Below are 144179 nucleotides of genomic sequence, written 5' to 3'. Positions count from 1 at the left end.
ATTTTCAATATTTGGAAGGTGTGGTGAGTGGAAGACCCAGTGTCCACTTTTAGTTCAGTGATTCTCAAGTACTTGCAAGGAGCTGCCTGATCACTCTTTTGTTGTCTCCCTCAGGTAATAAGGAAACACTTTGTCTACACTTGTAGATGTTTTCCTCATTGGCCTATGCCTTTGGGAGTCAACCTGAATGCTTCCGTCAAATAGTCTATGATGCTCTGAACTCTGACTGACAGCTCTGTCATCTTCCCCAAGCTGAAACTGTGATATCAGAGTTTGTCAGAGTGTGTGCAAGCAAGAACATTGGATTTCCCCTTGCACACCCACCCAGAGCTCCATTAGGACAAATAGTGCAAAAATGAAAAAATGGTCTTGTGCACTGAACTTGTCTTCTCCTCTCTTAATCATCCAATTATTTCCCAACTTCCTTGCCATGAGACTCCCATGAGGGTAAGTTCAGGCCGTGTAATGTGAGAAGTGCTATTACCCCATCTAGTCCTGGTCCTTGGAAGCATCCCATGTGATCCAGCAGACTTTTCTCTTTGCCTTCAAGGAGAATAGACTCAAGTGCTACAGGCAAATTTGGAGTCACAGGTTGACGATGGAAAAAATCTCAAAACAATGGCACCAATGTTCTCAACTCACTCTTTGGAGGAGAGCAAGCTAGAAGATTCACCTGATCAAGGCCTGCATTGTGCTCTTCAAAGAAGGAAAGAAAAGTGTCCAGTAGATCAAATTCCTTACACTTTGCTGTTTACACGTTAAAGAAGCTAAGCATTAGGTTAAGTGACAAATACCTTTAACAACATACTCTCTTAACTTTTCCATAAAAAAATAAATTTCATATGTTGAAAATAACAAATACCCTCAAACCACATTAAAAATCTTTTAAATTATGTTATAAAATTATTTATTTAAGAAAAGAGATTGCGATTCTCTGTCTAAATATTTTTGTAAAATTGTGATTTTCATTTCAGACATTTTTCAGCTTGTAAGCAAACAGATGATCACTTTGGAGGCTTAAGCAAACAACAGTCTGATTGAATGAAAAGTTGTCACAAGTGTAATTTTCATTGTATCTGTTGAATTATTTTGAGGATTCTTACATGAGGGAAAGGCACTTTTCAATTTTCACTCTGACATCCTCCCAGGCACAGGGGCTGTATTCCTTTCCCTTCAGGTAGAGATGGATTCCTTGGAAATACTTCCGGACAGCAATTCCCAAATGGGGACAATCCAGAGCCACTTCTTCCAGCTGTTCCAGGCTCTCATTCAGGCTGGAGTAGTTTGTTGAGGAGGGCGCTGTTCCAAGCAGCACAGCTGCTGTCTGTGGTGAAGAGGCTGAGATCTGTTGGAGCATCCGTTGGTGATAACAGGTGCCTTGAGTCATCTGGATTAGGGTGATATTCTCTCTTCTCCAAGGAAACCTGAAGTCGTGTCTGTGCTCTAGGCATGACTCAGAGGGGATCGTTTTAATCTGTCTCAAATGTATGAAGAATTTGTTGTCAAGAGAACAAGCAGGGATGGAGAAGAGCATCATTCCTGCCACTAGCAAATAGGTCTTGGCCATAGTTTCCGCGATTCACTGGAAGGCCAACAGGAGGCGCGCGGACACCACTAATCAATGAGCCAAAGGTTTCTTCCCCCTTTCCTGGCACAGCGCTCTTTTCCGGGCGTTCACAACAGGGCGGATGATGTCTTCTTTTCGGTTTTTTTAGTGAGTTTGCGAGTTCTGAGACTTCGTTTCAGCGGGTTTGGCAGCCGTTTCAGCAGGAAAGGCGTCGCTGCTCAGAGACTAAGTTGGTGCTCCTTGAGTAGTGCACTAAGAAATCTTCAATCTGAGCCCTAGCCAGAGACATTTTGTGTGGTGGCAAGCCCGGAACCTTGCGTTTTCTGCTTTCCCCTGAGCGTTGTGCTTTCTTTTCGCACAGAAACTTGAGCGAGGCCACTTTTACAAAGAAATGGCGTTTAAGGAGGCGTTTGAAGGGGAGAGTCAGAGCGAGTTGGGGCCGATTTTTCAGATTCGGGCTCCTTTCTGCCCCGATGAAGGGACAGCTCACGGAAAGGGGAACTTGGCGGCGGCGATGGGACGACTGGACGGTGTTGGGGACGCCCTGCGGGTGAGTCGCAGCGCGGCCCCCACCCGAGGACGGGGGAGCTGTGCGCCCCTGGAGATGCTCTGGGACTCTCAGGGTGTCGTTCAAGGAATTGGCCTTGAAGTAGGGGAGTAAGTATTGAACAGCTGAGAAGTAGGAATATTTAAAAACTCACAGCACTGTATTTTTATGCGTTTAAATTTATATTTAATTATATTTGTCTCATTATGTAAATTTTTTATTTTGAAATATTCTTTAAATATTAAATATATGATTAAAACATGTGAGTATTGAAATATTCATTTTATGAAAATATTTAAATGTTAGATAATATATTAAAATATGAGTATTAAAATAATTTAATATTTATTAGTATTTTATTAAATTCTTTTAAGCTATGTTTTATTTATACTGAAACAAGAATTTAATATGATTTTACTTTACTTCCATTAAAATGGAAGCCAACTCATTAATATATTCAAGCTCACTTCTATATTTGTTTGACAATTTCTTGTGACTGTGACAGTCTTAAGTAATTTTTATTTAAGCTGAGTTTCTGAAACACCACTGCCAGCACCCCACCTTGAGTGTAGTGTAGAAAAAAGAATTAGTGCAGATGTCCCTGGTCCAATGATTAAGATGTGCTTTCAGAGCAGGAGGTGCGAATTTGACGCCTGGTCTGGGAATTAAGATCCCATATGCAGTGCTGTGCAGTCAAAAAGAAGGGAAGACGATGGAAGAGAGAGAGGGAGAGAGGAACCAGAGGAAGAAGAGGCAGTGTCCTGTACAAAGCGTTGAGGGCATTTACAGGTCTGATCTTTTCATTTTCTTTGGGAAGAATTTTATAGATGAAATGAAAATTGCCCAGATTTCATTGGCAATGTGAAGCCTTTCTTTGTAAGACACATATGGTCTTGCAAATAAAAGGGCATTTCTTGTCTTTCTTGAGAATTTTGATGTTTTGTTCAGCGCATGTATTTTGGTATTTTCATTTTTTAATATTGAGTTACAGTGTTATTTATCTTGATGGCTTAGACTTGGTGCCTTTTAACATTTCATACTCAAGAGAAGTCCTTTCTTACTTTACCCCAGTACTAACCCAAGAAATAGCTTTAGAAGTACTGTTGCCACCTTCCCTGGTGGCAGGGAAAGTATAGGAATGTCCCATTTCTTGTCATCCTCTCCTCTGTCACATTTTGTAACTGATTTCCTGGTCTCGTAACCATTAAAAAAAAAATCTCTATCTTAAAATAATATCCCCAGAGGTGGTTTGAAACTGAGGATGATGTTAGGGACTGTTTACCTCATTTATACTCTTCACAGAGAAGCTGTTATTTTATAAGACAATTTTTGAAGATGCTGGTCCCAAGCAAAAGGATTCAAGTGCTGTAAGATTTCTTTTCATAATGTTCCAGGACTGCTGTAAGCACGAAATCTTGGGATCTGCTCCTTCACAATCCTTTGGGCAACCCCCTCTCACAGACTTTGGTTTTGGTGGGCCTCAAAACACAGCATTTTAGCCATTTTCCTTCTCTCCACATCTTTTTTTTTTTAAAAAACTGTCATTTTGTTCTTTTAGAACAAAAATTTCCTTTACAAAAAATATCCTTTAAAAAATTTCCTAACCAGAAATCTGATTTCTTTTTCTCTCAGTATGATTTTGAAGTATAACATAATCTGTAGCTTAAAAAGTAGCATCAGAGGTGGTCTAAAACTTACTAAGGTTGAGGAAAGGGACTGCTTATTATCTCATTTATTAGCAAAGCAATTGTGTTTTATTAGACAACTTTCCTAGAATCTGTTTCTCTGCAAAGAACTTAAAGTACTGGATATTTCTCTCCATAATGTACCAGGCACTGATCAAAAGGGAGGAAACGTGGGTTCCTGGGCTCCTTCAGAGTTGTGCAGGCAGTCCCTCTCCTAGAATCTAGTCCCTCTCCTAGGGCCTCAACATGCAGACCCTTGACAGTGTTAACAGACTTGCAGGCAAAACTTCTCTTGGTTGGACTGAGGGTGGAGTAAAGAGGTTACTATTGGTTATATGCAAAGTACATCATGAGAAACGCTGGGCTGGAAGAAGCACAAGCTGGAATCAAGATTGCGGGGAGAAAAATCAATAACCTCAGATATGCAGATGACACCACCCTTATGGTAGAAAGTGAAGAAGAACTAAAGAGCCTCTTGATGAAAGTGAAAGAGGAGAGTGAAAAAGTTGGCTTAAAGCTCAACATTCAGAAAACTAAGATCATGGCATCCGTTCCCATCCCTTCATGGCAAATAGATTGGGGAAATAGTGGAAACAGTGGCTGACTTTATTTTTCTGGGCTCCAAAATCACTGCAGATGGTGATTGCAGCCATGAAATTAAAAGACACTTGCTCCTTGAAGGAAAGTTATGACCAACCTAGACAGCATATTAAAAAGCAGAGACATTACTTTACCAAGAAAGGTCTGTCTAGTCAAGGCTATGGTTTTTCCAGTGGTCATGTATGGATGTGAGAGTTGGACTATAAAGAAAGCTGAGTGCTGAAGAATTGATGCTTTTGAACTGTGGTGTTGGAGAAGACTTTTGAGAGTCCCTTGGACTACAAGGAGCTCCAACCAGTCGATCCTAAAGGAGATCAGTCCTGGGTGTTCATTGGAGGGACTGATGTTGAAGCTGAAACTCCAACACTTTGGCCACCTGATGCAGAGAGCTGACTCATTGGAAAAGACCCTGATGCTGGGAAAGATTGAGGGCAGGAGGAGAAGGGGACAACAGAGGATGAGATGGTTGGATGGCATCACTGACACAATGGACATGGGTTTGTGTGGACTCTGGGACTTGGTGATGGACAGGGAGGCCTGCCGTGCTGGAGTTCATGGTGTCACAAAGGGTCGGACATGACAGAGCGACTGAACTGAACTGAGCTGAATTGGTTATATTGATATGAAAGACTGTTATCATTCACTAAGTTTCACATTCTCGGCCTAATTTGCAAACTTGTATTATTTGAAGTAAAGAATGTCCTCTGTGGCTGCTACTAAAGTTGTCTTCATCTTTTAGAGGAGGAAGTAGAAGTCTGGAATGGCTACACTCAGGAGCCCCGGCTTGTGTGAGAGTAGAGCTTCCTGCTGCTCCCAGTCCCTCCTCTTCATCAGCTCTGAGTACTGGCCCTCAGCTGCTCTGAGCACGTGCTGCCTCCTTCCTCCTCATCCTGCCTCGATGTCCTCTTCCCTGCTCCCAGGAGGGCAGTCACCATTCGTGCCTGACTGTTCTGGAATGCACATCATCAAGCACATTGTCACATGTGTGTGCGGTCAGCACACTTTGGTGACAGAATAAAGAAACTGTGAATTAACCCATGTTCAGTATTATGCCACTGTTATCTGTAGACCACCAGAAAATGAGAACTGTGGTCCAGTAAATCATTGTGGAAGAATTCAAACCTTATGTATTAGACCTTAAAAAGAAAATGCAGAGTTGTGGCTAGATTTATTTTGGTGCAATTTAAACTGTCAGAATAGACTGTGTAGTCACACCTCTGAGTTCTCTTTTAGACTAAAGAAGAGAGTTAGATTGAGCTTTGGGTTTTATTTTAAGCTGAGTTGACTCATATAGATGAATATCTCCTTTTGGATTGAGACTTTACCATGAGTATATTTCATTTCCAGTGTAATAACAGAAAAGAAGCTTCGAAGCTGTGACATTCTCTGATGCCCAGAATAGAAGGGAAAAGTTTCTCCATGAAAACAAAACTGATAAAAGTGTAGAAAGTGACAATTCTGACCTATTTAAAGATCTTATTTGGGGGAAGGTGTTGGGAACAGCTGGATAAAGGCTGGCACAGCCCAACATCTGCAGCATCACCAAGCTTACCAGATGCCAGCCCCTTCCCTGATGACACGGAGGGTGATGTTCTCCAGCCCTGGAGAATGGTGATCATCACCATTGCCATCCTCCTAGAGACCAGGAATCACCAAACTCAGCGCTTCAGTGAAACTGAGTCCCAGGGCTACAGCTCTACAAGGAGCTCAAGGCCGCCTTCCTTGACACCTCTGTGGCTGGGATGGGCACCGCAGATCTCCCTGTAACAGACCAATGGCCCTGCCCGCCCAGTGGGCACCAACTCCAGGTAAAGCGCCTTGAGCTCGAGCATGGGATCCACCAAGGAGAACCGAGGAGTCCCAGTTGGCAGGAGCCCCGGGCTCGGGCAAGGTGCTGCTTGGGCCCAGGGAACCCGTGGAACCTCGGGAGCAGTGAGGAAACTTCCTTTTCCTGCCCAACGGCCCAGGGGAGCTTTGCAGCCACTATGCTTGGAGCCTATGATTTCTGCCCCTGCCTCTGCTTCCATCCTCCCCTTCCTGGGAGATTTTAGCCAGAGCGCTTTACACCAGTGCCCCTTTATGCAACGATTGACGGTTGGAAATCAGAGCATGTTGTGGTGTGTTTTCAGATTCAGGGCTGTTTTGGGGAAAGGACTGATTCGGGGAAAGGGGAAAGGCACGTACAGTCTGGACTGGCATCTACTAGATGTTGGGGCCCTTCTGTGGGAAGACGTGAGGACAAGACTGAGACTTACAGGAGCCCCTGGGAAAGGGAAAATGATTTCATTTAATATAAATAGTTACTTTCTCTTTCAGTGTTCAACTAGTTGAAAAATATTTTTAAATGTATAAAGAAGTCTGAAATTCACAGCACATTTAAATATTTTCCTTATGCCAAAACAAGATCATCTGCAAATGTTTTCAAAATGTCTTCTTTGTTCATCTCAGTTCAATTGAGTGAAAGCTATAGCTGACAAACTTATGACTCAGTAACTACCATAAATAATGAATCTCAATTTTCAAAATCTTTCTTTCTTCTCATCTCTTTTAGCCTAGGATCTTATGTTAAACTTTCAAATTTATACATAGCTTTGCATTGGAGAGTTTTATTAACTTTTTAAAACTGTCATTTCATACACATAAGTTGCTTTAAAATTCATAATCAAGATGGTTTTGTGTTCAGCATAATGTAGGTTTCCACTTAATATACCATTAGCTACTTAATAGGCACCTTATATGCCAAATGTTCTGATTGCATGTTGACTTGATGCCCAGTAAATATCTCGGTGTGCTTGCTACAGCTATGAGATTATTTCATTTGCTAGTAAAATTTAAAAATGTATAGATATTCTTTGTACAATGCTAGAAAAGATTAACCTATTCTAACTTACAGAGGTAGAAGTTTTGCATTAAAAATTAGAGTTGAACAAGCACAGATATGGCATAATCCTATTTAAGGTAGATATGAAATAATGGTGAAACCTTTGTATACACCTGTCACTGTAAGAACTCTCACCTCTATGTTTAATGTGTCCTGGATGCTTTATATAATCTACTCATATATGATAATTTTGTAAGTTGTTATATTATCATCATATAGAGTAAATAACATGAGGTGGTATAGTGAATGGAGTACAGTATTCTCATTATCCCTATTTTGTTTTTAATTGGAGAATAATTGCTTTACAATGTTGTGCTGGTTTCTGCTGTACAGCAATGTAAACCAACTATAAGTACATATGTGCTGCTGCTAAGTTGCGTCAGTCGTGTCCGACTCTGTGTGACCCCACAGACGGCAGCCCACCAGGCTCCCCCATCCCTGGGATTCTCCAGGCAAGAACACTGGAGTGGGTTGCCATTTCCTTCTCCAATGCATGAAAGTGAAAAGTGAAAGTGAAGTCGCTCAGTCGTGTCTGACTCCTAGCAACCCCATGGACTGCAGCCCACCAGGCTCCTCCATCCATGGGATTTTCCTCACTGGAGTGAGGTGCCATTGCCTTCTCCAAGTACATATGTATCCACTCCCATTTCCCTATTTTAAAGCTGAGAAAACTGTAGCATAGGACAGAAAAATCGACTGGATGAAATGATGCAGGAAATTGAGGGAATACTAAAGAGATGCCCAGATAACAAATATACTGGTCACCTGAGAAGACAAGAGTAACTCACAAAAAATAAAGACAAAAAATGTAGCAAGATTGTCGTTTTCAAACAGTTTAATTGGTAAAACTCTTTTAAGCTTATCATCATTATTATCATTATTGCACTTACACTTTTGTTGACAACCATGAAGACCAGTAGTATGCTACCATTGTGCAGGATGCTGGGTGGGAATAGGAAATGGAGACTTGCTCCTGATCTGTGGAGTCACTTCCTCCCCATTTAAGGAATTCTCAGTTAGAAGGTCCTGATGGAGGATGTGTGTAGGGGACAGGTGTTTAAAATGAAAAGAAAGACTTTGATCTTGAAAACTACAGACTATAAGAAATTCTTAAAATAATAAAAGTTGAAATATGGTGAATGAAATGTATAAATTGCTGGGATCTTTGTTCATCAATTTTGTAAATTAACCCTGGCTTGTTACTGCAGGTACTTGGATATACCTCAATAATAATATTTTCTGTACAGCATGTTGACATATTGATTATTAAACTCCTTCTTAGAAACTCTTACTATTTGAAAATAAAGAACATACCTATTTCCAGTAATTAACCTCCTGTTCAAATCTCAGCCAAGCATAGGTCCATGGTGCTGAATAAAAGATATGGTGGGTGTGCATGAGATGCTTCAACATATTTCAGATGGTCAAATATCAAAGTTTTGGCTTAGCTTCTGCTTCAAGATGGCAGAGTAGAAGGACATGCACTCATCTCCTGCAAGAGCACTGAATTCTCAAGGAGCTGTTAAAAACCATCCACAGGAGGACTCTGGAGCCCACCCAGAATATACCCCATGTCCAAAGACAAAAAAGGAATTATACTGAGATGGTAGGAGGCCCTCAAGCACAATAAAAATAAACTCTATACCTGCCCATTGAGAAACCAACAAACTGGAAAACAATACAACCAAAAAAGTTCTCTCACTGTTGTGAAGGATCTAAGACTCACGTCAGGCTTCCAGGTCTGCGAATCCAGCAAAGGGCCTGGGAATCCCCAGGAAATCTGACTCTGAAGGCCAGCAATATATGATTACAAGTCTTCCACAGGACTGTGTGGAAGAGAGACTCCATTCTCAAAGGGGACAAACAAAATCTTGTGAGCACCAAGACCTAGGGGAACTGAGCAGCAGTGACCCCGCAGGAGACTGAACCAGACCTACCTGCTAAAGGTGGAGTCTCCTGTGGAGGTGGGTCAGCAGGGGCTTGCTGTGGGGGCAAGGGCACTAGCTGCAGCAATCCTGGAAGGTGCCCCTTGGCATGAGTCCCCTGGGGGTTTCAGAAAATCACACTTCAGTCATTAATAATGTTTCCCACTTCTTTAGTATGAGAAGGGTAACAGTTGGTTTCTGAACTTGTTGTTGGGTTTTGCCTTTCAGTATCAATGCGGAGAAGGCAATGGCACCCTACTCCAGTACTCTTGCCTGGAAAATCCCATGGACGGAGAAGCCTGTGGGCTACGTTCCATGGGGTCGCTAAGAGTCAGGCACGACCGAGTGACTTCACTTTCACTTTTTACTTTCATGCATTGGAGAAGGAAATGGCAACCCACTCCAGTGTTCTTGTCTGGAGAGTCCCAGGGACAGAGGAGCCTAATGGGCTGCCATCTATGGGTTTGCACAGAGTAGGACATGACTGAGGAGACTTAGCAGCAGCAGCAGCAGCAATGCAGAGGCTCCTGGAGGTGACATTGCCAGCAAGTATGGACAAGGGACTTTATTGAAAAGAGACCTAGGATCCAACCCTTACAGCATAGGACTGGAGGGCAGAAATACATTTCAGAGCGCTTACTCTTTCCTTCCTGCCTCTGCATGTGTTTGATTTTCTGGATTGATATGAGATCTATGTTCTTTCCCTATTATTCGTCTTTGTATTACATCAAAGCATTTTCTACTAATTCATCTTTCTCAAAGAGCTTTTTATGAACTCATAGGAGTGCTTTTGGAGATATGAAACCCAGAAATTGGAATTCTCTTCAGCATACAGCAAGGAAAGTTCTTACACTGAAAACACTATGAAACCACCGAAGTTGAAAGAAAATACCTTTGCTAAAGGGCCAGCACCTTTCCAGTGCTGCCCTCCAGTCGCTGTCTCAGGGCGACTGTCTTCTCTCCTCCCTGAGGGCAGCCACTCCGTGATTCTCACTGTCCTGATGATTTCTGCCAGGAGCGCTTGATGCCTCTTGTGTGATATGGACTCATTGAATCCAAACCGTAAGCCTGTGAAAACTACTCTTATTGTCCTCATATTAAAGATGAGGAAACTGACCTGTTGTGTTTGTGAGATTTTTCAGGGTCACACTGTTGGTAAATAGCAGAGCTGGGATTCAGAGGTTTTGGAATTTCTAGAACTCTCCTTTCACTTGAGCTCTCTTCCTGTGGCTTCCACTCTGACTACACCATGCAGCTAGAAGAAGTCAGCACAGAACAGAGCTCCTGTGTGGAGGCAGTGAAGGTATTGTGGAAGGGAGTGAATTGCTCAGTAAAGCAGTGCTGAAGAGAAGGTGGGAGACAGAGTAATAGGAGTCAGGAGCAGCCAGTCAACACCGTACGTCATCAGCTTTCCAGCAGGAGGTGACTGCTTCCCTCAGATATGTCTATCCACCATTCTTTAATGAGTGGGTATAAATTAGTTATGCCTATGACATCAAGACAAACCATTTTCTACAATTTCATAATCTCCTTTCTACCTGTTTTCTCTTTGGCACCCTCGACAGATTGTAGGAACTTAATTCCCCACCAAGGCTCCCTGGAGGGAAAACTCAGAGTCCTAAAAACTGCGCCACCAGAAAACTTGAAGAACTCCACCTTTTGACAGACATTTGTTGGAAAGTGATAGAACTGTTCCACAGTATAAAGGGAACAAACACTGTTTTGTGATAGGTATATATAGACAAAATAAGGATTTAGATTTTCAAAATAAAAAAAAACTCAAGAAGTTTACCTTGATAAGTATTTAATAAAAAAAACAAACTACAAATTTAATGAAATAGAAAGGGGAATATATTTTCTAAATTTTAATATAATGTAAGCATATACATATTTTATATAAAATATAAAATTGAGATAAAGTAATACATTAAATAAATAAAATATAAATAAATAACATCAAAAAGTCATTGCTTATGGACTGATACCCCTTTTATATCTACTTGCTTACTAATACAGTATTACTATGTATTGGCTGAACTAATTCAATAAATCTGGTGGCTAAAGAAGAAACCAGAGTCTTCTGAAATGACAACACCAGAGTGTGCAAGGATGATGTGGAATATTAGTCATTGAGAGTCATGTCAAGGTGAGTTCAGGTCTCCATCCATCATTCTTAAGCTTTCTTGCAAGCTGGTTGATGAAGAGAAGGATCTCATGATTTCCAGTCTGACGATTTCCCAGGCGCAGTCGCTGTATTCCTTCTCTTGCAGGTAGCCATGTATTCCCTGGAAGTACCTCTTCATGGCCAGTGTGGGGCCCATCCTTCCCAGGGCAAAATCTTCCTCTCCCGTCAACAGACCCAGGCAGGCGTCCAGGTCGTCCAGCTGCTGATGGAGTCCAGTGTGGAGCTGCTCCAGGAGGGTGGTGTCCCAGGCAGCAGAGGCGCGCTCTGTGTGGAAGAGGTTGAAGGTCTGCTGGAGCATCTCGTGGAGCACAGAGAAGGCCTGGGCCTCCTGGAGCTGGCCACCCTCCACCATCTCCTGGGGGAAAGCGAAGTCTTTTCTGTCCTGCAGACAGAAGCTAGGGGAGAGTCTCCTCATTTGGCCCAGGAGCCTGAGGTTCTTCCTGCCAACCAGCACGTGGTTCTGAGACAGGTCACAGCCCAGGGATCCTCCCGGGCCATAGCTGACCAGCACCAGGGCCATCAGTAGAGAGAGCACAAAGGCCATGGGGAAGATGAGGCTGCTGCTGGCCTGGCTGAGACGGGGTCTGATGGAACCTTGAGGTAGGTTCTCTGATGCCATGCTTTCTAAGCAAGGCCATTAAATAGGGAACACAGTAATTTTCATTTTCTAGTTATTTCTATACACTTTTACTTCCTATTTTGGTTTTCTGTTACGTATTCTGAATATGGTCAAAGAAATTGTCATCAATTTAAACTATTAGTTTTACCTTTTCCCACTAACTTCAGATGTGCTTATCCAAATGGATATTCATCATCAAATGAGAAAGATCTTTGTCTTATGTTAGAATTGAAGTACATTTGTAATTACACACATTATCGCTCCCTTTCTCTCATGCATAAATGTTCCTGTCCTCTTGTCCAGGAACACATTTGTAGCCCTCATCTTAGGCTCCATTTTCCCCTCTCACTTTACCTAGGAAGCCAGGCTCCCTCAACCCTATGGTTTCTGTACTTATTTAGGGATTTACCAGATCACTGTGGCTTTTGATCTCTTTGAAACAAATGATGGGTTTTCCTTAGTGTTTGATTTAGAGAAGAGGCTGATTATTATCAGTCCATGAGCTTACCCCACGTTTTTCTTCCTTCTAGAACACATTCCTGCAGGTCCATGTGGTTGTGTTTTAGGGAACCACAAGGTCAGGGCCATTACAGACATCACCCTTTCTTTCCACCATTTTCTTGCTGGAGACCTGTCATCCTCCACAGACTGGGCCAATACCCCCACCAGAATCCTGGTTTTTCTCAGGGAACATGGGTGAGGAGTCTCTAAATCCAGGATAATTGTATTTCCCCAGAAGCACCTCACTCAGAAGGGAGAGATCACATGGAGCCACCCCCTCTCCTCTGAGTGACAGAGTCCCTTTCTCACCTGCTGGACTCCCTCCCTGCGCACAGGCTCACCACATCCTGTGGCCTCAAAATCTCCTTTCTGTGGAGGGCTTGTTTATTTGTTGGGAAAATAAATCTCTTCCTGAACCCATCTCTCCCCTGGAGTGTTTCTTTGAAGGAGCCGAGTTCTCAGTGTTGACTTCCTCTTCTGACCCGTTTCCCCAGATATCCAAAACATCAGCAGTGCTCAGATGCTAAGAGCAAAAGTGTGTTTGTGTAAGTTGGTGAAGGAATTTCCAACTGCAGTCATTTTGCTTTTCGTAGATAAATAATATCTACTATGCCAAGTATAGTTTTTATTATTCAACTCTTTTAATTAAACTGTTCAACACTTGTTCTGCTCAGAGTTTCTGAGCTGGAGGAAGGAGATTCAGTGATGGTGTTGTCTCTTGTTGGAAGCTTATGTAACAGAATCTAGTGAGTTACAGTTGTTTGTTCAGGCAGTTGATTCCACCTGGCATCTCTGTTCCCCCCTCTCTCTGTCTCCTCTGAGAATTCAGGGCATTGAGACCCAATATATTAGATCAGGAGAAATAGCCTTCTTTCCTTGAGTGTAATTTTTAATTTAAACTTTGTATATTCACTTAGTGACTTATTGGACAAGATTCATCTCACTGCTCCTTCTATGGTTGTAATTCAGGATGAGGTGAGAACAAGAAAGGGAACTAAAGAAAGCCTGAGGGGCTGCATCACTTTCAAGAGGTTATATTTTTTTGTTTCTCTTTGCAATTTTGCTAGAAAGTAAAATTCCACAGTTTTTTTGTGGGCAGCTAGAAAACAAGGGTAAGTCTCAATGTCATGAACATGAAAGAAAGGAAGTGGCTTCCCCTGACACAGTGATGTATTCTGGATTAGCAAACTTCAGTGCCGCATAGCTGGGGCCTAGGCTGTGGCAGAGGGGAAGGATCAGGTCAATATGAACAACAGAAAGGCTGGGACATGGCTGCCTCTAAGAGAAGCTCAACGAAGGCCAAGTCCTGAGTCCGTGGACTGCCCTCAGCTTTGTAAGACCAGCCACCTGATTTTTCTTTCCTTTAATCCATATGTGGTGTGTATAAGGGGAGAAGGAAGAAGTCACACACACTAGCTTATGGGAAACAGCAATCAGAACCCCAGTTGCTAGAACACTAACCCTCTCTCACAGGGTCAAGGAGACCAGCCTTGCTGTGCATCTGTGACAAATCCACCTGGGCAATGAGAAGTTGCTTTGAAAAAACTAGAATGAAAGGGAATGAAATGATTCCAAAAGATCCTGATCTTAATCTGGGTAACAATAATTATGATATTAAAAATGATAACAATTTTATTGATTGTAACCCTAATCTCCCTAATATCCCACCTTGTGGTATGATCACATTGATGGGTTGGGTTTCTTTGTTCTTTTTAAATAATTTTAAATGCATTTATTTTATGCATTTATTTGGCTGTGCCAGGTCTTGGTTGCGGCATGCTGGATCTTCCATATTCCTTGCTGCAGATAGGATCTTTACTTGTGGCATGGGAAGTCTTGGTTGTAGACTGTAGGCTCTAGTTCCCTGACCAGGAACAAGACATCAAAATTCTAGGAGAGTGTAAAACTTTTCTAGAATCTCTTCCTCAGCAAAGTACTTCAAGTGCTGTAGGATTTCTCTCCATTATGTACAAGGCCCTGCTCAAAAGGGAGGAAAGTTGGGCTCCTGGGCTCTTCACAGTCCTGCGGGCATTCCCTCTCCTAGAATGAACACTTAGGGATTCAACATGCAGACCCTTGACTATGTTAAGGAACTTGCAGTCAAAGTTCTCTTGGTTGGACTGAGGGTGGAGTAAAGAGGTTACTATTGGTTATATTGATATGAAAGATTGCTATCATTGCCTAAGTTCCACATTCTCAGGCTAATTTGCAAACTTTGTATTATAAATAAAGGACTGTCCTCTGTGACTGCTACTAAAGTCTGGATGTTTTAGAAGATGAAATGAACGTCTAGTGTCGGCTACACTCAGGAGCCCCAGATTGTGTGAGAGTAGAGCTTCCTGCTGCTCCCAGTCCCTCCTCTTCATCAGCTCTGAGTACCAGCCCTCAGCTGCTCTGAGCACGTGCTGCCTCCTTCCTCCTCGTCCTGCCTCCAAAGTCTTCTCCCCTGCTCCCAAGAGGACAGTCATCATCCCCTCCTGGAATCCACATCGCCAAGCACATTGTCACATATGTGTGTGTGGTCAGCACACTTTGGTGAGAGAACAAAGAGAACTCTATGAATTAACTCATGTTCGTTATTATGCCACTATTATCTGTAGACTACCAGAACACAGGAGCTATAGTCCTGTAAATAACTGAAGAATTCAAACCTTATGTATTAGACACTTCAAAAGGAAACGCAGAGAGAGATGGCAATTTAAAAATTGGTGCAATTTAAAAAATTTCGCAATAGACTATGGAATCACACCTCTAAATTTTCTTTTAGACTAAAGAAGAGAGATTGAGGCTCAGGTTTTTCTTTCAAGCTGAGTTGACCCATATAGATGAATATTTCCTTTTGGACTGAGACATTTCCATGAGTATATTTTATTTCCAGTGTAATAACACAAAAGAAGCATCAAAGCTGTGACATTCTCTGATGCCCAGAATAGAAGGGAAAAGTTTTTCAGTGGAGACAAAATTTTAAAAAGTGCCGAAAGTGACAATTCTGACCTATTTAAAGACCTTATTTGGGACATCTGCAGCATCACCAGGCTCACCAGATGCCAAGCCCTTCCCTGATGACACGGAGGGTGATGTTCTCCAGCCCTGGAGAATGGTGATCATCACCACTGCTACCTTCTGAGAGACCAGGAATCCCCCAAAATCAGCACTTCAGTGAAATTCAGTGCCACGGCTCCAGCTCAACAAGATGCTCAAATCTCCCTTTCCTGTGTCCCAGTGACCGGAGGCAATGGCAACCCACTCCAGTGTTCTTGCCTGGAGAATCTCAGGGACAGGGGAGCCTTGTGGGCTGCCGTCTATGGAGTCGCACAGAGTCCGACATGACTGAAGCGACTTAGCAGCAGCGACCGGGAGGGCACCACAGAACTCCCTGTAACAGAGCAACTGGCCTTTCTCGCTCAGTAGACCTGTCTCCAGGTCCAGTGCCTCGAACTCCAGCTCCACGTCCACCGGGAGAACCGGGGAGTCCGTTTAGGTAGGAGCCTGTATCTGAGCTAGGTGCTTCTGGGCCCCAGGGAGAGCCTGGGGCCTTGGGAGCAGTGAGGAAACTTCCTTTTTGGGCTAGATGGCCCAGGGGAGCTTTGCAGGGGTTTGGCTTAGAACTTGATTTCTACACCTGCCCCTGAGTCCATCCTCCCCTTCCTGGGAGGAGATTTTAGCCAGAGCAGTTTACACTGGTGCCCGTTTATGCCTTGACTGATGGCTGGAAATCTCAGCATGTTGTGGCACATTTTCAGATTCCAGGTTGTTTCTCGGGGAAAAAAAAAAAAAAAACTAATTTGGGGAAAGGGGAAAGGCATCTACATTCTGGACAGTAATCTAGATATTAGGACCATCCAGTGGAAAGACTTGAGGACAAGACTGAGACTTACAGGAGCCCCTGGGGAAAGGGAAAATGATTTTATTTAATATAAATGGTTAATTTTTCCTGCAACGTTCAAGTAGTTGAAAATATTTAAAATGTATAAAGAGGTCTGAAACTCACACCAAGTCTAAATATTCCTTATGCTAAAACAAAACTTTAAGTTCCTGGCTTCAGTGGAAGCAAAATCATCTATAATGTTTTCAAAATTACTTCTTTGTTCATCTCAGTTCAGTTGAGGGAAAGCCATATTTGAGAAACTTATGACCCAGTAGCTACTGTAAATAATTCATCTCAATTTTCAAAATCTTTTTTTATTCTCATTTCCTTTAACTAAGGATCTTATGTTAAGCTTTCAAATCTATACATAGTTTTGCATTGGAGAGTTTTATTAACTTTTTAAAAATGTCATTTCATACAGATAAGTGCTTTAGAATTCATAATCAAGATGTTTTTTATTTCAGCATAATGTAGGTTTACACTTAATATACCATTTCCTACCTAATAAGCAACAGGAGTTTGTCAAGGCTGTATATTGTCACCCTGTTTATTTAACTTATATGCAGAGTACATTATGAGAAACGCTGGACTGGAAGAAACACAAACTGGAATCAAGATTGCCGGGAGAAATATCAATAACCTCAGATATGCAGATGACACCACCCTTATGGCAGAAAGTGAAGAGGAACTCAAAAGCCTCTTGATGAAAGTGAAAGTGGAGAGTGAAAAAGTTGGCTTAAAGCTCAACATTCAGAAAACGAAGATCATGGCATCCGGTCCCACCACTTCATGAGAAATAGACGGGGAAACAGTGGAAACAGTGGCAGACTTTATTTTTCTGGGCTCCAAAATCACTACAGATGGTGACTGCAGCCATGAAATTAAAAGACGCTTACTCCTTGGAAGGAAAGTCATGACCAACCTAGATAGCATATTCAAAAGCAGAGACATTACTTTGCCAACAAAGGTTCATCTAGTCAAGGCTATGGTTTTTCCTGTGGTCATGTATGGATATGAGAGTTGGACTGTGAAGAAGGCTGAGCGCCGAAGAATTGATGCTTTTGAACTGTGGTGTTGGAGAAGACTCTTGAGAGTCCCTTGGACTGCAAGGAGATCCAACCAGTCTATTCTGAAGGAGATCAGCCCTGGGATTTCTTTGGAAGGACTGATGCTAAAGCTGAAACTCCAGTACTTTGGCCACCTCATGCGAAGAGTTGACTCATTGGAAAAGACTCTGATGCTGGGAGGGATTGGGGGCAGGAGGAGAAGGGGACGACAGAGGATGAGATGGCTGGATGGCATCACTGGCTCGATGGACGTGAGTCTGAGTGAACTCTGGGAGTCGGTGATGGACAGGGAGGCCTGGTGTGCTGCGATTCATGGGGTCGCAAAGAGTCGGACATGACTGAGCGACTGATCTGATCTGATCTGATTCCAAATGCACTGATTGCTTATTGATTTGATGCCCACTAAATACCATGGTGTGCTAGGTACAGTCATGTGATTATTTTATTTGCTAGTAAAATTTCAAAATGTGTAGATATGTTTTGTACAATACTCAGAGTCGGACACAACCGAGCGACTTCACTTTCACTTTTCACTTTCATGCATTGGAGAAGGAAATGGCAACCCACTCCAGTGTTCTTGCCTGGAGAATCCCAGGGACAGAGGAGCCTAGTGGGCTGCTGTCTATGGGGTTGCACAGAATCGGACACAACTGAAGCGTCTTAGCAGCAGCAGCAGAAAAGATTAACTTATTCTAATTTGCAGAAGTAGAATTTTTGCTTTAAAAATTAGAGTTGAGCAAGGCACAGAAAAGGCATAATCATCTTTAGGGTAGACAGGAAATAATGGCGAAACCTTTGTATACACCTTTCTATACACTGTTGTCACAGTAACAACTCTCACATGTTTAGTGTGGCCCTGAAGCTTTATATAACACACTGATTTAAGATAATTCTGTAAGTTGTTATATTAACATCATATAGAGTACAGAACATGAGATGGTATATTGAATGGAGTACAATATTCTCATTATCCCTATTTTGTTTTTAATTGGAGAAAAATTGCTTTACAATATTGTGCTGGTTTCTGCTGTACAGCAATGTAAACCAGCTATAAGACACATATATCCACTCCCATATCCTTATTTTAAAGCTTAGAAAACAGTAACATAGGACAGAAAAATCGACTGGATGAAATGATTCAGGAACTTGAGGGAAAACTAAAGAGATGCCCAGATAACAAATATACTGGTCACCTGAGAAGACAAGAGTAACCCACAAAAAATAAAAACAAAAAAATGCAGCAAGATTGTCATTTTCAAACAGTTTAACTGGTAAAACTCTTTTAAGCTTATCATTATTATTATTATCATTATTACACTTAAACTTTTATTGACAATCCTGAGGACCAGTAGTATCCTACCATTGTGCAAGATGCTGGGTGGGCATAAGAAATGGAGACTTGCTCCTGCTCTGGGGAGTCAATTCTTACCCATCTAAGGGACTCTCAGTTAGAAGGTCCTGATGGAGGATGTGTGGGGGGGACGGGAGTTTAAAATGAAAAGAAAGACTTTGATCTTGAAAAGTACAGATTATAGGAAATTCTTAAAATAATAAAGGTTGAAATATGATGAATGAAATGTATAAATGTGTGGGATCTTTGTTGATCAATTTTTATAAAGGAACCCTGGCTTGTTATTGCAGGAACTTGGATATACCTCAGTAACAATATTTTCTGTGCAGCAGATTGACGTATTTATTTTTAAAATCTTTCTTATAAAAGCATACTATTTTAAGACAGACGACATACCTATTTCCAGCAATTAACCCCCTGTTCAAATCTCAGCCACACGTACGTCCATGGTGGCAAATAAAAGATATGGTGGGTGTGCATGAGATAGTTCAGCCTATGTCAAATGGTCAAATATCAAAGTTTTGGCTTAGCTTCTGGTTCAAGATGGCAGAGTAAAAGGACATGCACTTATCTCCTCACGCAAGAGCAACAAAATCGCAACTAGCTGTTGAACAGCCATCCAGAGGAGGACTCTGGAGCCCTCCATAAAAGGATGTCCCACGTCCAAACACAAAGAAGAAACTACAACGAGATCCAGGAGGCACTCAAGCACAATAAAAATAAATCCCATCCCTGCCAGATGGGAAACCAACAAACTGGAAAACAATAATACCAGAAAAGTTCTCCCACTGGTGTGAAGGTTCTGAGCCTTATGTCATGCTTGCAAGCCTGCAAAGGGACTGGGAATCCCCAGGCAATCTGACTCTGAAGGCCAGTGGGATTTGATTACAGGACTTCCACAGGACTGTGGGAGAGACTCTTCTTGCAGGAGACAAACAAAATCTTGCATGCACCAAGACCCAGGGGAAGGGAGCAGTGACCCCACAGGAGACTGAACCAGACCTGCCTCCTAAAGTTGGAGTCTCTTAGGGAAGTGTGGGTCAGCAGTGGCTTGCCCTGGGGACAAGGGTACTAGCAGCAGCAATACTGGAAGGTGGCCCTTGGTGTAAGTCTCCTTGGAGGTTGCTGAAAATCAAGCACTTCATTCATTAATCATGTTTCTCACTTCTTTAGTATGAGAAGAGGTAAAACTGGCTTCTGAACCATTTGTTGGGTTTTGTTCTTTCAGTAGCAAAACAGAGGCTCCAGGAGGTGACATTGCCAGCAAGTATGGACAAGGGATTTTATGGAAAGGAGAACTAGGATCCAACCTGGGACAGCCCAGAACTGGAGATCAGAACCACACGAGTTCTAGAAATTCCAAAACCTCTGAATCCCAGCTCTGCTATTTACCAACAGTGTGACCCTGAAAAATCTCACAAACACAACAGGTTAGTTTCCTCATCTTTAATATGAGGACAATAAGAGTAGTTTTCACAGGCTTACGGCTAAGCAGGAGGTGACTGCTTCCCTCAGATATCAACCATTCTTTAATGAGTGGGTATAAATTAGTTATGCCTATGACAGCAAGACTAACCTTTTTCTACAATTTCATAATTTCCTTTCTAACTTTTTTTTTGGCACCCTCCACATCTTAGAGGATCTTAATTCCTTACCCGAGGCTCCCTGAGGAAAAACTCAGAGTCCTAACAATGGCACCCACAGAAAATTCTCAGAATTTCACCTTTTGAAAAACATTTCCCAGAAAATGATAGAAATGTTCCACAGTATAAAGTGAACAAATACTATTTTGTGATAGGTATATGTAGACAAAATAAGGATTTAGTTTTTCAAAATAAAAACTCAAGAAATTTATCTTGATAACTATTTAATAAGTAAAACAACAATTCTAATGAAATAGGGAAATATATTTTCTCAATGTTACTACAATGTAAACATACACATCTTTTATATGAAAACATAAATATGATGAAATAAAATATTATATTAACTAAATAAAGAATAAATAAATAACATCAGGGCAGTCATCGCTTATGGATTGATACCCCTGTACTTGATTACTTTTATGGATATAAAAGTAATATATCTTGCTTATTACTACTGACATGTATTGGCTGAGTTAATTCAATAAATTTGGAGGCTAAAGCAGAATTCAGAGTCCTCTGAAATGACCCCGGGTGAGTATACAAGGATGATGTGGCAACTTAGTCAGTGAGAGTCATGTCAAGGTGAGTTCAGATCTCCATCCATCATTCTTAACCTTTCTTGCAAGCTGGTTGATGAAGACAAGGATCTCATGATTTCCAGTCTGACGATTTCCCAGGCACAGTCACTGTATTCCTTGTCTTTCAGGTAGACATGGATGCCCTGGAAGTACCTCTTCATGGCCAGTGTGGGCCCTGCCCTTCTCAGGGCAGAGTCTTCCTCTTCCATCACCGGGCCCAGGCAGGGGTCCAGTTCGTCCAGCTGCTGATGGAGTCCAGTGCGGAGCTGCTCCAGGAGGGTGGTGTCCCAGGCAGCAGAGGCGCGCTCTGTGTGGAAGAGGTTGAAGGTCTGCTGGAGCATCTCGTGGAGCACAGAGAAGGCCTGGGCCTCCTGGAGCTGGCCGCCCTCCACCATCTCCTGGGGGAAAGCGAAGTCTTTTCTGTCCTGCAGACAGAAGCGAGGGGACAGTCTCCTCATTTGGCCCAGGAGCCTGAGGTTCTTCCTGCCAACCAGCATGTGGTTCTGAGACAGGTCACAGCCCAGGGAACCTCCCGGGCCGTAGCTGACCAGCACCAGGGCCATCAGTAGAGAGAGCACGTAGGCCATGGGGAAGATGAGGCTGCTGCTGGCCTGGCTGAGATGGCGTCTGGTGGAACCTTGAGGTAGGTTCTCTGATGCCACTCTTTCTAAGCAAGGCCATTAAATAGGGAACATGGTAGTTTTCATTTTCTAATCATTTCTATACACTTTTACTTCCTTTTTTTGATTTTCATGTACGTATTCACAGGCAATGGCACCCCACTCCAGTACTCTTGCCTGGAAAATCCCATGGACGGAGGAGCCTGGAAGGCTGCAGTCCATGGGGTCATTGAGGGTTGGACACAACTGAGAAACTTCACTTTCATGCATTGGAGAAGGAAATGGCACCCCACTCCAGTGTTCTTGCCTGGAGAATCCCAGGGACGGGGGAGCCTGGTGGGCTGCCGTCTCTGGGGTCGTACATAGTCGGACAGGACTGAAGTGGCTTAGTAGTAGTAATAGTATTCACAATATGATCAAATAAAAGAATCTAAACTATTAATTTTATCTGTTTCCCAATAACTTCAAATGTTCCCAGCCAAGTGGATATGTATCAATGAAATGAGAAGAGTCTTTGTCTTAAGTCAGATGTACTTTTGTAATTACACACATTATTGCTCACTGTCTCTAATGCATAAATGTTGCTCTCCTCTTATCCAGGAACACATTTGTAGTCCTTATCTTAGGCTCCATTTTCCCCTTTTACTTTACATGGGAATCTAGTCTCTCTCAGCTCTGTGGTTTCTGTATTTATTAGGAATTTGCCAGATCACTCTGGCATTTAAGCTCTTTAAAACAAATGATGGGTTTTCTTCAGTGTTTTATTTACAGAAGAGGCTGATTATTATGAGTCCAAGATCTTCTTCCATGTTTCTGTTCTTTCTAGAACAATTTCCTGCAGGTCCCTGTGGTTGTGCTTCAGGGGACCATGAGGTCAGGACTGTTACAGACATCACGTTTTCTTTCCACCATTTTCTTGCTGGAGACCTGTTGTCCTCCACAGACTGAGCCAATAATTCCACCAGAATCCTGGTTCTTCTCAGGGAACATGGGTGAGGAGATTCTAAATCCAGGACAACGGTATTTTCCCTCGTAAGGGAGAGATGACATGGAGCCTCATCCTGTCCTCTAGAATGACAGGGTCTGCTTCCAAACCGGCTGGATACCCTCCCTGAGAGCAGGCTCAATCCTCAGAATCCTGAGGGCTTGAAAATCTCCTTTCTGTGGAGGGCCTGTTTACTTGTTGGGGAAAAAATTCATCTTCCAGAACCCCTTCCCTCTCCCCTGCAGTGTTTGTGTGAAGGACCCTGTTACTCTGTGGTGACTTCCTCTTCTCCTGGTCCATGTCCTCAGGTGTCCATAGTGTCAGCAGCCCTCGACGCTAAGAGCAAATGTGTATTTGTGCAATAAGTGGAGGAATTAATCCAACTGCACTCCCTTAACCTTAATAAAAATAAAAAGGACCCAGGTATTGAACCTGGGTGTCCTGCCTCACAGAACAAGTCTTGGCCATCTGAGCTACCAGGGAAGCCCTAGCCTTAGTAGACAAATAATTTTTATTTGACCAAGTATAGATTTAATTATTCAACCCTTTTACTATTGAGCACTTGTTCTACTGAAATTTTCTGAGCTTGAGGTAGGAGATTCAATGATGATGTTGTTTCTGATTAGAAGCTATTTCACAGAACCAAGGGTTGAGCTTCATTTTTTCATTCAGTTCAGTTAAGCCGCTCAGTTGTGCCTGACTCTTTGCAACCCCATGGACTGCAGCACACCAGGCTTCCCTGTCCATCACCAACTCCCGGAGCTTACTCAAACTTATGTCCATTGAGTCAGTGATGCCATCCAACCATCTCATCCTCTGTCATCCCCCTCTCCTCCTGCCTTTAATCTTTCCCAGCATCAGGGTCTTTTCCAATAAGTCAGTTCTTCATATCAGGTGGCCAAAGTATTGGGGTTTCAGCTTCAGCATCAGTCCTTCCGATGAATATTCAGAACTGATTTCCTTTAGGATGAACTGGTTCGATCTCCTTGTTGTCCAAGGGACTCTCAAGAGTCTTCTCCAACACCACAGTTCAAGAGCATCAATTCTTTGGTGCTCAGCTTTCTTTATAGTCCAACTCTCACATCCATACATGACTACTGGAAAAACCATAGCTTTGTTTGACTAGATGGACCTTTGTTGGTAAAGTAATGTCTCTGCTTTTTAATATGCTGTCTAGGTTGATCATAACTTTTCTTCCAAGGAGCAAGTGTCATTTTATTTCATGGCTGCACTCACCATCTGCAGCGATTTTGGAACCCCCCAAAATAAAGTCTGCCACTGTTTCCATTGTTTCCCCATCTATGTGCCATGAAGTGGTGGGACCAGATGCCATGATCTTCGTTTTCTGAATGTTGAACTTTAAGCCAACTTTTTCACTCTCCTCTTCCACTTTCATCAAGAGACTCTTTAGTTCTTCTTCTTCACTTTCTGCCATAAGGGTGGTGTCACCTGTATATCTGAGGTTATTGATAGTTCTCCTGGCAATCTTGATTCCAGCTTATGCTTCATCCTCCCAGAATTTCTCATGATGTACTCTGTATATAAGTTAAATAAGCAGAGTGACAATATACAGCTTTGATGTACTCCTTTCCCAATTTGAAACCAGTCTGTTGATCCATGTCCAGTTCTAACTGAATTAAGCCAGCTGAATTCCATGGGCATTTCTGTTCCTCTGAGAATTCAGGGCAGTGAGGACCAGGCTAGTAGGTCAGGAGAAATACCCTTTTCCCCTTTACTTGAGTGTAATATTTCATTTAGTTTTTAATACCCTATATTCCCTTAGTGACTTACTGGACAAGATTTGTCTCAGTGCTCCTGATCTAGTTCTAATTCATGATGAGATAAAGTAAAGTAAAAAAAGGCATAGGGGCTGCATCTCTATCACTTTCAAGACTTTAGATTTTGTTTCTCTTTGCAAGTTGCCTAGAAAGTGCAATTGGAGATGTGTTTTGTGGACAAAAAGCAAGTGTAAGTCTTCAATGTCATGAATGTGGAAGAAGGGAAGTGGTTTTCCCTTGACACAGTGACGTATTCTGAGTTAGCAAACTTCAGTGCAGCACAGCTGGGGACAGGGCTGTGGCAGAGGGGGAGGATGAGGCCAATATGAACAAGGAAAGGCTGGGACACAGCTGCTTCTGATGGAAGCTCAATAAAGGCCAAGCCCTGGCTCTATTGGCTGCTTTCAGCTTTGTATAATAGTCGTTTGATGTTTCTTTCATATAATCCACATGTGATCAGTAATAAGGAAAGAAGGAATAAGACACACCCACCAGCTCACAAGAGACTGACAAGCAGAACCCAGGTGTTAGAACAATAACCCTCTCTGGCAGGATTGTGGAATCCAGCTTTGCTGAGCATTTGTGTAGGTGATAAATACACCTGGGCACTGAGAAGATGTTTGGGAAAGCTGGAATTAAAAGGAAAGGAATTAGATGATTTTAAAGATTCTGATCTTATTCTAGATAATAGTAATTGTGATATTAAAAAATAATAACTGAATTTTATTGCTTGCTACTAATGGACTAGCCACTTTTCTAAGTACTTTCAAATTTTAACTCAGTCCTCTCATTAACACTATTAGGTTATAGTCAGTCATGCAACTAGAGAGAAACATAAATCTTGACAACTGAACTATTCCTCATGTACCAAAGATACAAGGGAACACCTTAGTGGCTCTACAGTGATTTTTCTTAAAGAACCCATTAAAAAAGTCAAGAGTTCAATTGAAGATGATATTTAGGAATGAACGAAATAAGTAGATCCAGGAGAGTGAGACAACAGAGGACCCTGCTGCTGCTGCTGCTGCTGCTAAGTCGCTTCAGTCATGTCCGACTCTGTGCGACCCCATAGATGGCAGCCCACCAGGCTCCGCCATCCCTGGGATTCTCCAGGCAAGAACACTGGGGTGGGTTGCCATTTCCTTCTCCAGTGCATGAAAGTGAAAAGTGAAAGTGAAGTCGCTCAGTCATGTCCGACCCTCAACGACCCCATGGACTGCAGCCTTCCAGGCTCCTCCGTCCATGGGATTTTCCAGGCAAGAGTACTGGAGTGGGGTGCCATTGCCTTCTCCGACAGAGGACCCTAATCCACTACAAATGCCAAAGGGTACTGTCTATGTTTTCGTGGGGTGATTCGGGTGTGGTCTGAGTGAACAGAACTAAGTTCTAATCAAAAACACAAAATCACTATTGTGTAGTTAGAATAGACTAGATATGTCTGTCAAATGAAGAAGAAAAGGAAAGCATTTCCTAGAGTTTCCTAGAGGTCTAGTCATCAGGATCCTATATTTTCACTGCTGCAGGCCGGGTTCAATCCCTGACTGGGGAACTTAGATCCCACAAGCCACACAGCAAGAACTCTTAAGATTTTATGAGTTATTTCATCAATGCAGTTTAGTGAAATAATGTTATTAAACCTACAGGAGCTGACTGACTCCTGAAATCTTTATCGTTTTAACTCTTGACTTTTCCAGTGAGTTTAAGAACAAAGAAAAAGCACCTACCCATTTTAGCTCTGATGTTTCTCCTTCAGGATGACAACTAAAATGTCATTTGCCATCTTGTTCTACACGAATGAAGTCACTATACCCACTGCAGTCCCTGACCTCCAACACTCCCTGATAGGAGTTAAGGGGGGGAGATCAGGAATGAGGCTGGGAAAACTGACACAACAGGCCAGCAGAGAGTTAGATAATTCCCAGAGAAAATTTTTGAACCCAGTTTTTGCAACTTCTCATACTTAGAAAAGCACAGACATCGTTTATAGAGACATCTGTTCCTCCTGACTCTCAGCCTCCTTCTACCAAGATGTGAGCTTGATGCCATGTAACCCCTTTACTACAAACACGTATACACTGACCTCCCGCTAAGTCCTTGAGCAGGTCCTCAGAGCTGAGGAGAGGCTGTCTTCCAGCCTGTAGTCCTCAGGAAGTCTTCCCCTAAAACTGAACTCCTGGCTCTCACACTGCTGGATATTTTTCAGTTGACAAGGACCTCTCCCAGGAGACCTCCTCAGGTCAGCCTGTTGCTCTCCCTCTCATTCTCTTTCATTTCCCACCTCCAGTCCAGACGGGTCATCCTGTGGTCCACTGAGTCCAGTGAAGACCCTCTGCTCTTTCTTTTTCCAGCCACTAGTCATGATGTGGGCATTGAAGAGGCCTCATGTGTGACCAAGATGGAAGAGCACACAGGCTTCCTGGACAGACGCAGCGCAGGTTTAGTGTATGTGCTGCCAAAGTGAGCACAACAGCACCGATTTTGATGAGCTCCTTAGCACGGAGGGTCTGGAATGAACTCCAGAGTCAGCCTTATGATCTTACATGGTTTTGTTTATTTAAATTTCTAGCCTCAATCTTTTAAACATCAAAAATAATACTATAGGGTTCAAATAAAAATATTACTCAGGAAATCATTTGTTAACAAAATGATATTTTTAGCAGTAATATAGGAATGGTTTTTGCTTGTGTTAGGGCCCTAATCCTCTGGATGGGTTCCAAACCTAAAATGTGCTTTAAATGTCCTCTATCTTTAAAAGTATCTACTCAGTGCTATATGTACCAACTGGAGAGAAGAGAGAGGATCAATCCATCAATGTCCTGTTTCCCAACTGCCCACATTAAATACATGAATTTCCACAAAAATCGTTGTTAATTTTAGAAAATGTGATCTTCCATTGTGCACGTTACTGTCATATGTCCTGCAGAGAAGGCTCTGTCCCACTGTTGCTAAATGTATTAAAGCCCTGCCTGTGTCCCTTCTACGCAAGCTTGTTTGATCGTGTTTGTCTCTCAAAAAGGCAAAGACACCATGATGGAATTTAAGAGCTTCCTTGGATTGCATTGTCCCCAGGCACCTCTTGTCCTGCTGTGTGATAACTTGCTGGGTCCTAAGGAAGAAACAAGTCTGCAGCTGTGACGGGAGTGACTGTCGCCCCTTCCAGGACTCTGCAGGCTGCTGTGGTGTGAGCATCTCCCGTGCTGGGGACACAGCTGGTGGCCAGGCATTTGTGCTCTGTCTCTGTGCTCTCAGCATCCACTTCAGTCTTCTCAGTCTCTGAAAAGGAATGTTGTGGAGAAGCACTTACCTCAGTGCAGCTCATCTGTGTTGTTCCATGTCCTGAGGACCTGCCGCTGATCCACAAACACTTTAAACTTCTCTGTTCTCCTTCCAAGTTTTCAAGCTGCTGCTGACTTTCAGCTCCATGTTTCCTGCGCTTTGGGCTTTTTGAGCAAATGAGACTCCTGACCAAGGCAAGCTCCTCCTAGTGTAGTCAGCACGTGGAAGTGCCAGGTAGAGGCACAGAGGAGCCCCTGGTGTCTCCACCATTGTTCACTGTGGTGCAGTTCCCTCTATTTACTGTGTTTCTTTGGGAGGCTGGACAGTCTGGACCTGCAGTGCTTTTCAGGCAGAGTGGGTAAAGTCATAAGAGAGTGTCTGACAGACCTAGAACATTAACTCAGGTTCTGCTTTTTGGTTGGTGGCTTTGCTGTCTTAAGGGTAAATTGACAACCAGAAAGCGTAATAGAGTGGAGAAGGCAATGGCACCCCACTCCAGTGTTCTTGCCTGGAGAATCCCAGGGACTGGGGAGCCTGGTAGGCTGGCTACTGTCTATGGGGTCACACAGAGTCGGACATGACTGAAGCGACTTAGAAGCAGCAGCAGCAAGCGTAATAGAGAAGGACACAGCTGTATGAATGGAGAGGACACCTTCATGCAGAGTGAATGAGGAGAGCACGCTGGGGATTTCTACACTGGGTGTGGTGAATGATTGTGATATTTGAGTGTACGAATGAGACCCAGGGGAGCCGAGATGAAGCAGAATGGTGCCATGTATCAAAATCAGCAGATAGGTGCATGGTATGTTATATATGTAGTATGCTTTATTACTTTGTTTTCACGCATGTATATTTTATTATTTTATCATGTATATAATTACATACAATTGATGAAACACTTTCCCCCAATACTTTTATTTAGGTTGTTATTGTTTTGCAGTCAGTGAAAGAGGGAGGGTAGGAGAATTCATTATTTCCATTTAGATTTATATGAAAGAAAAGAAAACATGCTCTACCTGTTTAGCCCTCACTCAGTGGGTGATACTTGGCTAAGTGCTCTTAAATGTTCTGCTTTTTCTGACACTCCAAACACTAGGAACATTTTCACTTACTTTATATTTGAGGAGACTGAGGCTCGGGGAAGTTTAGTGATTTCCTTGATTACCCATATGTCCTGACAGAGTCTAGATTCGATGCAGGATCTCATATCACATAGAAATCATTTTTTAACTTTCAGCCTGTTTGAATCTCAGCCCTTTTTTTTCTTCTCCGGTGCTTTGGGGAGATCGTTTCTCCAGGTTGGCTCCCAAGTGCACTGGATGCTCCACCTCTGGGCCCTTTGCAGACTCTCCTTTACTTTCTCAACCTTCAGAGTGGCAGGTCCTCATGAGCTTTAGGTCATCTTCTCATTCTACATGCTAATCCTAAAGCGTGTAGGACATCCACATAAGCTTCTACCAATGGGAAATGGGAAATCTGTCTTTAGATGTTTCTTGGGCACTTTATAGACTAATCAGCTTTCTCCCCTTCCTGAGAGGCCTCAACCAGATTCTGGTGGGAGAATCCCCTTTTGTCTAGCTCTCATTGTAACAGGAAACTTAAATAATTAAGCATGATTATTGCTTTTATACCTTTCTCTTCCAAACGAAACCCTCCAAAAGAAGAGGTTTCGCATTTGGTTTTTCCACCTCTGTGTTTTCAGAACTGAAAATATATCTGATATATATATATATATCTGATATATAAATAAACAATTTTAAATCAGATATCTGATATAGAAATATGCAGTTTTAAGTTATAACCTGCTGAAAGAAGTGAGTAATGAGTAGAATTCTTCATCCACGTTTCAGTATGCATTGTGAATTTAAGCTATTTCTTTTTATAAGAGTAACAATTCCAAGCTGTCTTCTGGGGAAGAGTTTTGTAAATTAAAGGAGAAAATAATTTGAAAAACAATAAAGGTAAGTATCTTTTCTTCTTTTTGAATACATTATAAATTTGAACGTGATATTATATAAACAAAACTATTCTAAATACATACATGGTATGACTGAGGTAAAGTACAGGGATAAGAAGCTGAATACATTAGAGCCCTTTGCACTCTAATTGCTGTTATTTTGACTCCTGATCTGATCATTCCTAAACCTCTAGCGTATCTGAGACTAGTTGTGATACTTGCTGTGTCCTCAAACTGCGTTCTTCAGCTTTTAGTACCGTAAATGCCTGTTAAAAGTTGATGATGATGGACTGGACAAAAGGAACCGAGGTAAATTGGCCTTGACAGTGATCATTAGCATTCATTTTGGGAGGAGTTGGGCTGTGTCTACTTCTAGTTCTGCCTTTGTTTTTGCCCTCTTGATTTTGTATATCAACTACACTGGCTTATGGTACTGGATTGGTCTTCTTGAAAACAGATTTATTAGACGTGTTTGACAAGTAACCACCACAGGAGAAAGGCGTATGTCTTGTTCACCATTCTGTCATGAGCACAGAGTTCATAATAATTACACCAAATTCACAAAGAGTATTCTTAGAGTTTCCATCAGACCTCCCATCAGAATCTTCTGTTGACTTCACTTATTGGCCTTCTTAAGAGAAGTAGTTAATAGGCATCATCAGCTGACTGAGTACATTTCTACTGAGCCTCTTGGATCATCATTTTCATCTCACAGTGGAGCTGTAGGGTCTGTGATGCTAGGTAATCAGCCCTCATGCTTTCCTGATTTCAGAGTCTTACATTTTATATGTTCTATTTCATTTAGTATTTTTTTGGGCAGGGGTTGTCTTGCTACTTCTGAATTACTTTCTGTATCATTTTGAGGTTGTAGCTTAAAAAGAAAGTAAAAATGGAAACATAAAAGGGCCTGTACCATGATTTTCCATAATGTTCAATTCATCATTGATTTTCTTCTCCATTCAGCTTTCTTGGAAAGCTGTCACTGTGTTGGAAGCATTGAGGTAAAAGGAAAACAAATGCTATTCTAATTATGGTGAGAGTGAAAGAACTAAAGAGAATCCCCGGAGGAAACAGTGACATTGGGGACTTTGTTTCTTATTAAATGCCACGTAACCCAGTACAGTTCCTGGTGGTTAATTCCACCCCATCAGCTCTTACTAAGGTCAGTTCCATCTGTTTCCCGTGCAGTGAATGCTTTCAACCACAGAGCAGCTTCCTGACATTCAACACTCTATAACGCAATCAATGATACTTTATCACTGTGTCACTAAATCTCATGGTTTAAAGTAAATCAGATCTTAAACAGTGATATGTGTTTTTAATGCATCAAATGCGTGAAATCTCTTCATAAGCAAAATATTCCAAAAAGGGAAAACACTGCAGAGCAGGAAAAAAACAAAAAAAAACCCACCTTCGACTCTAAGTCCCACCCTATTCTCTCCTCAAATGAGACAGCAAATATCTCAAAACCATTTTCTATACATATTACTATTACCTTCTCTTCTCCATCCTTCCACTTTGTCCACTATGGTGTCTGTTGATTAATTCTACCAAGCAAGCTCTCATTAAGGTGGCCCATGCCATCTCTTTTCCAAGTAGGAAGCACTTTCCATCTACATGTTCAGGAATGCATTGAGTCCTAAGTGGTTGCCGCCTTTGCATCTCTGTCTTCTCACCATTCTCTCTTGTGCAGTTAACACATGGCCATTCCATCTCTGCTTCCTTTGTGGCATTCCCTCCCTTTTAAGACTGAGGTCATGGGACTCAGTTTTAACTCCTTTTCTCATTCTACACTCTCCTCCTATTTGATCAATACTTCTGTTACACCTTATACTTTATGAAATTGCTTGTAAATTGCCATCTCCAATATCCACTGAACATTTGCACTGAAACAAAATTTGCACTGAAATGAAAAGTAGTTAACTTTTATTTTCACATCCTCTCACAGCTTGATCCACCTTCTACTGGGGGAATCCCACTTTTCTCCCTCTCACTGTAGCATTCAAGCTAATTGATAGTCATTTCTACTACTAATTATACTATTTTAAAAATAGTTAAAATTTTATTATAAATTAACTCATTATTGTTTTTAGGTTACTTTCCATTTAAAAAATCAAAGTTACAAAAATGATTGGATTAATGATGTTCATGTCTAGGTCCTGAGAGCAACACATCACCTGGCTAGAGAAAGTATATTTTTACTTGTTGTTGGGAAGCCCAGGACAAAATAGCCAGTTGGAGGAAGTCCTTGGGAAAATGGCAAAGGGCCAGAAATACCCCGGCTTGATGTGCCCGGGCAGAAAAACATCTCCTGCCTTTGGTTATGCCTGGTGCCAAGATTTAATAATAAATATTAAGGATGTTGCTTGAGAAAACGGGTTATGGGATAAGCTCATGGGTCACTTAGAGCGCGCTGTCCTTGAAATATTTTTACTGATTAGGTGTTAACCCTGTACGCACTCTGCTGGCTGTATACTCTATGCTCTTTGTTCCTACTTCTATAAAAAGGCTTGACTGCAGAAATAAACTTGTCAGTCCTTGCAAGAGACTGTCCTTCTTTCTTTCAGGTTTATCGCTTCCAAGACCCGGGGAGAAAATCCCCAACACTTGTAATGTGCAAATCACAAAAATGGGTGAAGGAATTGTAAAATGCTTTCTTTAATCAAGTTGCGTATTCAGTCTTCATGTTTCTTTTTTAAAGAAAAACAAAGGAAGATTTTTATAGTAAGGTTTAATGAATGAAGAAAACTCATAAATTGACTAAATACAAAATATATTTTTCCCTTAAGTATACATACATAATTATATGAACAAAATAATTTAATTCTTTATATATAGATAAATAAATATCCAAATAGATAAATAAGTAGATGGATTAGCTTGAGTATCTGCGACAGAGTAGTGCCTGTAGAGTAGATCATGATGTCACTTAATATACCTGAAATCATTTAACAAATTGATTCAGTTCAGTGCCTGATGACAGCAGAAATGAGAGTCCTTGGCAGCACAGGAGGAAGTGTGGTCTGTTGGTCCAAGACAATCATTTCCGTGTTGACCCAGGTGTGTGTCAGTCCTTTCTCCTGAAACTCTCCTGCAAGTTTGTTGAGGAAGAGAAGGCTCTCATGACTTCTGCTCTGACAACCTCCCAGGCACAAGGGCTGTGTCTCTTCTCTCGCAGATAGAGAGTGAGTCTGTGGAAATATTTCCTCACAGCCAGGCTGGAGTCCTCCTTGAGCAGGCGAGCCCCTCGCAGCCCCTCCTCCTGCCTCAGACAGGCTTGCAGGTCAGTGAGCTGCTGATGCAGTGCAGCGCGGAGCTTGTCCAGGAGGCTCTGGTCCCACGTGGCAGCCGAGCCCTCTGTGCTGAAGATCTGGAAGGTGTGCTGGGTCACCTCGTGGAGCACAGAGATGGCCTGAGCCTTCTGCAACTGGCTGCCACCCAGCTCCTCCTGGGGGAATGCGAAGTCATTTCTGTCCTGCAGGCAGGAGGAAGGGGAGACCCTCCTCAGTTGTCGCAGGAGCATCAGGACCCTCCTGTTGGGCAGGCTGTGGGTGTGAGGCAGGTAGCAGCCCAGAGAGCAGATGGCGTTGCAGCTGAGCAGCAGCAGGGCCAGGAGTAAGGACCAGGCTGGGGCCATTGGGGACCTTGCAGATGCTTGTGGCCTGGTGAGGTGGGTGACTCTGTGAACCTACACTCTAGGTTCTCTGAAGACCTTCCTTCAGGCCTGTGTCTTAAGTAGGAGCCCATGGTTTCCATTTTCTGAAAGTTCCCTCTTGTTTCTACTTTTGTTTTTGTTTTTCAGTTTGCACTCTTCAAATGGGTTTAGGACAGCATTTCGCAAACGTTGTTTTTATTATTGACCCCCCTTCCCCTATTGACAGAGTCTTCTGAAAAAATTTTTTTTTACTAATTACCCCCACCATGAAATTTTAACAACACATTTATGCTGTGGCTCCATCTTTGTACTCCATGCATGTCTTTATACATAGAAAAAGAAAGTGCAAAGCTTCCTTGTTGTATTCACCCTAGGGTTAACAATGCCATAAAATGAAAGGTGTACATTAAATGTAAAAGCTGTTGAGTTTTATTTAACTTTATGAATGAGTTTGAAGAATGACTTTTGATGGAGGATTATATAAATAGTAATGTACCAAATTGAATATTCATATGAAATTCATATAAAAATATATAATAATACCACAATATAGGTAGACTTAAAAATCTTTCAAAACTAAAAATCATTGAAAATCTTACATTATTTTCCTCATATTTATTTTGAGGCACTTTTAACTTTGTCTCATATCAGAAACCAATTTTTAATTCTCTGTCTGCTGAATATTCATCTCAATTTTATCAACATTTCTGTTTAGCTCTTCACATACTTTTGGATGTTCTTAACAACTTTGATAGGAATAAATAATAAAATACCATGATACCAATCCAATGGAGGAAAGCAAAGAGGAACTAAAGAGTCTCTTGATGAGGGTGAAAGAGAAGACTGAAAAAGCTGGCATAACACCCACCATTTAAAAACCTAAGCTTCTGACATCTATGGCAAATAGATGGGGAAAGAGTGGAAACAGTGACAGATTTTCTTTTCTTGGTCTCCAAAATCACTGTGGACATTGACTGCAGCTACAAAATGAAAACACACTTACTCCTTGGAAGAAAAGCTATGACAGAACTAGACAGCATGTTAAAAAGAGTAACCATCACTTTGACAACAAACATCTGTATAGTCAAAGCTATGGTGTTTCCTTGGAAATGAACAGAGATCATTCTGTCATTTTTGAGAATGCATCCAAGTACTGCATTTCGGACTCTTTTGTTGATCATGATGGCCACTCCATTTCTTCTGAGGGATTCCTGCCCACAGTAGTAGATATAATGGTCATCTGAGTTAAATTTACCCATTCCAGTCCATTTGAGTTCACTGATATCTAGAATGTCGACATTCACTCTTGCCATCTCTTGTTTGACCACTTCCAATTTGCCTTGATTCATGGACCTGACATTCCAGGTTCCTATGCAGTATTGCTCTTTACAGCATCAGACCTTGCTTCCATCACCAGTCACATCCACAGCTGGGTATTGTTTTTGCTTTGGCTCCATCCCTTCATTCTTTCTGGAGTTATTTCTCCACTGATCTCCAGTAGCATATTGGGCACCTACTGACCTGAGGAGTTTCTCTTTCAGTATCCTATCATTTTGCCTTTTCATACTGTTTATGGGGTTCTCAAGGCAAGAATACTGAAGTGGTTTGCCATTCCCTTCTCCAAGGACCACATTCTGTTCATTTCCAAGGCAAACCATTCAATATCACAGTAATCCAAGTCTATGCCCCAACCAGTAACGCTGAAGAAGCTGAAGTTGAATGGTTCTATGAAACCTACAAGACCTTTTAGAACTAACACCCCCAAAAGATGTCCTTTTCATTATAGGGGACTGGAATGCAAAAGTAAGAAGTCAAGAAACACCTGGAGTAACAGGCAAATTTGGCCTTGGAATACGGAATGAAGCAGGGCAAAGACTAATAGAGTTTTGCCAAGAAAATGCACTGGTCATAACAAACACCCTCTTCCAACAACACAAGAGAAGACTCTATACATGGACATCACCAGATGGTCAACACCAAAATCAGATTGATTATATTCTTTGCAGCCAAGATGGAGAAGCTCTAAACAGTCAGCAAAAACAAGACCAGGAGCTGACTGTGCCTCAGACCATGAACTCCTTATTGCCAAATTCAGACTTAAATCGAAGAAAGTAGGCAAAACCACTAGACCACTCAGGTATGACCTAAATCAAATCCCTTATGATTATACAGTGGAAGTGAGAAATAGATTTAAGGGCCTAGATCTGATAGATAGAGTGCCTGATGAACTATGGAATGAGGTTCGTGACACTGTACAGGAGACAGGGATCAAGACCATCCCCATGGAAAAGAAATGCAAAAAAGCAAAATGTCTGTCTGGGGAGGCCTTACAAATAGCTGTGAAAAGAAGAGAAGTGAAGAGCAAAGGAGAAAAGGAAAGATACAAGCATCTGAATGCAGAGTTCCAAAGAATAGCAAGGAGAGATAAGAAAGCCTTCTTCAGTGATCAATGCAAAGAAATAGAGGAAAACAACAGAATGGGAAAGACTAGGGATCTCTTCAAGAAAATCAGAGATACCACAGGAATATTTCATGCAAAGATGGGCTCAATAAAGGACAGAAATGGTATGGACTTAACAGAAGCAGAAGATATTAAGAAGAGATGGCAAGAATACACAGAAGAATTGTACAAAAAAGATCTTCACGACCCAGATAATCACGATGGTGTGATCACTGACCTAGAGCCAGACATCCTGGAATGTGACGTCGAGTGGGCCTTAGAAAGCATCACTATGAACAAAGCTAGTGGAGGTGATGGAATTCCAGTTGAGCTATTCCAAATTCTGAAAGATGATGCTGTGAAAGTGCTGCACTCAATATGCCAGCAACTTTGGAAAACTCAGCAGTGGCCACAGGACTGGAAAAGGTCAGTTTTCATTCCGATCCCAAAGAAAGGCAATGCCAAAGAATGCTCAAACTACCGCACAATTGCACTCATCTCACACACTAGTAAAGTAATACTTAAAATTCTCCAAGCCAGGCTTCAGCAATATGTGAACCATGAACTTCCTGATGTTCAAGCTGGTTTTAGAAATGGCAGAGGAACCAGAGATCAAATTGTCAACATCCGCTGGATCATAGAAAAAGCAAGAGAGTTCCAGAAAAGCATCTGTTTCTGCTTTATTGACTATGCCAAAGCCTTTAACTGTGTGGATCCCAATAAACTGTGGAAAATTCTGAAAGAGATGGGAATACCAGACCACCTAATCTGCCTCTTGAGAAATTTGTATGCAGGTCAGGAAGCAACAGTTAGAACTGGATATGGAACAACAGACTGGTTCCAAATAGGAAAAGGAGTACATCAAGGCTGTATATTGTCACCCTGTTTATTTAACTTATATGCAGAGTACATCATGAGAAACGCTGGACTGGAAGAAACACAAGCTGGAATAAAGATTGCCGGGAGAAATATCAATAACCTCAGATATGCAGATGACACCACCTTTATGGCAGAAAGTGAAGAGGAACTCAAAAGCCTTTTGATGAAAGTGAAAGAGGAGAATGAAAAAGTTGGCTTAAAGCTCAACATTCAGAAAACGAAGATCATGTCATCTGGTCCCATCATTTCATGGGAAATAGATGGGGAAACATTGGAAACAGTGTCAGACTTTAGTTTTCTGGGCTCCAAAATCACTGCAGATGGTGACTGAAGTCATGAAATTAAAAGACGCTTACTCCTTGAAAGGAAAGTTATGACCAACCTAGATAGCATATTCAAAAGCAGAGACATTACTTTGCCAACAAAGGTTCGTCTAGTCAAGGCTATGGTTTTTCCAGTGGTCATGTATGGATGTGAGAGTTGGACTGTAAAGAAGGCTGAGCACCAAAGAATTGATGCTTTTGAACTGTGGTGTTGGAGAAGACTCTTGAGAGTCCCTTGGACTGCAAGGAGATCCAACCAGTCCATTCTGAAGGAGATCAGCCCTGGGATTTCTTTGGAAGGAATGATGCTAAAGCTGAGGCTCCACTACTTTGGCTACCTCATGCGAAGAGTTGACTCATTGGAAAAGACTCTGATACTGGGAGGGATTGAGGGCAAGAGGAGAAGGGGACGACAGAGGATGAGATGGCTGGATGGCATCACTGACTCGATGGACGTGAGTCTGAGTGAACTCCAGGAGTTGGTGATGACAGGGAGGCCTGATGTGCTGCGATTCATGGGGTGGCAAAGAGTTGGACACGACTGAGTGACTGATCTGATCTGATGGTGTTTCCAATAGTCTTGTATGGATGTGAGAGTTGGACCATAAGGAAGGTTGAGTGCAGTAGAATCGATCCTTTTGAATTATGGTGCTGGAGAAGACTCTTGAGAGTCCCTTGGACAGCAAGGAGATCAAACCAGTCAAGAAATCAACCCTGAACATCACTGGAAGGATTGCTAATGAAGCTGAAGCTCCAATAAGTACGTAAATGTTAGTTGCTCAGTCTTGTCTGTTCTTTGTGACCCCAGGGACTGTAGCCAGCCAGTTGCTGTTTCGTCCATGGAATTCTCTAGGCAAGAATACTGGAGTAGGTTGCCATTCCCTTCTCCAGAGATCTTCCCTACCCAGGTGTTAATCTTGGATCTCCCGCACTGCAGGTACAGTCTTTACCATCTGAGCTACCAGGGAAGCCCTGTAGTTTGGCCATCTGATGTGCAGAGCCACCTCATTCGAAAAGATCCTGATGCTGGGAAAGATTGAGGGCAAGAGGAGGAAATGGTTGGATGGCATTACCAACTCAATGGATATGAATTTGAGCAAACTCCAGGAGATAGCGAAGGACAGGGAACCCTGGTGTGCTGCAATCTAGAAGATCGCAGAGTCAGGCAGGATTGAGCACAGGATTTAGCAACGCAAAGATAGCAATAAAATATCCTTTCCTTGAGCCCTGGACAATGCGCTTCTGCAGGCAGCTGTAGGAGGGCCAAAGAGCTCTTTTTCTCGGGTTCCTTTGGGATGCCCACTTTGGAGAGTTTGCAGTTCTGGGCTTGCAGACCGTTAGGGCACAGCATCCTCAGTGAGTCTTTGATACTGATTTACTATTGGGGGGAAACACTTTTTGTTTTCACAGTGCTGAGAGCTGGAGAGGGAGACTTGTAGCCCTGCCAGCAACAGTGTTCTCTGGTTGGGAGCTTGGAACCTTGCATTTTCTGAGCCTTCCCTAGAGTTTGGTGCTTTATTTTCCAGAAAGGATTCCATTTACTGAGGGGCTTCAGGTGGGGGGGGTCAGTGAGTTGGGGTCGATTTTACAGATTTGGGTCCCTTCTGGCACCATCCAGCAACAGTTCAGAGACAGGGGGAGTTGGTGGTGGTGATGGGACCTCTGGAAGGTATCCAAGATGTCCTGGGAGTGAGTCAGAGCATGGCCACCACCAGGGCCAAGGACTGGGGAGCTGTTATTTCCTGCCTTGCTTCTGCTGCTGCTAAGTTGCTTCAGTCGTGTCCGACTCTGTGCGACCCCATAGACGGCAGGCCACCAGGCTCCACCGTCCCTGGGATTCTCCAGGCAAGAACACTGGAGTGGGTTGCCATTTCCTTCTCCAATGCATGAAAGTGAAAAGTGAAAGTGAAGTCGCTCAGTTGTATCCAACTCTTAGCGACCCCATGGACTGCAGCCTACCAGGCTCCTCCGTCCATGGAAGTTTCCAGGCAAGAGTACTGGAGTGGGGTGCCAGGGCCTTCTCCTATTTCCTGCCTTAAGAGGAACTAAAAAGCCTCTTGATGAAAGTGAAAGAGGAGAGTGAAATGGTTGGCTTAAAGCTCAAAATTCAGAAAACGAAGATCATGGCATCTGGTCCCATCACTTCATGGGAAATAGATGGGGAAACAGTGGAAACAGTGTCAGACTTTATTTTTGGGGCCTCGAAAATCACTGCAGATGGTGATTACAGCCATGAAATTAAAAGATGCTTACTCCTTGGAAGGAAAGTTATGACCAATCTAGATAGCATATAAAAGCAGAGACATTACTTTGCCAACAAAGGTCTGTCCAGTCAAGGCTATTGTTTTTCCAGTGGTCATGTATGGATGTGAGAGTTGGACTGTGAAGAAAGTTGAGCATCGAAGAATTGATGCTTTTGAACTGTGTTGTTGGAGAAGACTCTTGAGAGTCCCTTGGACTGCAAGGAGATCCACCCAGTCCATTCTGAAGGAGATCAGTCCTGGGTGTTCATTGGAAGGACTGATGCTAAAGCTGAAACTCCAATACTTTGGCCACTTCATGTGAAGAGTTGACTCATTGGAAAAGATTCTGATGCTGGGAGGGATTGGGGGCAGGAGGAGAAGGGGACGACAGAGGATGAGATGGCTGGATGGCATCATTGACTCAATGGACATGAGTTTGAGTGAACTCCGGGAGTTGGTGATGGACAGGGAGGCCTGGTGTGCTGCAATTCATGGGGTCTCAAAGAGTTGGACACAACTGAGTGACTGAACTGAACTGAAGAATATTTGTCCCTGTACAGATTAAATTAAAAACAATATTTCCTGGCCTATATTCATGGCTAATAAGGAAATAAAAATAATTTAGAACATGGAACCAACAGATTTCTTTTTGAACAAGTTGGCAGGAAAACTCAGGAATTAAGGGGAAATATTTTAATTCTCAAGATACTGAAATTTATTGACTTTCACCAAAACATGAAGTTAAGCAAATTGGTTAATTTCACTGCCCCCTCTCTGACTGGTTACTGATTAAAGAAATGGTTGATGCAAATGTTTGGGTCAAGTGATGGATGGGGAACAGTATTGGCTAAATGGTTAAATGATTTTTTAAAATATCCAAGTGTTTTTCAAAATATATTAAAATAAAAATTATTTTAGGTATATTTTTCCCATTATCCCTCTGCAAGAACCAGAAGGCAGAGCATTCTTCCCTGTTGCCTTATTTTTCTTGCTGTCCTTTCTTTAATCAGTACTCTTAATGTCCTTTAGATAGGTCATCATTCCTCTCTCTGATTCAGACTCTATGGTTTTTACTTGTGAGTGCGGATTATCAGTTTTCTTTCTGAAGAAGGGGACTGAGAACAATTACACATGACAATGTCTTGAACATGAATATTTACATACAACCTCAACTAGTGGACTGCAGGCGCTAAGTGTGCCATGCCCTGGGTCTTGGTTCAGGCTGCTCTAACAAGGTCCCAGAGTCTGGTGGCTCATCAGTGACAGAAGTTTATTTGTCACAGCCCTGGGGGCTGCAAGTGTGAGATCAGGGTGCCAGCAGGGTGGAGTTCTGGTGAGAACCCTCTTCGGGGTTGCAGACCGCCAGCGTCTCTCTATGTCCTCACATGGTGGAGAGCACAGATGATGCAAAGTGTCTTGTGAGCCTCATGAAGACAGTAATGCTGTGCATGAGGAATCCCCTCCTAACCTCCTCTAACCCTAATGATTTCTCTAATATCCCAACTCCTGATATGATCACATGGTGGGAGAACACACACACATTCAACCTGTAACATGGTAACAAGAAGACACTGAGGCATTGTGTTTATTGCAGATTCATTAGAATATATTTCATTCTTGATATTTATTTGAGGAAGCAAAGTTATGACCGATAGATAGAATATTTAAAAGCAGAGACATTACTTTGCTAACAAAGGTCTGTCTAGTCAAGGCTATGGTTTTTCCAGTGGTCATGTATGGATGTGAGAGTTGGACTGTGAAGAAAGCTAAGCGCGGAAGAATTGATGCTTTTGAACTGTGCTGCTGGAGAATACTCTTGGGAGTCCCTTGGACTGCAAGGAGATCCAACCAGTCCATCCTAAAGGAGACCAGTCCTGGGTGTTCATTGAAAGGACTGATGCTGAGGCTGAAACTCCAATACTTTGGCCACCTCATGCGAAGAGTTGACTCTTTGGAAAAGACCCTGATGCTGGGAGGGATTAGGGGCAGGAGGAGAAGGGGATGACAGAGGATGAGATGGCTGAATGGCATCACTGACTCGATGCACATGAGTTTGGGTGAACTCTGGGAGTTGGTGATGGATAGGGAGGCCTGGCGTGCTGCGATACATGGGGTCAAAAAAAGTCGGACACGACTGAGTGACTGAACTGAAATGAAAACATTCCTTGATCCTGTCATCCTTTATTATGGCTCATTCATCCTGAATATATTACTTATTAAATGTTACAATGCTACTGTGAACATGATTACCAAGAACTTGCCAAACAAATTCCACAGACTTTCAATCTTAAAAAATGATGTTAACAGCAACTACAAATTCCTTAACTCTTAAAACGGACACTTAATCCTTCCAATATAGTTGAACCTGAGTTGTAAATATTCTCATTTCCAGGAGCCACCTGCTAAGACTTTATTTGAATAAAACAATCTAATAAGAAAATGGCAAGTCCATGTTTCAAAACCTATTATGTCAAATTCCAAACTCCACCTCCCTAACCATACCATAAACACTGTGCAAATTGTATGTATTGAACCATCACTTATTTTCCTATTTCACTAACACATGTTGTGCCTTTGTTTTCCATTCCTTGCTGTTACACTACTCTATATTTTCATTAGTTTATCATCTACCACAAATTTCTAGATGAATTGAGCAATTGACAAAGTATTATGATTATTTTATGTAATAAGCAAAACGAAATTATGAACTGGTAATTCTTTCTGAGAGTCTTAATGTGATTGACAAAATTAATATTTCTAATAATTATAAAATAATCATATTTAACTGTTCAAGATGATTCATATAGATTGCTCAATTAACCATCACCATAAATTTGAGATGCATGATAGATAAGACCCTTGAGAATTATAGTCATTGCAAGAGATTGGATTACAAACATTTCAGTGAGTCTCTGTAGGAAACAGGCTTCTCTGGTGGGAGAGAATCTTTCAGTGGATTAAAGAATCCACGTGTCCATGCAGGAGAGGGGTGTTAGATCCTGGATTGGGAAGGTCCTCTGGAGGAGGAAATGGCAACGCACTACAGTATTGTCTGGGAAATCCCATACAGAGAACCCTGGGAGGCTACAGTTTATGGGGTCACAAAGAGTCGAATAAGACTTGGTGACTAAACAATGAGAACAACTGTAGAAAACACCAAGCTGACAGGGCTCTTGTGGATTTAGGTTAAAAATACTTAATGCTACCAAATTACATGAATATGGGAAAGGACTGGAAGAATAGAAGACGACATATGGTAACAGGTGAAACGTTAGGGATGGAGCAGAGTATCCCCGTTGCCATCAGCAGGGAGACCAGAGTTTCAGAAATTCAGCACTTCATCTGGGTCTTAGTGGAACAGCTCAGGTCCTGCACTAAGCTAAGTCCTCCAAGCTCCCTTCGCTGCGCCCCAGCGGCCGGGATGTGCACCTGAACTCTCAGTAATGGACAGGACGCGCCTCCAGGTCCAGCGCCGCGAACTCCCGCGCAGGATCCAGGGGAGAACCGAGGAGTCCCCGTGGACAAGAGCCCTGACCCGGCGAGGCGCCACCACAGCCCAGGGAGCCCGAGGGGCCGTGGGAGCAATGAGGAAGCTTCCTTTTGGTCCCACTGCCCAGGGGAGCTTTAATGCTACTTTGCTCAGATCCTTAGATTTCTGCACCTGCCCCCATGTCCTCCCTCCCCTTCCTAAGATGAGATTTCGGCCAGAGCGGTTTACACCTGGCGATTGATGGCTGGAAATCAGAGCAAGTTGTGAAGTATTTTCAAATTCAGGATTGTTTCTGGGGAGAAAGACTAATTCTTTCAGGGTTTCAGGGAAAAGGGAAAGGCACCTGAAGTCTGGACAGGTATCTACGAGATACTCGGACCCTCCAGTGGGAAGACTTGGGGACAAGACTGAGACTGAAAATTATTTCATTTAATATTAATATAAATGGTTAATTTCTCTTGCAATGTTAACTGGTTAAAAAATATTTCAAAATTGATAGTGAAATTCATTCAGTCATGTCTGACTCTTTGTCCCCCTGTGGATTATACAGTCTGTGGAATTCTCCAGGCCACAATACTAGAGTGGGTAGACATTCCCTTCTCCAGGGGAACTTCTCAACCCAGGGATTGAACCCAGGTCTCCCACATTGCAGGCAGATTCTTGACCAGATGAGCCATTAGGGAAGCCCAAGAATATTGGAGTGGGTAGCCTATTCCTTCCCCAGGGGAATCTTCCTGACCCAGTCATCGGCCCGTGGACCCCTGCATTGCAGGCGGATTCTTATAATTTATCAGATCAGATCAAATCAGTCACTCAGTCGTGTCCGACTCTTTGGGACCCCATGAATCACAGCACGCCAGGCCTCTCTGTCCATCACCAACTCCCGGAGTTCACTGAGACTCACGTCCATCGAGTCAGTGATGCCATCCAGCCATCTCATCCTCTGTTGTCCCCTTCTCCTCCTGCCCCCAATCCCTCCCAGCATCAGAGTCTTTTCCAATGAGTCAACTCCTCATGAGGTGGCCAAAGTACTGGAGTTTCAGCTTTAGCATCATTCCTTCCAAAGAAATCCTCGGGCTGATCTCCTTCAGAATGGACTGGTTGGATCTCCTTGCAGTCCAAGGGACTCTCAAGAGTCTTCTCCAACACCACAGTTCAAAAGCATCAATTCTTCAGTGCTCAGCTTTCTTCACAGTCCAATTCTCGCATCCATACATGACCACAGGAAAAACCATAGCCTTAACTAGACGAACCTTTGGAACAAAGTAATGTCTCTGCTTTTGAATATGCTATCTAGGTTGGTCATAACTTTCCTTTCAAGGAGTAAACGTCTTTTAATTTCATGGCTGCAGTCACCATCTGTAGTGATTTTGGAGCCCAGAAAAATAAAGTCTGACACTGTTTCCACTGTTTCCGCATCTATTTCCCATGAAGTGGTGGGACTGGATGCCATGATCTTCATTTTCTGAATGTTGAGCTTTTTTTTTTTTAATTTAATTTAATTTTATTTTTAAACCTGAAACACTGTATTAGTTTTGCCAAACATCAAAACGAATCCGCCACAGGTATACATGTGTTCCCCATCCTGAACCCTCCTCCCTCCTCCCTCCCCACACCATCCCTCTGGGTTGTCCCAGTGCACCAGCCCCAAGCATCCAGTATCGTGCGTTGAACCTGGACTGGCAACTCGTTTCATACATGATATTACACATGTTTCAATGCCATTCTCCCAAATCTTCCCACCCTCTCCCTCTCCAACAGAGTCCATAAGACTGTTGAATGTTGAGCTTTAAGCCAACTTTTTCACTCTCCACTTTCACTTTCATCAAGAGGCTTTTGAGTTCCTCTTCACTTTCTGCCATAAGGGTGGTGTCATCTGCATATATGAGGGCATTGATATTTCTCCTGGCAATCTTGATTCCAGTTTGTGTTTCTTCCAGTCCAGCATTTCTGCATATAAGTTAAATAAACAGGGTGACAACATACAGCCTTGATGAACTCCTTTTCCTATTTGGAACCAGTCTGTTGTTCCATGTCCAGTTCTAACTGTTGCTTCCTGACCTGCATACAAATTTCTCAAGAGGCAGATCAGGTGGTCTGGTATTCCCATCTCTTTCAGAATTTTCCATAGTTTATTGTGATCCAGTCAAAGGCTTTGGCATATATAATATATATATGCCAAATATAAATATATATATTATATATAACATATATATAATATAAATAACTTAAACCTTATTTAAGGTTTAAGTGGAATAATTCAGTGGAAATAATTCAGTGGAATATTCAGTGCAAATATAATAAATAAATATAAATATAAATATATAAATAATTCAGTGGAAATATAACAATAATATAAATAAATAAATAATATAAATATATATAATATATAATATAAATAACTTAAACCTTATAAGTCTTAATATCAAGTTAAGATATTTTCTCTAAGACCAAACAAAATTTTAAGTTCTTGGCTTCAGTGGAAACAAAATCATCAGTAATGTTTGCAAAATTGCTTCCCAGTTTATCTCACTTCATTGCATGAATGCCGCATTTGACTAACAATGCCAAAGAATGCTAAAACTACCTCACAATTGCACTCACCTCACAGGCTAGTAAAGTAATGCTCAAAATTGTCCAAAACAGGCTTTAGCAATACGTGAACTGTGAACTTCCAGATGTTCAAGCTGGTTTTAGAAAAGGCAGAGGAACCAGAGATCAAATTGCCAACATCTGCTAGATCATCGAAAAAGAAGAGAGTTCCAGAAAAACATTTGTTTCTGCTTTATTGACTATGCCAAAGCCTTTGACTGCGTGAATCACAATAAACTGTGGAAAATTCTTCAAGAGATGGGCCACCAGACCACCTACCTGCCTTTGAGAAATCTGTATGCAGGTCAGGAAGCAACAGTTAGAAGTGGACATGGAACAACAGAATGGTTCCAAAAAGGAAAAGGAGTCTGTCAAGGCTGTATATTGTCACCCTGCTTATTTAACTTATATGCAGAGTACATCATGAGAAACACTGGGCTGGAGGAAGCACAAGCTGGAATCAAGATTGTGGGGAGAAATATCAATGCCCTCAGATATGCAGATGACACCACCCTTATGGCAGAAAGTGAAGAAGAACTAAAGAGCCTCTTGATGAAAGTGAAAGAGGAGAGTGAAAAAGGTGGCTTAAAGATCAACTTTCAGAAAACTAAGACCATAGCATCTGTTCTCATCACTTCATGGCAAATAGATGGGCAAACAGTGGAAACAGTGGCAGACTTTATTTTTCTGGGCTCCAAAATCACTGCAGATGGTGATTGCAGCCATGAAATTGAAAGAAGCATACTCCTTGGAAGGAAAGTTATGATGAACCTAGACAGCATATTAAAAAGTAGAGATGTTACTTTGTCAACAGAGGTCCATCTAGACAAGACTATGGTTTTTCCAGTGGTCATGTATGAATGTGAGACTATAAAGAAAGCTGAGCACTGAAGAATTGATGCTTTTGAATTGTGGTGTTGGAGAAGACTCTTGAGAGTCCCTTGGACTACAGGGAGATCCACCCAGTCCATCCTAAAGGAGATCAGTCCTGGGTGTTCATTGAAGGGACTGATGCTAAAGCTGAAACTCCAATATTTTGGCTACCTGATGGGAAAAGCTGACTCATTTGAAAAGACCCTGATGCTGGGAAAGATTGAGGGCAGAAGGAGAAGGGGATGACAGAGGATGAGATGGCTGGATGGCATCACCAACTCAATGGACATTAGTTTGAATGGACTCTGGGAGTTGGTGATGGACAGGGAGGCCTGGCGTTCTGCAGTTCGTGGGGTCGCAAAGAGTCGGAAACGACTGAGTGACTGAACTGAACTGATGACCCAGTACCTATCGTAAATTATTAATTTCAGTTTATGAAATCTCTTTTTCTCTCATTTCTTTCAACCAAGGGTCTTCCCTTGTGGCTCAGACGGTAAAGAATCTGCCTAAAATGCAGATTTCAGATTCCATCCTTGGTTGGGAAGATCCCCTGTAAATGGCAACATACTCCACTAATCTTGCCTGGATCATCCCATGGACAGAGGAGCCTGGTGGGCTACAGTCTATAGGGTCACAAAAGAGTCGGACTTTACCTGGCAACTAAACATAAAACAGTAAAAAATTCAAGAAGTTCACCTTGATAATATTTAATAAAGAAAACAAATTACAAATATAATGAAATAAAAATGTGAATGTATTTGTTAAATTTTAATACAATGTAAACAAAAATATTTTATATGGAAAAATAAATATGAGGATATAAAAGAATAAATATAACAAATAAGCAAACAAACAATAAAATAAGGGCAGTCTTCACTTCGGGACTGATGTACCTGCAGTCAAAAAAATTTATATATATTCATTTACTACTGACAAAGTATTGGATGAAGTAATTCAATAAATTTTGTGGCTAAAGCAGAAATCAGAGTCTTCTGAAATGGCCGAAGATGAGTGTGCAAAGATAATGGGGCATCTTAGTCAGTGAGAGTCATGTCAAGGTGAGTTCAGGTCTCCATCCATCATTCTTAACCTTTCTTGCAAGCTGGTTAATGAAGACAAGGATCTCATGATTTCCACTCTGACGATTTCCCAGGCACAGTCGCTGTATTCCTTCTCTTGCAGGTAGACATGGATTCCCTGGAAATACCTCTTCATGGCCAGTGTGGGGCCCGTCCTTCCCAGGTCAGAGTCTTCCTCTCCCGTCACCTGCCCCAGGCAGGCGTCCAGGTCATCCAGCTGCTGATGGAGTCCAGTGTGGAGCTGCTCCAGGAGGGTGGTGTCCCAGGCAGCAGAGGAGTGCTCTGTGTGGAAGAGGTTGAAGGTCTGCTGGAGCATCTCATGGAGCACAGAGATGGCCCGGGCCTCCTGGAGCTGGCCACCCTCCACCATCTCCTGGGGGAAAGCGAAGTCTTTTCTGTCCTGCAGACAGAAGCGAGGGGAGAGTCTCCTCATTTGGCCCAGGAGCCTGAGGTTCTCCCTGCCAACCAGCACGTGGTTCTGAGACAGGTCACAGCCCAGGGATCCTCCCAGGCCATAGTTGACCAGCACCAGGGCCATCAGTAGAGAGAGCATGAAGGCCATGGGGAAGATGAGGCTGCTGCTGGGCTGGCTGAGGTGGCGTCTGGTGGAACCTTGAGGTAGGTTCTCTGATGCCATGCTTTCTAAGCAAGGGCATTAAATAGGGAACACGGTAATTTTCATTTTCTAGTCATTTCTCTACACTTTTACTTCCTTTTTTGATTTTCATTTATGTATTCTGAATATGGTCAAAGAAATTGTCATCAGTCTAAACTGTTAATTTCTCCTACTTCCTAATAACTTCAAATGTACCCATCCAAATGGATATTTATCAATCAAATGAGAAAGGTCTTTGTCTTACATCAGAAATGATGTAGGTTTCTAAGTACAAACATTATCACTCTTTCTGTTTCATGTGTAAATGTGGCTCTTCTCTGTTCCATGAACACAGTTTTGGCCCTGATCCTAGGCTCAATTTCTGTTTCTTACTTTACTTTGGAAGGCAGGCTCTGTATTTATCAGGGATTTACCAGGTCACTCTAGCAAAGAAACTGTTTGAAACAAAGGATGGGTTTTCTTTAGTGTTTGATTTAGAGAAGAGGCTGATTATTATGAGTCCATGAGCTCCTCCCATGTTTCTCTTCCTTCTAGAACACGTTCCTGCAGGTCCATGTGGTTGTGCTTCAGGGAACCACGAAGTCAGGACTATTACAGACATCACGCTTGCTTTCCACCATTTTCATACTGGAGACCTATTGTCCTTTGCTGGCCGGGCCATTACCCCCACCAAGAATTCTGATTCTTCTCAGATGATGTGGGTGGGAAGACTCTAATTCCAGGATAATTGTATTTCCCCAGCAGCACCTCACTCACAAAGGAGAGATCACATGGAGCCACCCCCTGTCCTCTGGAGTGACAGAGTCCCCTTGCTCACCTGCTGGGCTCCCTCCCTTAGGGCAGGCTCACCACATCGTGAGGACTCAAGGCTCATTTACTTGTGAAAATAAATCATCTTCCTGAACCATCAACTCTCACCTGCAGTGTTTGTGTGAAGGACCCTAGTTCTCAGTGGTGACCTCCTCCTCATCTGACCTGTTTCCCAGGTGTCCAAAGTGTCAGCAAAGCTCAGTCCTTGAGAGTAAAAGTGCATTTGTGCAAGTTGGTAGAGGAATTTCCAACTGCAATTATTTTGCTTTTAGTAGATAAATAATATCTACCCTGCTAAGTATAGTTTTTATTATTCAACTCTTTTACTTAAACTGTTTGACACTTGTTCTGCTCAAACTTTCTGAGCTGGAGGATGGAGATTCAATATTGGTGTTGTCTCTTACTGGAAGCTTATGTCACAGAATCTAGTGAGTTACAGTTGTTCATTCAGGCAGTTGATTCCAGCAGGCAGCTCTGTTCCTCTGAGAATGCAGGGCAATGAGACCCAGCCTACTAGATCAGGAGAAATAGTCTTCTTTCCTTGAGTGTAATCTTTCATTTAAACTTTTTATATTCACTTAGTGACTTCTTTTGGGTAGGCTCTGGGAGTTGGCAGAAGAAGGCAATGGCGCCCCACTCCAGTACTCTTGTCTGGAAAATCCCATGGACGGCGGAGCCTGGAAGGCTGCAGGCCATGGGGTCGCTGAGGGTCAGACACGACTGAGTGACTTCACTTTCACATTTCACTTTCATGCATTGGAGAAGGCAATGGCACCCCACTCCAGTATTCTTGCCTGGAGAATCCCAGGGACAGGGGAGCCTGGTGGGCTGGCTGCTGTCTATGGGGTCGCACAGAGTTGGACACGACTGAAGTGACTTAGCAGCAGCTGGGAGTTGGCGATGGACAGGGAGGCCTGGTGTGCTGCAGTTCATGGGGCTGCAAAGAGTTGGACACGACTAAGCGACTGAACTGAACTGAAGTGACTGACTTATTGGACAAGATTTGTCTCATTGCTCCTGTTGTGGCTACAATTCATGATGACGTGAGAACAACAAAGGGAAGTAAAGAAAGCCAGAGGGGCTGCATCTCTATCACTTTCAAGACATTATATTTTTTTTGTTTCTCTTTGCAACTTTTCTAGAAAGTAAAATTGCCCAGTTTTTTTGTGGGCAACAAGAAAACAAGAGTAAGTCTCAATGTCATGAATATGAAAGAAGGGAAGTGGTTTTCCCCTGACCCAGTGACGTACTCTGAGTTAGCAAACTGCAGTACAGCACAGCCTGGGGACAAGTCTGAGGCAGAGGGACACGATGAGGCCAATATGAACAACACAAAGGCTAGGACAGGGCTGCTTCTTACAGAAGCTCAAAGAAGGACAAGTCCTTGATCTGATGATTGCCGTCAGCTTTGTAAGACCAGCCTGCTAATTTTTCTTTTCTTTAATTAGCATGTGGTCAGTATAAGCGGAGAAGGAAGAAGTCACACTCACCAGGTCACAAGAGACAGGCAGTCAGAGCCCCAGTTGCTCGAACACTAATCCTCTCTGGCAGGGTTATGAGACCAGCCTTGCTGAGCATCTGCGTAGGTGATAAATCCACTTGGGCAAAGAGAATATGCTTTGAAACAACTAGAATGAAAGGGAAGTAAATGATTCCAAAAGATCCTGATCTTAGTCTAGCTAATAGTAGTTATGACATTAAAAATAATAACTGAATTTTATTGATTACTAACCCTAATGATCTCCCTAATATTCCATCTCTTAATACTATCACATTGATGGGTTGGGTTTCTGCGGGTTTTTAAAGAATTTTTAAAATATTTATGTGTTTATTTGGCTGCGGCATGTCTTAGTCGATGTATGCTGGTTCTTGGATCTTGGTTGCTTCGTGCAGGATCTTTACTTAAGCCATGGGAAGTCTTGCTTGCCGTGCAGAATCTAGTTTCCTGACCAGAGATTCAGCTCAGGCTCCCTGCTTTGGGAGCATGGAGTCCTGGCCACTGGACTGTCAGGGAAGTCAAGGGGTAGGGTTTCAATATATGAATTTGGGGAACACACACACATTCAGTCCGTAACATGGTAGTAAGGAGATACCAAGGTATTGTGTTTATGGCAAGGGTTCATTAGGATCTATTTCATTCTTGATATTATTGAGGAGTAAGAACACATTCCGTGATGCTGCCCTCACTTTTTATGGCACATCCATCCTGAATTGATTACTAATTAAATGTTACAAGACTACTGTGGACATGATTACCAAGGACCTGCCAGACAAATTCCACAGACTCTCAGTGCTTATCAAAAATGACAGTGACAACAACTACAAACTCCTTAGCCTTTGTGAGGGGCTCACGCACTCCTTCCAACAGAGTTGAAACCGAGGTAATATCTTTGTTTCGAAGAGCCTCCTGGTAAGAGTTCATTTGAATAAAAGAATCTAATAATGAAATGGCAAGTTTTCAAAACCTAGTATGTCAGATTCCAAACTGCTTATCTAGACCGTAACACCTGCCCACACTGCATGTACTGAGCCCTCACTTAATTTCCTATTTTATTTCTAACACAAGATGCACCCTTGTTGTTTCATACCTCGATGGTACAAACCTCTTGTTTCCATTAGTTCACATCTACCTCCAATTCTAGATAAGCTAAGCGATTTACAATGCATCTGATTATTTTGTATAATAAGCAATATAAAATTATCAACTGGTAGTTATTACTGAAAGTCTAAATGTGATTGACAAAATTAATAATTCTAATAATTATAAAATAATATTTAACTGTCCAAGATGATTCATATAGATTGTTCAATGAATTCTCAGCATAAATTGGGGCTACATGATGGACAAGATCCTTATGAGTTGTGACCCCAGCAAGAGATTGGATTACAAACATTTCAGTGAATCCTCTATAGAAAACACCAAGCTGATGGCTTTGTGAATGTAAGTAAAAAAACTACTTAATGCTTTTGAGAGGGTAACAGACAGGAAGGCCAGGGGTTTCCAAACAGAGGAAACAGGCTGCAAGTGTCAGACTCTTTCTTTCTCTCTCTTCAGCGGCAGGAGGAAACAAACTAGTGTTAGATTTGTTCCCCTTCTCCATACACATTTAAAAAGAGGTTTCTCTTAAACTTCTGTGTTTCCATAATGACACCTGGTTCCACCTGAACTGAACTTTTCCCAAACCTTGAGCTAACCAATGCATTTTTCTAATGGAAATATTTGTCTTAAGCTGTTAATGTACTGTGTATTTACTCTAGACTCTGTGTTCAAGTCAGTTCCACCTAAAGGCTCAGAACCGACTTGACAAACCAGTATGTTATACTCATACAGTGTTCTCCTAATCTGTGTTAATGAAACTGTATATTTGTTTGGAAATCTGCCTTTCTTCAAGATTCATATCAATCATTTTATGGCCAGGGACGACTTACCTGGTGCCAATGTTATCTCATGCATGTTGTGGGTGAGGGGCCTGGTGCCATTCTCTGAGTTTTGAGACATTTCCTTTGTCTAATTAGCAGACTGCGATGGCACTCCACTCCAGTGTTCTTGCCTGGAGAATCCCAGGGACGGGGAGCCAGGTGGGCTGCCGTCATTGGGGTTGCACAGAGTCGGACACGACTGAAGCGACTTAGCAGCAGCAGCAGCAGCAGCAGCAGCAGTAGCTATATAACATCTGGCTGAAGACTAGCACGGGGCACTCTTTCTGCCCCCTTCTGATGTCTATGTCAGAAGCTTTCTCTATCTCTTTTATACTTTAATAAAACTTTATTACACAAAAGTTCTGAGCGATCAAGCCTCGTCACTGGCCCTGGATTGAATTCTTCTCTGGAGACCAAGAATCCTGGTGTCTTTCGTGGTTCAGCAACAAACTTTTGCTTCCAAATTATATGAATTTGGGAAATGATAAAAAGAATAGAAGACGACCTAAACTAACTGGTGAAATGTGAGGGATGGAGCAGAGCCTCCCTATTACCATCAGCAGGGAGGCCAGGAGTCCAGAAATTCAGCCCTTCACCTGGGCCTCCGTGAAACAGTTCAGGTCCTGCACTATTAATCTTCAGAGCCCTCCAAACTCCTTTTTCTGCGCCCCAGTGGCCGGGAGGGGGCGCCCGATCTCTCAGTAACTGACAGACCGGCACCGCCCACCCAGCGGGACCCGCCTCCAGGTACAGCGCTGCCACCTGGGGCTTCAGATCCACGGGGAGAACTCGCGGGTCGCGGTGGGCAGGAGCCGCGACCGGAGCGAGGCGCCGCCTGGGCCCAGGGAGAGCTTGGGGCCGCGGGAACAGAAAGGAAACTTCCTTTTCGGGCCCAACTGCCCAGGCGATCTTTGGCCGCGTCGCTCAGAGCCTTTGATTTCTGCACCTCCAAATTCTAGATAAGCTACCATTGCGTCCATCCTCCCCTTCCTGGGAGAAGATTTTAGCCAGAGCGGTTCACACCGGTGCCCTTTTATGCCGTGATTGACGGCTGGAAATCACAGCATGTTGTGGTATGTTTTCAGATTCAGGATTGTTGTGGAGTGAGTGAAAGTCGTTCAGTCGTGTCTGACACTTTGCGACCCCATGGACTGTATAGTCCATGGAATTCTCCAGGCCAGAATACTGAAGTGGGTAGCCTTTCTCTTCTCCAGGAGACCTTCCCAAATCAGGGATTGAACTCAGGTCTCCCTCATTGCGGGCAGATCTTTACCAGCTGAGCCACAAGGGAAGCCCTTGTTTATGGGGCAAAGGAGTAATTCAGGGAAAGGGGAAAGGTATCTACAATCTGGACGGGAATCTACTAGATATTGGGACCCTCCAGTGGGAAGACTTGGGGACAAAACTGAGACTTAAAATGAAGCTCCTAGGTAAAGGGAAAATTATTTCATTTAATATTAATATAAATGGTTAATTTCTCCTGTAATATTAATTGGTTGGAAAATGTTTTAAAATGTATAAGTCTTCAACTCACATCAAATTCAAATATTTTCCTTATGCCACAACAGTACTTTAAGTTCCTGGCTTTAATGGAAGCAAAATCATCAGTAATGTTTTCAATATTACTTCTTTGTATATCTCTCTTCATCCGATCGAAAGCCATATTTGACAAACTTATGACCTAGTAACTACTTTGAATAACTCATCTCAGTTTACAAAATCCTTTTTTTGCTTTCATTTCTTTTAACCAAAGGTCATCTATTAAGCATTTTTTTTGTAGTCAGTTTTTCATTGGAGAGTTTCATTAACTTTTTCAAACTGTCTTCTCATATGAATAAGTTGTTTAAAAAATTGCAATTAAAATGCTTTTGATTTCAGCATAATGTGTGCTCAGTAGACACCAACTGTGAAATAGGCAGTTGGGTATATGATTCCAGCATGCATCTTTGGAAGACATAACCATCAAGATAGATTTTTAAAGGCCTGAAAACTAGAGCAAGTCATGACCTAGTTCATTGGTTTGAACAGAAGACAGTTCTGGGCCCTGAACACAGGAAAACCACAAACTTCTTGGTCACAAATGAAACTCAGACTGGATACCAGCCAGATGGCAGGAGTGCAGTGTGAGTGTGGAGCCTGGGATCTGGTTGAGGGCCTTGCAATCTGTGTGTCTTCTAGCTGGAGATCACGGAGTTTGAACAAAAATGAATGACGACCTTCTTTACGTGAGTAAAGTCACAGTGCAGGAGCAGTGGGTGCATCTGTGTGGATCAGAAATTCACCGGGAAGCCTGTGCTTCCAGTGGATGTGATGGGGAAAGGCTGTCCTCTATCCTAGTGCAGCGGTCTTAAAACCAACGTCTCAGCTCCACAGCTCTTCTCCTCAACTCTACTCTGTGATGCTGGGGCTCTAGTTCCTTCCAGTACATTTCTCCTTTGCCTGCGGATTGTTTTCCTTTCCCATACCAGTTCCAAGGGTGGACTAGAAGGCTGGAAGGAATTTTCTGTTTTCCTGACGAGTATGACTGATAACAACCGCCATCAATTAGGAAAAGGAAAACTAATGGTTGCTGCTAGATGCTATGTGTCACCAGTCAGACTGGCAAAAAGTAAAAAGATGATAAGATCCTGTTTTGGTTAATGTGTGAGAACATATAGAGCTTATATAGTCTTGAATGTGGATTCATGTAGCCACTGTTATCATGGACAGTTGGCAGTATGCATGCACAAGGTTTATGTATTTTGACCAATAAAATTGACTTCATGGCTCCTTGTTCAGAGAAAGACTGTCACTTGGGTATGACACCTGTGTACACTTGTAGCAGTCTCTCCTCAAAGGCACTGATTTCTGAGAAGGACCGGCTCTAGGAGGTGACACTGCTGGCACTTAGGGACTCAAGTCTCCACGGAAAACAACTGGGAGCAAACCCAGGACGGCCCAGGGCTGGAGAGCAGAGCCTCACCCTGCATGGCCCTTGCTCTTTTCTTCCTGCCTCTGCTTTGCTGCTGAAAGACTGAAACCCAACAGCGAGTTGAGAAGGTAAGTTTAGAAATGTCTTCAAGAAGTAGTACAGTTGTACTCAGACTAAAGAAGCAAGAAACATTATTAATGAGTAATGTGTGTGATTTTCTGCAGTCCTATGAGATTTCTATGATTTCCCTATTATTCACTTTTATAGTAGATGAAAGCATTTTCTACTAATCCTTCTTTCTCAAAGAATTTCTATGACCTCCTAAGAATACTTCTAGAAGTCTGAGATACCGAAATTGTTAATTGTCTTCAGCATTGAGCACAGAAGAGTTCACAAACTAATCTGTGAAACTAGCACCCAAGTTAAATATTTTTACCAAGGACCTAGCATCTTTCCAGTGTTACCTTCCAGTCACTGCCTCAGGCCAGCTGTCCCGTCTGCTTCCTGTGGGCAGCTACTCTGGGACTCACCGTCCTGATCATTATTGCCAGGCACTCTTTTATGCTTCTTGTAATATGGGCTCATTGATCCTAACAGTAATCCTGTCAAAAACTACTCTTATTTTCCCCATATTAAAGAAGAGGATCAAAACAGCATGCGTGCCTGAGTGCATGCTAAGTTGGTTCAGTCGTGTCCGACTCTTGTGACCCATGGACTGTAGCCCACCAGGCTCCTCTGTCCATGGGATTTTCAAGAAAGGATACTGGAGTGGGTTGCCATTTCCCTCTCCTTAGGGTTTGTGATATTTTGCAGGGTCACACTGATGTTAAATAGCAGGGATGCAATTCAAAGGGTTTGAAATTTCTAGAACTCTCCTTTCACTTGTGCTCTCTTCCAGTGATTTCCACTCAGAAAAACTTGGAACCAGAAACCATCACAGAACAGAGCTCCTGTGTTGGAGGCAGTGAAGATATTCTGTAAGGGAGTGGATTGCTCAGTAAAGCAGGACTGAGGGGAAGGTGGGAGGAAGAGTAACAGGTGTCGGGATCAGCCACTCAGCACCACATGCCAGCACCTTTTCTGGAGGAGACGAGTCTTCCCCCAGATACTGACTCCAACAGTTCTTTGCTGACTGGGTATAAATTAGTTTATCTGTGACTTCAGGACTAATCATTTTCCACAGTTTCAGAACTCCTTTCGACCTTTTTTTTTTTTTTGGAGGGGTGGGATGGAGGGCCGCCCTCTGTAGCCTGCAGAATTGTAGTTCCCTGAGCAGATATCCATGGCACCTGCGCTTCCTATACTGGAAGCGTGGAGTCCAAACCACTGGACTGCCAGGGAATTCCAGGAATTCCACCTTTTGACAATCAAGTCCTGAGAAGTAATAGAGCCATTCCATAGTAAACATGGACAAATGCAATTCCACAATAGGTTTATGTAGACAAAATAAAGATTTAGGTCTTCAGAATGAAGAAACAAGTTTACTTTCATAAGAATTTAATAAAAACAAATTAGAAGATTAAGAAAATGAACACGTTTTCTAAATTTTATTACAATGTAAACAAATATTTTATATGAAAATATTAATATGATGAGATAAAATAATAAATGAAAATATGTACATAAAGAAACATATAAATAACATCAGGGCAGTCATCGCTATGCACTGATTCCTGTGCAGCTGAATACTTTTTATAACTACTTTCTTATTACTACTGAGAAAGTATTTATTGATTTAATTCAATAAATATTGTGGCTAAAGCAGAATTCAAAGTCTCTTAAATGGCTGCAGGTGAGCGTACAAGGGTGATGTGGCATCTTAGTCAGTATGAGTCATGTCAAGGTGAGTTCAGGTCTCCATCCATCATCTTAACCTTTCCTGCAAGCTGGTTGATGAAGACAAGGATCTCATGATTTCCACTCTGACGATTTCCCAGGCACAGTCGCTGTATTCCTTCTCTTGCAGGTAGACATGGATTCCCTGGAAATACCTCTTCATGGCCAGTGTGGGGCCCGTCCTTCCCAGGTCAGAGTCTTCCTCTCCCATCACCTGCCCCAGGCAGGCGTCCAGGTCATCCAGCTGCTGATGGAGTCCAGTGCGGAGCTGCTCCAGGAGGGTGGTGTCCCAGGCAGCAGAGGAGCGCTCTGTGTGGAAGAGGTTGAAGGTCTGCTGGAACATCTCATGGAGCACAGAGATGGCCTGGGCCTCCTGGAGCTGGCCACCCTCCACCATCTCCTGGGGGAAAGCGAAGTCTTTTCTGTCCTGCAGACAGAAGCGAGGGGAGAGTCTCCTCATTTGGCCCAGGAGCCTGAGGTTCTGCCTGCCAACCAGCACGTGGTTCTGAGACAGGTCACAGCCCAGGGATCCTCCCGGGCCATAGCTGACCAGCACCAGGGCCATCAGTAGAGAGAGCACGAAGGCCATGGGGAAGATGAGGCTGCTGCTGGGCTGGCTGAGACAGCGTCTCGTGGAACGTTGAGGTAGGTTCTCTGATGCCATGCTTTCTAGCAAGGCCATTAAATAGGGAACATGATAGTTTTCATTTTCTAGGCATTTCTGTGCACTTTTACTTCCTTTTTTGATTTTCATTTATGCATTCACAGTAGGATCAAAGAAAATGTCATCAATCTAAACTATTAATTTCTCCTACTTCCTAATAACTTCAAATGTACCCATCCAAATGGATATTTATCAATCAAATGAGAAAGGTCTTTGTCTTAAGTCAGAATTAATGGACATTTGTAATTATATACATTATTGCTCTTTGTCTCTCATGCACAAATGTTGCTCTCCTCTTATCCGTGAACACAGCGGGAGCCCTGATATAGGCTCCTTTTTTCCCTCTTACTTTACATGGGAATAGAGGCTCCCTCAACTCTGTGGTTTCCATATTTATTCAGGGATTTACCAGATCACTCTGTCAATTAAGTTCTTCGAAACAAATGATGAGTTTTCTTGAGTGTTTGATTTAGAGAAGAGGCTGATTATTATCAGTCCTTGAACTCCTCCCACATTTCTCTTCCTTCTAGAACACATTCTTGCAAATCCCTGCCCTTCAGGGAACCATGAGGGCAAGACCATTACAGACATCACCCTTTCTTTCCACCATTTTCTTACTGGAGACCTGCCGTCCTGCACAGATTGGGCCAATACCCCCACCAGAATCCTGGTTCTTAGAGAACATTGGAGAGGAGGCTCTCAATCCAGGATAATTGTATTCTCCCAACAGCACCTCACTCACAAGGAAGAGATCACATGGAGCCACCTGCTGTCCTCTAGAGTGACAGAGTCCCTTCCTCCCCTTCTGGACTCCCTCCCTGAGGACAGGCTCATCACATCCTGTGGACTCGAAAAATCTCCTTTCTGTGGAGGGCTTGTTTATTTGTTGGGAGAATAAATCGTCTTCCTAAACCCCCATCCTCTCCCCTGCAGTGTTTGTGTGAAGAACCCTAGTTCTCAGTGGTGACCTCCTCTTCTCCTGACCCATGTCCCCAGACGTCCAAAGTGTCAGCAGTGCTCAGATACTGAGAGCAAATATGTATTTGTGCAAGTTGGTAGAGGAATTTCCAACTGCAATTATTTTGCTTTTAATAGATAAATATTATCTGTGTTGCCGAGTATAGTTTTATTATTCAATACTTTTACTTAAACTGTTCAAGACTTGTTCTGATCAGAGTTTCTGAGTTGGAAGAAGGAGATTCAGTGATGGTGTTGTCTCTCACTGGAAGCTTATATCACAGAATCCAGTGAGTTACAGTTGTTCATTCAGACAGTTGATTCCACTGGGCATCTCTGTTCCTCTGTTTCTTTCTCCCTCTGAGAATTCAGGATGGTGAGAGGCAGGCTACGCGTTCAGGGAGAAATAGCCTTCCTTCCTTTCAGTTCAGTTCAGTTCAGGCGCTCAGTCCTGTGTGACTCTTTGTGACCCCATGAATCCCAGCACACCAGGCTTCCCTGTCCATCACCAACTCCCGGAGTTCACTCAGACTCACGTCCATCGAGGCAGTGATGCCATCCAGCCATCTCATCCTCTGTCGTCCCCTTCTCCTCCTGCCCCCAATCCCTCCCAGCATCAGAGTCTTTTCCAATGAGTCAACTCTTCACATGAGATGGCCGAAGTACTGGAGTTTGTACTTTGTCAGCTTTAGCATCATTCCTTCCAAAGAAATCCCAGGGCTGATCTCCTTCAGAATGGACTGGTTGGATCTCCTTGCAGTCCAAGGGACTCTCAAGACTCTTCTCCAACACCACAGTTCAAAAGCATCAATTCTTTGGTGCTCAGCATTTTTCACAGTCCAACTCTCACATCCATACATGACCACTGGAAAAACCATAGCCTTGACTAAATGGACTTTTGTTGGCAAAGTAATGTCTCTTCTTTTGAATATACTATCTAAGTTGGTCATAACTTTCCTTCCAAGGAGTAAGCATCTTTTAATCTCATGGCTGCAGTTACCATCTGCAGTGATTTTGGAGCCCAGAAAAATAAAGTCGGACACTGTTTCCACTGTTTCCCCATCTATTTCCCATGAAGTGATGGGACCAGATGCCATGATCTTTGTTTTCTGAATGTTGAGCTTTAAGCCAACTTTTTCACTCTCCACTTTCACTTTCACCAAGAGGCTTTTTAGGTTCTCTTCACTTTCTGCCATAAGGGTGGTGTCATCTGCATATCTGAGGTTATTGATATTTCTGCCGGCAATCTTGATTCCAGCTTGTGCTTCTTCCACCCCAGCGTTTCTCATAATGTACTCTGCATAAAAGTTAAATAAGCAGGGTGAAAATATATAGCCTTGATGTACTCCTTTTCCTTTTTGGAACCAGTCTGTTGTTCCATGTCCAGTTCTAACTGTTGCTTCCTGACCTGCATACAGGTTTCTCAAGAGGCAGGTCAGGTGGTCTGCTATTCCCATCTCTTTCAGAATTTTCCACAGTGTAATTTTTACTTAAAGTTTCTACATTGTTTTAGTGACTTGTTGGTCAGGATTTGTCTTGCTGCTCCTGCTCTGGTTCTAATTCACGTTGAGGTAAGAACAATAAAGCAAAGAAAGGAAGAGGGGCTATAGCTCTATCATTTCAAAACTTTAGTTTTTTTTGTTGTTGTTGTTTCCCTTTGACACTTTCCTGGAAAGTAAAAGTCCACAGTTGTTTTGTGGGCAAAGAGAAAACTAATGTATTCTGAATGTCTGAAAGAAGGGAAGTGGTTTCCCCTGATAGAATGACTTATTCTGAATTAGCAAATTCAGTGCAGCACAGCTGGGGACGAGGCTGTGGCAGAGGGGAAGCGTGAGGCCAGTACGAACAACATGGAGCTTGGGGCATGGCTGCTTCCGACAGAAGCTCAACGAAGGCCAAATCCTGGGTCAGTTGACTGCCCTTTGCTTTGGAAGATCGGCTATCTCAGTTTTCTTTCAATTAATCCATGTAGGATTAGTTTCAGGAGAGAAGGAAGAAGTCAAACCCACCACCTAACAAGAGGTGAACAACTAGAATGCCAATTGCTAGAACACTAATCCTCTTTGGCAGTGTCTTGGAGCCCAACCTTCCTAAGCATCTGCCTAGGTAACAAATCTGCCAGGCAATGAGAAGATGCTTTAAGAAAAACTAAAAGGAAATGGAATGAAATGATTCCAAAAGACCCTGATCTTAGTCAGGGAAATAGTAATTATGATATTAAAATAATCACTGAATTTTATTGCATGCTACTAATGGACTAGCCACTTTCCAAGTTCTTTAGAATTTTAACTGAATCCTCTCGTTAACTCTTAGGTCACACGTACTTATAATCCTGGCGAACAATATAAACATGGACAAATGAACTATTCCAATAGTAGCAAAGATTCAAGGGCAAACCTTGGGGGCTTTGATTTGTCTGAAGGATCCCATTAAAAAAATAAAAGGAAGGGTGAAAATCAACATGACATTAAGGAACCAATGAAATAAGCGAGGAGGAGAATGAGATGACAAAGACCCCTTAATCCATTTCAAATGCCAAAGGGCCACTATCTATTGTTTTGTAGGGCTACAGGGTGTGGTCTGAAGTCAGCAGAACTAAGATTTAATTTAAATAACAAAATCACTATTCAGTAGTTAGAAGGGAATAGATTGTTCTGCCAGCTTAAAAAAAAAAAAAAAAAAAGCAGGTGTTTGCTCACTGGCTAGTGGTTAGGATCCAGCACTTTCACTCCTGTGACCTGATTTCAGTCCCTGGATCCCTGGTTGGGGAAGTCCAATCACATAAGCCGCACAGAAGGAAGTCTAAGCTTTTATGAGTGGTTTCTTCAATGAAATATAGTGAAATAACTTTATTGTCCCTATGAGAAGTGAGCCTTCTTTTCTATGTATTTTAAACTCTTGACCTTTCTTGTGAGTTTAAGTACAAAGAAAAAGCATCCAACAGTTTCTCGCCACATGAGCTCTGACGTTGCTCCTTCAGGATGACAATGAAAACATCTTTCATGATCAGGTTCTGCAGAATGAAGTCACTACTCACTGCAGTCCTGACCTCCAACACACCCTGATAGGAGTTCAGGATGGAGATCAGGAACGAGGCACTCTGTGCTCTGGGAAAACTGACACAGCAGGTCAGCAGAGAGTTAGATAATTTCCAGAGGAAATTTATGAACCCAATTTTGCACCTTCTCATGGGTAGAAAAGCTCTAAAATCCTTCAGAGAGACATCTGTTCCTCCTGATTCTCAGCCACATTCTCCCAAGATGTGAGCTTATCTGCACGTCACCCCTTCACCACAATCACATGCATACTGACCTCCCCGACATCTGTGGAGCAGTCCCTTAGAGCAGAAGAGAGGCTGACCTCCAGCCTGTAGTCCTCAGCAAGTTCTCCTGAAAAAATCAACTCCCACAGCCTGCTGTTCTCATTCTAAAGGAAGACACCTGCATTGCTCACCTCCAGTCCAGATGGGTCATCCTGGTGTTGAGTCCAGTGAAGAACCTCTGCTCCTTGTTTTCCAGCTTCTGGTCAGGATGTGGCTGTTGAGGAGGCCTGTGTGTGACAAAGAGGGAAAAACATATGTGCTTCCTAGACAGAAGCAGTGAAGATTTTTCTCCTTGGCAGGGAGAGACTGGCTTGACTTGTGAAGTAAGCTTCAATGCCTTATGTAGTTATCGTTTTTTTTTTTTTTAATTTCTAGATCAACTTATTAAATATCATTAAATAATAGTATAGAATTGACATTGAAAAGTTATTTAGAAAATAATTTGTTAATAAAATGATACTTTTACCAGTAATAAAGGACTGTTTTTTACTTGTTTTAGGACCCTAATCTTCAAGAAGTTTTCTACACCTCTCAATGTACTTTAAATGTCCTCTGAGGAGCTTCCCTGGTGGCTCAGTGGTAAGGAATCTGCCTGCCAAGGCAGGTGACACATAGGACTACATGTGGTCTAGAGGCTGTGAAGCCCGTGCACCACAGCCATTGAGCCTGTGCTCCAGACCCTGGGACCGCCACTACTGAAGCCCGAGTGCCCTAGAGCCCAAGTGGTCCTGTTTGATTACTTCCAATTTGCCTTGATTCATGGACCTGACATTCCAGGTTCCTATGCAATATTGCTCTCTACAGCATCGGACCTTGCTTCTATCACCAGTCACATCCACAACTGGGTATTGTGTTTGCTTTGGCTCCATCCCTTCGTTCTTTCTGGAGTTATTTCTCCACTGATCTCCAGTAGCATATTGGGCACCTACTGACCTGGGGAGTTCTTCTTTCAGTACCCTATCATTTTGCCTTATCATACTGTTCATGGGGTTCTCAAGGCAAGAATACTGAAGTGGTTTGCCATTCTCTTCTCCAGTGGACCACATTCTGTCAGGCCTCTCCACCATGACCCGCCCATCTTGGGTTGCCCCACGGGCATGGCTTAGTTTCATTGAGTTAGACAAGGCTGTGGTCCTAGTGTGATTAGATTGACTAGTTTTCTGTGATTATGGTTTCAGTGTGTCTGCCCTCTGATGCCCTCTTGCAACACTACCGTCTTACTTGGGTTTCTCTTACCTTGGACATGGGGTATCTCTTCATGGCTACTCCAGCAAAGCACAGCCACTGCTCCTTACCTTGGACGAGGGATGTCTGGGGAGGCCTTACAAATAGCTGTGAAAAGAAGAGAAGCGAAAGCAAAAGAGAAAAGGAAAGATATAAGCATCTGAATGGAGAAGGCAATGGCACCCCACTCCAGTACTCTTGCCTGGAAAATCCCATGGACGGAGGAGTCTGGTAGGCTGCAGTCCATGGGGTCGCTAAGAGTCGGACACGACTGAGCGACTTCACTTTCACTTTTCACTTTCATTCATTGGAGGAGGAAATAGCAACCCACTCCAGTGTTCTTGCCTGGAGAATCCCAGGGACGGGGAAGCCTGGTGGGGTTCCGTCTATGGGGTTGCACAGAGTCGGACACGACTGAAGTGACTTAGCAGTAGCAGCAAGCATCTGAATGCAGAGTTCCAAATAACAGCAAGAAGAGATAAAAAAAACCTTCCTCAGCGATCAATGCAAAGAAATAGAGGAAAACAACAGAATGGGAAAGACTAGAGATCTCTTCAAGAAAATTAGAGATACCAAGGAAACATTTCATGCAAAGATCGGCTCAATAAAGGACAGAAATGGTATGGGCCTAACAGAAGCGGAAGATATTAATAAGAGGTGGCAAGAATACCCAGAAGAACTGTACAAAAAAGAGCTTCATGACCAAGATAATCATGATGGTGTGATCACTCACCTAGAGCCAGACATCCTGGAATGTGAAGTCAAGTGGGCCTTAGAAAGCATCACTACGAACAAAGCTAGTGGAGGTGATGGAATTCCAGTTGAGCTATTCCAAGCCCTGAAAGATGATGCTGTGAAAGTGCTGCACTCAATATGCCAGCAAATTTGGAAAACTCAGCAGTGGCCACAGGACTGGAAAAGGTCAGTTTTCATTCCAATCCCAAAGAAAGGCAATGCCAAAGAATGCTCAAACTACCGCACAATTGTACTCATCTCACACGCTAGTAAAGTAATGCTCAAAATTCTCCAAGCCAGGCTTCAGCAATATGTGAACTGTGAACTTCCAGATGTTCAAGCTGATTTTAGAAAAGACAGAGGAACCAGAGATCAAATTGTCAACATCTGCTGGATCATCAAAAAAGCAAGAGAGTTCCAGAAAAACATCTATTTCTGCTTTATTGACTATGCCAAAGCCTTTGACTGTGTGGATCACAATAAACTGTGGAAAATTCTGACAGAGATGGGGATATCAGACCACCTGACTTGCTCTTGAGAAACCTATATGCAGGTCAGGAAGCAACAGTTAGAAGTGGACATGGAACAACAGACTGGTTCCAAATAGGAAAAGGAGTACATCAAGCCTGTATACTGTCACCCTGCTTATTTAACTTCTATGCAGAGTACATCATGAGAAACGGTGGGCTGGAAGAAGAACAAGCTGGAATCAAGATTGCCGGGAAAAATATCAATAACCTCAGATATGCAGATGACACCACCCTTATGGCAGAAAGTGAAGAGGAACTAAAGAGCCTCTTGATGAAAGTGAAAGAGGAGAGTAAAAAGTTGGCTTAAAGCTCAACATTCAGAAAACAAAGATCATGGCATCTGGTCCCATCACTTCATGGGAAATAGATGGGGAAACAGTGGAAGCAGGGTCAGACTTTTTCTGGGCCCCAAAATCACTGCAAATGGTGATTGCAGCCATGAGATTAAAAGATGCTTACTCCTTGGAAGGAAAGTTATGACCAATCTAGATAGCATATTAAAAGCAGAGACATTACTTTGCCAACAAAGGTCTGTCTAATCAAAGCTATGGTTTTTCCAGTGGTCATGTATGGATGTGAGTTGGACTGAGAAGAAAGCTGAGCGCCGAAGAATTGATGCTTTTGAACTGTAGTGTTGGAGAAGAGTCTTGAGAGTCCCTTGGACTGCAAGGAGATCCAACCAGTCCATTCTAAAGGAGATCAGTCCTGAGTGTTCTTTGGAAGGAATGATGCTAAAGCTGAAACTCCAGTACTTTGGCCACCTCATTCAAAGAGTTGACTCTGATGCTGGGAGGGATTGGAGGCAGGAGGAGCAGGGGAGGACAGAGGATGAGATGGCTGGATGGCAGCACCAACTCAATGCACATAAGTTTGGGTGAACTCCAGGAGTTGCTGATGGACAGGGAGGCCTGGTGTGCTATTTATGGAGTCTCAAAGAGTCGGACACGACTTAGCGACTGAACTGAACTGAACTGAACACATTCCTTTATGCTGTCATCCCTTATTATGGCTCATTCATCCTGAATTGATTACTAATTAAATGTTACAATGGTACTGGGAACATGATTACCAAGAACTTGCCAAATAAATTCCACAGACTTTCAATCTTAAAAAAATGATGTTAACAGCAACTACAAATTCCTTAGCCCTTAAAAGGGACACTTAATCCTTCCAACATAGTTGAACCTGAGGTGTAAATATTCTCATTTCCAGGAGCCACCTGCTAAGACTTTATTTGAATAAAACAATCTAATAAGAAAATGGCAAGTCCAGGTTTCAAAACCTATTATGTGAAATTCCAAACTCCACCTCCCTATCCATACCATAAACACTGTGCAAATTGTACGTATTGAACTATCGCTTATTTTCCTATTTCACTAACACACATTGTGCCTTTGTTTTCCATACCATGCTGTTACAGTACTTTATAATTTCATTAGTTTATCATCTATCTCCAAACTTCTAGATGAATTGAGCAATTGACAAAGTATCCTGATTATTTTATATAATAAGCAAAATGAAATTATCAATTGGTAATTCTTTCTGAGAGTCTAAATGTGATTGACAAAATTAATGATTCTAATAATTATAAAATAATCATATTTAACTGTCCAAGATGATTTATATACATTGCTCAATTAACTGTCACCATAAACTTGAGATGCATTATAGATAAGACCCTTGAGAATTATCACCATTGCAAGAGATTGGATTACAAACATTTCAGTGAGTCTCTGTAGGAAACAGGCTTCCCTGGTGGGAAAGAATCTTTCAGTGGATTAAAGAATCCACATGTCCATGCAGGAGAGGGGTGTTAGATCCTGGATTGGGAAGGTCCTCTGGAGGAGGAAATGGCAACATACTCCCGTATTGTCTGGGGAATCCCAAACAGAGAAACCTGGCAGGCTACAGTCCATGGGGTCACAAAGAGTTGAATAAGATTTAGCAACTAAACAATAAGAACAACTGTAGAAAACACCATGCTGACAGGGCTCTTGTGGATTTAGGTTAAAAATACTTAATGCTACCAAATTACATGAATATGGGAAAGGACTGGAAGAATAGAAGATGACATATGGTAACAGGTGAAACGTTAGGGATGGAGCAGAACATCCCCGTTGCCATCAGCAGGGAGACCAGAGTTTCAGAAATTCAGCACTTCATCTGGGTCTCAGTGAAACAGCTCAGGTCCTGCACTAAGCTAAGTCCTCCAAGCTCCCTTCGCTGCGCCCCAGCGGCCGGGATGTGCACCTGAACTCTCAGTAATGGACAGGACGCGCCTCCAGGTCCAGCGCAGCGAACTCCTGCACAGGATCCAGGGGGGAACCGAGGAGTCCCTGTGGGCAAGAGCCTTGACCCCGGCGAGGCGCCTCCACAGCCCAGGGAGCCCGAGGGGCCGTGGGAGCAATGAGGAAGCTTCCTTTTGGTCCCACTGCCCAGGGGAGCTTTAATACTACTTTGCTCAGATCCTTAGATTTCTGCACCTGCCCCCATGTCTACCCTCCGCTTCCTAGGAGGAGATTTTGGCCAGAGCGGTTTACACCGGGCCGTTTATGCTGCGATTGATCGCTGAAAATCAGAGCAAGTTGTGAAGTATTTTCAAATTCAGGATTGTTTCTGGGGAGAAAGACTAATTCTTTCAGGGATTCAGGGAAAAGGGAAAGGCACCTGAAATCTGGACAGAAATCTATTAAATATTCAGACCCTCCAGTGGGAAGACTTGGGGACAAGACTGAGACTTAAAGGGAAAAGTATTTTATTTAATATTAATATAAATGGTTAATTTCTCTTGCAATGTTAATTGGTTAAAAAATATTTCAGAATTTATACTGAAAGTCATTAAGTTATGTCTGACTCTTTGAGACTTCATGGATTATACAGTTCATGGAATTCTCCAGGCCAGAATTCTAGAGTGGGTAGGCATTCCCTTCTCCAGGGGATCTTCCCAACTCAGAGATTGAACCCAGGTCTCTCATATTGCAGGCAGATTCTTTGTCAGATGAGCCATTAGGGAAGCCCAAGAATACTGGAGTGGGTAGCCTGTCCCTTCTCCAAGGGATCTTCCTGACTCAATAATCTAACCGGGATCTCCTACATGGCAGGTGGATTCTTATAATTTATAAGTAATTATAAATAACTGAAAATGTATAAGTCTTAAATATCAAGTTAAGACATTTTATGACCAAACAAAACTTTAAGTTCTTGGCTTCAGTGGAAGCAAAATCATCAGTACTGTTTTGAAAATTGCTTCCTAGTTTATCTCACTTCATTGCACAAATGCCATATTTGACTAACCTATGACCCTGTAACTACCGTAAATAATTAATTTCAGTTTACAAAAATCCCTTTTTCTCTCATTTTTTCAACCAAGGGTCTTCCCTAGTGGCTCAAACAGTAAAGAATATGCCTGAAATGCAGCTTCCATCCTTGGTTGGGGAAGATCCCCTGGAGAAGGAAATTGCAACATACTGGTGACCCACTCCAGTGTTCTTGCCTGGAGAGTCCCGGGGATGGGGGAGCCTGGTGGGCTGCCGTCTATGGGGTCCCACAGAGTCGGACATGACTGAAGTGACTTAGCAGCAGCAGTGTAATCTTGCCTGAAGAAGCCTGTGGACAGAGGAGCCTGGTGGGCTATAGTCTATGGGGGTCACAAAAGGGTCGCACTTTACTTAGCAACTAAACAAAAAATAACAAAAAACTCAAGAAGTTAACCTTGATAATATTTAATAAATAAAACAAATTACAAATTTAATGAAATAAACAATGTATTTGCTAAATTTTAATATAATGTAAACAAAAATATTTTATATGGAAAAATAAATAAGAGGAAATAAAAGAATAAATATAACAAAATAAATAAGCAAACAAACAATAACATCAGAGCAGTCTACACTTCAGGACTGATGCACCAGCAGCCAAAAAAATAATTTACATATATTCATTTACTACTGACAAAGTATTGGCTGAAGTAATTCAATAAATTTTGTGGCTAAAGCAGAAATCAGAGTCTCTGAAATGACCACAGTGTGAGGTGAGTGTGCAAAGATGATGGGGCATCTTAGTCAGTGAGAGTCATGTCAAGGTGAGTTCAGGTCTCCATCCATCATTCTTAACCTTTCTTGCAAGCTGGTTGATGAAGACAAGGATCTCATGATTTCCAGTCTGACGATTTCCCAGGCACAGTCGCTGTATTCCTTCTCTTGTAGGTAGACATGGATGCCCTGGAAGTACCTCTTCACGGTCAGTGTGGGGCCCTTCCTTCCCAGGGCAGAGTCTTCCTCTCCCGTCAACAGGCCCAGGCAGGCGTCCAGGTCGTCCAGCTGCTGATGGAGTCCAGTGCAGAGCTGCTCCAAAAGGGTGGTGTCCCAGGCAGCAGAGGAGCGCTCTGTGTGGAAGAGGTTGAAGGTCTGCTGGAGCATCTCGTGGAGCACAGAGATGGCCTGGGCCTCCTGGAGCTGGCCGCCCTCCACCATCTCCTGGGGGAAAGCAAAGTCTTTTCTGTCCTGCAGGCAGAAGCGAGGGGACAGTCTCCTCATTTGGCCCAGAAGCCTGAGGTTCTTCCTGCCAACCAGCACGTGGTTCTGAGACAGGTCACAGCCCAGGGATCCTCCTGGGCTGTAGCTGACCAGCACCAGGGCCATCAGTAGAGAGAGTACGAAGGCCATGGGGAAGATGAGGCTGCTGCTGGGCTGGCTGGGACGGTGTCTGCTGGAACCTTGAGGTAGGTTCTCTGATGGCATTGTTTCTAAGCAAGGCCATTAAATAGGGAACACGGTAATTTTCATTTTCTAGTCATTTCTCTACACTTTTACTTCCTTTTTTGATTTTCATTTATGTATTCTGAATATGGTCAAAGAAAATGTCATCAATCTAAACTGTTTATCTATCTCCCAAAAGCTTCAAATGTACCCATCCAAATGGATATTTATCAATTAAATGAGAAAGATCTTTGTCTTACGTCTGATTTGATGTGGGTTTCTAAGTTTCACTGGGCATTTCTGTCCCTCTGTCTCGTCTCTGAGAATGCAGGGTCTGAGGATCAGGCTACTAGATTAGGAGAAACAGCCTTCTTTCTTTTACTTGAGTACAATTTTTCATTTAAACTTTATATATGCATTTTCATTTACTGACTTACTGGACTAGATTTGTCCTGCTGCTCCTGCTCTAGTTCTAATTCATGATGAGATAAGAACAATAAAGGGGAGTAAAGACAGGCAGAGGGGCTGTATCTCTATCACCTTCAAGACTTTAGATTGCTTGTTTCCCTTTGCAGTTTTTCCTAGAAAGTAAAATTTGAGATGTTTTTTGTGGGCAAAAAGTAAACAAGTGTAAGTCTCAATGTCATGAATATTATAGAAAGGAAGTATTCTGACACAATGACATATTCTGAGTTAGGAAACTTTAGTGCAGCAAATCTGGGGACGAGGCTGTGGCAGAGGGGAAGGATGAGGTCAGTATGATGAACAGAGAGGCTGGGACATGGCTGCTTCTGACAGAAGTTCAGTGAAGGTCAAGTCCTGGCTCAGTTGACTGCTCTTTGCTTTTCAAGATCAGATACATCATTTTTCTTTCTTTTAATCCATGTAGTATCAGTTTCAGGAGAGAAGGAAGAAGTCACACCCACCAGCTCACAAGAGATGGGCAACTAGAGCCCCAGTTGCTGCAACATTAACCCTCTCTGGCAGGATCATGGACACCAGCCTTGCTGAGCATCTGTCTCAGATGATAAATCCACTTAGACAATGAGAAGATGCTTTGCAAAAACTAGAATTAAAAAGAAGGGAATCAAATGATTCCAAAGATACTTATGTTAATCTCCAGGTAGTAGTAATCATGATGTTAAAAAGTAACTGAATTTTATTGCTTGCTACTAGCAGACTAGGCACTTTCTAAGGTCTTTAAAATATTAAATCAATCCTGTCATTAATCCTGCTGGGACCATACCCACTTATCCAGCTGGAAAGAAATATAAATCTGAACCACTGAACTATTCCCAGTGTGCCAAAGGTACAAAGGCACATTTTAGGAGCTTTACAATGATTTGTCTGAACAAGCCTGTTTAAAAAAGTGAAGAGTGTAGATGAACATGATATTTAGGAACCAATGAAATATGTAGACAGAGGAGAGTGAGATGACAAAGGACCTGTAATCCATTTCAGATGCCAAAGGGTTACATTCTATGGTTTTGTTAAGGCAATTCGGAATGGGATCTGAGTCAACAGAATTGACATTAAGTTTTAATCAAAAATAGATTAATAAATACTTAGAAGACTATAGATTTTTCTGCCATTTGAAAGAAAAAAAAAGCATTAGTTTTCTAATCTAGTGGTCTAGTGGTCAGGATCCAGCACTTTCACTTCTGAGGTCTGAGTTCAACTCCTGGTAGGAAACCAAGATCCCACAACCCTTGAGGCACAAAGTCTGAGATTTTATGAGTGATTTCTTCAGCGAAATATAGTAAATTAACTTATTAACTGTATGAGAGGTGAGCCCTATAATCTATGTATTTTACACCCTTAACTTTTCTCATGAGCTTATGAACAGAGAAAAAGTACCTAACAATTTCTTGCCACATGAGCTCCGACATTTCTCCTTCAGGATGACGACTAAAATGTCATTCACCATCTTGTTCTACATGAATGAAGTCACTAGCCACTGTAGTCCCTGATCTCCAATTCTCCCTGATAGAGGTTCAGGTTGGAAATCAGGAATGAGACACTCTGTGCTCTGGGAAAATTAGCAAAACAGGCCTTAAGATACTTTAGATCATTTCTGGAGAAAGTTTTATGAAGCTAACTTTTTGCAACACATACATAGAAAAGCACTAAACTCATTCATAGAAACATTTGTTATCCTGACTCTCAGCCATCTTCTACCAAGATATGAGGTGTCTTCATGTAACCTCTTCACTGCAATCACATATACAGACCTCCCCTGACCTCCTTGGAGCAGTTCCTGGGAGCTGATAAGATGCTGTCCTCTTAGGTATAACCTGCAGCAAGTCCTCCCCAAAACTGAACTCTCAGCTCTCACATTGTTTTGTTTTGTTTTCAGTTGAGAATGACCTCACTGATTTCCCAGAGGACCTCTTCAGGTCTGAAAGTGAAAGTGACTCAATCGTGTCTGACTCTTCACGACCCCACAAACTGTAGCATGCCAGGCTTCCCTGTCCATCACCACCTCCCGGAGCCTACTCAAACTCATGTCCATCCAGCCATCTCATACTCTGTCATCCCCTTCTCCTCCTGCCCCCAATCCCTCCCAGCATCAGAGTGTTTTCCAATGAGTCAACTCTTCGCATGAGGTGGCCAAAGTACTGGAGTTTCAGCTTCAGCATCACTCCTTCCAATGAACACCCAGGACTGATCTCCTTTAGAAAGGACTGGTTGGATCTCCAAGGGACTCTCAAGAGTCTTCTCCAACACCACAGTTCAAAAGCATCAGTTCTTTGGTACTCAGCTTTCTTTATAGTCACATCCATACATGAGTACTGGAAAAACCACAGCTTTGACCATATGGACCTTTGTTGGCAAAGTAATGTCTCTGCTTTTTAATATGCTGTCTAGGTTGGTCATAGCTTTTCTTCCAAGAAGCAAACATTTTTTAATTTCATGGTTACAATCACCATCTGCACTAAATGTATTAAAAGCCCAGCCCTTGTCTTCTATCAAACTTGTTTTTATTGTTTTCTGTCTTTCAAAGAGGCAAAGACATCATAATGGAATTTTAAGAACTTCCTTGGATTGCATTAGCCCCAGGAACACCTTGTCCTGCTCTGTGATAACTTGCTGGGTCCTGAGAGAGTCAATTCCTAGGCAGGTTGATAAGAAGTCTGGGGTCCCCAAAGAGGAGAAAGGTGTCTGGGACTCTCAAGGAGGAGGTAGGGGTCTGGAATTCTCAAGGAGGAAAGTACAAACTTTTTTTCTATGTTCCTTAGTAAGGATTATACAACAATAATGGATCCTACTTGAGGACATGTTTCTCCTTCTTGAAAACCTTCTGACTAATCCTGTTATCTTAAAATGTATATTGTGGGAGTGGGTCTAGTAAGATCTTTACAACCTTGGGACATTCTTTTGATTTACTGTAATAATCAATTTGAAAAGTATATAACTCCCTTGCTAACACCAGCAAGGGGGGCACTCTCCATACCCCTTTTGATATCTATGTCAGAAGCTTTCCCTGTCTGTTTTTCATACTGTAGTAAAACTTTGCTATACAAAAGCTCTTGAGTGATCAAGCCTGGTCCCTGGTCCTGAAGCTAAATCTTCTTCTTCGGAGATGATGAATCTGACATCATTCACTGTAAGCTATCATTCCTAAGGAAGAAACAAGTCTGCAGCTGTGACGGGAGTGACCATCGCCCCTTCCAGGACTCTGCAGGCTACTGTGGTATGAATGTCACCTGTGCTGGGGACACAGCTGGTGGCCAGGCCCTTGTGCTCTGTCTCTGTGCTCTCAGCATCCACTTCAGTCTTCTCAGTCTCTGAAAAGGAATGTTCTGGAGAAACGCTTGCCTCAGAGCAGCTCATCTATGTGGTTCCATGTCCTGAGGACCTGCCACTGCTCCACGAACACTTTAAACATCTCTGTTCTCCTTCCAAGTTCTCAAGCTTCCAAGTTCTCAAGCTTCCAAGTTTTAGCTCCATGTTTCCTGTGCTTTGGGCTTTTTGAGCAAATGAGATTCCTGAACCAGGTGAGCTCCTCCTAGGGCAGTCAGCACAGGAAGAGCCCACGTAGAGCCTCAGAGGAGCCCCTGGTGTCTCCACCATTGTTCACTGTGGGGCGGGGTTCCCTCTATTTACTGTGTTTCTCTGAGAGGCTGGACAGTCTGGACCTGCAGTGCTTGGCAGGCAGAGCAGGTGAAGTCTTAGGAGAGTGTCTGACAGATCTAAAACTTTCACTCAAGTTCTGCTTTTAGTTGGTGGTTTGCAGCCTAAGGGGAAATTGACAACTAGAAACCGTAATGGAGAAGGACACAGCTATATGAATGGAAAGGACGCCTTCATGCAGAGTGAATGAGGAGAGCACGCTGGGGATTTCTACACTGAGAGGAGTGAATGATTGTGATATTTGATTGGAACAATGAGACCAAGGATACTGCAGAGAGGAAGGGAGAATTATACCATGTATCAGAATCAGCAGGTGTATGGTATATTATGTACGTAGTATACTTTAATCAATAACCTCAGATACACAGATGACACTAGCTTTATGGCAGAAAGCTAAGAAGAACTAAAGATCCTCTTGATGAAAGTGAAAAAGGAGAGTGAAAAAGTTGGCTTAAACCTCAGAAAACTAAGATTATGACATACGGTCCCATTGCTTCCTGGCAAATAGATGGGGAAACAATGCAAACAGTGAGAGACTTTATTTTGGGGGGCTCCAAAATCACTGCAGATGTTGAGTGCAGCCATGAAATTAAAAGACACTTGCTCCTTGGAAGAAAAGCTATGACCAACCTAGACAGCATATTAAAAAGCAGAGACATTACTTTGCCAACAAAGGTCTGTCTAGTTCAAAGCTATGGTTTTTCCAGTAGTCATGTATGGATGTGAAAGTTGGACTATAAAGAAAGCTGAGCACTGAAGAACTGATGCTCTTGAACTGGTGTTGGAGAAGACTCTTGAGAGTCCCTTGGACTGCAAGGAGATCCAACCAGTCCATCCTAAAGGAGATCAGTCCTGAATATTCATTGGAAGGACTGATGCTGAAGCTGAAACTCCAAAACATTGGCCACCTGATGTGAAGAACTGACTTATTGGAAAAGACCCTGCTGCTGGGAAAGATTGAAAGCAGGAGGAGAAGGGAATGACAGAGGATGAGATGGTTGGATGGCATCACCGACTCGATGGACATGAGTGTGAGCAAGCTCCGGGAGTTGGTGATGGACAGGGAAGCCTGGCGTGCTGCAATCCATGGGGCCGCAAAGAGTTGGACACGACTGAGAGACTGAACTGAACTGAGTATACTTTATAATATGTTTTCATATGGTGTATATGTATATTATTATGTATATAATTACATAATAATTGATGGAACACTTTCCCCCAATTTTTTTCTTATATTTGTTTGCAGTTACAGAGAGATGGTAGGAGAGTTCATTATCGCCATTTAGATTTATATGTAAAAAAACAATAAAATAGGCACTACTTGTTTAGCCCTCACTTAGTGGGTGATACTCTGCTAAGTGTTCTTGAATGTTCTGGTTTATCTGGTACTCAAAACAACTCTAGAAACATTTTCACTTACTCTATATTTGAGGAGACTGACGCGCAGGGAAGTTCAATGCTTTCCTGATTACATGTATGTCCTTACAGAGTCTAGACTCGATGCAGGATCTCATATAACATAGAAATCATTCTTTAACTTTCAGCCTGTGTGATTCTCAATCCTTTGCTTTCTTCTTTGACGCTTTGGGAAGATCATTTCTCCTGGGTGGCTCCCAAGTGCCCTGGTTGTTCCACCTCTGGGCCCTTTGTAGACTCTCCTTAACTTTCTCAGGCTTCAAAATGAAAGGTCCTTGTAAGCGTTAGGTCATCTTCTCCTTCTGCACTCTTCTCCTAAGGCACAATATCCACATAAGCTTCTACCAATGGGAAATCTGTCTTTAGGTGTTTCTTGGGCACTTTATAGACTACATCTGCTTTCTCTCCTTCTTGAGAGTTCTCAGCCAGATTCCCGTGAAAGAATCTCCTTTTGTCTAGCTCTCATTGTAACAGGACGTTTAAATGAAATACTTAAGCATGATTACAGTTTTTAAATCTTTCTTTTCCAAACAGAAGTCTTCAGAAGAAGAGATTTTACGTTTGCTTTTTTCACCTCTGTATTATCAGAGTTATCATATATCTGATATAGAAATGTTGTGTAGTCATTAACTCGTGTCTGACTCTGTGACCCCATGGACTGTAGCCCACCAGGCTCCTCTGTCCATGGGGCTTTCCAGGCAAGAATGCTGGAGTGGGTTGCCATTTCACTCTCCAGGGGATCTTCCCAACCTAGGGATCTGACTCACATCTTCTGCATCTCTTGCATTAGCAGGAGGATTCTCTACCACTGAGCCACCAGAGAAGTAATATAGAAATATAAAGTTTTAAAATATAACCTACTAAAGAAGTGAATAAAGAGTAGAAACTATCATCCATTTTTTAGTTTGTTTTGCAAATTTAGGCTATTTCTTTTTGTAAGAATAACAGCTCCAAGATGTCTCCTGAGGAAGAGCTTCATAAATTAAAAAAGAAAATAATTTGAGAGATGATAAAGGTAAGCATCCTTTATTATATTTGAATACATTATAAAGTTGAACATGATATTATATGAACAAAAATGTTAAATGCCATACATAATATGACTGAGATAAAGTGTAGGGATAAGTAGGTGAATACATTAGAGCCTTAGCGCTTTAGTCACTGTTAATTGGCTGCTGGTCTGATAATTTCTAAATATCTACTGTATCTGAGTCTAGTTCTGATATTTTCTCTGTCTCTTCAAACTGTGTTTCTCCCCTTTTAGCATAGCGAGTTTCTGTCATGCATTGAATATGACGGATGGGATAAAGGAAAAGAAGTAAATGTAGGATAAGGAGTTACATTTATCTTGCAAGGAGTTTGGCTGCGTTTACTTCTAGTCTTGTTTCTGTTTCTGCCTTGTTTTTTTTTTTTTTTTTTTAATACCAGTCCCTCTGACTTATCCTTCTGCATTGGTCTTCTTGAAAATAGATTTATTAGACGCATTTAACAAGTAACCACCAAAGGAGAAAGGTATATCTCTTGTTCACCATTCTATTGTTAGCACAGAGTTCATAATTAATCCAAAAAATTATTCACAATGAGTATTCTTAGATTTTTCCATCATACCTCCCATCATAGGCTTCTATTCACCTTACATCAGAGCTGTAATAGAAGTTGTTAATAAGCATCATCAGCTGACTGAGTACATTTTTGTTGAGCCTCTTGGATCATCATTTTCATCTCACAGTGGAGCTGTAGGGTCTGTGATGCTAGGTAATCAGCCTCATGCTTTCCTGATTTCAGAGTCGATGTGATTTTATGTTCTTTTTCATTTCATATTTTTCTGGGCAGGGGTTTTCTTGCTACTTCTGAATTGCTTTCTGTATCACCTTGAGGTTAGTAGCCTAGTAGGAAAGTAAAAATGGGAACATAAAGGGTCTGTACCATAATTTTCTGTAATGTTCAACACATCGATTTTCTTCTCCATTCAGCTTTCTTGGAAAGCCATCATTGTATCAGATACACTGAGGCCAAAGAAAAACTAATGCAAATCTGACTTGACAAGAGTAAAAGAAGTGAAGTGAATCCCCAGGTGAGTATATGTCCATGGGACTTCGTTTGTTATAATCTTCCACCTACTCCAGTATGGTTCCTGCTGATTGATTCCACCACAACAGCTCTCAGTAAGGTCAGTTCCATCTATTTCCCATGTAGTGAATGCTTTCAACCACGGAGCAGCTTCCTGACATTCAGTTCAGTTCAGTTCAGTCGCTCAGTCATGTCCAGCTCTTTGTGACCCCACGGTCTACAGGACGCCAGGCCTCCCTGTCCATCACCAACTCCTGGAGCCTACTCAAACTCATATCCATTGAGTCGGTGATGCCATCCAACCATCTCATCCTCTGTCTTCCCTTTCTCCTCCTGCCTTCAATCTTTCCCAGCATCAGGGACTTTCAACATCCAATTAATCAAAATAATGATACATTACCATTGTATGTGACTGAATCTCATGATTTAAAGTAAATCCGATCTTGAACACTGATATGAGTTGTCTATATATCAAATCCATGAAATCCCTTCATAAGCAAAGTATTTCAAAAAGGGAAAACACTGCAGAGCAAAAAAAAAAAAAAGAAAAGAAAAAAAATCCACCTTCTACTTTAGGTCCAACCCTATTGTCTCCTCCAGTTCAGACAGCAAATATCTGAAAGCCGTGTTCTATATATTATCATTACCTTCTCTTCTTCATCCTTTCATCTTGTCCACTATGGTTTCTGCTGATTAATTCTACCAAGCAAGCTCTCACTAAAAGGTCAATGTCATCTCTTTTCCCAAGTAGGAGGCATTTTCCATCTACATGTTCATGAATGCATTGCCTCTTAAGTGGTTGCAGCCTTTGCATCTGTCTTCTCACCATTCTCTCATGTCCTGTTAACTTACGTCTACTCTATCTCTGCTTCCTTTGTGACATTCCCTCCTTTTTAAGGTTAAGGTCATGGAACTCAATTTAAGTCCTTTTCTCATTCTGTACTCTCCTATTTGATCACTTCTTCTGTTCCATGCTTTACACTTCATAAAGTTGCTTGTCAGTTGCCATCTCCAAATCCAATGGACATTTGCACTGAAATGTCTCTTTGTCTAGTGCTGTGCTGTGCTAACTCGCTTCAGTTGTGTCTGACTGTTTGAGACCCTATGGACTGTCACCCACCAGGCTCCTCTGTCCATGGAATTCCCCAGGCAAAAATACTGGTGTGGGTTGCCATTTCCTTCTCCAGGGATCTTCCAGACCAAGGGATTGAATCCATGCCTCCTGTGGTTCCTGCATTGCAGGCAGAGTATTTACTGCTAAGCGGTGGGGGAAGCCCACTAGTTTAGTAGTTAACTTTTATTTTTATGTCCTCACATAGCTTGATCCACCTTCTACTGAGGGAATTCCATTTTTCTCCCTTTTGTTTTTGCATTCAACCTAACTGATATTTTTTACAACTAATTAATACTATTTTTTAAAATAATTAACACATTATTATGAATTAACTGATTATTGTTTCTAGGTTATTTTCCTTAAAAAAAATCAGAATTACAAAAAAGATTGGACTAGTTATGTTCACCTATATGTCCTGAAGGAAACAAATACCCTGGCTAAAAGAAGTGTATTTTTACTTCTAACATGCAAGTTGTAAAAAAGGGTCAAGGAATTGTAAAATGTATTCTTTAATCAAGTTGCACATTCAGGTTTGGTGTTTCTTTTTTAAATAAACTGCAAACAAAGGAAGTTTTTATAGGAAGAATTTAATGAGTGAAGAAAAATAATAAACTGCATACAGAGTATATATATTTTTCTCTTAATGACAACATATATATATATACATAAATATATATGGACAAGAATAATGTAAATCTTTATAAATAAGTAAATAAATAAATGTCCAAGTAGATAAATAAATGGATACATCAGCTAGGGCATCTGTGAGGGACTAGTGCCTATAGAGTAGAACATGATATCCTTTAATATTCCTGAAATCATGTGACAAATTGATTCGGTTCAGTGCCTGATGACAGCAGAAATGAGAGTCTTCCACATGGCAGCGCAGGAGGAAGTGTGGTCTGTTGGTCTGTGAGAATCATTTCCATGTTGAACCAGGTGTGTGTCAGTCCTTTCTCCTGAATCTCTCCTGCAACTCTGTTGAGGAAGAGAAGGCTCTCATGACTTCTGCTCTGACAACCTCCCAGGCACAAGGGCTGTGTCTCTTCTCTTGCAGATAGAGAGTGAGTCTGAGGAAGTATTTCCTCACAGCCAGGCTGGCGTCCTCCTTGAGCAGGGGAGCCCCTCGCAGCCCCTCCTTCTGCCTCAGACAGGCTTGCAGGTCAGTGAGCTGCTGATCCAGTGCCGCGTGGAGCTTGTCCAGGAGGCTCTGGTCCCACGTGGCGGCCGAGCCCTCTGTGCTGAAGAGCTGGAAGGTGTGCTGGGTCACCTCGTGGAGCACAGAGATGGCCTGAGCCTTCTGCAACTGGCTGCCACCCAGCGCCTCCTGGGGGAATGCGAAGTCATTTCTGTCCTGCAGGCAGGAGGAAGGGGCGACCCTCCTCAGTTGTTGCAGGAGCATCAGGACCCTCCTGTTGGCCGGGCTGTGGGTGTGAGGCAGGTGGCAGCCCAGAGAGCAGATGGCATTGCAGCTGAGCAGCAGCAGGGCCAGGAGGAAGGACCAGGCTGGGGCCATTGGGGACCTTGCAGATGCTTGTGGCCTGGGGAGGTGGGTGACTCTGTGAACCTGCTCTCTTTGTTCTCTTAAGACCTTCCTTCAGGCCTGTATCTTAAATACGAGCCCATGGTTTCCATTTTCTGCAAGTTCCTTCTTACTTTCTACTTTTGTTTTTGCTTTTCATTTTGCACTCTCCAAATGGGTTCTGACAGCATTTCTCAACTGTTAATTTTTTTTTCATAATTGCCTCCCTTTCCCCCCATCCACAGTCTTTTGAGATATTTTTTCTAATTTGCCCGCACTATGAAGTTTTGATATCACAGATGTACTGTGGATCTATTTTATACTCCATGTATATCCTTATACATAGAGAATGGAAGTACTCCACTTTTTCTTTGTATTGAATACATGGTTAAGTATGACATAGGGGACTTCTCTGGTGGTCTAGTAAGACTCCAGGCTCCCAGTGCAGGGGGCCCAGATTTGATCCCTAGTCAGGAAACTAGATCCCACATGCTGCAGCTAACACCTGGCACAGCCTAATAAATTAATATTTTTCTTTTAAAAAAAGAATGACATCGGCACTTCCCTGTTGGTATAGTGGCTAAGAATCCACCTGCCAATGCAAGGGACACAGGTTCGATCCATCATCCAGGAAGATTCCACATGCTGCAGGGCAACTAACCCCTAGAGCCACAACTCCTGGGCCCATAACTCCTGAGCTCTAGGGCCCATACTCTGCAACAGGAGAAACCCGTGCACCACCCCTAGAGAGTAGCCCTGCCTTCTGTAACTATAGAAAGCCTGAATGTGGCAAAGAAGATCCAGCACAGCCAAAAATAAATAAACAATAATAATAAAAATAAAAAGATAGGAGTCCTGCAGCTTTATTTTGAGGCCACAGCCTCTCCCATTTCCCCTTCTGACTGCGGGGAGAGGAAAGGAAGCAATTTGCCCCGGTACTCCAAGTGAAATTGCTGAAGCAATTATTATAATTTGTGCTCCCTGTATTAGTCGACTCCGAGCATAGAGCATCTTATGGTAAATATTGCTGCATTGCAAGTTATCATAAAATTTAGTAGCTTAAAACATTTTCTGCACACAATACAATGTCCCTGTCACTATAGCTTTGTCACTATAACTTACTCCAAGATCAATCACCCTAAATAATAATTGTCTCAGCTCACAGATTCTGTAAGTCAGGGATTTATTTCCACAGGGCACAGAAGGAATGGCTTGTCCCTGTTTCACAATTTTTTAGGGCCTCAGATGCACAGATCACTGGGTAACTGGGGGTGACCTGGCAGTTGGTGGGCACTTTCACTTATAGATCTGATGCTAATAAGCCTCAGCTGGGACCTCAACTGGTCGTGGGCAGTGACGCAGCTCTCCATGACCTCTCCTGTGGCCTGGTTTTCCTGTGAGCATGGTGTACTCAGTGTAGTTGTACTTTTTACATGGGGAGCTTGAGCTCAAAAGTGAGTGGTCCAGTGAGCAAGCTATTATGACATAATCCATTGATTCTCAGTGAGGGGAATTTTGTCCCTGAGGGGATGTTGGCGATGTCTGGAGACATGTCCAGTCACTAAAACTGGTGATGAGGGCTGACATTGGCATCTAATGGATAGAGGTGAGGGATGCTGTTCAATGCCCTACAGTCCACACAGGATAGACAGCACAGCAGAGTGATCTGCCCTCAATGTCTGCAGTGCCGAGGTTAATAAACCCTAGCCTACCATTGGAAGTCATAGAATATGTTTCCAACAAATTACTCTGTAAACAGTGCACACGCTGTATGCTTAGGCAATTCAACCTGGATGTTCTCTTCTTTCTACATCCCCTGCTAGACCGGTCACTTAGACCCCACTCACAGGAACATGAGTGCCCCACCCAGTTTGGGGGGGCGTTCTACTGCTTGGGCTAAAGCAGCTACACCTGCTACTTCACTAAAGGGTAATATCAGCCCTGGTGTTGGTCATTAACCTGAGGGGTTGTGAGGGATGGCTTGGCTCCTGGTTTCCTTGGTAACTGATGAGCCAACCTGAGGTCAGTTCCTGCTGGAAAGGATCATCTCAGTCCTCCCCAGGCACTGAGTAGCAAGGATGACTGGCCCATCCTGCCTGCCATTTGCTGATCACAGTGGGGTGTTCTTTGAGGACCTTCTGCTAAGACCAGTAAGATTCCCCAGTCCAATAAACCACTCATGTCTCTGCCACCAACTCTGGGCTCTTTCCTCAGTCTCCGGAGTGGGCAGCTCTATGGCTTGAAGATGTGGGGGATGCCACTCAACCATTGGTGAGCCAGCCAAGAGACCAAGGAAACTCTGGTGAGTGCTGAGATGTAGGGAAATAAAAATGAGTAACAGACTGGAAGGGTGCTAATCCCAAGGTAGCCCTCCACTAGCAAGGGGGACCCTGAGGCCACTGTCCACTGTGTTTGTCTTTCTAGATCCTTCTACTGCTGATATCCTCTTAACCTCAGGGTATGTTTCCAGGTAAAAAGCAGCAGTCCTGAGCTCATGGTCTATTTGACTGGACAGGGAAGGCTGGTGAATGCAGGCAAAATGCAAGGACCTGGGTTTCCTATCAGATACTTTGGGAGTTAACCTGGTTGGGTAATCAAGCAGACCCCCAACCCAACACCGCTAAACATTTAACAGCCACAAGCTGTAGGGATATTTAACTGAGGAGAGGGTGTAAATTGGGCATGGCCAGTTCCCCAGAAAGGTTTTGTCCAGGCCTCTGGAGAAGGTAGTATACTAAGGATACCCTGGAGCTTTGGGGCATTGGAAGGGGGCAGAGCAATGATTCAGTGTGATGGAACAACAGCTCTCTGCCATCTGCAATGTCTTAGAAGCAGTGGAAGCCATAACTACAGGCTTCAATGAGGCATAGAACAACGTGAAAAACCACTGATGGGGAATCTGGAACAGCTGTGTGGGATAAATGGGAATCCCAAAGTTCCCGGGCACTTTCCAGATCCTTCGGCTGCAACAGCATAGGAATGATATCATTTCCACAAGACTCTTGGGGAAGCAGTTTTTTATTCAAAGAGCATGTGCACAAAGGAGAAGGGGCAAGAAAAAGCCAGCTCCCTGAGTAGAGGGGGGCGAGTTGCATTTCTAATAAAGGGGAGGGTTTGTCTCTGGTGACTGATAATGTCCAGAAATCATCACACTTCTTGGTTCAGCAGCAGGAGGCCCATGGTGGCTATCAGGAATGGCGAGTTTCGGTGTGGGGAAAGGAGTGTGTGAGAATTTTCTGAAAGAAAGCACAAAAACAGGCACGGTTAAAGGTTACAGTGGATGGACCTTCTTGCCTTGCAAACTATGTATACACTTTCGTGTAGCAGAGAGAAAGTTCTTTTATTTCTGGGAGACCGCTGCCACCCAGGTACCCAGACTCAGGACCCCAGGACCCCAAAACATTGGTCTTTTTTTGAAATGGATGTACTCTTGTCTTCCTATCTCACCATGGACATTGATAGCGACAAGGAATCCCACTTTACTCACCATGGAGCAACGAGGAATCCCACTTTACTGACCATGGATTTCAGGAATGGCTGATGAGGCTGGTAAGCACTGGTATTTCTACTTTTCCTTACAACCATGCTGCTACAGGGCTCATTGGAAGGCTTATCACATGGCATCTGCTGTGGGGACTGGGGATGGACAGACCGTGTGGTTCTGCAGCCAGGACAAAAAACACAGGCCTGGGTGGCATTATCTGAGAATGCTCTTAAGGCTTGTCTTTTGCTTACTGGTCAGGATCTCCCTGTATTGTCCTTCTGGATTTCCTCCCTGGCCTGAGGGCAGGGGATCAGCTGGAGCGCCGGCGACAGGGGTGGCCTCTCTGCAAAGTGAGTCTGCTGGCTGGTGTGCAGCAGGACACTGTGGGAAATCAGCCTGGCTAATGCAGCCACATGGGGCCAATGAAAAGTCTTACCTTCTTCCTGTCCTGGGTGCGCAGAGCCTCGCTTACAATGACACTTCTCAGCTGCTTTCCCTTGTATTACATTTGTGGTATTTGGTTGCTGGGCTGACCCAGCAACGTACTGACTGAGCCTAAGGATGTCTAGGATGGGGCATCATTGTAAGGGTTGTGCAAGGTTATGTAGGGGGTCGGGGTGCATGGTCATGCCCTCATGATGGCTGTTCTCCTGCCCTTTCTCTGTCCCCTGCTAGAGCATTTCTGCTGCACTTACACCCCACTTACAGGAACCTGCTTGCCCCTGCCCCACCTAGTGGTTGTTCCAATGCTTAGGGAGAAGTAGCTCCACCTGCTAGTTCCTGAAAGGGAAATACCAATCCTCATGATGGTCATGAACCTGAGGTGTTTGAGGGAGTGGAACCTGCTGTTGGTTTCCTTAGTAAATGATGAGCCAACCTGAAGTTTGTTTCCCATAGAAATGCTAATCTCCATCTACCCCTGGGCACCAAGTAACAAGGATGCCTGGCCTTTCTTACCTTCTTACCTGCTGTTTGCTGTTGACAGTTGGGTGTTCTTTGAGGACTTTTGGCTATGCAGCATCCTCAGTCCAATAAACCACTGATGTCTCTGCCACCAACCTTGGGCTCTTTCCTCAGTTTACAGATTAGGCTACACTAAGGCTTGCAGGTATGCCGGGTACAGCTCAACCACAAGTGAACCAGCCAAGAAGCCAAAGAAGTTTTGAGTGCTGAGATGTAGGGAAATAAAAATGGGGAACAGACTGGGGTCGGGGGTAGGGAAAGTGGTGGGGAATGGGCAGGGGCACTAATCTCAAGGTGGCCTTCCGCTAGCATGAGGGACCCTGTGGCTGCTGTCCACCATGAGGCATGTCTTTCTCAATCTTTTTACTGGTGATACCCTGCTAACCTCAGTTTCTTTCCAGTTTAAAAGTAGCAGCCCTGTGCTCAAGGCCAATTTGTGTTGGGATGGCTGGTGAACGCAGGCAAAATGCAAGGGCTAGGGTGTCCTGTCAGATACTTTGGGAGTAACCTGATCAGGTAATCGATTGTACCAGCAACCTACCACCCCTAAACAGAGCCACAGGCTTTGGGGATAATTAACTGAAGACAGGCTTGTGAATTGGGTGTGACCAGTTCCCTTCAAGGGTTTCACTGGAACCTGTTGTGAACCCAACATATTAAGAATACCATGGAGCTTCTGGGCCCAGCTCTGGAAAAGGATGGAGCAAGGACGCAGTGTGATGAAACCACAGCTCTCTGCTGTCTACAGTGTCTTAGAATCAGTGGAAACCATAACCACAGGCTTCCATCAGTCATCAAGCAATGGCAAAAATCACTTCTGGGGAATCTAGAACAGCTGTGAGCAATAAACAGGACTGCTGTTGTTCCCAAGCCCTTTCTAGATGCTTGGGCAGCAAAATCATAGAAATGATACCACTTCCAGAAGACTCTTAGGCAAGCAAAGCCTTTTATTACAACAGAGGACTTGTGCCCAAGGGAGAAGGGGCAAAAAAAAAAAAAAAAGAAAAAAGAAAACCAAAGCAGGATCCACGAGTAGAACAGTGAGTTGCCTGTTTAAGAAAAGAGACTGTCTCATGAGCTGATAAGGATGGTAAGCACTGGTTATTTCTACCTGACTTACAACCTTGCTGCTGGCAGGCTAATTGGAAGTCTTATTATGTGGCATCTGTTGTGGGGCCTGGGGGTGAACAGACTGTGTGGTACTGCAGGCCAAGGCAGGAAACACGGGCAGAGGTGACATTATCTGAGATGGTGTCAAGGTTGTCTTTTTCTTACTGGTCAGAACCTCCCTGTATTGTCCTTCAGGATTTTCTCCCTGACTGAAGGTGGGGAATCAGCTGGAGGACTGGGTGACCACGGTGGCTTCACTGCAAAGTGACTGTTCTGGCTGGGTGTGCAGCAGGACTGGATGGGAAATCAGTCTGGCTAATGCAGCCATGTGGGGCCAGCAAAGACCCTTGCCTTCTTCCTGTCCTGGGCCTAGTTTACTATGACACTTCTTAGCTGCTCTCCTTTGTATTATTTGTTGTATTTGGTTGCAGGGCACCTCTACACACTAGACTGACCCCACGGACGTCTCTGAAGAGGGACACCAGGATAATGAGTTGTGCAGGGTATGTACAGAGTAGAATGTATGGTCAGGTCGCTGAAGATGGCTCTTCTCCATCCCCTGCTAGGCCCGTCCCTGCTACAGGTATACCCCACTCAAGGACCATGCTTGCCCCTGCCCTACCTAATGGTTGTTCTCGTGCTTAGGCCAAAAGGGCTCCACAGCTAGTTCATTAAGGAGAAATATCAGCCCTGGTGATGGACAGTAACCTAAGGGGTTGTGAGGGACTGGCCCCAGCTGCTGGTTTCTTTAGTAACCAATGAACCAACCTCAGGTCAGTTTTGCCTAGTGGAATACTAGTCTGTATCTGCCCCCCCCCCCCCCCCCCAGCCCTGCACCCCCAACTAGAGTAGCAAAGATGACAGATCTGTCTTGTTTGCTGTTCCCAGTTGGATGTTCTTGGGAGACCTTTGGCTTCAGACATGTAAGATCCCTAGTTCAATAAACTGCTAATGTCTCTGCCACTTACTCTGGGCTCTTTCCTCAACCTCTAGGCTGGGCAACTCTAAAACTTGCAGGCCTGCCGGGTGCAGTTCAATCACTGGTGAGCCAGCAAACAAGCTCTGGTGAGTGCTGAGGTGTAGGGAAATAAAAATGGGAAACAGACTAGGGTGGGGAGAAAGGGTGGGGTTGCTAATTCCAAAGTGGCCCTCCACTAGAGACCCTATGGCTGCTGTCTACTGTGAGGCATGTCTTTCTAGATCCTTACATTGATGATATCCTGTTAACCTCAGAGTCTCTTTCCAGTTATAAAGTAGACATCCTGTGCTCCTGGTCGATCTGACTGCACAGGGATGGCTGGTGCATGCAGGCAAAACGCAATGACCTGGTTTCTTCCTTTATCAAATGCTTTGGGAGTTACTTGGTTGGGTAATTGATTGTACCCACCACCCCTAAACTATTAAAAGCTACCGGTTTTAGGGATATTAACTGAGGACAGGTTTGTGGATTGGACCTCAGACTACTGTCTGATCTTTTTTCACAATGGTTGTACTCTTTTCATCCTATCTCTCCATAGACATTGATAGTGACCAGGGAATCCCAGTTTATTGGCCAAGATCTGGTGTTTCCACTTACCTTATAGCCCTGCTGCTGCAGGCTAGTTGTGGCACCAGCTGTGGGGACTGGGGGTGGACAGACCGTGTGTACTGTAGCCAGGACAGAAAACACAGGCCTGGGTGGCATTATCTGAGAATGCTCTTAAGGCTTATCTTTTTCTTACTGGTCAGGACCTCTTTGTATTGTCCTGCTAGATTTCCTCCTTAGCTTGAGGGCAGGGAATCAGCTGGAGGACTGGGTGACAGTGGTGGTCTCTCTGCAAAGTGAATCTGCTGGCTGGTGTGCAGCAGGACGCCGAGGGAAATCAACCTGGCTAACGCAGCCATGTGGGGCCAGTGAAGACTCTTGCCTTCTTCCTGTCCTGATTGCCGAGGGCCTTGCTTACTCTTGACACTTCTCAGCTGCTGTCCTTTGTATTTAATGCATTTATGATATTTGGTTGTAGACGCTGCTACATACTCTTGAGACTGAAAAAAGTTGGCTTAAAACTCAACATTCAGAAAACTTGGATCATGGTATCTGGTCTCATCACTTCATGGCAAATAGATGGGGAAACAGTGGAAACAGTGACAAACTTTTATTTTGGGGGGCTCCAAAAATCACTGCAGATGGTGACTGCAGCCATGAAGTTAAAAGATGCTTGATCCTTGGAAGAAAAGTTATGACCAACCTAGACAGCATATTAAAAAGCAGATACATTACTTTGTCAACAAAGATCCATCTAGTCAAGGCTGTGGTTTTTCCAGTAGTCATGTATGGATGTGAAAGTTGGACTATAAAGAAAGCTGAGCACCAAAGAATTGATGCTTTTGAACTGTGGTGTTGGAGAAGACTCTTGAGAGTCCCTTGGACTGCAAGGAGATCCAACCAGTCCATCCTGAAGGAAATCAGTCCTGAATAGTCATTGAAAGAACTGATGCTGAAGCTGAAACTCCAATACTTTGGCCACCTGATAAGAAGAGCTGACTCACTGGAAAAGACCCTGATGCTGGGAAAGATTGAAGGTGGGAGGAAAAGGGGATGACAGAGGATGAGAAGGTTGGATGGCATCACCAACTTAATGGACATGAGTTTGAATAAACTCTGGGAGTTGGTGACAGACAGGGAAGCCTGGTGTGCTGCAGTCCATGGGGTCACAGAGTCGGACACGACTGAGCAACTGAACTGAACCGCTACATACTGAACTGACCCAGAGGATGTCTTGGAATATGGGCAGACCAGGATTGTAAGGGCTCTGCAGGTATGTAGGGAGGTGAGGTGTATGGTCAGGCCCTTCAGAATGACTTCTCTTGCTTTTCCTACATCTCCGACTAGACAGGTCCCTGCGGACTTACACTCCAACCACAGGAATGTGTTTCCCCTTGCCCCACCTAGTGGCTGTTCTGATACTTAGGCCAAAAGGGCTCCCCATCTGCTAGTTCCTAAAAGGTTTAAAGGAAGGGCCCCATGCTGCTGGTTTCCTTAGTAACTGATGAGCCAATCTGATGGAAATTCTCAGAATAATAGTATCTTCCTCCCTCAAATAGGTGAGATTGCCTGCATTCCACTGGGTGTTGCTGCAGTATTTTGCTTAAGATTCGCTTTCCATTTAGCCATTGATCATTCTGTGTTTGTGCACATACAAGAATTGGTGGTCAGTAAGAGTTGAACACGATAGAAGCAACTGAGCAAGCAGGAGGTACAATGCAACAGAAGCATTCTCACATTTAAAGACTGAAGTAGATTCAATTTGGTGAGAAATGGCAAAGTGTCCAAGGCGCCTGTGGGATGGCAATTAGCATTGTTGGTATCCTTGGAAGATTAAATCTGTCAGTCTTTTGCTCTGTGATTTTACGACTTATGCTCTTTGAAGTGGAGACTATGAAATCTTTTATCTTCTGAAAGTTTCAAAACCAGTGCTTTTGATGATATTCTTTCAAGGGACTTGGGTAAAGATGTGTTCACAATGCTGAACGTTTAATGATCTACACTGTGGCTATGAGAATGTTAAGGACACATCTAAACCTCCAGTCCTTTTTTCTTAACCTATCAGTTGAAGGAAATAGAGCTTTTCTCAAATTCTTCAGATATTTTTTTGCATGGTTAAAAATGTTACTAACACGCATAAAATGTTACTTATATGCATAAAATAGAAGAGGCCACGTTCCACCCTCACACCACCCCCCTCCCCAGAAAAAATTAGCACCACATTTTCTTGTCTCTGACCACTCAGGGAACAGATGGGGCTGGAAGACTGCTAGTTCTGCACGCTCTCCTTTCCTGGTGGTGGTATGAAGCCCAGCAGCTACAGACCCCTAGAAACAGCTCTATAGTTAAACCAAGTCAGGGTTTCTTTTTTTTTGTTTGTTTTGCAGTGAGAGTCCTCTCCGTGAAGAAGCGTGAGGAGGCTCAGGAGGAAGAAGTGGGAAGGGGATCTGTCCAGGCTTTGAGTTTGGATGACATGATTCTAAGGAAGTCAGGGAGGAGGGTGTCAGTTCAGGGTTAAAATGTTTGAGCTCACATGAGCTATTTTTCTGGAGGTCCTAGGAACACAGTGGAGCTTAGGTAGTCCTTGCTGCTTTCTTACGATCACTCTAAAGCTGAGAGGGTTGTGTTGTTTGCCACATTTCTTTAGAAATGTTAGGAAGATCACATTTTGTCCCCCCATGCAAGGGGATTAAAGAGAATCCTGTTTCTGTTTTTCGCTGGAAAATATAATGGATAGATAAGGAAGGCAGTGTATGAAAACCCACTCACTATATGAAGCTTTGCATCTGGTTTGGGAATCAGGATGTTTCTCTGTTGTACCAAAGTGGCTCAGATCCTTCAAGATGATTAGAGATGTATGGGACAAACATAATAAATCTATGATGTGAGAGAACATGTTTCTCAGCATTATATTCTTGGTATTAATAAAAGCAGTTTTTATAAGTCAGCTTGAGTAGAAGAGAACTGTGGACAGTGTAGTAGAGATAAGGTCTGGGGTGTAGTCATTCCTCGGGGATGGATGAAGGCTACTCCTAAGAGTTAAACAGGAATAGTGTGAAGATTTTTCTTTTGACCCTGCTCTTCTGAAAGACAGAAGTCGGATGGTGAAACAGTAAGATTGCTGCTGTCGTTTAGTCACTAAGTTATGTCCAACTCTTTTGTGACCCTGGGGTCTATAGCTTGCCAGGCTCCTCTGTCTATGGGGTTTCCTAGGCAAAGAATACTGGAGTGGGTTGCCATTTCTTTCTCCAGGGGTCTTTCCAACCCAGGAATCGAATCTGCATCTCTTACTTCACAGGCAGATTCTTTCTCGCTGAGCCACCAGGGAAGCCCTGACAGTAAAGGATACTAGAGGAAAACTAATCACTTTTGGCAGGGATGGTGCATAGGAGTAGCAGATTGTGCATTTTTCTTGTGCCTGATACCACCACCTTCTGCAGTCATCTACACATCTCTCCAAACAGAACGGTTTTGGTCCAGCAACATCTGTGAAGTACTAACTACCCCAGGGAAGTGAGATTATGGACAGAATGGTCAGTTTTACTGACTTTTAAAAAGAAAACATCCAGCTGGTGACTTGTTTGTAGTTCAAGACTGGTTAGTGCAGTAACGCCCTGGAGAAGGAAATAGCAAGCCACTCCAGTATTCTTGCCTGGGAAATCCCATGGACAGAGAAGCGTGCTGGGCTACAGTCCATGGGGGTCACAAGAGTCAGACATGACTTAGCGACTAAACAACAGTAAGATGATTCTAGCTCTGTCACTGTCCTGAACAAAGTCCCCTTGCTGCTAACACCTCTGCACAGGACCAAGGCATCAGCAGACTTATGTCATTCTCAAAAGTTACAATCCTGATTGCTGCTTAGGTCTTGATAGGGATTCTCTATGGTGTCCCAGTAGATACTCCAAACAGGCAGGTTGTCTACTGGGAGCTCTGACCAGATGCAAGTGCCCAGGAGGATATGTAAAAACACATTTCTGGAACTCAGTTTGGGGGCCAAGAGGAGACACTTCTCAGCTCAGTCTATACATAAAGAAGCTGTTGCACATGGCTGGTAAGTGATTGTACTACGAGGTAAGTGGTGAGGGTGAATGAGAGGTGCAGATACCAATACCAGAGAAGTAAACCAAGTGGACAATTTAAGTGGAATCCATAACCCTCTCCCCTTACAGGTAAAGTAGGAAAAGTTGAGGGCATAGGTTATTTCACTAATGGAAAGTCAGCCTGGAAGGTCAGAAAACCCTTTTTTCCATTCTCCGAATGTAAGTGATGCCTTTGAGTGTGTCTGGGTACACAGCATACATGGAAGGTTTGTGAACAGTGTTATCAGGAGAAGGATGGAGAGCTCAATAACCAAACACTCTGCTTAGTATGAAGAAATGTGTTTTATTGATCAGTAATCCCTGACTGGAATGTGTTGGCTTCTAAGTGATAAACTGTCCTTCTCAAATAAAAGTTCAGTCAGTAGAAATTAGACCTGTCCCTCACTCACACATATAGAGTCTGCTGATAGGCTGTTGGGTGAAATGAGGCAAAGAATGAGAAACCTCTACCGCTATAGTCAGAGCCTTCTGGAAGACGGACTAGTAAAGAGCTAGAAATACTACGTGAACTTAAAACTGAGAAGGGCCTGTATATACAGTCAAACAACTGAGCTCAGATAACAGACCTTAACTGCCACCAGCAGCTTTATATTCATCTTGTTCTAATACTGTATTAAATAGAACAGGACAAGCTTATCTCTCGCAAAGATCTATGAGCTAAGTGCATTCTTGACAGCCTTCAGGAGGCACAATTAAGAGGTCACCTGAGGGAGAAAATGCTCAGTACTAGAACATTTTGCTCTGAGACAATGTTTTGGAGACAAATGAAATGGGTAGTTCCCTGCGTGTGTGCTAAGTCACTTCAGTCATTCAGTCATGTCCGACTCTGAGACCCCATGGACTGCAGCATGCCAGGCTTCCCTGTCCATCACCAATTCCTGGAGCCTACTCAAACTCATGTCCATTGAGTCAGTGATGCCATGCCAACCATCCTCTGTTGTCCCCCTTTTCCTCCCACCTTCAATCTTTCCCTGCACCAGTGTCTTTTCCAATGAGTCAGTTCTTTGCATCAGGTGGCCAAAGTATTGGAGTTTCAGCTTCAGAATCAGTCCCTCCAATGAATATTCAGAACTGATTTCCTTTAGGATGGACTGGTTGGATCTCCTTGCAGTCCAAGGGACTTTCAAGAGTCTTCTCCAACACCGCAGTTCAAAAGCATCAATTCTTTGGTGCTCAGCTTTCTTTATAGTCCAATTCTCACATTCATAAATGACTACTGGGAAAAACCACAGCTTTGACCATATGGACCTTTGTTGGCAAAGTAATGCCTCTGCTTTTTAATATGCTGTCTAGGTTGGTCATAGCTTTTCTTCCAAGGAGCAAGTGTCTTTCAATTTCATGGCTGCATTCACCATCTGCAGTGATTTTGGAGCCCCCCCAAATAAAGTCTGCCACTGTTTCCCCATCTCTTTGCCATGAAGTGATGGGGCCAGATGCCATGATCTTAGTTTCTGAATGTTGAGTTTTAAGCCAACTTTTTCACTCCCCTCTTTCATCAAGAGGCTCTTTGGTTCCTTTTCACTTTCTGCCATAAGGGTGGTGTCATCTGCTTATCTGAGGTTATTGATATTTCTTCTGGCAATCTTGATTCCAGCTTGTGCTTCATCTAGCCCAGCATTTCACATGATGTACTCTGCATAGTTTAAATAAGCAGAGTGACAATATACAGGCTTGATGTACTGCTTTCCTGATTTGGAACCAGTCTGTTGTTCCATATCCAACTCTTTGGGACCCTATGGACTGTAGCCCGCCAGACTCCTCTGTCCATGGGATTCCCCAGGCAAGAGTTCTGGAGTGGACTGGCACACCCTCCTCCAGGGAATCTTCCTGACTCAGGAAGATCAAACACTCCTCTCCTGCATTGGCAGGTGAGTTCTTTACCACTAGTGCCACTTGGGAAGTGGGTAGTTCCCTAGCCAAAAAATAGGCTTTCTTGGAGCCCAGCTGCTGCTGCTAAGTCGCTCAGTCGTGTCCGACTCTCTGCGACCCCATAGACAGCAACCCACCAGGCTCCGCCGTCCCTGGGATTCTCCAGGCAAGAATACTGGAGTGGGTTGCTATTTCCTTCTCCAATGCACGAAAGTGAAAGGGAAGTCCCTCAGTCGTGTCCGACTCTTAGCGACCCCGTGGACTCCAGCCTACCAGGCTCCTCCATCCATGGGATTCTCCAGGCAAGAGTACTGGAGTGGGGTGCCATTGCCTTCTCCCTTGGAGCCCAGGGATGGTACCAAAAAGAATTTGGATCAGTTGGTCCAGAAGCCACTCTCTATCACACATGAGTACTTATGTACATGTTGCTGTCTGGGCTGGATGAAAGCTTTGTGGCTAGAGCAGTGACCTGATCCTAGTATCTGCATGGGCAAAGCAATATAAAAAGCCCTTATGATAGTATAAGTTTACCAAGTTTACTTATACCTGGATATTTGCACATTAAATCCTTTCTGCAATTAAAAGATTTACTCTTAGTGTGATACTTTATAAGCTGAAGCTTCATTTTTAAAAAAAAAAGCCACATAGTAATGGGTGTGAATACTCAAAATCCAGATGATATGTTTCAGAATTGTATCAAACTCAAATTATATGAGTTTATCAATAAGATAAAAGCCAAGGCAATTTAAATCTGTATTTTTGTGCTACAGCCAAGAAGGTGGAGTAGACAGACCTTGTCTTACGAGCATGCCAAAATCAGCTACCTGCAGAACAACCTGGTCAATGAAAAAGACCAGAACCAACCAGAAGAGATCTTCTACAACTAAAGACATAAAAAAGAAACTACAGTGTGACTGGGAAGGAGGGGCAGACTTGGATATAGTCATGTTCCATACCGCCCCTCCTGGGATGGGAGACCCACAAACTGGTATAGTTCTATTCCAGAGGTTCTCTCATAGGAGTAAGTTTTGAGCTGTAGTTTGGGCTCCTCAGCCTGAGGGTCCTGCACTAAGAAGCTGAGTCCCCAGAGCATTTGGCTTTGAAGGTCAGTAGGGCTTATTTCTCCCAGTCCTTTGGGACTCACAAAATTGACTCCCCTTTTAAAGGGCACACAATCTCTCTGCAATGAGACCCAGGGTAAACGCAGAAAATTGACAGGACCTTGGGCCAGACCTACCTGCTGGTCTTGGGGAGTCTCTCAGAGAGGTAGCGGAGTGGGTGGCTGCAGCTGACCCTGGGGACACAGCTGATGCCCTGGGCATCAGCAGCAGCCATACTTGGGAGTTCCTTCTACCACATGGACACTGGATGGGCAGGCACTGTTGTGGGATCCTCTCTCCAGCTCATCAGTGCCAAGACCTGGCCCCACCCAACAGCTGTTAGGGGCCAGTGCTGGGACACCTCAGGCCACACAACTTACTAGGTAGGATTACAGTGGACAGGTTGTATAAGGGGAGGTGGGGGAGAGGGGTACCAGACCTCAGACTCAAAACCACAATCTTGCAGCCAGTGGGCCCAGCCTACCCACAGCTAGCCACACCATGCCCTGGGACAAGCTGGGCTCTGGCCCTGCCCACCAGCATGTCAAAACAAGCTTAGGGACACCGCATACCCAACTGTGTCAGGAACCACACCCCCATCCCCCACTGACACCAGCTCTGGGATCTCTGGGCCCTGCAGCCTGACTCCAGGATCTGGCTTTGCCTGCCAGTAGTCTGGAACTAATTTGAGGACCTACCCTGGGACCTGGCATGAAGCCCATCACCAGTGGGCAGGCACCAGCCCCAGTCTTCTGGACCTTGGCTCTGCTTACCAGTGAGCCAGCACTAGCCCTGCAGCCCCTGGGGTCCTGAAGAGAGACAAGGCCCCAGCAACCAGCAGCTGGCAGCCTGTGAACCAGGCAAGGCATGGCAACCAACCATAACAGGAGCTAACTAAGCTTACCAGACTCCCCACATAGCCTGCCTGCCAGAATCAAGGACCCACGCCACCCTTGCGGGGCGTGGAGGGGAATGCCTAGAGCATATAGCATAGGAAATGAGAGGGGACTGCACTGCTAGAATGCATGAGATGTCTCCTAGAGAAGGCCACTTCTGCAAGGAACAGACAAAATGAGAAACATGTTCCAGACGAAGGAAGAATGAAGTAGATATACAGCTTAACCAAGAAGAGTTCAGGGTAATGATGGTAAAGATGATCAAAGAATTTGGGAGAAGAATGAATGCACAGAGAAGTTAGAAATTTTTTAACAGAATAAATATAAAGAACACAATAACTGAAATGGAAAATATACATGAAGCAATCAAAAGCAGACTAAGCGACACAGAGAAATGAACCAGTGAGCTGGAAACCTCTGGGACTACAATAAGCACACTAATTATTTGCATTATAGGGGTCCCAGAATGAGGAGAGGGGAAAAAGGAGCTGAGAACATATTTGAAGATATCCTAATTGAAAACTTCCCTAACCTGGGAATGCAAACAGTCATGTAAGTTCAGGAAGCAGAGTCCCAGAGAGGATTAACACCAAGACATGATAATTTAAATGAGAAAAATTAAAGAGAATATTAAAAGCAGCAAGAGACAAACAATAAACATACAAGGGAATCCCCTAAGACTATCAGGTAATTTTTCAGCAGAAATTCTGCAGGCCAGAAGGGAGGGGCACAATATATTTAAAGTGATGAAAGGGAACAACCTCCAACCAAGAATACACAGCAAGGCTCTCCTTCAGATTTGGTGAAGCATCATGGATGAGCAAAAGCTGAAAGAATACAGCACCATCAAACCAGCTTTACAAACAATAAAGGAACTTTTCTATGCCAAAAAAAAACACAATAAATGCCACAACTAGAAACAAAATTATGCAATGAAAAAGCTCACTAGTAAAGGCAAGCATGCAGTAAATGTAGAAAATCATCCAAGCACAAAGCTAGTAGGAATGTTAAAAGACAAAAGTAGTCAAATCATCTATATCTACAAATAAGCAGTTAAGGGATACACAAAATAACTATATAAAACATACCAAAAACAGTAACTGAGGGGAGGAAAGTACAATGCATTTGAAATAAAGAGACCAGCAACTCAAAACAATCATGTACGTATATAATAAATAGATCGCTATATAAAAGAGTCATGTCTGACTCTTTGGGATCCCATGAACTGTAGCCCACCAGGCTCCTCTGTCCATGGGATTCTCCAGGCAAGAATACTGGAGGGGGTTGCCATTTCCTTCTCCAGGGGGTCTTTCTGACCCAGGGATCAAACCTGGGTCTCTTGTGTCTCTGGCCTTGGCAGGCAGGCTCTTTACTGCTGAGCCACTTGGGGACTGCTATAATATATAAATTGCTATATAAAAACCTCATGGGAACCACAAAATTAAACATCCATAATGCACACACAAAAAGGAAAACCAAACAACATTTAAGATCATCAAATCATGAAAACAAAAGGGAAAAAAAGACATACAAAACTCCCCAACAATTAACAAAATGGCAATAAGGATATCATGTTGATAATAATCTTAAATGCAAATGGACTAAACGCTCCAATCAAAAGACATACAGTGGCTGAATGGACACAATAAGACCTGTACATATATGCTGCCTATAAGAGACTTCATTCAGATCTACAGACACACAGTGAAAGTGGGGGGGATGGATAAAGTTATTCCATGCAAGTGGAAGTCAGAAGAAAGCTAGAGTAGCAATACTTATTAGACAAAATGAGACTAGAGGTCAACTGCAAAAGGTACAAACACACAAAGCTTGTGGAAGCTAAACAGGACACTCTAAACAACCAGTGGATCATTGAAGAAATCAAAGACAAAATTAAAAATATATATATTTAAAGGTAAATGAAAATGAAAACATGATAATCCAAAACCTATGAGATGAAGTAAAAGCAGTTTTAACAGGGAAATTTACAGCAATACAAACTTACCTCAGGAAACTAGAAAAATCTTAACAACCTAACTTGACACCTAAAGGAACTAGAGGAAGAACAAAAACCCAATGTTAGTAGAAGCAAAAGATCAGAGTAGAAATAAAGACTAAAAAACAAAGGAAAGACCAATGAAACTGAGTTGGTTCTTTGAATAAACAAGACTGAAAAACTTTAGCCAGTCTCATTAAGAAAAAGGGGGGGGGCGGTGCACGGCAGTTAAATCAATAAACTGAGAAATGAAAAACGAGATGTTACAACCCAGACCACAGAAATACAAAGGATCCTAAGAGACAGCTACAAACTATATGCCAGTAAAATGGACAACCTAGAAGAAATGGACAAATTCTTATAACAGTACCATATCCCAACACCAAATCAGGGAGAAAGAGAAAATATGAACAGACCAATTACCAGTAGTGAAATTAAGCTAATAATTTTAAAAATTCACAACAAACAAAAGTCCAGGACCAGGTGGCTTCACAGGTGAATTCTACCAAAAATTTGAAGAGTTAACACCTATCCTTCTCAAAGTATTCTCAAAAACTTCAGAGGAACACTTCCATATTCATTCTATGGAGCCAGCATTACCCTGATACCAAAACCAAACAAAGACACCACAAAAAAATAAAATTACAGGCCAGTATGACTGATGAACATAGTTGCAAAAATATTCAAAAAATATTAACGAACTGAATCCAATATAGTAAAAGGATCATTCACTATGATCAAGTAGGATTTTATCTCAGAGATGCAAGGACTTTCCGATACCCACAAATCAATCAATGTGATATACCACATTAAAAAAAACTGAAGAATTAAAACCATATGATCATCTTAGTAGAGACGGTAAAATCTTTTGACAAAATTCACATCCATTTATGAAAAAAAAAACAAAACTCTCCAGAAAATGCACATAGAGGGAACATAAGATAATACAAGCCATATATGCCAAACTGACGCCTAACATCATACTCAATGGTGAGAAGCTAAAAGAATTTCCTCTAAGATCAGAAGAAACAAAACAAGGATGCCCACTTTTACCGTTTTTATTTAACAGTCTTGCAAGTCCTAGCCACAGCAAAAGAAAAAGAAATAAAAGGAACCTGAATTGGAAAAGAATTGAAATTGTCACTGTTGGCAGATGACACAATACTATTCATAGATCCTAAAGATGCCACCGAAAACTATTAGAACTAATCAATGAATTTGGTAAAGCTGCAGGATACAAAATTAATATACAGAAACCTCTTGCATTTCTGTATACTAACAATGAACTATCAGAACAAGAAACTTAGGGAACAATCCCATTTACCATATCAAAACAAATAAAATACCTAGGAATAAACCTATCTATGCAGAGTACATCATGAGAAACGCTGGGCTGGAAGAAGCACAAGCTGGAATCAAGATTGCCGGGAGAAATATCAATAACCTCAGATATGCAGATGACACCACTCTTATGGCAGAAAGTGAAGAGGAACTAAAACGCCTCTTGATGAAGCTGAAAGAGAAGAGTGAAAAAGTTGGCTTAAAACTCAACATTCAGAAAACTAAGATCATGGCATCTGGTCCCATCACTTCATGGGAAATAGATGGGGAAACGGTGGAAACAGTGTCAGACTTTTTTTGGGGGGGGCTCCAAAATAGTGCAGGTGGTGACTGCAGCCATGAAATTAAAAGACGCTTACTCCTTGGAAGAAAAGTTATGACCAACCTAGATAGCATATTGAAAAGCAGAGACATTACTTTGCCAACAAAGGTCCGTGTAGTCAAGGCTATGGTTTTTCCAGTGGTCATGTATGGATGTGAGAGTTGGACTGTGAAGAAAGCTGAGTGCCGAAGAATCGATGCTTTTGAGCTGTGGTGTTGGAGAAGACTCTTGAGAGTCCCTTGGACTGCAAGGAGATCCAACCAGTCCATTCTGAAGGAGATCAGCCCTGGCTGTTCTTTGGAAGGAATGATGCTAAAGCTGAAACTCCAGTACTTTGGCCACCTCATGCGAAGAGTTGACTCATTGGAAAAGACTCTGATGCTGGGAGGGATTGGGGGCAGGAGGAGAAGGGGACGACAGAGGATGAGATGGCTGGATGGCATCACTGCCTCGATGGACGTGAGTCTGAGTGAACTCCAGGAGTTGGTGATGGACAGGGAGGCCTGGCGTGCTGCGATTCATGGGGTTGCAAAGAGTCGGACACAACTGAGCGACTGAACTGAACTGAAACCTATCTAAGGAGGTAAAAGATTTGTACTCAGAAACTTATTAGTAAGACACTGGTGAAAGAAACTGAAGACCCACAGATGGAAAGATGGTACCGTGTTCTTGGACTGGATGATTTCATACTGTTGGAATGACCAAACTATCCAAGGGAATCTACAATTCAGTGTGATCGCTATCAAAATACCAAGGGCATTTTTCAGACCTACAACAAATAATTTTAAAACTTGTATGGAAACAAAAGACCCCAAACAGCCAAAACAATCTTGAGAAAGAAGAATGGAGTTAGAGGAATTATGTTCCCTGACTTCACAGTGTATTATAAACCTCCGGTAATCAAAATAGAATAGTACTGGCACAAAAACAAGACACATGGATCAATGGAAAAGTATTGAGAGCCCAGAAATAAACTGAAGTACTTACAGTCAATTAATCTGATAAAAGAGGCAAGAATATACATTAGCAAAAGACAGTCTTTTCAATAAGCGGAGTGGGAAAAACTGGACAGCTATGCATAAAAAAACAAAATTAGAACATTCTCTAACATCATATACAAAAATAAACTCAAAGTGGATTAAAGACCTAAATGTATAAAGTTCCTAGAGGAAAACACTGGCAGAATACCCTTTGACATACATTGTAGCAGTCTTTTATCTGTCTCCTAAAACAAAGTAAATAAAAGGAAAAATAAACAAATGTGACTTAATAAAACTTAAAAGATTTAGCACAGCAAAGGAAACCATCAACAAAATGAAAAGATAACCTACTGATTGGTAGAAGATATTTACAAATGATATGGGCTTAATTCCTTAACCCCTTAAGGCCTGTAAGGGGTTAATAGCCAACATACATAAACAGTTCATAAAACTTGGCATCGAAAAACAGCCTGATTAAAAAATGGGCAGAACTGAACAGATATTTTACCTAAATAGGAAATGCAGATGGCTAACAGGCACAAGAAAAGATATTCAACATTGCTAATCATCAGGGAAAAGGAAATCAAAGCCAAAATGAAATGTCACCTCAACCCTGTCAGAATGGCTATCATTAAAAAGAATACAAATAACAAATGTTGGTGAGGATGTGGAAAAAAATGGAATCCTTGTACACTTTGGTGGGAATGTAAATGGGTGCAGCCACAGGAAAAAACAGTTTGGAGGTTTCTCAAAATACTACAAAATACAAGCAACTACGAATAGAATCATCATATGACCCAGCATTACATATCCAGAAAAAACAAAAACATCAATTCAAAAAGATAATATATGCATCCCAATGTAGATAGCAGTTTTATGACTGACAAGATATGGAAACAACCTAAGTCCATCAAGGGTTGAATGGATAAAGATGTGATATCTATATATAATGGAATACTGCTCAGCCAATAAAAAGAATGAGAATGTTGCCATTTACAGCAACATTGGATGGACTTGGATGGCATTATGCTAAGTGAAGTCAGACAAATAGTGTATATCACTTACACGTGGAATCTAACACAACAAACCAGAGAATATAACACAAAAAAAGCAGACTCACAGATACTGAAAACAAACTAGTGGTTACCAGTGGGCAGAGGGAAGGGGGAAGGGGTAATAAAAGGGATAGGGGATTAAAGGATAGGTACAAACTATTATGTTTAAAGAAGACACAAGGACATACAATGCAGGGAATATGGGCAATATTTTATATAACTAAATGGAGTACACCAGATGGTGATTGCAGCCATGAAATTAAAAGACACTCCTTGGAAGGAAAGTTATGACCAACCTAGACAGCATATTCAAAAGCAGAGACATTACTTTGCCAACAAAGGTCCATCTAGTCAAGGCTATGGTTTTTCTTGTGGTCATGTATGGATGTAAGAGTTGGACTATGAAGAAAGCTGAGTGCCGAAGAATTGATGCTTTTGAACTGTGGTGTTGAAGACGACTCTTGAGAGTCCCTTGGACTGCAAGGAGATCCAACCAGTCCATTCTGAAGATGAGCCCTGGGATTTCTTTGGAGGGAATGATGCTAAAGCTGAAACTCCAATCTTTGGCCACCTCATGCGAAGACTTGACTCATTGGAAAAGACTCTGATGCTGAGAGGGATTGGGGGCAGGAGAAGGGGACTACAGAGGATGAGATGGCTGGATGGCATCACCGACTCCATAGACGTGAGTTTGAGTGAACTCAGGGAGTTGGTGATGGACAGGGAGGCCTGGCGTGCTGTGATTCATGGGGTTGCAAAGAGTCAGACACAACTGAGCGACTGAACTGAACCTTTAAAATTGTGAGTCACTATATAATTGTGTACACCTTATATAATAGCATCAACTATATTTCAATCGAAAAAAATTTTAATGAGACCATGGAGGGGGTGGGGAAATATGTATTCTCTGATTATCTGACCCTATCTGTACACCAAGGTTACCATAGGGATTTCGTATTCATTTATTTAAGTATGACCTGAAGACTCTGAACTTTCATATACACTATAAAAACATCTGCTGAGTTCTGTCATTACTGTTTTTTAAAAAAGCCTACATATTCTGTCATCTATCTACATAAGGATTTAAAATTTCAACCAGTAGATGGCAGAATAACATCAAAACCCCTGGAAAATGGTTGTTCAAAACTGTTACCAAGAAAATAGAGGAACTATCTATTATTCTTTGCATTGATCGCTGAGGAGGCTTTCTTATCTCTTCTTGCTATTCTTTGGAACTCTGCATTCAGATGCTTGCATCTTTCCTTTTCTCCTTTGCTTTTCACTTCTGTTCTTTTCACAGCTATTTGTAAGGCCTCCTCAGACAGCCATTTTGCTTTTTTGCATTTCTTTTCCATGGGGATGGTCTTAATCCCTGTCTCCTGTACAATGTCACAAACCTCTGTCCATAGTTCATCAGGCACTCTGTCTATCAGATCTAGTCCCTTAAATCTATTTCTTACTTCCACTGTATAATCATAAGGGATATGATTTAGGTCATACCTGAATGGTCTAGCGGTTTTCCCTACTTTCTTCAATTTAAGTCTGAATTTGGCAATAAGGAGTTCATGATCTGAACCACAGTCAGCTCCTGGTCTTGTTTTTGTTGACTGTATAGAGAGTCTCCCACCCCACTCCAGTACTCTTGCCTGGAAAATCCCATGGATGGAGGAGCCTGGTAGGCTGCAGTACATGAGGTCGCTAAGAGTCGGACATGACTGAGCGACTTCACTTTCAGTTTTCACTTTCATGCATTGGAGAAGGAAATGGCAACCCACTCCAGTGTTCTTGCCTGGAGAATCCCAGGGACGGGGGAGCCTGGTGGGCTGCCGTCTATGGAGTCGCACAGAGTTGGACACGACTGAAGTGACGCAGCAGCAGCAGCAGCATAGAGCTTCTCCATCTTTGGCTGCAAAGAATATAATCAACCCGATTTCGGTGTTGACCATCTGGTGATGTCCATGTGTAGAGTCTTATCTTGTGTTGTTGGAAGAGGGTGTTTGCCATGACCAGTGCATTTTCTTGGCAAAACTCTATTAGTCTTTGCCCTGCTTCATTCCATATTCCAAGGCCAAATTTGCTTGTTATTCCAGGTGTTTCTTGACTTCCTACTTTTGCATTCCAGTCCCCTATAATGAAAAGGACATCTTTTTTGGGTGTTAGTTCTAAAAGGTCTTGTAGGTCTTCATAGAACTGTTCAACTTCAGCTTCTTCAGCGTTACTGGTTGGGGCATAGACTTGGATTACTGTGAAATTGAATGATTTGCCTTGGAAATGAACAGAGATCATACTGTTGTTTTTGAGATTGCATCCAAGTACTGCATTTCGGACTCTCTTGTTGAAAAGGAAAGACAGAAGCATCTGAATGCAGAGTTCCAAATAGCAAGAAGAGATAAGAAAGCCTTCTTCAGCAATCAATGAAAGAAATAGAGGAAAATAACAGAATGGGAAAGACTAGAGATCTCTTCAAGAAAATTAGAGATACCAAGGGAACATTTCATGCAAAGATGGGCTCGATAAAGGACAGAAATGGTATGGACCTAACTGAAGCAGAAGATATTAAGAAGAGGTGGCAAGAATACACAGAAGAACTGGACAAAAAAGATCTTCACGACACAGATAATCACGATGGTGTGATCACTGACCTAGAGCCAGACATCCTGGAATGTGAAGTCAAGTGGGCCTTAGAAAGCATCACTACGAACAAAGCTAGTGGAGGTGATGGAATTCCAGTTGAGCTATTTCAAATCCTGAAAGATGATGCTGTGAAAGTGCTGCACTCAATATGCCAGCAAATTTGGAAAACTCAGCAGTGGCCACAGGCCTGGAAAAGGTCAGTTTTCATTCCAATCCCAAAGAAAGGCAATGCCAAAGAATGCTCAAACTACCGCTCAATTGCACTCATCTCACAGGCTAGTAAAGTAATGCTCAAAATTCTCTAAGCCAGGCTTTAGCAATACATGAACTGTGAACTTCCAGATGTTCAAGCTGGTTTTAGAAAAGGAAGAGGAACCAGAGATCAAATTGCCAACATCCGCTGGATCATCGAAAAAGCAAGAGAGTTCCAGAAAAACATCTATTTCTGCTTTATTGACTATGCCAAAGCGTTTGACTGTGTGGATCACAATAAACTTTGGAAAATTCTGAAAGAGAAGGGAATACCAGACCACCTGACCTGCCTCTTGAGCAACCTATATGCAGGTCAGGAAGCAACAGTTAGAACTGGACATGGAACAACAGACTGGTTCTAAATAGGAAAAGGAGTCCATCAAGGCTGTATATTATCACCCTGCTTATTTAACTTATATGCAGAGTACATCATGAGAAACGCTGGGCTGGAAGAAGCACAAGCTGAAATCAAGATTGCCGGGAGAAATATCAATAACCTCAGATATGCAGATGACACCATCCTTATGGCAGAAAGTGAAGAGGAACTAAAGAGCCTCTTGATGAAAGTGAAAGTGGAGAGTGAAAAAGTTGGCTTAAAGCTCAACATTCAGAAAACGAAGATCATGGCATCTGGTCCCATCACTTCATGGGAAATAGATGGGGAAACAGTAGAAACAGTGTCAGACTTTATTTTTGGGGGGCTCCAAAATAACTGCAGATGGTGATTGCAGCCATGAAATTAAAAGACGCTTACTCCTTGGAAGAAAAGTTATGACCAATCTAGACAGCATATTGAAAAGCAGAGACATTACTTTGCCAACAAAGGTCCATCTAGTCAAGGCTATGGTTTTTCCTGTGGTCACGTATGGATGTGAGAGTTGGACTGTGAAGAAAGCTGAGCACCGAAGAATTGATGCTTTTGAGCTGTGGTGTTGGAGAAGACTCTTGAGAGTCCCTTGGATTGCAAGGAGATCCAATCAGTCCATTCTGAAGGAGATCAGCCCTGGGATTTCTTTGGAAGGAATGATGCTAAAGCTGAAACTCTGGTACTTTGGCCACCTCATGTGAAGAGTTGACTCATCGGAAAAGACCCTGATACTGGGGCGGATTGTGGGCAGGAAGAGAAGGGGACGACAGAGGATGAGATGGCTGGATGGCATCACTGAGTTGATGGACATTGAGTCTGAGTGATCTCTGTGAATTGGTGATGGACAGGGAGGCCTGGTGTGCTGCGATTCATGGGGTCGAAAAGAATTGGACATGACTGAAGGACTGAACTGACTGATCTATTATTAGTACATTTAAGGACCACAACATCAACAGTTCTGCAGTGTATGCAATCATCTTTAGTGAATATCTAAGTCTTTTTTAACCATCACTCCACCATTCAAATATATGCTTTAACAGTGAATACTAGCTACAGATATAATGTATCAAAATCAGGGAGGATAAACTCCAAAAAATTCATTTTTAAAAGTATTTATGGAAGATCTGAGGGGGGTCACGTTATAAAGGAAATATCAATAATAATAGTATCATGCTGAGATTATCATTTGGGGGCTTATTTATTACTAGTTTGGAAATACATTTAATATTCAAAAGATATGAGAAAGTTGGAAGAGAATCTTTTACTACTCATGCCAAATTGCTTTCTAAACTATGCCAATTGATAATATACTCAGTGATCGAGGAGAGTAGTTTCTAATCCAACAGTGGAAAACAAAAAACACTCTTTTTCAGTATCTGATATGAAAACAAGTTGCCCCCCTCAATAAATTTTGGTATTTGTGATGCAAATATTCCCTCATTTTAAAGACTACCAGTTAATGCAGGATAGATATTTCAAAAACAAGACCAAGAATATCTCTCTTTAACAAAGGAATTCTAATTCTAGAGTTATCCCTGTTAAAATTACCTACAAGGCACAATGCCTTGTATTACACCTAAAATCTGCTGAAAGTATTAACCAGTGCTTTAAGTTATGAAACAAATAAAATAAAAACAAAATTCCATTCAAAAGAGCAATCTACATGCCAAAGACAACGTGAATAAAAGATCACTATAACTGAAGAAAAAGACCCCAGTGTGCCCATATTATAAATAAGATTCTACTACATGATTTTAAAAAGCATAAAAATTCAGTGAGAAAGTAAAGATTATTGAAAAAGTTGTTGTGAAACAACTGGATAACAACTTGGAAACAGAAAACTAGTGAAAAGCTAAAAAGCCATATCCATAACAATGACATCAAATACCAGGGTAATTACATCATCACATGATGAGGAAAATTATGCAAAGAAAGCATTAAAAAAAAGACATAGAAAAAATTAATTTCACTACAAATATAAGAAATACCTTGTGTAAGACATATACTCAGAGAAAAAAGATGGGAATAAGATAATATTCTTAATGTAAAAGAAGTTTCAAAATTCATCTTCATTTCAACCAGAAAAGAGAAAAGCTGTTTGAACAAGAAACAAGCAGTAAATGCTACCTGAGCACATTAAAAATAAGCACTGACAAAGCAATAAAATAAAGGACAAGGAATGTGACATGAGAACTATGGACAAAAACTACAATATTATCACTAAAAGGTCAAAATACAAAAAAGGCAGACATACTTGGCTATTAAATTGAAAATGGTGATCAAAAGGTACAAATAAGTCCCAGGAATATAATGTTCAGCATGGTGGCTATTAGTAATACTGTACTGAATATTTGAAAGTTGCTAAGAGCACAGATGTTAAAAGTTCTCATTACAAGAAAAAAGTGTATAACTATGTGTGGTAATGGAAGTTAATTAGGCTTGTGATCATTTCATAATATATACTATAACCATCCTCTGCTAGTTGTGATGTTTTGGGCTTCCCTCATGGCTCAGATGATAGAGAATCTGCCTGTAATACAGGAGACCTGGGTTCAATCCCTGGGTCCAGAAGATCCACTAGAGAAGGAAATGGCTCCAGTGTTCTTGCCTGGAGAATTCCATGGATAGAGGAGCCTGGTGGGCCAAAGTCCAAAGGGTTGTAAAGAGTAGGAAATGGCTAAGAGACTAACACTTTCACTTTCATCGAATCATTATGTTGTATGCCTGAAACTAATATAATAAAATGCCAGTTATAACTGAATTTTAAAAACTGAACAGCCCTGTCCCCATAAAAATGACACTGAGGAAAAGTCTGTGTAGCTAATAGAACATTTAAAACAATAGAAAGGAATAAATAATTCACATATGAAAAAAATGCACAGGCTCAATAAACAAAAATTCACAGTTTTCAATAATTAAATATAAGTACAAACTGTAAATAATCAGAACTGCAAAGATTTCCTTTGAAATAGTCACTAAACACATTCTGGCGAAAACACATATTCACACACTCCTGGAAATATTTTTCAAAAGCGTAAAAGAGCCTACACTATTTCACTCAGATTTTACTTAGAATTTATCACAGGGCAATACAGATGGAAAAAGTTTTATGAAAGAGTATTAAATCTTGCTTAATTTATGATAAAAAATTAGGGTTAGATATTTAAATATAACCCATAAGGAAATGGAAAAAATATGAAGGCATATTCATGGATAAAATATGGTATAGATATTTAACACTTTCAAAGAAAAGAATCTGTGAAAATCATTAAGACAAAATTAAAGTAAAACATGATGTAGTACAAGGTCAATTAGTAACAACTATCCTAATGCTTCTCTGTATATGTTTTATGCTAATCACTTTATATTATTATCTCCTTATAATTCTAATATAGATACATTTATTAACATGTACCATCCACCTCATGGACAAACTGGAAAATGAACCTTGAGAGGTTAACTTACCCTAAGGTCTTTCAGTTGAGCTGTGGACAGAATGTTGCTTTGAATTCTCAATAGTATGTTTTGGTAGTTTTGAGTGAAATTTTCTGAAGGTGTATATTTTATCTTTATAATCAGAACAAGATAATTTTAATTAGAAACCAGAAAAATTGGGACATGATTAAATATGTTTACTTTGCAGGTAAAGTACAGAAATACTACTCTAGGCAAATGGGAAAAAAATTAGGTATGGACATTAATCTGGTTTATAAATGCAATGTTTTTCTTAATGCACATGCATTTGATAATTAAGGAAAAAACATCTTATATACTACTTTCTAATACATATAGATTTTTTTTAATATAAATTTATTTACTTTGATTACATATAGATTTTAGAAAACTTGGAGAAAGCCATAATAATAGCAGTGTGTGTCTCTGGAAGTTGAACTTACTTCATCATCCAGATTTTAGCTTAAGGTTTGGCATGTTTGCAATATATTTGACAAATGTCTGTCGAGTCCCTGCAATGCAGGCAGGAGACCCTGATTCGATTCCTGGATCGGGGAGATCTGCTGGAGAAGGGATAGGCTACCTACTCCAGTATTCTTGGGCTTACCTGGTGGCTCAGCTGGTAAGGAATCTATTCGCTATGCAGGAGACCTGGGTTTGACCCCTGGGTTGGGAAGATCGCCTGGAAAAGGGAACGGCTGGCTACCCACTCCAGTATTCTGGCCTGGAGAAGTCCATGACCTATAAGTCCATGGGGTTGCAAAGAGTCAGACACAACTGAGCGACTTTCACTTTGCACATAGGTAAATTCACAATATACCTTGTATTAACATATTACCTTTGAATGTGGAATCATTGATAATTTATACCTTCTGGTCATTTTTATTTTCCTGTACTTACACTTACACAGGGCTTCCCTGGTGGCTCAGTGGTAAAGAATCCACCTACCAGTGCAGCAGACGCGGGTTTGATCCCTGGACTGGGAAGATTCTCTGGAGAAGGAAACGGCCATCCATCCCAGTATTCTTGCCTGGGAAATCCCACGGGTAGAGGAGCCTGGTGGGCTACAGTCCATAGGGTCGCAAAGAATCGAACACAACTTAGCGACTAAACAACTTACTGTAACAGACAAATTATTTTTATAATCAGAAGACTTAACAAAGGTCAACTTTTGACCCTATCAGAAAAACTAAAACAAGAAATTAAAATTTAACAAAATGTTTTATATGCTTACAGTTTTTATCCTCTTTTAAATATTTTTCTACAGTCTAAATTTTCTGTTAAAAAAACCAAAACTATCAGCTTGTTAAAACAGGTATCATCCCAATTATTTCAGTCACCTAAAATTTCCATATCTGTAAGGAAGGAATGCCAGATTTAATATATTTAATTAGCAAAGCACCAGTGAGTTGTTTTATGATTATCAAGGGACCTGTAAACTGCATAAAATTATAAAGTAAAAGGATGAGAGGTGGGATGTGTGAGGCTGGAGGTAGGGGGTACAGGTGGAACAGTTAACTTACCTGGATAAATAATATTTAATTACAAAACAGCAGGGTCAAATGTAATAGAAGGCAGAAACCTTTTCTCAACAAAGAAAAGAGAAAAGCTTATGCAGAACAGTACCATTTCAGCATGTCAGAATTAGCACCAAAAAAGTAATATATCAAAATGACATAAAAAATAAAGGAAACTTGGCAAAATTATACCCAAAAGGTCAAAATACAAAAGATGGACAAATTTGATCTCAAAAATTAACTGAATGCCCTGTCTTGTAAACTTCTAACAGACTGAGAAAAAAGTCAATGCAAGCAAATGCCAGTTAAATTATATTTATTATATAAAGAGATGCTATAACTTGATATGAAAAAGAAAGCAACTCCAATAGGTATTATAAGAGCAAAGGACATTAACATTTGATTATAAGAGGAACACAGCTACTGAAAAAAATGCAAATATTTAACCCAATTAGTAATTAAGGAAATAACTGAGATGCTCTTTCTTGCTTATTTGATGCACAAAGTTATTACAATTTCTACTTTTTCTATTTTCTAAATGTACTCAAATGTGCTATATTTAGTAATAAAAAATTGAGTCATTTAAAAAAATAGGAAGTATGAAATTTTCTGCCAATGCAGAAATCATTAAAGCATTAAAATGAAAAGGGCAGTGAGGCTCAGATCCCTTGAAGCCAATTCCTTTCATTCTGGTTCCTGAGATTGTCAATAACAAGGTTGTTTCTGATTTACACTATGACAATCTCCCAAGTACAGGGATATAAATATTAATATATATGTACATTTTTTCTTCAGGCAGGCAATTATTCCAGGGAAGTACCTCTTCAGATTCTTCAGAATCACTCACTTCAGAGGACTCAGATGATTCCATTTCTGATAAGGTCCCATTAAGGTCTCCCCTTGTGGTTCTCAACCAGTAGGGATGTCTCTGGTATTGAAGAGGCTGAAGATATACTTTAGTACTGCCTGCAAGACAACAGTGTCCTAGGCTTTCTATAGCTGGCTTCTTAGGGAATCTGAAGTTGGTCCTGTCCTTCAGACATAGCCAAAAGGACATTTTCTGATGTGATGCCAAAAGTACATCTTCCACTTGCTCAGATCACAGCCTCAAGACGGATCACACAAAGCTCAGGATGCACGTGGGCTGGAGCAGCACCACAGCAACCACCTCGAATCAATCAAATAGTTATGTCAGAATGACTGAGTTGAGAGACTGAACTTAAGAACCTACAGCTTTGTTGAGCATGCTTTTGTCTTTTTCATAAGTTTTACTGAACACAAAGGTGAAAAGTAGCAGAGCCTAAATTTACTGATCAAAAGCAATTCTCTGAGACTTGAACTCTGCTAAATAACCTGTATAAAGGCAACTCTACAGAAAACAATATACAAGCAGGAAAAGTTAAGTTTCATCTATAGTAACAATTCAGTCAAATGACATATTTGGTTGTTATTAATAATTTAATGTTTAAGTCCTTATCTACATCACTGCAGTAAGACTACATAGACATTTATTCTCTAGTAGTGAATTCCCATTTGAACAGAAATAGCTATGTAGAAGAGTTTAAATTTACAATTTCACTATAGCTGAAGTGCCAATCAATTTAAAAATTATATATGTATACACACTTATATACATATGTACGTGTGTGGTAATGTATTTTCTCCCTTCCTCTCCCCAGAAAGAGATATGAAACCCTGACTTGGGGTTATACTATTTTTTGAGTTAATATTCCTCCAGTCTGCCAAAGAATTGTCACATATTCTGAATGTACCCACACAATTTGGTGAGTCAGCAGCTATGTCACAAACCATGAAAAAAGGGAAGCAGCTAATAAGGCTTGGCGACCTTTTTTGTTTATTATTTTAGGTTATAGCAGGCATCCTCCCTTTGATGTTTTGTAGTCAAAGATGAAAACTTTCAACTTTGAAGCATAATGAACATAATTATACATTTACTTCAATCACCTACACTTTGCCTTACACAACACCACAAAAAGATATCTAACAATCATTTTTCTGCTTTTTACATTTGTTAAAATAGCTATGTTGAATACATACATTTGCAGAATACATTCGTTAACCATTTGATAAACATACTAAGCCAAACAATACAAATAACATCAATTACCTTTTTAATCTAATAACTGTACCAATCATTGTAAGAAGATACAACTGAAGGGGAATTGCGGGATCATCCTTGATGCACTGCAAAGGTTTTACACCTTGGTCCTAAGAATGATCTGAAGGTGCTGAAAGAGGTGATTCTCTGGAAGGTGACCCAGGATTTTCTTCAGGTGGAAAAACTGTGAGAGTACAAGCTCGAATGCCACCAAGTGACTCTGGAAGGTCAAAAACTTTGTGCCACTCATCCTTTTCTGGGTCATATTTCTGGACAATTTCTACCATACAACGATTATTCCAAGAATATCCACCTACAACATAGATTTTATTTTCAAAGACAGCAACTCCAACATCACTTTGACCTCTTAACATGGCAGCAATTGGTGTCCACTGGTCAAGGGTTGGCGAATAGTATTCACAGCTTAGAACATCATCATAATCACTTGTTCCTCTGAAGTGATTGCCACCAATGACATAGAGCTTGTCTCCAACTGTACACATGCAATGCAGACCTCTGACCGTAGTCATTGGAGCCTTCTGTGTCCATTTGTCTGTATCAGGGTCAAAACACATGAGCTCATTTTGGAAAGTGTCATGAGTAATTCCTCCTGAAATATACATTAAGCCTCCATACACTGTTCCAGCATGGCCATAGTGGGGTTCACTCATTTTCGCAACATAGCTCCACTCATTCATTCTTGGATTGTAACATTCTACAGTGGCCAGCTCACCAGCTGCACTTCGCCCACCAACAGCATACAAATGTCCTTTGAGGGCGCTCAAGTGAAAAAACGTGCGCTTTTCATTTAATGATGCAACCTGCATCCATTTATTATATCGAGGATCAAATCTGAAAACTGTATCAACAGCAGTTTTTCCTTTTGTATCGTAATTACTTTGACCACCAACTACATAAAGAAAGTTTCCAATGACAGCAATGCCATGCTGATAACGAGGAGCATCCATGGGGGCTAAAGATCTCCACTCTTGAGCCCTCTCATCATACATCCGTAATTCTTTACTGACAACCAGCTGCTGCCTCAAAACTCCTCCTAAGGTAACCAAGTGTGTCGAATCAGATCGAATGGCGGTTCTATCTGACTGCATCACTGGCTGCATATATGGCATCATTTGGTAATTGCTAGCTTCCAAAAGCAAATTCACACATGTATTGTCTGTTCTCATAAAATCTACTGTCTGCACATAATTGATGAGATCCTGTGGTGTCATCAGTGGAAATCGAATATTCTTCATTAATTTTGCAGCATAATCCATCCGAGGATCTTCCAACCTTAGCCAGCGACAGGCTGCCTTAAAGAGCTCAAGTTCAGTACAGTGCTTAAGGCTATTGCTAGAAAGCACAAAGGCAAGCCGTTCAAAAGGGAGTTTTAGAAACTCTCCAGTGCTCAGTAAGGCAGGAAAATTCTTCAGAATGAAATTATTGACATATTTATCTACTTCTATAAGATTGTAGGTGTTAGCAATTCGTCCAACTTCAACACAGTTATCTAAAGAGACTCCTGAAATAAGAAACACTTTACAGAAGTCTAAAACAGGCAAGATTTGCAAAAAGCTGGCAGCTTCAAGAGTGTCCTGAAGATTGTCCATATTAAGAGAAAGCTTTGCAGTATAAATAAAATCAATAATTTTCTTCAGACCAACTTTGTTCACCCCGTGAAGCTTAATGCACATTAAATCCTGTTCTTTCATTCCACCTGTGAACATGGCCTTGAAGTAATCACTCGCGGACGCCATCATAGCTCTATGAACAGGGAAGATTTCATCTCCATCACCTGGTACCAGAGTCACATCACAAAGCAATCCTTCTATTCTAAGTTGATCAAAACCTTGCAATACCACCGAACTGTGAGTATTGCTGGTAAAAAAACGTGTGGTTCCTGCCTTGCAAGGCTGTAAATGGGCGGAGACGCCCATTTCACCGTTACCAAGAGACACTTTCATGTGAACGCCTTCCTCTTGCACAAAGATGTATGCCGGACAAAGAGGTTACGACCGGAAAGCTTTAAAGGAAACGAGGATGTCCCAAGAGAAAGAAAGCTCGCTTTCCTTATCAAGGGCAAACTGTCACTGCAGCACGCCTCAGAACACAAGAGTCCCACATTGAAAACCGTTCTGCAGCTGGCCCCAGAGGGCTGTGGACCTCAAATCTGACTACTGTGTAGATGATTCATCACCTGAGGCAGTTAAGTGACCCGGTTCACCTGGTCCGGCCAGCGCTGCTCTTCTTCCCGCAGTTCTGCTCCGGGCCAAGGGGGAGGTGCCGCCACGTCCTGCGGCCCGGCGTCTCGCTCGACGGCGAGGGCCGGCACCTCAGAGAGCGGCCCGCCGCGCCCTCCGCCGCCCTTTGATAGTCGCCGCGGCTACCGGCCCGTCCTGGAGCAAGGACCTGGAACACGAGCCTGGGCCTGGAACACGGGCCGAGGGCCCAACGCCGAGCCAGTCCTTCCGGAAAGGCCTCGTCCCAGGATCCCCCGGGCTAGGAGCGGCCGTGGCAGCCACTGCGGCTGCGCAGCCGCCCGACCTCGCCAGTAGGCGGGCACGTGGGGGATGGGAGGATGTGGGCGGTGCCTCGAGCAGGAGGGGTTTGGGTCCGGCAGGCTTGTGCTGGGTGGGCCAGCGGGGTGTCTTCGGGGTACTTTGTATGTGGTATTATTAAATAGGAATGGCTGCGCGGATATTATTTTTAATATAAATCTTTCACCGCAGCTGAGCTATTCCTCTAAATGAATACTTCGATATTTACATTTCTTGGCTTCTGCCTTTTGGATAACAGTGAAATGCAGCTTTTCTGGAAGCTGAAACCTGGCAGAAGGCTTCCTTAGGGGGAAGATGCTTTTAGTTTTCCTCTATAAAGAAAACTTTGTTAATTCTTATACCACACTGGGAATGTTCTGGCAGGTCAGTGGTTAGGACTCGGCACTTTCACTGCTGTGGCCAGGGTTCAAACTCTGGCTGCAGAACCAAGATCCCTCAAACTCCTCAACCAAAAAAACAAAAAAATCCTATCCCACACAATTTAATAGACAGTCCAATTATAACTCTGGGTACATATTTTCAAATTGTAATCATTTAAAACAGGTCATTTGCCTCTCTTAAAATACCAAATTATGACCATGCTATGTAAATAATATAGGCTGAATTTTTGCCATGCAGCAGAATTCCATCAGTAAATTTTTCGTGCTTTTGTTTTCCACTCACAAGTTTTTAAATGGATAGACAATTGTCATTTGTTCCTGAATATATACTTCCTTGTTCTCCAATATTATAGACTCTGAGCACAAAACTTCCCGTTTTGGGATAAATCCTAACGTTAGAATGCTGCTTGAAGACATACAACGTTTTTTTTTTCCCCAAAATATTGTCACCAGAGATGTTTTGAAAAACTACAGATTGGCACTTTCCATTGGTACTTGCCATCTACCTCTACAAGGATTAAATAAATCACTCCTGCTGTTGTAGCTGCTGACCTTCAACACCACCTGATGGTATTCTGAGGGGAGATCCAAAAGGAGGCACTCGTGCTCTGGAAAAACTGGCAGAACAGGTCTTCAGGTAGATATTTTCAGGAGCTGATTTTAGGAGCACAATTCTTGCATCTCCTCATATCTAGAAAAGCACTAAATTCCTTCATGGTGATATCTGTTCCCTTGTGACTAGCAAAACCTTCTGCAAAAACATGTGCTTGATTGCATATACTCCTCTCTTCACCAAAATCACATATATACCGACCTTCCCTCTACCTCTTTGGAGCAGCTTCCCAGAGTATGTGAAATGCTATCTCCAGGGCTATAGTCCTCATTTTGCCCCCAGTAAAACTTAACTAGCAACTCTTTTTAAGTACTTTTTTTAAGTCGACACTTTGAGTGGATATTTATCCAGCTACTGATATTCCCTTAATGGTTATTTTAAAAACTTACACTTAAAAAAATTCAAATATAGTTGATTAACTTATATTTGAAAAATTACTGCTGCTAAGTTGCTTCAGTCGTGTCCGACTCTGTGCGACCCCATAGACGGCAGCCCACCAGGCTCCTGAGTCTCTGGGATTCTCCAGGCAAGAACACTGGAGTGGGTTGCCATTTCCTTCTCCAATGCATGAAAGTGAAAAGTGAAAAGTGAAAGTGAAGTCGCTCAGTTGTGTCCGACTCTTAGCGACCCCATGGACTGCAGCCCACCAGGCTCCTCCGTCCATGGGATTTTCCAGACAAGAGTACTGGAGTGGGGTGCCATTACCTTCTCCATAAAAATTACTAGTCAATTTAACTTTGGGTATATGAATAAATGTATACTTTGACAACTGCTTCCAACATTTTCTACAGGTTGAAGTTATTACTGTTTTTTACATCCTTCTAGTTTCTTTATGTATAAGCTAACTGATGAGAATATAGATATATTCTTTTATTACACTCTCCCTTGTTTTTATATAGAAGATAACATACTATACTCACTGTTCTGCACCTATCTTTTTTAACCTGGAGATCTTAGTCATTTATAGAGAACTTCTTTATCTTTTTAAATAGCTGTATTGTTTCCTACTGAATGGATGAGTCCTACATTATTTGATTAGTCCCCTAAAGATGGACATTCAGCTGGTTCCAATGGTCTTCTGTTGTTTCTGGCAGATGGCAGCAAGGTCCAAAAGGCTCAGGTCACTGCTATGTTCCATCAGAGGCTTCAGCAAATCTTCAAACTGTTCAGCAGAAGAGGTTGGTTGGAATGAGACCAGCATGGAGGAATTCTTCACTGTGAAAATTCCAGAATGGTTGTGAAAAAGCACTTCCAAGGAAACAGTTTCTCTCTGGAAAAGAAAGAACAGAGCTGCAATACCTGGGAAGTTGTCAGAGCAAGAAATCATGAAATCCTTCTCTTTATTATCAAGCTTGCAAGAGAGTCTAAGAGCTGAGGAATTAGAGGTATGCTCTTAAACAATTACTATGGATGGATACAACTCATCATACCCCCTCATGTTAGTAATTTCAAAAGCCTCTTTCTGCCTTCATCATAAAATAAATGGGTTAAATTTGTCAAAACATTTATTGGTAGTATTAAACAACTATAAGTAAAAGCATTTAGTTCATAGCAGGCACCAGACAATTGCAGATAATCTTACTAATGTACTTATATACTTAAATATCTATTTTACTATATCTCTTATATTTCAGTATTTTTATTTTGTGCTAATTACACAAGTGCTCATCTTTTTATTTTAAAATTATTTATTATTTAAAGTTTTACTTTCAAATCTTTTTGCATTTGTTTCTCTTAAATTAATGTTAAGACTGATTTCACAAACTCAATTAAAGGGTGGAATTGCAGTTTCATTCATTCATTTCATTAAAGTTATGTATCTAAATCACAGGTTTTATGCCTTCGAAGGATTAAAAGGTGAGGATGAAGGGAAAAAATGAAGTGCCAGCCCTTTTGGAACTTCCTTTTTTGCTAGAAGGAAACATAAAAGTATTAATCATTTTGTTAATTCATTCCAACTACATTATATACAACACCATAGGCAAAAGAAAAAGCTCCTGTTACCAGAAACTGGAGGATGCAGTTTCAAGAATCTAAGACTTGACGCTGGATGTATAGTTGTAGAACTTAGCAGAGTGCTATGGCTAGAAGTGGTAACCTGGGAATTGGCTTATCCTCGTTCTGGAAAGCCCAGAAAGGAATGAGGACTTTTAGGAATAGAGTAGCGAAGAGGAGGACCAAAAACTGAAGCTTAGAAACCTTCATGTTTTAATGTAGCGAAGAGAAAGAAAAAGGAGCCTGAAAAGAACCCCGGAATGGAATGCAACACAACAGGATGACAACCTGGAGACAAATGGTGATAAGAGAATGTTTCGGGAAGAAATACATTTAAAACATGGTATCTTATATTAAGGGAAAATGAGGGCTGGTTTGGCAGAGTTAATTCTGCAGAATCCAGACTGGAGTATACCAACTAAGGTTAAATAGGAGAAAAAGGTTTTGGAGACAGAATAAATAGAAACCTCTTCTGAGATTTATCTGTGAACAGAGGAAGAGAACTAGGGTAGCACCTGGAGAATAAAAATGTATGTTTCTGTTATTTGATATAATTAAAAAAATTTTTTTACAAACATTTTTAGGGATAGAGTTCAAGAAATATATGTGGTAGCACAAACCACATAAAAATAAATATTTTATTTTTTTAAAAACTGCTTATATAACAGGCTAAAATATTAAGCATCATTGTTAAACCATTTGTAAAGACTGGTGGGCCAGAATGCCTTTTCATATGCTCTGTTTGCTATTTTTAGTTCTTTTATTTGTATTTCATTTTAAAACATTAACTAGTTGTATACTGTCCTTGTGAATTATGTTTTTGTGTTGTTTGTTAGATGCTTAGTCATATCTGACTCTTTGTAACTACATGGACTACAGCCCACCAGGCTCCTCTGTCCATGGAATTTTCCAGGAAAGAATACTGGAGTGGGTTACCTTTTCCTTCTCTAGGGGATCTTCCCAACCCAGAGATTGAACCCAGGTCTCTGGCATTAAGGGAGGATTCTTTACCATCTAAGCCACTAGGGAATTATGTTTTTACATATCCTTAATTCTTGAAAGTACATATAAACCTTTTATGCAGATAGTAACTATATTTCTATGGTGCAAATATTTGTCAACTTTATCTTTACAAACACCAGCTCATTTTCTTTATATTTTCTTCTAATGCCAGAATACTGAACATGTAGAACCAATCCTCTCCCATTTTCATTCTTCTATTGATCTTATGGATTATCGATTCTCTTTATGTTTTAAATCTTTCACATTTATTTTTATAGTACATTAGGATTTTTTTTTCATCTATGAGATGAGACTATAAATTGATTTGTGTCTAGATTACCAGGCATTTATATTGTAACCATTTTTTGAAACTTTTTTTCTTCCATATTAGCATCTAAGATGTTACTTTCAAACTTAATTACTACAGATTATATAACAATTTCTGAGATTTTGGTTTTTTTTTTTTTTTTCTGTACCATGCAGCATGTGAATCTTAGTTCCTGGACCAGGGATTGAACCCCAGGCCACAGCAGTGAAAGCACAGAGTTGTAACCACTGGAGTGCCAGGGAACTCCCCAGAGATTTATTTTCTCTATTACTCTGATCACCTAACTTCCCTGTTACTGTGTTTATACCATTGCTGCTTTATAATACAGTTCATTTTCTGGTAAAGCTATATATATATAAGAATTTTTTCTCTTATCTATACTTTGATATTTCTGTTTGGTGATCTTTCTTAATTAACTTTGGAGTTGTTCTACAGAGGTCAGCATTGGCTTTATAAAATCAGGAAATTTTGTGGACTCAAAAATAATCATACTGCAGTAGATATAAAATTCTGAGGATTTTCTTTCATTAGATGGAAAAATGAAACTGGATCAGAGAATTTCTCTTCCCCAAAAATCTAAGGTAAAGAAAGAATAGATTAAAATCATATCACAAAAAATAGACTAAAATCATCAGAAAGTAAAAATGTAGCCACCAAAAAGAGAAGCCCAGGGAAAAAGAAAAAGAATATTTCTGCAAGTAAAAAGAAAAAAAATTAAAAAACCCACAGAAATCCAACTTATTGCTTAAAGACTCTAACTCACTATCTGAGGTTCTGCATGAAACCTTATTCTGCTTGGAGGCAACTCAATTTCTTTGAGTCTCAGTTTTCTCAACTGGAATGAAAAATATTTGTAAAGCTGATGTAAGTACATTTTAAAGCTCTTAGAAAGCCCCTTTCTTGGAGTTAACAACAAGTGGTAACTCTTTTCTTCATTTTCTCCATATAAACCTATATGAGAATATTTTATGTCTTTTTCGATAAACTGGTTTGAAACTGTTCCATTTCACTTTTGATAGCTGACTGACAAAGTCAACTGAATTGGTAAGAACCTTGAAGAGAAAAAAAATAGATATGGTCATGTACACACTGCTATATTTAAAATGGATAACCAACAAGGACCTACTGTATAGCACATGGAACTCTGCTCAATGTTATGTGGCAGCCTAGATGGGAGGGCAGTTTTGGGGGCGAATGGATACACGTTTATGTATGGCTGAGTCCTTTCGTTGCTCTTCTGAAACTCACAACACTGTTAATCTGCTATACTCCAATATAATATAAAAAGTTTTTTTAAAAAATAGATATGATCATATCAAAGACATATTTGTATTGAGTCAGCACAATGGCTTAAATCAATATCCGAAATTGAGAAGGGAATCTCCTAGGCTGGAATGGGAAAAACATCCTGTATTCTTTTACTGATTCTGGAGCCTGGTCCACTTTTCTTGGCACGTCTGCCTGCTTTTCTGGATCTATTCCTTTGCTTCCATATCGCAGGACTTTCCTTCTCCTTCAGGGCTGAAATCCCCAGGGGGCCCTCAGCTTTCACTCCCTTTACTTTCACTGCCCTTTCCTATTTGCACAGTCACTTCCTGTTCTGTTGTGGTTTCTGGCTTTAAATTTTCTCAGGTGGACACAAATAGAAAGTTAAAGTTGCATGATATTTTCAGATTTTGTGGAAACACATGTAAGAGAAATCTTCCTTCTTTATGTTGAATACTTTCGAAAACATGAGGGCCCACAGAGTTCAAAGGAAGCAGAAAGCAGAGTCCAGTAACCGAGGGGTCTACAAAGGCCTCCCAGGAAAAGAAGCCCCAGCCCGGCCATGGGTGACAGGGCCAGAGAACAAGTCTGTGGAGGGCAGGCTTCTGGTCTGTGTCAATGTGCTCCTTTTAGGTAATTTTTGTCCAGAGCTGATCAGAGGTTCCTTCGTGGCAGGAACTGACCCTATTATAGGAAGCATCTTGCCATAGTCTTTGTTACAAAGAGAACGAGTCTTTAGCTTCAGGCATGGCTCCTTTGACCTAGGAGCAGGTAAGAGAAAAAGGAGCCAAAATACGGTTCTTTCCTCCAACCTGCTGGGCAGACCCAGGGCTTCTGATTAATGATCTGATCCACATACTGTCTGGTCTTCCCTGGAGGCTCAGATGGTACAGAATCCGCCTGCAATGTGGGAGACCTGAATTTGATCCCTGGGTTGGGAAGATTCCCTAGAGAAGAGAATGGCTAACCACTCCAATATTCTGGTCTGGAGAATTCCATGGACAGAGGAGCCTGGCAGGCTACAGTCCATGGGGTCTAAAAGAGTCAGACACAACTGAGAGACTTTCACTTTCCACATACTGTCTGACAGTGGGAGGTGGATAGGCCCTGAAAATCTCAGGGTAAAAACCATAACAGGGGCTTCCCTGGTGGTCCAGTAGTAAAGACTCTGCCTGCCAATGCTGGGGACATGGGTTTGACCCTGGTCCGGGAAGATTTCACATGCCATCAGGCAACTAAGCCTGTGTGCCCCGACTACTGAGCCTTCACTCCACGACCACAGAAAGCCCGCATGCAGCAACAAAGACCCAGCACAGCCCAACATTATAAATAATAAATAAACAAATATTTTAAAACTACAACAGTATTTTGAGTATAACTTCATGTTTGAGGGTGCATTCAATTTCTTTCTTAATGGTAATTCCCAGTTTCACAAACTCATTTTTTATAATAGATCTTTTATCTTTATAATTAGAAAAATATGCTCATTATAACTTTGCATAAGGATTGCAGTAGCCCTTTGTACCCCTGACACAATAGTAAAAGGTTGCAGTCTGCTCCATGCCAGCCTCCAAATCCCTTTTATCACTGGATGCCACAATACTCAAGGATCATTTTTACCTCACCGCTTGCCTTTTACTTTCAACCCACAGAGTATGAAAAGACACTGGAACCTATGTCTCACTTTGTCTTTCAACACCACCTCCTCACTTGACCTACACTCCCCAAGTCCATCTTTTCTTACTCCATTACCCATGTTTCAAAGACTAACTCCATGGATAAGGTTGCAAAGCTCCTTGGAAGAAATCGTCAAGCAGATGGTTGCTGCTGTTTAGTCACTCAGTCATGTCTGACTCTTTTGTGATGCCATGGACAGTGGCCTACCAGGCTCCTCTGTCCATGGGATTTTCCAGACAAGAATACTGGAGTGTGTTGCCATTTGCTTCTGGGGAAGAAATTCAGTCCCCAGTGTGGATAGCTTTTTCCCTGGGCCCTCCACTGGGACAAAGGGAAGCCAGAGGACCATGAGAGGGGGCCACTCTAATTCTTCTCCTGGGCTTTCATAATTAGTCCTTTGGACTGGGAAGAATAGCAAACAGGACAAGAATCTATGATCAACTCAGAAGTGAGAAGACCCAGGAGACTCTTAGAAGGAGAGTATTAAAGAGGGGGTGTGGGAAAATGGGTCCTTCTACATTACAGATTAGATCATTTTGCCCAGGACAGGGAATTAGCAGAGATCCCTGCAAGCAAGTTGCCCCAGTTCCTGTAAGAGACGCCATGAAAGAGTAACTTTAAAAGCCAGATGAAGTGTGTGTGTCAGATGCTTCATCCACAAGAAACTGGGAAGGTACAGAAGATCCACAGCACAAATCCGTAGGGACATCAGCCTCTGTTGGGAGCCTAAACCTAGTAGAAATCAGAGCAGTCTTTATGGATAAAGGGGGTCGTGACACTCAGAAGGACAAGTCAGATATTGGCCAGAGCCTAGAGAGGAAACTGAGGCTTATGCATGAATTAAGGAAAGAAAAGACAACCCATCCATGGAAGAACTCAAGGACCAACAGAGTCCAAAGATAGAAATTCCTGGACTTCCCTGATGGTCCAGTGGTTAAAAGTCTGCTTGTTAATGCAGGGGACACAGGTTCAATATCTGGTCCAGGAAGACCCCACATGCCTCAGAGCAACTAAGCCCATTAGCCACAACTACTGAAGCCCGTGTACCCTAGACCCCATGCTCCCCAACAGGAGAAGCCACTGCAGCAGAAGCCTGTGTACTGCAATTAGAGAACAGCCCCACTTGCCACAACTAGAGAAAGCCCACACGCAGTGACAAAGACCCAGCAGCCAAAAATAAAATAATTAACTAATTAAAAAAAAGAAATTCGTATAATGGCAGGACCCCTCCTCCCCTAAGGAAAGGTAAGGGCCGAGTGTCACATCCTGCAGCCTCCCTGTGAGGGCCCAAGTGCACCGGGCATCCACGTCCTTTGTTCTATCCAAACTTCACTACATATTTTCCAAGAGGTACATACCTCTACCTCTGCTGCCTAAAACTTCATATCTCTAAGAAGCTGGATTTCTCTTATACTGAAGGTAAACTTATGAACGGTTTTTGCCTTTTGGCCAATTCCCTGAATACTGGTTATATTTAACCTTAAATACACTTGCTACATGTTGGCTGTCTTCTGCCAACTTGGAATGTTTCAAGCACAATCCAAGAAAAAGGAGGAAAATTGCCACAAAAATTTAATAGTGTTCTCATAGAAAAACTATGTAGCCAGCCAAGCTTCCATGCTAGGCAAGGAAAAGACAAGTGATCTTAGATTAGACTGCTGGAGAGACAGTTAAACATTGTAAGACCATAAATTGAATCATTTATACCTTTTACATGTATTTCTGTTATATACTTTTCAAAAAATTCTGTTTAATAAGTTACAATGTGTCCCATTGTAGCCACTTAAGGTAGTACCAGTAGTTTCTATACTATCTGTCAGGTGAAGAGGTGAGCAGTTTCCACCAACCTGACTGGCTTTAATTAATTCCATAGTGAAGAGATAGTCACTCAGTTGTGTCTGACTCTTTATGACCCCATGGACTGTAGCCCTCCAGGCTCCTCTTTCCATGGGATTCTCTAGGCAAGAATACTGGAGTGGGTAGCCATTCCCTGCTCTGGGGATCTTTCCAAACCAGGGGTCAAACCCTGGTCCCCTGCACCACAGGAGAATTCTTTACTCCTGAGTCAGAGGTTGGGGCTTCCCTGGTGGTTCAGAGGGTTAAGCATCTGCCTGCAATGCGGGAGACCTGAGTTTGATCCCTGAGTCAGGAAGATCCCCTGGAGAAGGAAATGGCAACCCACTCCAGTATTCTTGCCTGTAGAATCCCATGGACAGAGGAGCCTGGTAGGCTACAGTCCACGGGGTTGCAAAGAGTTGGACACGACTGAGCGACTTTACTTTCTTTCTTTCTTTCTTCAGAGCTTAACTTGAATGGGACACAAGGCAAAAAAATAAATAAATAAAAAAAAATTGTATATTCAGAAATGATTGTCCCAGTAGACCAGAACAATCAGAAGAGATACTCCACCTGGTCTTCTGCCCTATACCTCTGGTCATTATGTTATTGTGCCCTTAGTATCTAATGATAAACTAACTTTTCATCAGAATGTTAACTACAAATGGGTGCTTGCCAAGGGCATTTGCCATTTGCCTCTGCAGGGAGTGGGCTTCCCAGGTAGCTCAGCTGGTAAAGAATCCACCTGCATGCAATGCAGAAGACCCCAGTTTGATCCCTGGGTCGGGAAGATCCCCTGGAGAAGGGACAGGCTACACACTCCAGTATTCTGGCCTGGAGAATTCCATGGACTGTATAGTCCATGGGGTTGCAAAGAGTTGGATACAATTGAGTGACTTTCACTTTTTCCCGTGGGGACTGAATCCTTTGCTGCTGCAGCTGCTGACACGCCTGACGGGAGTTCAGGGTGGAGAACAGGAATGGGGCACTCTGTGATCCAGGAAAACTGGTGGAACAGGTCTTTAGCTAGCTAATTTCAGGAACTGATTTCATGATCCCAACCCCTGCATCTCCTCACATCTAAGAGAAAGTGAAAGTGTAGATTCTTTACCATCTGAGCCACCAGGGAAACCCTCACATCTAGAAAAGCACTAAATCTTTTCATGGTGACATCAGCTCCTCGTGACTAGCAGAAAACCTTTCCTAAGAAACTCTCCCTTCACCAACACCACAAGTATTTACCTCCCCCTACCTACCTTTCTGGAACAGCTTCTCAGAGTTATTTAAGGTGCCATCTCCCAGGCTGCAGTCCTTGTTTTGCTCCCAATAAAACTTAACTCACAACTCTCCCCTTGTGCATCTTTTTAAGTCAACAAGAGAAAGAGAAGTACCTTATTTTTAACACCAAGAAGTAGCTGATCCAAATGGTCCATCTGGGAAGAGTGATTTTTTAAAAAGTAACGTAATCTCTCGGAGAAGGCACTGGCACTGCACTCCAGTACTCTTGCCTGGAAAATTTGATGGACGGAGGAGCCTGGTGGGCTACAGTCCATGGAGTCACAAAGAGTGGGATATGACCAAAGAGACTTAGCAGCAGCAGCAGCAGCAGCAACTCACTCTCTTAACAGAGCCATATGAGCAGGGCTCATTCATTATTTTTTATGTCTGGAGGTTAAAAATAGATCTCATATGTTATGCTGCTGCTGCTACTGCTGCTAAGTCACTTCAGTCGTGTCCAACTCTGTGCGACCCCATAGACAGCAGCCCACCAGGCTACCCATCCCTAGGATTCTCCAGGCAAGAACACTGGAGTGGGTTGCCATTTCCTTCTGCAATGCATGAAAGTGAAAAGTGAAAGTGAAGTCGCTCAGTCATGTCAGACTCTTCGCGACCCCATGGACTGGAGCCTACCATGCGGTCCGTACATGGGATTTTCCAGGCAAGAGTACTGGAGTTGGGTGCCATCGCCTTCTCCATATGTTATGCTACTATAGGTCAAATACCTGGGAAAGCAGACTGAGAAATTGGATGAAGGCTGCCTCAGGAGGGGGAAATACCTTTGGGCCTAATGACTCACCTTAGCCAAGAGCAGTTTCCAGAGAAGATCTGCATGCATGAAGCATGACACTCTATCAGTAGCTATAAAGAATTAGTTCTTAGGTCTTTAAGAGAGATTTGAATGGTGCATCAAATATCTATTATAAATGCCAAAGTGCTAGATTGTATTCACAGGATTATAGGAAACAACTGAACTGTAGAAATAATATTACTAGACTTGATTTGTAAACTAAATATTGTTGGCTCCATTTTGGACCATGCACTGCTTTGAACAAGAGCAGTGTTCTTGTTCAAGAACAAGACCACTTGTTCTTATTCAAGAAGAATTAAACAAGAATTGAATAAGAATTGAATTCTTGTTCAATTCTTCCTGTTAGTTTCCTTAAGAATGTACCATAGAGGTTGGATAGGATGGTTCAACAAAATAATTCATAGTATTTCTCTGTAGTCTTCTTCCTGCCTCTAAATTTCTTAGTCATCTGCAAAAACAGTGCCATCTTTCCAAGTCTTGTTACCGAAGTAAGAGATTTCAGGTCCCTTTGGAAAGCATAGAAAGATCTTCAAGAGACATGACTGCAAAAAACTGGTTAACTGAGGAGGTGAATAACCCTGGAAGGGAATGTAATGGGAGGAAAAGAATATCATACTATTCAATTATTGCCTCATTATCAGTGGCAGAAATCAGTTCGGCAGTCTCTATAGGTATTGTTCTTTGTTTTCCAAAAGTACAAAAATTGAGTAACTGTACCTTTACTTTGGGTTTCTCAGATGGTGCTAGTGGTAAAGAACCTGCCTGCCAATGAAGGAGACAAAAGACACACAGGTTCGATCCCTGAGTCAAAAGACCCCCTGGAGAAGGGCATGGTAACATATTGCAGTATTCTTGCCTTGAGAATCTCATGGACAGAGGAGCTTGATGGGCTACAGTCCATAGGGTTGCAAAGAGTCAGACACAATTGAAGCAACTTAGCACGCACCATTTTATTATTCTTTTTTAAAAAGTTATTTTTGTTTTTTGTTTGTTTTTCTTTCTCTTCCTTTTTCTTCTCTTGTATGGATCTGATCAGATCAGATCAGTCATTCAGTCGTGTCCGACTCTGCGACCCCATGAATCGCAGCATGCCAGGCCTCCCTGTCCATCACCAACTCCCGGAGTTCACCCAGACTCATGTCCATCGAGTCGGTGATGCCATCCAGCCATCTCATCTTCTGTCGTCCCCTTCTCTTCCTGCCCCCAATTCCTCCCAGCATCAGAGTCTTTTCCAATGAGTCAACTCTTCACATGAGGTGGCCAAAGTACTGGAGTTTCAGCTTTAGCATCATTCCTTCCAAAGAAATCCCAGGGCTGATCTCCTTCAGAATGGACTGGTTGGATCTCCTTGCAGTTCAAGGGACTCTCAAGAGTCTTCTCCAACACCACAGCTCAAAAGCATCAATTCTTCGGTGCTCAGCCTTCTTCACAGTCCAACTCTCACATCCTCTACATGACCACAGGAAAAACCATAGCTTTGACTAGATGAACCTTTGTTGGCAAAGTAATGCCTCTGCTTTCCAATATGCTATCTAGGTTGGTCATAACTTTCCTTCCAAGAAGTAAGCGTCTTTTAATTTTATGGCTGCAGTCACCATCTGTAGTGATTTTGGAGCCCAGAAAAATAAAGTCTGACACTGTTTCCCCATCTATTTGCCATGAAGTGATGGGACCGGATGCCATGATCTTCATTTTCTGAATGTTGAGCTTTAAGCCAACTTTTTCACTCTCCTCTTTCACTTTCATCAAGAGGCTTTTTAGTTCCTCTTCACTCTCTGCCATAAGGGTGGTGTCATCTGCATATCTGAGGTTATTGATATTTCTCCCGGCAATCTTGATTCCAGCTTGTGTTTCTTCCAGTCCAGCATTTCTCATGATGTACTCTGCATATAAGTTAAATAAGCAGGGTGACAATATACAGCCTTGATGGACTCCTTTTCCTATTTGGAACCAGTCTGTTGTTCCATGTCCAGTTCTAACTGTTGCTTGCTGACCTGCATATAGGTTTCTCAAGAGGCAGGTCAGGTGGTCTGGTATTCCCATCTCTTTCAGAATTTTCCACAGTTTATTGTGATCCACACAGTCAAAGGCTTTGGCATAGTCAATAAAGCAGACATAGATGTTTTTCTGGAACTCTCTTGCTTTTTCGATGATCCAGCAGATGTTGGCAATTTGATCTCTGGTTCCTCTGCCTTTTCTAAAACCAGCTTGAGCATCAGGAAGTTCACGGTTTACATATTGCTGAAGCCTGGCTTGGAGAATTTTGAGCATTACTTTACTAGCGTGTGAGATGAGTGCAATTGTGCGGTAGTTTGAGCATTCTTTGGCATTGCCTTTCTTTGGGATTGGAATGAAAACTGACCTTTTTCAGTCCTGTGGCCACTGCTGAGTTTTCCAAATTTGCTGGCATATTGAGTGCAGCACTTTCACAGCATCATCTTTCAGGATTTGGAATAGCTCAGCTGGAATTCCATCACCTCCATTAGCTTTGTTCGTAGTGATGCTTTCTAAGGCCCACTTGACTTCACATTCCAGGATGTCTGGCTCTAGGTCAGTGATCACACCATCGTGATTATGTGGGTCATGAAGATCTTTTTTGTACAATTCTTCTGTGTATTCTTGCCATCTCTTCTTAATATCTTTTGCTTCTGTTAGGTCCATACCATTTCTGTCCTTTATTGAGCTCATCTTTGCATGAAATATTCCAGTGGTATCTCTGATTTTCTTGAAGAGATCCCTAGTCTTTCCCATTCTGTTGTTTTCCTCTATTTCTTTGCATTGATCGCTGAAGAAGGCTTTCTTATCTCTTCTTGCTATTCTTTGGAACTCTGCATTCAGATGTTTATATCTTTCCTTTTCTCCTTTGCTTTTCGCTTCTCTTCTTTTCTCTTCTTTTGTAAGGCCTCCCCAGACAGACATTTTGCTTTTTTGCATTTCTTTTCTATGGGAATGGTCTCGATCCCTGTCTCCTGTACAATGTCATGAACCTCATTCCATAGTTCATCGGGCACTCTATCTATCAGATCTAGGCCCTTAAATCTATTTCTCACTTCCACTGTATAATCATAAGGGATTTGATTTAGGTCATACCTGAATGGTCTAATGGTTTTCCCTACTTTCTTCAATTTCAGTCTGAATTTGGCAATAAGGAGCTCATGGTCTGAGCCACCGTCAGCTCCTGGTCTTGTTTTTGCTGACTGTATAGAGCTTCTCCATCTGTGGCTGCAAAGAATACAATCAATCTGATTTTGGTGTTGACCATCTGGTGATGTCCACGTATAGAGTCTTCTCTTGTGTTGTTGGAAGAGGGTGTTTGTTATGACCAGTGCATTTTCTTGGCAAAACTCTATCAGTCTTTGCTCTGCTTCATTCCGTATTCCAAGGCCAAATTTGCCTGTTACTCCAGGTGTTTCTTGACTTCCTACTTTTGCATTCCAGTCCCCTATAATGAAAAGGACATCTTTTTTGGGTGTTAGTTCTAAAAGGTCTTGTAGGTCTTCATAGAACCGTTCAACTTCAGCTTCTTCAGCGTTACTGGTTGGGGCATAGACTTAGATTACTGTGATATTGAATGATTTGCCTTGGAAACGAACAGAGATCATTCTTTCATTTTTGAGATTGCATTCAAGTACTGCATTTTGGACTCTTTTGTTGACCATGATGGCCACTCCATTTCTTCTGAGGGATTCTTGCCTGTAGTAGTAGATACAATGGTCATCTGAGTTAAATTCACCCATTCCAGTCCATTTGAGTTCGCTGATTCCTAGAATGTTGACATTCACTCTTGCCATCTCTTGCTTGACCACTTCCAATTTGCCTTGATTCATGGACCTGACATTCCAGGTTCCTATGCAATATTGCTTTTTACAGCATCGGACCTTGCTTCTATCACCAGTCACATCCACAGCTGGGTATTGTTTTTGCTTTGGCTCCATCCCTTCATTCTTTCTGGAGTTATTTCTCCACTGATCTCCAGTAGCATATTGGGCACCTACTGACCTGGGGAGTTTCTCTTTCAGTATCCTATCATTTTGCCTTTTCATACTGTTCATGGGGTTCTCAAGGCAAGAATACTGAAGTGGTTTGCCATTCCCTTCTCCAGTGGACCACATTCTGTCAAATCTCTCCACCATGACCCGCCCATCTTGGGTTGCCCCACGGGCATGGCTTAGTTTCATTGAGTTAGACAAGGCTGTGGTCCTAGTGTGATTAGAATGACTAATTTTCTGTGAGTATGGTTTCAGTGTGTTTGCCCTCTGATGCTCTCTTGCAACACCTACCATCTTACTTGGGTTTCTCTTACCTTGGGCATGGGGTATCTCTTCACGGCTGCTCCAGCAAAGCGCAGCCATTGCTCAAATTTTTAACTGGGTTCATAATCTGGAGAAAAGTCTAATAAGATTGTGATGGACAGGACTTTCCTAGTGGTCCAGTGGTTAACAATTTGCCTGCCAAAGCAGGGGACATAGGTTTGATCTCTGGTCCAGGAAGATTCCACATGTCACAGAACAACAACTGAAGTCTCTGTGCCTAGAGCCTGTGTTCCACAACAAGACAAGCTATCATAATGAGAAGCTCATGCACCCCAGTGAAGAGTGGACCCTGCTCTCCACAGTGAGAGAAAGCCTACATGCAGCAGTGAAGATCCAGCACAGCCAAAAAAAAAAAAAAAAAAAAGACTGTGATGGACAAAGGACACTCTGAGAACAGTGGCTTTCTGATGTTAATTATAAGCAGTTTATGGATGTGATACTTGTTGGCTCCACCAGAGGGCATTACAATGGCAGATGGAATGGGACAACTGGATTGGGCACCTCCAAAACCATGTTGATAAGAATGCTGAGACTGGGAAACCAAGGATGGAATCCAGGTGAAGGAGGACACCTTATCTATCTTCACAGAACTTCCTTAAGAACTGCCTTCCAGCCATGATTTCAGGATCTGGAAGCCATGAATAATAAAACCAGTGTGAAAAAAATCAGGAAGCTAATCTTAAGAATTTGACTCAAGGAAGCCAGAAGCTAAGACTTAGGAGCTGAGTCACATGAGTGAGAATGTTCTAAGGTTGCTGGAGTTTACATAGTTCTTACTCTTCTCAGGCTTTATTGTTTAACTCTCACCTGGATTCTGTGAGATATCACAGTATTCCTAGAATAATGACCTGGCAGCTCATATCAATGCAGACTGTCATATCTTCTTAGAAGTGCATATATTTTTTTAGGACAAGTCATGATGTCCCTTTAATGATAAAAAGACACAATTCTTAAATGTTTTATCATAGATTATCCACCTAAAAATTTTTATTACAAATATATACTTTATAATAGGCATAATACTTTATAACTGCAGTACACATGTATATTATCAATAAAAATAAATATATTGGAGGTGTGAGCTCAACATTTTTTCCAGTCATAGTGGAAGGAAAAATACAGAGCACCTGTATCTCTATATTCCTGGGGACCCCACTTAAAAACATGGGTGGACATTCTTTGCAATTCCACACATTTATTAAAATTTGAATTTTGTTTGGGTCACAAGGAACAGAACAAGATTTACATACATACAATTTTTTGGACACACTAAGTGTACCAAGGAGAGATAGATTGTGTGATTGCATGCCCATAGCACTGAGTAAATGTAACAATCCCTTCCCCCAGTCTGAGTAACAGGCAAATTTGGCCTTGGAGTGCAGAATGAAGAAGGGCAAAGGCTAATAGAGTTCTGCCAAGAGAATGCACTAGTCATAGCAAACACCCTCTTCCAACAACACAAGAGAAGACTCTACACATGGACATCACCAGATGGTCAACACCGAAATCAGATTGATTATATTATTTGCAGCCAAAGATGGAGAAGCTCTATACAATCAGCAAAAACAAAACTGGGAGCTGACTGTGGCTCAGATCATGAATTTCTTATTGTGAAATTCAGACTTAAATTGAAGAAAGTGGGGAAAACCACTAGACCATTCAGGTATGACCTAAATCAAATCCCTTATGACTATACAGTGGAAGTGAGAAATAGATTTAAGGGACTAGATCTGATAGACAGAGTGCCTGATGAACTCTGGACAGAGGTTCCTGACATTGTACAGGAGACAGGAATCAAGATTATCTCCATGGAAAAGAAATGCAAAAAAGCAAAATGGTTGTCTGAGGAGGTCTTACAGATAGCTGTGAAGAGAAGTGAAAAGCAAAAGAGAAAAGGAAAGATATAAACATCTGAATGCAGAGTTCCAAAGAATAACAAGGAGAGATAAGAAAAGCCTTCTTCAGCAATCAATGCAAAGAAATAGAGGAAAACAATAGAATGGGAAAGACTAGAGATCTCTTCAAGAAAATGAGAGATACCAAGGGAACATTTCATGCAAAGATGGGCTCGATAAAGGACAGAAATGGTATGGACCTAACAGAAGCAGAAGATATTAAGAAGAGGTGGCAATAATACACAGAAGAATTGGACAAAAAAGAGCTTCATGACTCAGAGGATCATGATGGTGTGATCACTCACCTAGAGCCAGACATCCTGGAATGTGAAGTCAAGCCGGCCTTAGAAAGCATCACTATGAACAAAGCTAGTGGGAATGATAAAATTCCAGTTGAGCTATTCCAAATCCTGAAAGATAATGCTGTGAAAGTGCTGCACTCAATATGTCAGCAAATTTGGAAAACTCAGCAGTGGCCACAGGACTGGAAAAGGTCAGTTTTCATCCCATACCCAAAGAAAGGCAATGCCAAAGAATGCTCAAACTACCACACAATTGCACTCATCTCACACGCTAGTAAAGTAATGCTCAAAATTCTCCAAGCCAGGCTTCAGCAATACGTGAACCGTGAACTTCCAGATGTTCAGGCTGGTTTTTGAAAAGGCAGAGGAACCAGAGATCAAATTGCCAACATCCGCTGGATCATCGAAAAAGCAAGAGTGTTCCAGAAAAACATCTATGTCTGCTTTATTGACTATGCCAAAGCCTTTGACTGTGTGGATCACAATAAACTGTGGGAAATTCTGAGAGATGGGAATACCAGATCACCTGACCTGCCACTTGAGCAACCTATATGCAGGTCAGGAAGCAACAGTTAGAACTGGACATGGAACAACAGACTGGTTCCAAATAGGAAAAGGAGTCTGTCAAGGCTGTATATTGTCACCCTGCTTATTTAACTTATATGCAGAGTAGGTCATGAGAAACGCTGGGTTGGATGAAGCACAAGTTGGAGTCAAGATTGCCGGGAGAAATATCAATAACCTCAGATATGCAGATGGCAGAAGTGAAGAAGAAGTAAAGAGCCTCTTGATGAAAGTGAAAGAGGAGAGTGGAAATGTTGGCTTAAAGCTCAACATTCAGAAAACTAAGATCATTGCATCTGGTCCCATCACTTCAGGGGAAATAGATGGGGAAACAGTGGAAAAGTGCCTGATTTTATTTTGGGGGGCTCCAAAATCACTGCAGATGGTGACTGCAGCCATGAAATTAAAAGACGCTTACTCCTTGGAAGGAAAGTTATGACCAACCTAGACAGCATATCCAAAAGCAGAGACATTGCTTTGTCAACAAAGGTCTGTCTAGTCAAAGCTATGGTTTTTCCAGTGGTCATGTATGGATGTGAGAGCTGGACAATAAAGAAAGTTGAGTGCTGAAGAATTGATGCTTTTAAACTGTGGTGTTGGAGAAGACTCTTGAGAGTCCCTTGGACTACAAGGAGATCGAACCAGTCCATCATAAAGGAGATCAGTCCTGGGTGTTCATTGGAAGGACTGTTGTTGAAGCTGAAACTCCAATACTTTGGCCACGTGATACGAAGAGCTGACTCATTTGAAAGACCTTGATGCTGGGAAAGATTGAAGGCAGGAGGAGAAGGGAACGACAGAGGATGAGATGGTTGGATGGCATCACTGACTCAATGGACATGGGTTTGGGTGGACCGTGGGAGTTGGTGTTTGACAGGGACGCCTGGTGTACTGTGGTTCATGGGGTTGCAAAGAGTCAGACACGACTGAGCAATTGAACTGTACCGGAGGTGGCAGTGGGCTGTTCGGAAAACTCAAGTGCCCCTGTTGGGGGAGTTTGTAATTTCCTTAGTTCTGTCTCGCTGCAGCAAAAATTTGCAGTGATGGATGGACCAGTGTTACAGCTCTATGTTTCAGCTCAGTTTTATTTAGAAAGCAAAGGAAAATACATCCTAGAGGCATGAGGGCGGGTCGACACAAAGAACATGAAGAGAAGAGAAGCCCCCTCTCCCCAGCCCTAAATTTTGGCTCCTCTTTTTGTTTGCTTTTTCTCCTCCCCCTGAGCCTGCCCTATGTAAATTGGGCTAGCCAGGAGGGCTATTTCTTTTATCTGAGATTCTCACTCTTCCTTTGTTCTATTTTCTTGGGCTTTTCCCTTCTTTGTCTTTTAGCCCTGCCAATTTGGACTCCTTTTTCCTATCCAACTACCTAACACCCCTGAGTCACCCCTTCTAGAACTTGGGTTCACAGGGAGCCCCTCCCCTGCTCACCCTGTGCCTCACTCCTAATATTCCTCTCATCCTCCTACAGTATCTGCCTGGGTAACTAGCTAATCTATCACCAGTGAAAGTGCAGTAAGATCTCAGGTTCCCTTGAGTCTCAAGGTTCAAGTAGCATATAAATATTCAGTGCTGAGTCAAGGCCTTGATAGTGAAACAGGAGGGAACGGGACAGGGCACAGCTCTTGAAAGAATGACATAGCCCACGGATACAACATAAACTTATTAGAATCAAATGGGTCCAAGATGGCAGACAAGTCAACTTTGACTAGACCTTGACCCTCAATCAACAAGGAAAATGACACAACCAAAAGCCATGACAGCTCCAGTTCAGCTCAGTCGCTCAGTCGTGTCTGGCTCTTTGCAACCCCATGAACCACAGCACGCCAGGCCTCCCTGTCCATCACCAACTCCTGGTCCACCCAAACCCATGTCCATTGAGTCAGTGATGCCATCCAACCATCTTATCCTCTGTCGTCTCCTTCTCCTCCTGCCCTCAATCTTTCCCAGCATCAGGGTCTTTTCCAATGAGTCAGCTCTTCACATCACGTGGCCAAAGTATAGGAGTTTCAGCTTCAACATCAGTCCTTCCAATGAACACCCAGGACTGATCTCCTTTAGGATGGACTGGCTGGATTTCCTTGCAGTCCAAGGGACTCTCCAGAGTCTTCTCCAACACCACAGTTCAAAAGCATCAATTTTTCGGCACTCAGCTTTCTTTTTTTATAGTCCAACTCTCACATCCAACATGACGATTGGAAAAACCATTGGCTTGACTAGAAGGACCTTTGTTGACAAAGTAATGTCTCTGCTTTTGAATATGCTCTCTAGGTTGGTCATAAGTTTCCTTCCAAGGAGTAAGCGTCTTTTAATTTCATGGCTGCAACCACCACCTGCAGTGATTTTGGAGCCCCCAAAATAAAATTAGCCACTGTTTCCACTGTTTCCCCATCTATTTGCCATGAAGTGATGGGACCAGATGCCATGATCTTAGTTTTCTGAATGTTGAGCTTTAAGCCAACTTTTTCACTCTCCTCTTTCACTTTCATCAAGAGGTTCTTTACTTCTTCATTTTCTGCCATAAGGATGGTGTCATCTGCATATCTGAGGTTATTGATATTTCTCCCGGCAATCTTGATTTTGCTTGTTTTTGCTTGCTTTTTGCTTCATCCAGCCCAGCGTTTCTCATGACCTACTCTGCATATAAGTTAAATAAGCAGGGTGACAATATATAGCCTTGACGTACTCTTTTTCTTATTTGGAACCAGTCTGTTGTTCCATGTCCAGTTCTAACTGTTGCTTCCTGACCTGCATATAGGTTGCTCAAAAGGCAGGTCAGGTGGTCTGGTATTCCCATCTCTTTCAGAATTTTCCACAGTTTATTGTGATCCACACAGTCAAAGGCTTTGGCATAGTCAATAAAGCAGAAATAGATGTTTTTCTGGAACACTCTTGCTTTTTTGATGATTCAGTGGATGTTGGCAATTTGATCTCTGGTTCCTCTGCCTTTTCAAAAACCAGCCTGAACATCTGGAAGTTCACGGTTCATGTATTGCTGAAGCCTGGCTTGGAGAATTTTGAGCATTACTTTACTAGTGTGTGAGATGAGTGCAATTGTGTGGTAGTTTGAGCATTCTTTGGCATTGCCTTTCTTTGGGTATGGGATGAAAACTGACCTTTTCCAGTCCTGTGGCCACTGCTGAGTTTTCCAAATTTGCTGACATATTGAGTGCAGCACTTTCACAGCATTATCTTTCAGAATTTGAAATAGCTCACCTGGAATTTTATCATTCCCACTAGCTTTGTTCATAGTGATGCTTCCTAAGGCCCTCTTGACCTCATATTCCAGGATGTCTGGCTCTAGGTGAGTGATCACACCATCATGATTATCTGGGTTGTGAAGCTCTTTTTTTGTCCAATTCTTCTGTGTATTATTGCCACCTCTTCTTGATATCTTCTGCTTCTGTTAGGTCCATACCATTTCTGTCCTTTATCGAGCCCATCTTTGCATGAAATGTTCCCTTGGTATCTCTCATTTTCTTGAAGAGATCTCTAGTCTTTCCCATTCTATTGTTTTCCTCTATTTCTTTGCATTGATCACTGAAGAAGGCTTTCTTATCTCTCCTTGTTATTCTTTGGAACTCTGCATTCAGATGCTTATATCTTTCCTTTTCTCCTTTGCTTTTCACTTCCCTTCTTTTCACAGCTATTTATAAGGCCTCCTCAGACAGCTGTTTTGATTTTTTGTATTTCTTTTCCATGGGGATGATCTTGATCCCTGTCTCCTGTACAATGTCATGAACCTCTGTCCATAGTTCATCAGGCACTCTATCAAATCTAGTCCCTTAAATCTATTTCTCACTTCCTCTGTATAGTCATAAGGGATTTGATTTATATCATACCTCAATGGTCTAGTGGTTTTCCCCACTTCCTTCAATTTAAGTCTGAATGACAGCTCCAAGGCACCATCAAAAGACCAAAAGCTGGGCAGTGGCCAAACTACTAGAAATCTCCACCCCTTTCCCAAAATAGTTGGAATAACCTCCCACTCATTAGCCTATGAAATTACCCAGCCTATAAAAGCTCACCACACCACATTTTGAGGCCTCTAAACTCTCCCTCTGTGATGCCCACACCCTGCCTGTGGGGTGTGTTTCCTCTGTAAATAATCCACTTCTTATCTATCACTTCCTCTCTCACTGGATTCTTTCTGTGAAGAGACATCAAGAACCTGACCTTCATTAGGTCCTGAAACCAGGTACCATGGGTTTTGGCTGGATTTAAATCCTGTTCATGTGGGTTAGTCCCAAACTGGGTTTTGGCTGGGTTTGAGTCCCAGCCATGTGGGTTCAAGTCCTAATCTAAGGTAGACACTTTCAGTAGGACTTCATACCAATCACTTGCAAAGTGGCGATATCCACTGAAAAGAAGGGACTCTTACAAACCACCTGGCCTCAGTTACCACCTGTCATCTGTGAAATAGAGAAGAAAATAATGTTCCCCAAGCTGACTGCTCAAAGCTGACTCTGCCTCTTACAGCTGTGGCCCCAGAGCAATCCCCTCTCTTCTTCTTTCTTAAAATGTATAGCTTGACATTTATTTGCAAACCACTGTTATATAAATATACAATAAGCTCTCCCCAAAATATGCTTTAGCTGCTGAAGGACACATATTTGAACGGACCTTCAATTAATCAAGTGTGAACAGTGTGGCCCACTGTGTATTTTCTCCACTTCTTTCTGTTTGCAATGGCATGTGTGATGTGTGTGGGTATGGAATATTCCAATGCATGTATGTCTGCCCTGAGGCCAAGTTCATTTATATAACACCAGAATTTAAGCACAGGTGACTATTCAAGCGGAAGAGAGAACATCTAATTTCAGGCAGGCAAAGTCAATGGGGATTTTGCTGATGATAAGAATATCCCCTCTCCAACCTCTCAATATGTAGTTCTACATTCAAAAAAAAACCAGAAATGGCTATGTTGTTGTTGTTCTTGTTTAGATGCTAATTCATGTCTGCTCTTTTGTGACCCTGGTCTGTAGCCCACCAGGCTCCCTTGTCCATGGGATTTCCCAGGCAAGGATACAGTAGTGGGTTGTCATTTCCTTCTCCATCCCCTCCCTTCTTGAGCCTCATGGCTCTCCACACCTTTCTAAGCTACAAGAAAGAGAAAAAACAATACTGTGAAACCATCTGCAAAGTGCCACACTTCACCCCCTCTAACTGATCTGCATTTGAACGCTCTCCATAGAGTCTATGTCCTGGCCAGATCCCACCTGCCTGGGCCAGGTCCCTGGATGTCCTTAACTCTGCCCTAGGCTTTGCATATCGGGGCATGGGGTGACACTTCAGGCAGAAAGTGCTCTTCAATAACCTCCTGGGAGGAAACTTCCCCTGTTTTTATTATTTAGAGAATATCAGTTAGCTCTTATATCACATTCTTTGGAAAAGGATGGTCTCTCTTAAGACCTTTCCTCTGGAAAGGATATTTATTGTTCTCCATATATACTTGTTTTTTCCTAAAGGAGAATGGTGTCACCTGTCTCTGCTATGTTCAGGGGGAAATAGAGTATCCTATGAGCTCAGATTTAGGGAAAGGAAGGGATCCCTCCAGCCTTTATTGGAGAGCTGGCTTTGGCTTATAAAATGAGACAACTGCTAGGGAAGTAGACAATGGAGTTGCTGACACACCACCATCCTGGTTTCCTTCATCTGTATTTGTGAAGATAGCCCACTTTAAAAATTCATTAATTTTTCCATGATACTGTTGTTAGAAAAACAAGTAACCACTAAACAATCATTTGATGCTTGCAAAAGTGAGAAACTGTAACAAAGACCACAGCAAATTAGACGGACCAGTCAGCCCTTTGCTTTGCCCCCTCAGCACCCTGCACATTATGGAGTCATGGCATGGAGTGGATCAGGTTGTACCTGCCTCATGGGGCAAAGATTCCCAACTGGGCATCTAGGAAATAGTTAGAGAAAATGAACTTTACACATCCCCAAAGTGGAACTCAAGATTTGGAAGTAGTAAGGCCCTGAGTTCAGAAGTGTGAGGGGGGAAAAAAAAAACAACCTGTGACCATGGTGGGGCAGAGCTTCCATCTGCACCAAAGACAACGCACCCTCCCTGATGAAAACTGCAGTGCCGGGCACTCTACTCTACTCTCAGCCTTAAGGAAAACATACAGCTGACCAGGTGACGCTAAGGAACCCACCTGCCAGTGCAGAAGACATAAGAGGTATGGGTTTGATCCCTCGGTCAGGAAGATCCCCAGAAGAAGGAAATGGCAACCCACTCTGGTATTGCCTGGAAAATCTCATGGACAGTGAAGCCTGGCAGGCTATGGTCCATAGGGTCAAAAAGAGTTGGACACAACTGAAGCAACTTAAAACACACAGCTGATCACACCACATCTCCTCTCCTCTCCCCACGTGACCTGCTCTGAGCCAGTAGAAAACACAGAACCCTGGCTCTGTGGTTTAGTAAGTGGCGGTGACAGTGAAGGCAGGGATTGGAGCTCTCAGCAAGGCTGCTGTGGGTATAGTTCACCTCCTTGCTCCATGCAGAAAGAGTTTATAGCTTACCGCTTTCCCTACTTTAGCTTTACCATAGTTACTTTTCTTTCCTGCCTCAACTCCAGAGGGGTTGTAGAAAGCCCTGAGTGTGTGGTACAAGGGCACGAACGTGCAGACCCAGGGTCTAGTGGGGCTGCTAAAACAGGAGTCCTCTGCTCTTTCTCCTGCAGACAGGAGGTAACTAAAGGGAAGGGAGAGGGACTTCTGAGGTGGCCCAGCGGTTAAAACTCCACTGGCCAATTCAGGGGACATGGGTTCGATCCCTGATCCAGAAACTAGGATCCCACCTGCCTTGGGGCAACTAAGGCCGTGCACCATAACTACGGAAGCCCACGTGCCCCAGAGCCTGTGTTCTGCAACAAGAGAAGCCACCGTGATGAGAAACCCATGCACCACAACTACATAAAGACCATATAGCAATGAAGAGCCAAAGATAAATAAATACTTAAAAAACAAGCAGTTAAAAAAAATAGAAATAAAGGGAAAGGAGAGCCCTAAAAGACCTCAGCAAAACTGGAGGGGAAGGGGAATATAGCGTGTACACGCTCAGGAAAGAAATCTCCACATATCTTCCAAGTAATACTCATGTCACTCTCCAGACATGAGAAGGGGACTGGATTCAAAGCTAGGGACCTGAAGATGGACCCATGAGTTGGGTCATCCCACCTCCCAACCTCCAGGCAGCCAAGCTCTGAAGGGGTTCAGAAGCAGGAGAACTTCTGTCTTAAAAGTGGCTTTTTAAGATGTCAGAATGTTATAAAAGTACCCACTGTGTAGTGGATGCAGAACTGAGTGAAAACTGGGTGGAGGATGGGAACGTTGCCATGCTTGGAGACTGAGATGGGCATGCTAAGGCCCAATAAAATGATACGAGCTTCTTGAAGGTCTACTATTACTGTGATATTCATCTGTTTTGACACAAACTTTGAACTCAGATAAACTCTCCCACTGGCAGGTGACCTTGCACAAGGATTTAACGCCTCACTGAGACTGCACGTGTCCTGACTTGGGGCCAAACAGCCATCAATGATGGAAATGTTCACAGTGCAGCCACACAGGGCCTGCAGGAAAATGAAGAGAATGCGGAAAGGGCTAGGGATTGAGTGGGTGGGAAGAAGGGAAACTAACATAGCAGGGAAAGAAGACCCCCTGGGTGGGAAGGAACAGGAGCATCCCTATAACTTATCACTAATCAAGCCTGGCATGCTGCAGTCCATGGGGTCGCAAAGAGTTGGACAGGACTGAGCCACCGAACTGAACTGAATCAAGCCTCTCCCACTCCCTGACTCCCTTCCCAACTATCTGATGCTGGCGCCATCTGCTGCTGCTACTGCTGCTAAGTCGCTTCAGTCGTGTCCGACTCTGTGCGACCCCATAGACAGCAGCCCACTAGGCTCCTCTGTCCCTGGGATTCTCCAGGCAAGAACACTGGAGTGGGTTGCCATTTCCTTCTCCAATGCATGAAGGTGAAAAGTGAAAGTGAAGTCGCTCAGTCATGTCCGACTCCTAGCAACCCCCATGGACTGCAGCTTACCAGGCTCCTCCATCCATGGGATTTTCCAGGCAAGAGCACTGGAGTGGGGTGCCATTGCCTTCTCCGGGCGCCACCTGCTGGTGACTGACTATAACACTGACAAAGTGCGATGGACTTGCGCCACCCTGACAAGTGTGTGAGTGTAGCCTGGAGACAGAGAGTGGAAGAGGGAAAGCCAGCCTTTGAGCACAATCAGGACTGTTCTAAGGCCTCCCAAACTCCTTTTTGGCCTTCCTTACAGCCACTCTTTCTGATATCGTGCAGGATCTTGTACTCAATGCCAACACCTGGCTAATCAGGGTTGAGGTGTCCTCTGTGGGCTTCCCAGTTGGCATTAGCGGTAAAGGACCCACCTGCCAATGCAGGAGACATAAGAGACCGTGGACTTCCCAGGTAGTGTTAGTGGTAAAGAACCCGCCTGCCAATGCAGGAGACATAAGAGACCTGGGTTCACTCCACTATTCTTGCCTTGAGAATCCCATGGACAGAGGAGCCTGACAGGCTACAGTCCATAGGGTTGCAGAGTCAGACATGACTGAAGCGACTTAGCACGCACCAGCTGGGATAGTTAGTTATATGCTTGATACAGTCATGGGATATCTTCTTCAGGACACAGAAAGCACATGCACCACAGGTGGTTCTGCAATTTATGACAAGAGTGCAATTTTCCTGCGCTTACCTTGGACACACACAGTACTCAACCCACTGAAGCCAAGGTGACCAAAGATTCTAAAGACTTTCCACATCCCTCTCCATCCATATGACCTGGGTTAACACCATTGAAGGGCAGAGTGGCGTGATGGCTGAAAAAGAAGAGCCACAAAGAAGTGGAGTCACCTAAAAGGAGTCCCCATGAGATAGAAAACAGAGCCACTGAGCTACCTGTGGTGCCATTTCCACCTGGAGGAGAGAGGAGGTCGGGGTGAGTGTAGCCACACCAGTCTCTTCAGCTGCCTTGCTCCCATATCCAGGCCATGAGAATCAGCCTTTATTGCCTACAGATAAGTTCGCACAGAGCAAGTAAAGGCTGGGGAGAATTACTACCTGCTTTTTTATTATATAATTAATAACACTTCTCACTCATTCAAAAACAGTCTGATTCTTCTAACTTGAAGTTCAGACAGGATGAGTAACTACACACGCAGAAGACCCAGGACTAGGGAACTTGGAGGAGGAGTGTCTCAGGACAGTGACCTTCGTTTTGCTCCCATTGACGAAGACTACTCACCAACAGAGGCGGTGGCTTAGAGTGCCCATGACTGGCCATGGGTCACATGACAAGTTACACCTGACTCACAGATCTTCGCTTTTCCTTAGGAGCTGGTCTGCAATTTGAAGTCATACACTAATACAGCCTAGCATCCCACCCTCTGACCTCCACCTTCAGTTTCTCCAAATTGTCTAGATTGCCCTCCAGCAGCCAATTAGTTAAGGAATTAGTCTGTGGGTCTTTAGTTTCTTCTTCATCACCAGCCTCTGATCTGTTCTCTCTCTCCACGTAGATGTTATGGGCTGAAATGTGTACTCCATACACATTTGTTTATTAAAGTCTCAACATCCAGTACCTAAGAATGCAATGGGATTTGGAGGTAAGGCCTTTAAAGAGGTGATTAAGTTAAAATGAGACCCTTAGGGTGGGGTCCTAATCCAATATGACTAGTATCTCCCCACCTCCTTCCCACCCCTGCTGGATCTTAGTTCCCCTACCAGGACTGAACCCATGCCCCTTGAAGTGGAAGTGCAGAGTCCTAACAACTGGACCACCTGGTGTCTCCCTGGTGTCCCCATAAAAGGAGGAGAGACCAGGGATGGGCACACACAGAGAAAAGGCCATGTGAGGACACAGCAAGAAGGCAGCCATCTGCAAGCCAGGAAGAGAGGCCTCCAGAGAAACCAAATCTGCCTACGCCTCAATCTTGGATTTCTAGCCTCCAGAACTGTGAGAAAATAATTCTCTGTTGTCTAAGCCACCCAGACTGTGGCATTTTGTTATGGCAGCTCCTGGAAATTAACAGAGTGGACTTCCTGGTCCATCAGTTGAGCAACATTTTTCAGGCCCTCACGTCACCCATGTGTCATCACTCCTGTCTGGCAGAAGTCAAACCCTCTGCCTCTTCCACACCTGACCTCAGGTACGCGGTGGAGACCTATTAGATAAAATCAGGCAAATGAGTATATCATGCTACCATAGTTCTATGGTCGACGACTAATGGGCCTCTCCAGTACTACATGGAATTCATAATTTCATTCACCCTATATCTTTGGTAAGTTCCTTCTGTGTGCACTGAAGGCTTCCCAGATGGTGTAGTGGTGAAGAATCCACCTGCCAATGCAGAAGATGTGGGTTCCATCCCTGGGTCAGGAAGACCCCCTGGAGAAGCAACCCACTCCAGTATTCTTACCTGCAAAATCCCATGGACAGAGGAGCCTGGTGGGCTACAGTCCACGGGTCACAGAGAGTGAGGCATGATGCAGCGAGCACACACAGGTGCGCCTAGGCTACATAAGTGAACACGGTGATAAGACTCCCTGGTTTTTTGGAGCTTCTATCATTGGTTCCACCATCAACTCTCTTATTCTTCACAAACGATTTCAAACGTTCTCCTCTTTGACAAACTTCCATCCCTCCAATCTCAGATGTGCTGGATGCCACTTCATAAAGGAAGTAAAAGCCACTAGAAGAGAACTTTTTTGTCACCAAAGTCAAAAACATTTACCACCTTTCTTCTCCATCCTCTTTCCGTTAGAGTGATAGAAGTTTCCCAGATGGCAGTCCTTCTTTGAGTTTCCAGCTGGGAAGGTGCTTTTATTGCCCCAGGCACGTACATTTTGTCTATGTTGTGACTTCTAGCTGAATTATCTATTTTCTTCCAGAATATGCATCACTGCTCTATTACCAGTGTCAGGCGCTTAGGATTTACTTGGTACTCAAGAGGCATTTGGGAAATTAATGAGGAATGAGGGGGCTGGCTGGAGGGAGGGCCCCCACAGCATGTCCTGGGACAGAGCCCCCAGAAAGGACTGGACTCTGAGGGATGCTCCCTCAGGCTGTCTCCCAGAGGCCACCACAGCTTTCTCCTCAGGAACCATGCTCTGCCTCTGTGGCTTCTGGAAGACAAGTACTGGAGACTCGGCCTTATAGATGAGGTTCAGGCACAGCTCTCTGGACACGTGGGGAAGCCTACGGTGCCCCAGTCAGGGGGCTGCTGCTCTCAGTTCCTCTATCACAGCTCTGTAGCCAGGGCTCAACTCTGCGGCCTCTGAAGCCACTCCACCCAGGGGAAGCCTTGGAACCTCAGCACCCCTGTGCTCAGCCTCAGCCTCAGCACAGAAGCAGCCTTCTTCAAAGGGCTGCTTGTGGTCTGGGCCTGCTGGAGCAGGCACCTCCCTTCTCTGCTGCAGGTCCATGGAGATAACCATGGTAATGATATTTAACACAGAAAACTGCATACAATCCCCAAATCTCATCTACTAACTGGAGAATATTCATATATCCTAATAATGTAGTCGTGAAGGACAGAATAAATAGGCAAGCACTTTACACAAATTTAAGGCCTGGCCTGGTTAGAGTTGCCACATAGACTTGGCAAATAACACTGTCCAGAATCTCCCAACCCCATGCCCCCGAGTCCCAGTGCCATGGAAATATCAAGACTGGCCCAGGGAGACCTCAACAAGGCCCCTGTCCACTAAAGTTGAGGGGTTGGCATCTCAAACTGTCTCTATAGGATCAATATTCTTTTTGGATATGCTTTTATATAATTATACCAAAGGTATCACTGTACAGTTTATTTCTATATATTTATCATGGAAATCTTTTCAGGGACGTTCACATAGATTGTCTTAATTTTATATTTGGGGTGTAATATAGTTTAACTGGCTACCTGATGCTTTTTTCAGATGTTTTTAAGCTTCAGGATCAGAGAAGTTAGCATCTCTGATGGGGGCTCCTGGACAAAGGGATGTCTGCAGGCATATGAAGGAGCAGTGCCCAGGCTCCGATGCTAAGGCTATGTCTAGCACAGAGAAGAAATCGCACAGCATGCTTGAAGCTTTTTCTGGAGCCCCTAAATCTCAGCAAGTTGTTTGGCAGATCAAAACTACTCTATGAAATGTATAAATAAATGATACAAATAATTCCAATGTTGATTTCACTTAACTTCAGACTACCTCTGGTGACAGTATAGGTAAATCAATATTATAAAGACAAAGATAACTTGTAAGTAAAAAATACAGTAAGGGATGGGAGAAGGGGATGTTTCCAGATTTTCAGACATAATTTTCACAACACTTCACATCAAAAATTCCTCCCAGTGTTGGGATTAGGTTTAGGCAACTTAGAAAGTTGCCTCAAATACAGAGAGGGGGTGACAAGTGACTTAGTAATGTGGAAAAAATATAAATTAGTGCAATATTAAAAAAAATTGAAATTAATAATAAAAGTTTTGATGAACAATATATAAAAATTATAAATAAAGACAAGATCTGGCCCCACAACTTAAAAAGTCTAAGAGGTGTACGAGTGGTGGGGAGGGGGTGCTGGGAGGGGCTTGTGGCACAAAGTTAAATTGTGACAAATTTCATGTATTCTATATATTACTCACCAAAGAAATCTAAATGTCCTTGTTAAATATATGGACACTTTTCACATAACATTGGTAAAAAGTGGTGTGATGTGTTTACCTGATATACTGAAGCTTTTATAATGAAAAGTTTTCATCACTTTTCAGTCTCAATACATACAGAAGAACTTGATGAAAATTTTGACCCTGTCAAAAGAGAATGAGACAGCCCCATAAAAATGTGCCAACAAGATGGTGATCACTGTTGTCAAAGAAAGATATCAAAACATTGGACTGCCATAGAATTGTAATTTCAACTAGGGGACAAGAAAAATGTGTCCTATAATTTGGAAATGCATTATGGATGAGATGGAGAAAAGAATACTGCTTAAAAGAAATTCATATGCTGTCTCTCCAAAACTTTCAGCAACCTAAATTAAATTAAGATAATTCTCTTGAATGAAAGTGAG

The 144179-nt window shown here is 42.5% G+C and overlaps 8 protein-coding genes and 2 long non-coding RNA genes across 13 annotated transcripts; 1 reads left to right on the top strand and 9 right to left on the bottom strand.

Moving 5' to 3' along the window:
• Positions 1–11346: 11346 nt before the first annotated feature.
• Positions 11347–12350, bottom strand: LOC102410416 (interferon omega-1-like). The gene has a single exon (XM_044939784.2). It carries the CDS (start codon positions 12007–12009, stop codon positions 11347–11349), a length of 663 nt encoding a protein of 220 aa, XP_044795719.2. The 5' UTR covers positions 12010–12350.
• An 8465-nt stretch (positions 12351–20815) lies between these two features.
• On the bottom strand, positions 20816–21906 carry LOC102413779 (interferon omega-1-like). The gene has a single exon (XM_044939785.2). The coding sequence runs from the start codon at positions 21605–21607 to the stop codon at positions 21020–21022; it is 588 nt and encodes a 195-aa protein (XP_044795720.2). The 5' UTR covers positions 21608–21906; the 3' UTR covers positions 20816–21019.
• A 10515-nt stretch (positions 21907–32421) lies between these two features.
• On the bottom strand, positions 32422–33603 carry LOC102402789 (interferon alpha-H-like). The gene has a single exon (XM_025281446.3). The coding sequence runs from the start codon at positions 33271–33273 to the stop codon at positions 32704–32706; it is 570 nt and encodes a 189-aa protein (XP_025137231.3). The 5' UTR covers positions 33274–33603; the 3' UTR covers positions 32422–32703.
• A 13389-nt stretch (positions 33604–46992) lies between these two features.
• On the bottom strand, positions 46993–47826 carry LOC112583872 (interferon omega-1-like). The gene has a single exon (XM_025281443.3). The coding sequence runs from the start codon at positions 47770–47772 to the stop codon at positions 47185–47187; it is 588 nt and encodes a 195-aa protein (XP_025137228.3). The 5' UTR covers positions 47773–47826; the 3' UTR covers positions 46993–47184.
• Positions 47827–56706: 8880 nt separating this feature from the next.
• On the bottom strand, positions 56707–57446 carry LOC112583871 (interferon omega-1-like). Its single transcript, XM_044939783.2, has one exon. It carries the CDS (start codon positions 57390–57392, stop codon positions 56832–56834), a length of 561 nt encoding a protein of 186 aa, XP_044795718.1. The 5' UTR covers positions 57393–57446; the 3' UTR covers positions 56707–56831.
• A 10827-nt stretch (positions 57447–68273) lies between these two features.
• Positions 68274–69071, bottom strand: LOC102390853 (interferon omega-1). Its single transcript, XM_006055517.3, has one exon. It carries the CDS (start codon positions 68972–68974, stop codon positions 68312–68314), a length of 663 nt encoding a protein of 220 aa, XP_006055579.3. The 5' UTR covers positions 68975–69071; the 3' UTR covers positions 68274–68311.
• Positions 69072–78060: 8989 nt separating this feature from the next.
• LOC112583545 (interferon alpha-B-like) lies at positions 78061–79416 on the bottom strand. The gene has a single exon (XM_044939782.2). The coding sequence runs from the start codon at positions 79180–79182 to the stop codon at positions 78613–78615; it is 570 nt and encodes a 189-aa protein (XP_044795717.2). The 5' UTR covers positions 79183–79416; the 3' UTR covers positions 78061–78612.
• Positions 79417–81295: 1879 nt separating this feature from the next.
• Positions 81296–93146, top strand: LOC123332780. 3 transcript variants are annotated; one of them, XR_006549811.1, is made up of 5 exons: positions 81296–81490; positions 82651–82737; positions 85177–85248; positions 85739–85810; positions 93013–93146. It is a non-coding gene; the product is annotated as an uncharacterized LOC123332780 (long non-coding RNA). The 3 variants fall into 3 exon arrangements; XR_006549813.1 differs by lacking the exon at positions 93013–93146 and adding an exon at positions 88658–88793; XR_006549812.1 differs by lacking the exon at positions 93013–93146 and adding an exon at positions 86749–86894.
• On the bottom strand, positions 82191–83539 carry LOC123332778. 2 transcript variants are annotated; one of them, XR_006549809.2, is made up of 3 exons: positions 83109–83539; positions 82676–82875; positions 82191–82424 (listed from the first exon to the last, which is right to left on the bottom strand). It is a non-coding gene; the product is annotated as an uncharacterized LOC123332778 (long non-coding RNA). The 2 variants fall into 2 exon arrangements; XR_006549810.2 differs by having other exon boundaries at positions 82676–82849; positions 83109–83532.
• Positions 93147–108454: 15308 nt separating the features above from the next.
• Positions 108455–112820, bottom strand: KLHL9 (kelch like family member 9). The gene has a single exon (XM_025281441.2). The coding sequence runs from the start codon at positions 112236–112238 to the stop codon at positions 110385–110387; it is 1854 nt and encodes a 617-aa protein (XP_025137226.1). The 5' UTR covers positions 112239–112820; the 3' UTR covers positions 108455–110384.
• Positions 112821–144179: the final 31359 nt, after the last annotated feature.

This window comes from Bubalus bubalis, chromosome 3 (genome assembly GCF_019923935.1).
Source record: "Bubalus bubalis isolate 160015118507 breed Murrah chromosome 3, NDDB_SH_1, whole genome shotgun sequence".
NCBI lineage: Eukaryota > Metazoa > Chordata > Mammalia > Artiodactyla > Bovidae > Bubalus > Bubalus bubalis.
Note: the sequence above shows the minus strand (reverse complement) of the source record. Positions and strands in the feature narration are given on the sequence as shown.

Bases quoted from the DNA above. Each gene is read 5' to 3' on its own strand.
- LOC102410416 (XM_044939784.2), bottom strand. From the start codon at position 12,009: ATGGCATCAGAGAACCTACCTCAAGGTTCCATCAGACCCCGTCTCAGC.
- LOC102413779 (XM_044939785.2), bottom strand. From the start codon at position 21,607: ATGGCCTACGTGCTCTCTCTACTGATGGCCCTGGTGCTGGTCAGCTAC.
- LOC102402789 (XM_025281446.3), bottom strand. From the start codon at position 33,273: ATGGCCCCAGCCTGGTCCTTACTCCTGGCCCTGCTGCTGCTCAGCTGC.
- LOC112583872 (XM_025281443.3), bottom strand. From the start codon at position 47,772: ATGGCCTTCATGCTCTCTCTACTGATGGCCCTGGTGCTGGTCAACTAT.
- LOC112583871 (XM_044939783.2), bottom strand. From the start codon at position 57,392: ATGGCCTTCGTGCTCTCTCTACTGATGGCCCTGGTGCTGGTCAGCTAT.
- LOC102390853 (XM_006055517.3), bottom strand. From the start codon at position 68,974: ATGCCATCAGAGAACCTACCTCAAGGTTCCAGCAGACACCGTCCCAGC.
- LOC112583545 (XM_044939782.2), bottom strand. From the start codon at position 79,182: ATGGCCCCAGCCTGGTCCTTCCTCCTGGCCCTGCTGCTGCTCAGCTGC.
- KLHL9 (XM_025281441.2), bottom strand. From the start codon at position 112,238: ATGAAAGTGTCTCTTGGTAACGGTGAAATGGGCGTCTCCGCCCATTTA.